This window comes from Sphaeramia orbicularis, chromosome 17, assembly GCF_902148855.1.
Source record: "Sphaeramia orbicularis chromosome 17, fSphaOr1.1, whole genome shotgun sequence".
Lineage (NCBI taxonomy): Eukaryota > Metazoa > Chordata > Actinopteri > Kurtiformes > Apogonidae > Sphaeramia > Sphaeramia orbicularis.
This window is the reverse complement of record NC_043973.1, coordinates 20,258,625-20,402,803: the sequence shown is the minus strand read 5'-3', so window position 1 is coordinate 20,402,803 and position 144,179 is coordinate 20,258,625. Positions and strand designations below refer to the sequence as shown.

Below are 144,179 nucleotides of genomic sequence, written 5' to 3'. Positions count from 1 at the left end.
GGCATTTTTCCCACTCTCTGCAGCAACTGAAACTGGAATGGGTGAAAAACATGTAAATTCACACTTGAATTAAATGTGTGACTTTATGCCCAAGGTATCATGTGTAGAAATGTGGGCTCAACAGTGAAGTCTATGTTGCAGATACACATTTGTGCTTTAATCGTTATTTAATCTCAGATTATATTGAGCTGGAGAACTTGTTTGCACTATAACAAAGAATAGTTTTGATTAAAAAAAACAAAAACAAAACAGTTGATTGTGGAAAAATAAAAAAACAAAAAAACAAATAGCCAACAAATAAATTGGAACATTATTACACCCAGAACATGGGTAGCCAGTGGGGATAAAAGCAAAACAAATAATACAAAAGATTCAATTAAACAATTAAAACTGAATGAAATGTTCATCATTTACTCCAATTACTACTGAAATTTAACCTTTTCCTGCTGCTTTTCCATGTTACAGGCGACAGAAGGTTAAAATCAGCGAAAAAAGGATGTATTTTGCATCATAATAAAATAATTTGAGCCTTTGATGTCTGCCTATGTTCAAATATAGTAATCTAGTTATGTATGAAAGTAAAAGATTGATGAATGCATCATAAAGAGAGCCGAGCAGAGCACCTAACTTTGGCATAGAATTCATAGTGGTGAGTCCTTTTCAGCAGCAGTAAATTTTGGAGCTTCCACAGACTTGAGTGTTGCAGCTGAAGCATGCATGTATAGAGTATCACTATAATTTAAAGCAGTTGCCTCAGTAATCATCTTCTACCAAAGAAGGAGACAGCTCAGTTTATTCCTCTGAAATAAAACAATTTTCTGTTTCAGTTTAGTCACCAGTTCTTTCACAAGTTAGCTTCTCATCAGTCCACAATCCTAGATACTTCTATTCTTCAAATCAGTGTTTTATTGGAAAGTAGTGATGCCTTTAGACCAAGAGTTAAAACTAATCAGGTGACTTTATGAATGCAAGTGTATTCCTGTCACTACATATTTAACCTGCAACTGATATAATATTTTATATGCTAACAAGTCATGTTATTTCCTAACACTGCTTACAGAAGGTACATTGAATGTGCATAATGCTGAGATTGTAAGTGCTATTACTGTCTCACAAATCTCCTTGTATATACCCTCTGGTATCTAAGAGAAGCTATACATTCCATAACTGTATAAATAGTGGTTGCAGCAGGCTATTTAAAGTACATAGGAACTATAGTATGTATTACATCACATGTACGCGTTCAGTCAGATGCATAATGTTCCAGCTGTTACTACCTGTCACTGTTTATGGAAAGGTATGTTGGCTGTAGGCTTACCAGCTTATTCAGAAATCTTTGCGGAAAAATCATCAACCAACACCAATGACATAAAAGGCAACGGATTACGCCACGTATTGGCTGAGCTCCTCCCAGGATGCATCTGCAACAGAGCGTGGTTCTGGTGTAATGAACTGCAGCATGCTGGAATAATCTCTCCGTGTTTCAGGTCAGGTTTCATTCTAGCAATAAAGTGAGGACTCAGAGAGGCAGAGACAAGTAGAGAAAGTGTAGAGGCATAAACTTGATGTTGGAGGGGACCTGCCGTGTGTGCATGTCTAAGTATCTGTGAAAAACACAAAAGGAGTCAGAGCATGTGGGTGTCTTGTTTTGCCTATAGCAGAGGATATATTTTTCAGTCTGAGGTGACTGTAGGTAACCACCAAAAGCTTCAACTGTCTCCCACCTTCCTTTTTCCTTATCCTCTTTGCACAATCCTTTCATTTTCTGGCCTCTCTGCCATCGTGTCTCAAAATGCGCCCTAATTCTGCAACCAATTTCATACTATATTTCTGCCAAAGCCTCCATTTTCCCTTCACTTCTGCCCACTCACTTGTCAATCCTCTTCTGCTTCATGCTGTATATATACTTGATTTAGACCACCCTCTTCCTGGACAGTTAATCTCTCCGTTCCTGCTCCAGTCTCCACCTTTCACTTTCCACCTTTCCAGGATCCTTTCCACTTTTTTCTACTCTCTTTCTCTCTCTTCATGGCTTTATTTCTGACCTCTTCCAACCTGCTGCTAAGTCTTCTCTGAGATGCCCAGAGTGCTTAAACTGCATGGACCTGTACTGCTTTTCTTACAACTTGGAGAGCTTAAGGCTGTGTGAGGTTCTGTATCTTTGATGTTTGTGTGTTTCAAAGGCTGTCAGGGGACTTGTGGGTAGTTCCAGTGGTGATTAATGCGGCTCCTTTCCTCCACTCATGCAGATCGGACATCCTGGGAAGGGAAAGGCAGCACAAGGACAGGAAGTGGGGCAACAGGAAAGAGGAAGTAAGATAATGAAAAAATATGGTCCTTCTTATTTTAGAGGAGAAGAGCGCCAATAGGTCCACACTAGAATGAGCAGAGAAACCTATGATTTATCGAGTACCAAAAAAGGTCTGCTCATCTTCTCAAAGTTAATATGGGGCAGGGGAGAATGTGAAAAGAGTAAAGGTGTGAAATATGGGTGGAAATGTTAAATTAAGTAAGCTCAAGACATTTGCTGAAATATCTACTTGAGTTCACTTTAGGGAAAGTTTTGAAAGTCAGTAGTATTTGTTTTTTGGTGAAAAATTACTACTATTTTTTTCATAAGTAGAATGAAATCAGGTGTTTGGGCTGAAATGCATCTTTGCAAAACTTTAAAATGAATAATTGTAAAATAAAAACAAAAAACATGCAAATATTTTATTTTTTTCACAGCTATATTTGGGTTTGAAGTACCACCAACCATAGGAAATTGATGAATCTGTTATAAAAATTAATACATTTACTTGGAAAAATATGTGCTGTAAACCCAGATTCTTGGACTATGCATATGGAGGGTTTAACCGATACAAAATAACACTATATGGACAGAAAGCAATGGGACTCACTGACTTCAGGTATTCCAATGCCGATAGGGGGCTGGGCTACAAAATGACTGATTAACATCGTAATATAATTATATATCATGTAGGGTGGTCAAAATGAATGGTAACAATTAATCCATCATCATGATTAATTGGATTGAAAATTCTAATGCAATTAACCCATCTGCAGCGCAGAATGACTTTGAACGTCTCTGGCAACACATTTGGGGCAGTTTGTCCAAGTAGAGTTATTGTCGTGCATGTACAAATGGGCAGTTGATCCAGTAGTGATAGGCAGCAGAACCATAAAGATGGAAGACACTAAACAGCATGTTGGCCCCCTGGATGGAAATATGAGGAGAAAAAAATGAGACGGAACAGTTGTTTAAAGTTGTTTTGTTGAAATTGTTGAAGGTGTTTAATAAACACGTCAAGTGCATATATATTCACTTCTTTCTTGAGTCTGTTTGCTCTTGGAAAATGAAATGAGATTAATACAGTTTAAAAATGAACGAAATTAGTAGTGGTTAATCAAAATTAATTCCCAGCAACCCTGTGATTAATCTGATTAAAAATTTTAATCGTTTGACAGCACTAATATTGTGATAAGTATCATTACAATAATCATTTGTATTTTCTCTTTAGGGTTCGTTTTGTTTACATTGTCATCTAAAGTGCTCCAGGGTTCATTTTTACTTTTTAGCCAAGATATTTTTAATCATTATATATGTTTTCAATATTCTAGCTCTAGATTTCTGAAATATTTACGCATTCTGACCATAAATAATCATTTTAATTAAACCACAGGTATTCTCACTCAGGAAGAAGAATCAGCCTTTAAATTTGGAAATGTTGATTTAATGTTTATCGAAATAATTATTGACAGCAACTGATGTGAGCATTTTTTAATCATGATAATATCTCAAATCAGCAAAGAATGGAAAGTCCTACAAGCTGTAGGTGTGATGTGCCCCATTATTTTTGTCCGTAGAGTGTAGAGGTAATGTGTGTAGTAGTGGTAATTTGTGGTACGTGGTGTAGTACCAAAGAGGAGAATTTGCGACGCTGGATAATGCTGAGAGGTGTAGTTTAAGCTGGGGCATTGGTGAAAATGACTAACAGTGCTTAGCCCTTCATTTCCAGAGGAATGCTATAAAAGAGGAGAAAATGATGGGAGGATGGATGTGGTTATGAGGTTTGATAAGGGTGTTGAGGAAATAATTGCAATTCTCCCGTCATGGAGGCTTGGGCTTGACTCCAGGTTACATTCTGTCTGCTAGGACTACAGAGCAGGTGGATGGAGGGAGATATAGACATGGAAATTAATTAAAATTCTTCCTCTCCTCCCCTTCTCTTTTTCTGCATACATAACCACTGAGTGCTCATGACCACAGGGTTGAGAGACACACATCTGGGAGGAGGGCAGAGAATGAAAGGTTAGAGTGAGGAAAGACAGATATAGTGATACAGTGAGAGACAGAGGGAATGAGCTGAGTGATGCAGGTGAAAGATTAATAATCACCTAATTCTTGGATAACAGTGTCTGAGTATGTCTGTCCTGTGGCAAATGTCACTGAACTGGGATAGGAACTAGTGGTATTCACATTGGATATGTTCATACACTGTTAGTAGGATACAGTCTGCAGGCTTATGGAGGAACAAAGCTGAACACTTGGAGAAAACGTGCCTTTTCTCTGCTGTAACTGGAAGCCTGGTGCGCTGGTGCAGTTGTCTTTGACCTTGAGAGACAAAAAATGGGCATTTAAAATGAGCGTGTGCTGGACCATGTATTAGTCACGTTATAGTGATGTAAATCTGCTTCCTCTGGGCAGTTTCACACTTACCGTATTTGGTCTGGACTTTCAGATTTTGCAGTTTGACTCAAACCAAATTTACATGTGTGAAACCTCCCCCAGACCAAGGAGTGGAAATGAGACAGCACATGTAGAAGAAGTGGAGTCTACTTCCAAAATTGGACCTGATTTAATGTAGGCATGAAAACCAGTGTGAAAACAGGTACGAAAACACCCATTGTCACTTGTGGGGACTTGGCTCCCTTATTTCAACAAACTGCAGATTCCTATTATATTGTTGCATTTAACAATCAAAGACCTGAACAGTCACTGGCAAATTAACCCATAAAGATCCAAACAGCAACCAAAATCATTTACTGATCTAAAATGTATAATACCCATTGATCCACTAATCCTATCAATCCATGTAAATAATTGGTGTAAAATACAGTTTTTCATCTTTCATGGTCATCAGAAATGGCCCATTTGGACGTTCAGAGGCTCCATAGTTACTGTTGAAACACTGTCATCTTCTACAACATTGATTCACTAGCAAAACCCACGGAGTTGGATCAGTGACAGTGGATGGAGGCACTTGTTTTATATTCAGTGAATGATTTATTTTACAGAAAAAATCCCTTTTTCTTCAGTTGTGTCTGTTTCTGATATAATAACCCTCTTTGAATCTGAGCTTTAAAGAACATCGGCATGATCAGTGAATTAAATATAGGAAATAACCTGATTTTCCCTGAAAAAAAAAAACAAAACAAAATACGGAGGATAATATCATAATAAATGGTGATAAATCACTTAAGAAAGGTTCAATACAGAGAAAAATTAATTTGGGAACTGCCACAAAAGTAGCACGGGGTCTTTATGGCTTAATACCCATCTGATGAATTTCTCTGACCACTAGAGGGAGTATTGAGTCACTCTGTTTGTCTACCATGGTGATGAAAACTAAAGCCACAGGTCCTTTGACCAAAGTATCAGAAGGTGATTTGATCAGATGAGAACCACTAAGAAACAACTTTTAGAGTCAAAGACAGTGACAAAATGATAAAAGGTAGAAGCAGTGTTGTTGTTTTCACCACTGGACTCAGCTCTAAATGAAAAGAATAGAGTTTGATGCTGAAATTGCAGAGTTTCTTCTACATAGGTGAGTTTGATTATGAAGTTTATAAATGTATATGCGATGATATTATTTTTGGTTGTTGATCCACAGTTCAGCCTAAAGTGACTTGAGAGTTTCGAATATGAAATTACATTTAACACCTTTAAATTGGAAAAGACTGATCCACACAATCCTGTAACACAGCTGTTATGCCATCTCAGCATCTTCGATTTGAGAATTTTCTATTTTCTTTTATTTCTTTCCAAACTGCACTTATCAGCCCTAAGTTATTACTCAATACCAACAAAACAAAGTTGATGCTGTTTTCTAGAGCAAGAAGTATTGATTTTTAACAGCCTACGTTGGGTGGTAGCGAGAAACTCACACAGTATAAATGTCATATTAAAAATCTTATCACCAAATCATGAAAAAAACCCTCAGATTTTTATATAAAAACAGATAAAACTTGATAGAACAGTAAACTGCAGAAAAATAGTATGTCAATGATTTGGTTGCTTTCACCTGAAAACCTGATGACTTAGTTTATTATTCTGTCCTCAGACTCATTAGTGGAGATCAATATGATACCCACAACTGACTTTATTCGGTATCTCTTTCAATAAAGGTAAAAATGCAAAATAAATAAATAAATAAATAAATAACCTTATAGCTTTAAACCTATTCTACCCTGAAGACATTTAAACATGTGAGGATGAACCTAAATGTCTTCAAAGGATCCATGTACATTCTAATTATTCAACTCCCATAGGATGGATGATTTGAATGTTCATTCATTTTTCATTCATTCATTTATTTGTTTTGAGCAGAAGAAAAACTCAAACATCTTTTCTGTACAAGGAACTAATGGCTGAGCAAATACATGAATAAACAAAGGTGATCAAGACAAAATAGCAATTGCCATGTACACTAGCAATAACAAAATAAATTCAAAATGTATTGCTCAAAAAGGAGTGGGAAGAAGAAAATGTATTAAATCCCACCCCCGTCATGTAAAACAGCTACGACCTCAATGCTTTGGACACAGAAACAACAGGACAACTACACAGTTTACAATGAGCAATGGTGCAATCTGTCCAACTTGTCGAGATTAAACTAACAATGTATAGGTGGATGTAGAAGCAGCAAGGTATGAGCAGAGCACCACTGTCTTAAATACAGCATCATAAATTATGTCTCAGATTTATGTTGCAGTAACAACAGTATGCCATGTGGATGTACCGTCAGACTTTTGGCTCCCTGGAGTACTGACCGATAAAATGTATTTTCATCATCATTGCACACAAACGTGAACATGAACACAGAAGAACATGAAACAGCTGCAGCTCACTCAGAATGCTGCTGCCAGAGGTTTAACCAGGACAGAGAGGACAGAGCAGATCAGTCCACTTCAAAAATCTTTACCCTGGCCTCCAGTTTGTTACAGAATAGATTTTAGTGTGTCACGGCCCTTCTAAGTCTCCACATCACTGAAGCAAAGAACAGCACTTGTGCTATTTGGAATTGAGCTGGATTCAGGAAAGATGATGTTGAAATTAGAATATTCTATGTATTTGGTTGGGAAATCAAAATTATTTATTGGATTTTTTTTTTTTACCAGTTTTGTTTTTGCAGTGAAGGTATTAACCCTTAAAGACCTCTACATTTAACCTTCACTAAGTGATTCATCACCATTTAATATAATCTAATCCTCTGCATTTTGCATTTCCTGTTCAAATCTGGGATTTTTCTATGTTGAATTTACTAATTATCATGATGTTCATGAAAACTAAATTCAAAGATTTTATGAAAACTGAAAAAAAGGGATATTTTCAACCAAATATATTAATATAACATAAAAATGAGCACTTACATTCACTGTTGATGATCAAACTACATGGATTTTATTGGTGAATCCACATAGCAGAATTTGACTGTTTCCACATTCACTACGTACAACACTGCCTTTTGCCTGAATTATTTACATGCATTGATGTAATTAGTAATTGGTACTAATTAACAATTAACAATACTAATTAGTAATTAGTATTGTTGTAATTATCCCCCCAACCCCCAAAGGGGAGGCAAGGGGTATTGTTTTTGGTTCAGTTTCTTTGTTTGTTTCATTGTTAACACAAAACTATTTGTTGACTTCATACCAAATTTGGTTTATAGATTGCCAGTGACCCAGAATATATCTAATTACATTTTGGGAAAAGTAGGTCTAAGTTCAAATTTTTAATGAATTTTTTAAATCTTTTTTTCCCATTTACTTATAATGGCTGAAATTTCAATTGTCCGTAGCAGCAAAACTATTGGTTGAATTCATACTAAATTTGGTTTATAGTTTGCTAGTGACCCAGAATAGATATATGTACATTTTGGGAAAAGTAGGTCTAAGTTTTAATTTTCTATGAATTTTTAAAAATCTTTTTGTCCCCATTTACCTATAATGGGCAAAATTTTACATGTCTGTAGTAGCAAAACTATTGGTTGAATTCCTACCAAATGGAGTTTATAGATTGCCAGTGACCCAGAATAGATGCATTTACATTTTGGGAAAAGTAGGTCAAATTTCTTCTCTTCTTCTTTTCGTCTCCCATTTACTTATAATGGGTGAAATTTCAAATATCTATAGAAACATTAATTTTGTTTCAATTTACTTCAAACTTGGCACATATACAGAGGCAACTGATATGCTGACATCAGCACACGCATGGACATGATGACATCAGCTGGATTGATTCCAAAATAAGCTACAATATGTGTGAGGGGTGGTGTTTGTTGTGCCTGGCACCACTTGTTAAACATTTTAGATTAGTAGATTACCAGTAGTATGTTGCCAGTAGGTGATTAGGTGTTTGAGGGGTTAAGTGAGACAGAGCCAATGTAGCTGATATTAGGGCTGCTCGATTATAGAAAAAAAAAAAAAAAAACACGATTATTTTAGCAATAATTGAAATCACGATTATTAAAAACGATTATTTGTTAACCTTAAAGTTGTTTATTTTTTTCTTGCAAAACAATGTAAAATATACTCTTTAAACATAAATAAAGCTTTTAACCACTAAAGCAAAGTATGTTCACTTTTGTACGAAACAAAAAAATCTTTGAATGCAAATAAGTGTACTGTAAATTCAAGTATGTTTCCTTTTGTAAATAAATAGTGCACTGTAATTAAACTGCTATAGACTTGCCATAGAACTGGAGCAATAAAAAAAAAAAAAAAAAAAAAAACCTCACGTAAAGTGCAAATTATAAATTCAAGTATGTTCAATGTAGTATGAAACATAATAAATTCAGTGGCGTGCCGTGAGGTTTCAGTTAAGGCCTTCTGTATACATCAGCCATCTAGAATACGTACGTTAGGGTTATACGGGTTAGTGTTAGGTTAATACGGGAGTTGCAGCGTAAAGAGATTCGGAGACTGAAGATTGCATTGCGGACGAAGTTGTTTTTATGTGTTTTAGTTTTTCATAAGATTATGATAAAGGTAGGGGTGGTTAAACTTTAGATGGTTAAAAAGGTTTGTTGTGTTACCGGTCGGTGCAGACACAACTACGAAACACTTTTTGCACGTGATGTGTTTTTGCTCGTCTTCTTCATCAAACCCAAAGTGATTCCATACAATTGAATTTGACTTGCCTTTTTTGTTTACCAAGCACTTCTGCTGTGATTCTCCTGCCATTTGTTCAGACCGCTAGGTACAACTTTCCTCTTGGGGTGGACCTGCCGGCTAGCAGGCAGCTGGAGCTTAGAGGGGGGCGGGGCAGAGCAGCTCATGGCAGCTTGCGTGCGCGTGAATTAAAACGACTCAAAATTAATAATCGTTTTTTCTCGATTACATAATTTTTGTAATCGTTGCGTCTAATAATCGAAATCGTAATTGAATTTCCATTAATTGCACAGCCCTAGCTGATATGTACATCTTACAATTTGCTTATTTATTACAAAACTGAAAAATGTCTTTGCACATTGCAGATTTTCCTTATCCATAGCTGGAACTAACTTGTTGCTTCATTTGTGATATCTCAGTGGCCTGCTCTACTTATACACATTCAGGCTGAAAAGTGTGAATGAACTTAAGAAAAGGTTTGGGATTTGAGGCAGAGTTGGTGTTTTCTCAGCAGACTCTGCAGGTGTATATTTGTGTGTGTTTGTGAGTGCTTTCATTGGGTTTTTAATTCAGGGCGTCACGCTCTCGCTTCTATCAGGCAGGGCTCTCCAGCCGGCTGCTTCTGAACAAGAGCCTCTAAAAAGCAGATAATGCCTCGACTCAAAGAAAATCAACAACTCTCCCTCTTCTTATCCCTCTCTCTCTTTCGTCTCTTGCACACATCGCTGGTCCAGATCAGATCAATGCTGTGAGAAAATGAAACTCCGTGGCAATAGGAAGGTGAGAGCAGCCGCAGGTATGAGATGTGTCTTGTCACCTGAAAAAAGAAAACAAGAGAATCTAATATGTGGAACAACTAATGTGATTCAGTGTTGTGTCCTCTGGCCTTCCACATGTCACAAACCATTTTCAAAGATCATCAGATGTACACACAGACACACTGCAGCGCATATAACACACTTCCAGACATGTACCGCTGCAATAATTGTGTTTTTGTTTTTGCAGTGACAATATGTGATCCTCACACTTCATTCCACATGTCACAAAACATTATTCTTGTTGCTTCCCATTAGTTGACTCATCTTTCCTTCATTTTACAACCAGTCTCTTCCAAGGACTCATTTCTAGCTTGTATTTTCATTTATTACAGACATTATGAGATGTAGGGAATGGACACATGAATGGAGTGTCTTCTGTGTGCCTTTTATTTAAATATAAAATTCAGTTTTAAGGTTGAGTGTGTAACATTTATGGAATCTAACAGCAGAATCATACATAACCATAATTATATTTCCATTAGTTTATTTAGTTACATTAAGTCAGTGTTTCTGAAATAGTGGGGTGGGCCCCCTAGGAGAGGTGCGGCTTGCTAAGGGGGCCATGGGATCACTCTTGTTTTTTGTTTTTTTTCTTTTTTCTTCAGTTTAGAACATGTAGCAGGTGAAACTAATGTTTTAGTGTTGGAGCACCCTGGACTCATTTTAGGGATGTACAACAAACAAATCTACTGCCATGGTGATCTGTCACTAGACTAGACAAAGAGTTGAGGTTTGGAGAATGGACAAGGATTTGACTGGAAAAGAAAAAAATGTGCAATGTTTCTGTTTCTGCACAGTTTGTACAGTTTGCACTTTAATGTTCTGAGATGTGCAGTGTAAATGGGCTCATTGCAGCCACTGAAATTGTTAAAATGTTCATCTTTGTTGCCAAAATGTGTTTGTTTTTCCAAAAAAGGTAACTGTATTGTCATAGTTGTAAGATAATTGTGCATTTTCAGTTTTTATTTGGAACAATACTGTCTCAGGGAGCAGTCTTGTTGAGTTTATTTGTATTGTTCAAGCAAAAATCTAAGTTATTTTCCATTTGCATGACAAATTATTCAAGGAAAAGCAAAAAGTATTATTATAATATTGATGCTTCTTTCAATAAAAGTTATAATTGCACCACTGTTACAATGTTGTTAGGGTTGAGGGGGACCTGGAGATTTTTCATCCTCCAAAGGGGGGCCCAGAAAAAGATTGAGAACCATTACATTAAGCCTAGTTCAGACCTAGATCTGTGATGAAATAAAATGGTTTGCAGAATGAAGGTAGTGTGAACCGACCTGTCTTCGAGTCATTTGGTTTAAAGTCAGTCAGTTGCGTTACCAATGACTGTTTGTCAGTTCCCCTGTGGTTATACAATACATAGTAGATTGTCTTTCTCACATGATGTCCTTAGCTTCAATAATGCTGCCATGTGGTAACTATTTCAGTCAGGCCCCCCCTCCATTTTGCAGTCTATATATTACTATTTTCAGAGTATCCCCTTGTTACACAGCAGAAACATCATCAGGTCTACTATTACAGGTTTTGACAAAGGCATATATCCTTTTATGTGATGTCTTCTTTATGGGGATTTAGTCGTTTTAATACCACGGCTCTCTTTCCTATCTGCAAACGTTTCACGAAAAGAAGTTCTTCCCTGGCACTATCTCTTTATTTTCCCCACCCACGACAAGTGTAATTCGCTATAACTAATAGTGCCAGAGCCATCTCCAGTGCTGGCACAGCTTTAACAAAGTGTGGAGATGGCTTTGGCTGTTATAGTACATAATATATGGTTTTCTGTGTTTGCTGTTATCATGAGCTGTTCCCTTGGTGAAATCCTCTCTTGATAGTTAGTGTTTTCTCTCCTTGTTAGAAGTAACATGAAGTCCTCTAAATGACTGTTCCAGGAACAGATGGGAGAAATTACCCTCTTGTTTTTCCATGTTTGTGTCATTTCATCAATAGACCTACTAGAAATGCAACAGCAGTAAGTAACTCACTCCCATCCTTCATATGTTAAGATACTACATGTTTTACGTAGCTACCAAAGGGAAATCCAGACAGTCGTTGCTATTGAAGTGATACACACAGATCATGTTGTTGCATTGGTGTGAACTTTCATAATGGTGGAGTGACGCACTGCAAGTAGATGCCACTTTCCAGCTCCTCTCTTTGTGAATGTATTGAACGTGGCTTTAGAATGAGCTGTTTATATTTACAGAAGTGTGAGTTCCCTCCACGGCATCTGCCATGTTGCACTAGCAGCCACATTTCTACTGTAGCCTTGAACATACTTTGGCTTTTTTCTCCTTTTATTGCAGATGGGATCCAGCATTAAGTTGTATTACTGTTACCTATTATGTTGAAGTATGGACTAGAGTTAATATCCTCTTTACTAAAAAGCCCAGAAGGGACACACAAAATATTCTTTAAAGAGGACCTTTTGTGTGTTCTGCAGAAAATATAGGAGAGGGTTGTTGTGTGTTGTACTATTGCTGTGTGTTTGCAGCATCTGATCCACTATTGCCTGTCATGAAAAAAAAACAAACAAAAAAAAAAAAACAGAGAATGTTTCTTACGATATAGGAAAGACGGCAGCTTTTCACCAGTCTCTCTTTTCCCCCCTGATGATATTCAGAAATACAATTCAGCACCAGACACAATAGATGCAGTGCACACCTGGGCACCCACGCAGTACCTCCCCGCACAATCAAATCTATTGTGAAATGAGTGGAAGACACAAGCGAGCGACAATAGGATGTAATGGCATCTATTCAATACACAGTGATACACCTGTATTCAGGCACTATTAATGTTGTCTCCCAGAGGCCAAGGACATGTAGGCAGCAGATTAATCAGCATGAAGCCCCAAGGAAAAAAAAAAAAAAAAAAAAAAAAAAAAAGAGCTGGACCCCTATTACTCCCCATTTCCATTCCCATGTCTTTGTATTATGTACAGGAACGCTGATATAATACCTGGCTCCTGGTTTCATGTGCTCTGAAAGTCAGTATGGTTTTATTTAAGAAAGCACAGCTTCCAAGAAAAACAAAAAGGGATTTTTGTACCATGTCATCTTGCCAAATGTAGCCTTGGACTAGCTCCATCCATATGTCACCCTTTGGGTAACAGATAACATAAGATTTGAGGGTAAATTTTGCATATTAACAAACTACTCTTACTCTAAAGTAGTGATTTTAGAGAAAGCCCTATAACATCTTGTGGCAGCTTCAGTGCTATTCTGTTGCAAACTTAATCCGCCCACAGAAACACAGCATACTGTAATGAAATGGTTGGTTAGATATTTGCCTATAACCCATGTTGTCTCTAGCAATATGTGATGTAATATTGCACGAGTGACAGTGACACGTGTCCTGTTACTTGCTTTGAATGGACTCTGTTGCTTCCCAGGGAGGATGCCTTCTGCCGTCTGTTTATTCTTGACACATTTCTCATAACAAGGTTACGTCAGAAGGTGCTGCTGATGATAAACCAATCAACCAAAATCCCACAGCCCACCAACAGACACATGGAGTCCACCACATACACCACCACTCTTGAAGTCAATGAGGTGTAATGAATTTCAGGCTGCTGAACAGTGAAGTGAAAGGTGAGATGGACAGCAGATTGATTCTCGTTTGGCTCCACATGTGTCCTACTGATGAAATCTAAACACACATCAGAGAGCACTCTACTTCTCCTCTCTGCCAAGGCCCCCAGTGGTTTTCAGATTTGATAGTAAAGTTTTAATTACCACATAAAAGGTCTCACTGGGTCTGCTGGCTGGCTCCATTTTCAGGCTTCTATTTCATTATCTCAGAGAGTGGACCCTCAGGACCCCCTAGGACTCCTGGCCAACAGAGACAACATTAAAACAAGGCTTTTCTTTTCTGCTGTAACACAATAGTTTTAATTCTCTTACTGTGTTACGGTTATTGCTCACTAGAGGGGAATAATATATTTCATAATATTTTATTGAACTCTGTCACATTAGCAACAGATTTCACCATCCGAAAACCAAGGATCAATTTTGCTTACATTAAGATTGATTTTTTAATTTTTGGCCAGCAGCAAGCACACATTGCTACAGCACCACAAAAAACAAAGACAGATTGGCTGATTATTTTCTTCCCACAAATTTCAGAGCCATTTGATTAAACAAGGACAGAAGAGAGACAGCTGAACAGATTGATTGAGAGAAAGTGGCCAGCTTTCAGAGATGCTATTTAACTACTTAAGGTTTAATATGGAAGATTCATTCCTGCTGACAGTGTCAAGTTTACATTGTGGTCTGGTTTGTGCTGGAATCAGGTCTTTTTGGGGCACTGACCAACTCTATCACTGAGTAAACAATTATCTCAGTTGTTTGTTTATGATCGCAGTCTGTGCACTGATTCCTATGCACAGGTTTGACTCCCTGCAAAAATTGATCAGTCTCATAAGAATGCAGTCAGCCAATGTCAACAGACATTTGCCCCCTGCCCAATACACAGACTCTAACACACACTTCACATAAACACATGCTAATTTTACATTGAGAACCTTAAAATTCAGTTATATCAGCTGATCCCACAAGACTGGGTTTCCAATACAACCAATTGTTACATTATACATACAATACACATGGGGTTTGCATCCTCTTTTTCATTGTGCATTATTTTACTACTACTATTTACTATTCTGATTTTACTACTTCTACTACTTGGCATAAATATAACATTCCACTCATTATGACCTTTACACACTGAGGGTGTGACATAAAAGAGAGACAAAAGTTTAAATACTAATGAATATTTCACACCAAGTCTGTTCAGATGGCCAGTACAAATATTTTTGATAGAGGTTGACCGATATGGGTTTTTCTAAGGGCCAATGCCGATTTTTAAGAATTTGGTCAGCCGATGGTTGATATCTACAGCCAATTTTTGAGCCTGATATTTAAGGCCGATTTTTTTTTAAAGCACATTGAGTGTAAAGTACAATTGAAACACACAGATAGTTAAGATTTTTATGCAGCAATACAAAGAAAATTCTTAATACACGTACACATAGTACTCTTAACATTTATTGAACTTAAAGTGCTGACCACACAGATGCCTGATCAAATATCTTATAATTTTTCTACTGATCAAATATCAGCTTTAAAAAAAAAATTAAGGCCAATGGCCAATATTGAAAAAAATCTATATATCAGCCCAATACATCGACCGGCCGATATATCAGTCTACCTCTAATTTTTGACTATGAGTTTGGAGCAGTTTTTAATTGACATTTGTCCATTTGTATTTGCACTGGACGGTCAGAAAACATTATGGATACATCATCTGGAGTCTCAACTGCAGGGTTTATATCTATAGTGTCCAGGTAAAAGGACAGACATGGTGCAAACTGCCTTTGATTCTTATGATGTTGACATTATGGTTAGTCATATAGTTGATAGTTGATGCTGTGCTGTCCTACACTTTGTTACCGTTATCATTTGTGTGTTTCATGCAGTACAGTGTGGCTGACAGTCAGTATATCTGGGTCATATGTTAGTGACACGTGGCATCCATTTAACACAAGTATCTGGTTGGTGCTTTTGTTCAGTCAGTGAATCTCAGAAAAATCTACTTTGTTGCAAAAAAAAAAAAAACTGCTTTTGCTGTCTGATATTTGTGTTAAGTGTGAAAGTACTCATAAGACGAGTAATGGTAAAAAATATATATATATATAATGAATTGCAAATTAGTCACATAAAAAGGCCTCTAGTGTATGAAGACCTTTAGAGTGTAGTTTTTGACCCTAAAGTAATATTCTAATTTTGTGAATGGACCTAAATTTAGTCATTATCATTTGATGTGACTAAATTTTTTCCACCTGTTTTCTCTTTTTAGAACCTGTCCATGTATACATTTCATAGCTGTTCAAACCTGTTTGTACTCATTATCGAAAACTGCCATGGAAATATAAAGCGCTGATAGTACAACAAACAAGGATTGAATGTATCTGTTTAGATCTGTCGTGATCTGTCTAGTTCACATGTAGAATGCCTTCTTTTCAATATTCCAAGTATATTTTAGTCAGTTTTTTTTTTCCACATAGTGCTGCCATGTTTTACTGTGAATTAAAGTGAAAATGTATATTTTAGGGGATTCATGGATAATTTTTGCTCAAATATGCAACAGTTAACAGTGAAAATCTGCCTGATGATGAAAATGTTCTAAGGCTAATTGTTGCCAACTAATTCACAACAGCAATTCAAGCAAGACCAATGTGAATGTTGCGTGATGACACATTTAGAAACAAATCTGGAGACATGCAAATAAACACTACTTCATCTGCATATGAATCTACACCAAGCATCACAAATGACATAAAACATAATCACGGACACGGACAGTGAACAGCTGGAAACTCATCCAATGTGGGAATTCAAACAAATTTACCAAATGAATGAATGAATAAGCTGGTGATATAAAAACAAAATCACACCTACAGTATAATCACATACACATTCAAAAATATTGTGTACTTCTGTGTCAGTATGTTGTTTGTGTATTCTGATCCTTACAAACAGGCGGCGCTCTTTCAGCAGCGTCACACCCACTGGAACCTATTGTGAATCTGTTTCACTGCACAGTCTGCTCGGGTCAAACAATCAGTAATCAGGCTTAGCAGTCTCAGAGTCTTGTGGTCTCTGGGTCGAAGAATAAAGACAGGTGGAGTTCCTGGTATTTAGGCCATCCAAGGCCCAGTTTAGCCCCTATGTTAGGGTGAAACAGATGTAAATGAGCTTTTAAGCTGGAGCTAGTGAAATGGCATTCTCTGAAGCTACCTCATTTATCCCCCTCATCCTCTCCTAAGCTGGGAATTCAGACAGCCGTTGGAGGCTCGTGACTGAGTTTTTGGAAGCGGCGGAGTCATTTGGGACTGTGACCCAGATGCCCTGATCTTCTGTCCATCATGCCTCTGTTTTAGACTTGAAATACGCTCATCTCCCAGAAGCTATGACCGTCACTGTCTGGACTCCCATCAGGAATTTGTCTGACTAAGAGCCCTGTGGTCTGCAGTGCCACAACAACAAAAACATCTCTCCCCTTGTTAGGCTGTGAGCTCTTTTCTCCTCATTGTAGGGAAAATAACACCAGTCATTAGTTATTTACAATTATTACACTGACAGATTTTTTTATGTGTAGTATCTGTGATTGCAGTGTCACACCTGATACTGTGCATTCTTTCTATGTGAAGCTAGTAGCTACTGGCTTGCAGTTGCCATGGTTTCTTCTGTTTTGATCATCCTTATATAATGTTATTGGTGGCTGGTTGCTGCGAAAAATGAACACACACTTGCAGTTTGTGTCAGTAAATGTTGCAAACCACCCCCACATCCTTGTCCTTCCTCAAAGAGAGCAGCCTGAAGACAAACAAAGAGCTCCTCTCACATCATCTTCCTCCTTCTTATATTCATCCCACCCTCTCTCTGCCTCCTTTGCCCTTCTTCCAGCTTCATTGTCACTGGATTGTCTCCTCCAATGCCTCAAGTCTCCCCTCAATCCACTTTATCTCTCTCCAGTCATATATGTATTGATTTTTGCTGGCCTCTCCTGTCATATCTCCATATCTCCTAATTTGCACATTCACTCCATCTTTCTCCACCTTGCAGGGTTTTTCCTTTTCCCTACACAAGCATAAACACACTCTTTACCCTTCACTCTCTGCAGTTTCTCTATCTTCAGCTATCTTTTTCAGGCACACACTATCTGCCTTTCCCTTCTGGATATGATTATTCTAATCTCTGTTCTTAAATCGCTTTTCTCTAAAATACACCCCACCCTTCACCTCCTTCAGTTGTGTCCCACTCATTTTTTAAAAAACATTCTGACACTCCTTTTCATCTCACCTCACTTTTTATGTCCACACTTTTATTGTGACTGTTTCATATACTTCATATACACTGGCCCTGGATGCCTGCTGTGGCTTCAAAGCACACTAATGTGAGTGTTGTAATGCCTTCCAGGCAATGCATAGCTGCAGAGTGTTTGGAGGGCAAGTCACTGATAATACCCTTTTCTCTTTGGTAAAACACTGTGGTGATGATATACACCCATTTCAGAGAGTTTTACTGCTTGTGGCTCCTGGTTGGTATGACAGAGCTGTTGCTGTGGAAGTAAAGCTGCCTCTGACACATCAAAAAAAAAAAGCATCTTACTGCAGTTGCATGTGAATCTACAGTCCTGCCTGCACTGGAGGCGTTGAAGACAGAGTGTAAACCTGGAACAACGCATCTTGTAAGATAAAAATGAACATAAACAATATGTGGTCAGTACAGGTCATAAATACTTACAGAATAGTTTATGTGAAAGCTCATAAAGTAAAGCACATAGTAGTTGTAAAGTTAGTGAAAGCGTTCCCTGACAAATTCCCTGCTTGATCAGTTGATTTCCATCTTCACCAAACCCCAATCTGACATCCTACCCTTTAGCCGTTCAGTTGTAACCTGTCAAACTAAAAAAAACAGTCTTTCTCCTATCATTCTGCTGTTTTCTAGCTCTCCTCATTGGTCTCTCTGAAGCTCCATCCATTTTCATCACCACCATCAGTGTGTAGGCTCCAGGGTAGTTTTCTCCATAACTGGAACACATTAATTCACACTATTTGTTTGCTATGGTTCACTTTTTCGGCCGGTATCTAAATACCAAAATTTAATACTTTTGTTTACAGTAAATTCAATCACAATCACAGTTTTTCCTTTGTTTTTAGTCTGTCCTGATTGAAAGGCTGGTTGGTTCCAGAGGAATGGATAACATAAGGTTTGAGTTTGGATCTTCATACAAGAAAACATGAATTAGTCTAAACTTGGCTCGTCTTTTTAAAATTTGTTTTGTGATTTATTGCTGGCTTGTTGGTTTTTGGGGTCAGATCTTACATCTTAGACCAATTAGGTTTTTAGGTTAGGTCAGTATAATAAATGACTTTACTTGTTATGCACAATAAGTGGCTCATGCTTGTGTGCTTATCATACATTGCAATAAATACATTTATGAATATGGAGAGTATCATGACACATATCAATAAAATATTTGCTTTCAGGGGAAAACTTTTTTTTTCAATAATTTGTGATTTACTCTATACTGTATTTACTATATTGAATCAAGCTTAGATGTGTGCACTCATCCTGTTGGCATTTTCTGCATCTATATATAGAACTACGACTATTTTACATATTCTATGCATATATATTGGGACTTGAAAACTTATACACAAGTCATGTGAGAATAAAGAAATTCTAATGGGAGCAGATGATGCTGTTGTGAGTCTTTTGGGAGTTTTAAATCAGTTTCAGTTTTTACGCTAACCCTCCTGGATTTTTTTTTTTACTTTGTACCTGCTTGAGATTGATGTTTGTGTGGTTTAGTCCAAGGGTTTTTTTTCATCATAAGACTTGTCTACACATGGTGCCTGAAAATGTTTTCTCACTTGCTGTTACAGAAACATGTTTCTGGCTTCAGGCTGGTGGACATGAAATCATTTTCCTGTTGAGTGGTACAGCACTGCAACATGATCAACTTCAATTTGAAGGAAGGCGGGTCCCGGTTTTTTAAAGACTACTTTGTGTGATTAAATACTGTCACGGATGATGAACAGCATGATTTAATGCAGAAGATCGACACTCTTATCACTCTTAGTTGATTCAAGTGTTGCCTTGATGTGGAGGATTTACACCCCATTTCATTTAGAAATACAAGTCTTGCGTAAAATATCATAAAGTAAACACAAGGAGAGTAACTCTGGAAACAGTGCTCTGTTATGATCTGATTATTTGCCACTGACATCTTTTTACACTCGTTCTGCTGAACTACACGTCACATTATACATACAACAGCCTTCAGGCCAATCCAAAGCAAAGTGGAAGTACTGGACCAAAGCCAACAGTGGGAGCTCGGTGGCATCTGTTCCGCCTTCGAGGCACCTGCATAGACCGTTAAGTCTATCAAAAACCTCATTTCTGACATCTGTCTCTTCTCACCTAACCTGCCATCCTTATCACCTTAAAGGCAACTTCTTCTTCACCCAACTTCTGTTTTCTGCTTCCCTCCCCATGCTCCCACTTTCCACCCAGATCACGTTCCATTTGCTCCCTATTTCCCTCCCACTCCCTTCCTTTTTCGTCTTTTATCTCCTGTTCTCCTCGTTCACAACACATTATCCCTTTTTGATATCCTCCATGTGTCTATCATCCATCTCCCGTCCCTGCCTGCTTCCAGTCTCCTATTTCTTTTCTTATCCTTCAATTTCACTGTTGCTTTACTACCCCACCCTTCCAGATTCCCCCATATTTCTCCCTCCTGCTCACCACCCCACTCACGTCCAGGTCTGTTTCCACTGATAAGACTCTCTCTTACACACACACGCACACACACACACTGAAAAAGAGATAATGATGTTGCAGTGCCAACATCCTTAGCATCACTGCTAACTGCTCTTCGTCACCAGTATAATTGCTAATGAATCTGTCATCAGTCATCTTTGTCTTAGAGCCATAAAAGGGTATTGAGTGAGCTTCAAGTCTCTCCATGTACTTCTATCAGTGATTCAGAATGGACCTCAGTTACTTTTACATTAAAATCATTAACCTTCAAACCTTTACTGTGCCCAATTATTTAATTATTTTAATCAGAATATAAGCAAAACATGATTTGATTCATTCTTTAAAGCTGCGATATGTAAGACACACAATTACTTGTGTGCTTATGTGATTTTTATGTTGGAGTCCGTATTGTGCTCGAAGTTAATAAGGGCGTTTTCACACAACGTACTCGAGTCCATATCCGAGTACACTAGACCCCAAAGTCTGCTTAGTTTTATCTATGTGAATGCAACAGTTCTGTGCTTGAGTACTGTGCCCTAGTCCAGTTGAGAAGGTAGTCCTGGGTTTGGACTGCCTGTACTGCAGCACGGTAAATTGCCGTGTGAATGCGATCCATGCCTGAGACCGGAAGTAACCTAATCACCACTCAAACAACAGAAGTGAGTTAAGCACCACGAGACCATAGACGGTGCTCCTGTTGTCTCCTGAAAAAGCCTTGGCCTCATCAACTGAACCAGTCGGTGATATATCAGGGACAATGAAGGTCACTCTGCTTCTCTTTGCCTCAAACAGTCTAAAAGATAGGTAAGGGTTTGTCTTCTTCTGACTTCTGCGTTTGTAGGATAGTGACAGAATTCCTTCCACACCGTCTCGGCTCTGTAATACCCATTCGTACTCGGGCACAGGCCGTGTTACGCGCTTGTGAACACAACATCTGCGGGAAAGGTGTGAACATATCCAAGTACAGTACAGACTTGAGTACGCTGTGTGAAAGTGCCCTAATTTGTTTGGCGTTAAACGTCATTATGTCGTCTTGGAGGCATGCGGCTTTGTAATGCTTTTCTGTCTATTGCTGTCAAATGTGCCTTGTCCAATATCAGATTGAGCTCAACAAGTTTGGCTGTGACTATCCAGTGCTATTTTGATTTTTGGCATTCCATTTTCTCTTGGGTAGTGTCTATCAGGGTAGCGAGTACTTTGCTACAGCAGCTTGTCTTCTTGTACAGTTGGATCTTTTGTTTGGTCAGAATATTCCACAGATCTGCTGAAGACATCCATGGTGGAAAGTTTCAGTCTTACCCATGTCTCCTTTAACTACTTGGTAGCACCCTGGGGTATAAAGCAAGTCAGTTCTTCACTCATTTAAAAGTGAAAAAGTACAAAGTACAAGAACATGTCTGCTGGCTGTTACTGTGGAAGGCAAACAGAATCTCATGTCATATTAATATAATGTTAAGAATATTAAACACAGTTTTCTTAACTTCTGGGTCACAATCCAAATCTAGGTTACAGACTTGACATGAATGGGTGGCAAAAAAAAGGACATGTGCAATTGCTGTCCAATGGTGGACTATTATTTCAACAAATCTATGTGTAAGTCATGTAATAGCCTAAGCATTGCCTTGGTAGCAGAAACATTTGATTGCAAGGTGATGGGCTAAGTATGTTAAGGCAAAAATATTACCTTAGCGATGTCAAAAATTCCTTAATAACATACTAATCAGAAGAGTATGCAAGTTTTTTTTTGTTGCATGATACCAACAGTATATGAATTCCAAACTTCGGGGTAAATATGACAGCATATAAACTCTGAACACCTTGTCAGCAAAATGTCCCGTAAAGCAATGCAGTCATGAAAACATTGGACTACAACAAAGGCTGAATGTACATGCTGGTGCAGTCCATAGTATTACAGAGGTGAGATATAAGATGAGATGGTTGCTGAGGTTATGGGCCCCCAAGCTTTCAGGAAGTTACATCCTTACACCCTGAGCAGTGTGTCCTGAGCATTGTACTGTTTATTTGCTGAACATTAGTATAGACTTTGTGTATGTAGTCAATAGAAGGGATTTTGGACAGACCATTTCATTATGTTAAATTTGGATGTAATAACAAATGATCGAAAACTAAATGTAGAGAAGTGGTCACATAGCATGAAGCCATCAAAGCTGAATTAAAAAAATATGTCCTGTAGGCCTTACTTATTTGGTGTCTAAACACAGATGTGATGTTACTTTTATTCATATTCACAAGAATCAACAGGAGCTAGGTGTGATTTTCACTCAGGTTATTATTAGAGGAATGTGCTCTGAGGGCAGAGATGAAAATATGTAAATATTTAGTTAATTTTTTATTTAATGGGCTATTTTTTTTTTACATATATATATTTGCTTTGTTGGAATTCAGCTTCTTGACCCAGAAAAAATATGGGAACCATTGTATTGAAGGATTGTCATCAAAAACATCTGAGAACTAAGAAACATTAACTTTGGTCCAATGTCCAAGTCTTCAAGCATCCTGAAACACTAACCACTTCAATTCAGTCCCTTTCTGTGTTGAGATTACTTGTTCTTTCCACACTGTGCTGGTTTCCTCACATCAAAGGCATTGACATAACATGCTGCGCACTTTTAATACCCCTCGGCCAAATATAGTGTAAGATTCTGTTGAAAGTTACTGCCCAATAATTTAGATTAGATTGTCTTTGTGTAAAACTTATTACATATTTATATTTGAAAGTACTCAGAAATTATAACTGCACAAGGCCATTTGACCTTGAAAAAGTAGGTCAAGGTGACCTGTTTTCAATAGACTTCTGCTCCATACCAAGATGCATCCACAGTATAAATTTGGTGCAGATATCTCAATGTAGGGCTGTGCAATTAATCGAAATTCAATTACGATTTCGATTATTACACGCAACGATTACAAAAATTATGTAATCGAGAAAAAACGATTATTAATTGAGTTGTTTAATTCACGCGCATGCAAGCTACCATGAGCTGCTCTGCCCCGCCCCCCTCTAAGCTACAGCTGCCAGCTAGCCGGCAGGTCCCCCCCAAGAGGAAAGTTGTACCTAGCGGTCTGGAAAAATAGCAGGAGAATCACAGCAGAAGTGCTTGGTAAACAAAAAAGGCAAGTCAAATTCAATTGTATGGAATCACTTTGGGTTTGATGAAGAGCAAAAACCCATTACGTGCAAAAAGTGTTTCATAGTTGTGTCCGCACCGACCGGTAACACAGCAAACCTTTTTAACCATCTAAAGTTTAACCACCGCGACCTTTATCATAATCTTATGAAAAACTAAAACACCTAAAAAAAACTCCGTCTACAACTTCGTCCGCAATGCAATCTTCAGTCTCCGAATCTCTTTACGCTGCAACTCCCGTATTAACCTAACTGAAACCTCACGGCACGCCACTGAATTTACTATGTTTCATACTACATTGAACATATTTGAATTTATAATTTGCACTTTACGTGAGTTTTTCTTTTTTTTTTTTATTGCTCCAGTTCTATGGCAAGTCTAGAGCAGTTTAATTCCAGTGCACTATTTGTTTACAAAAGGAAACATACTTGAATTTACAGTATACTTATTTACATTCAAAGATTTTTTTGTTTCGTACAAAAGTGAACATACTTTGTTTTAATGGTTAAAAGCTTTATTTATATTTAAAGAGTATATCTTACATTGTTTTGCAAGAAAAAAATAAACAACTTTAATCTTAACAAATAATCGTTTTTAATAATCGTGATTTCAATTATTGCTAAAATAATCATGATTTTTTTTTTTTCTATAATCGAGCAGCCCTATCTCAATGCATTCTTCAGATGATGTGATTATGTTGTTGAATGGACAGACAGACAGAGACAGACAGACAGACGACAAAAAGATTACAATATCCCTTCAGCCACAAGTTGACTAAACTGAAGTAACAAGCATGTTTAAAGTACAGATATATGTTTAAAAATGTATAGTACTCAACTTGCTTGTTACCTCTGACTATTGGTCACTAAAGTACGCTGCTGGCACTGTACAGGAGAGACTGAGGGTAAGAATATTCATAGAAGTCTGACCCAAGTACTCTCCATAGGAATCAATCAGTAAAAGTGTTCATTTTCTAAGCTACATTACAGTTTTACACAATTCACACAGTGGAATCAAAAAAGTCATTACAAATTTCTGCACTCATGTTAGATACTACACGCTGCTTATCATTATATATACATACTGTAATGATGTTGAATGTTACAATATGTGAGGTGAATGTATGTGAAAGTGATTAATGGGAGTTAAAAGCTCAGTCACCCACAGTAAAAATATGTGTTCATAAGTGTAAGGGCTTAAAAACAAGGCATGTTTATGTCACCCAGTAGTGTGAGGTCCTATTAAACCAGCAGGTAATACTGTTCAGAGGTCCAGGACAGTTGTAGAGAGTTGTAAAGTTGTTTTACTTCTAATTAAATTGTCTCTGTTTTAAGACAGTGAGAACATTTGTTGCTTTAAAATGTCGATAAAACAGTCTAGTCTTTTGAAATAAAGGGGAGGGGGGCTACCTGAGTCTAAGGCCCATGCTGTAAGATGGGGAAGGGGGTCCTATGGCTGTCGGCTGCTCCGTTCTAGCCCTGCTGTGGTGTGCCGGATCCTCCCTTACCTAGTACTGCAAGGAGACACAAAACAGAAAATGCTCTCAGGCTCAGGGCGTCCAACACAAGACAGCTCACACACTCCCAATGCATTTGACACAGCTCGCTTTCCTTTACTTATCACTTTGTTTGCGTTGAATCATGTCTCTTGCTGTCAGCCCAGTCACGCTGCTCCTCTGTGGACTGGCTTCTCTTTGGACCACCACTCCATCCCCACTCCTTTCTGCTTGTCTCCGTTGTTCTTTGTCTCTTTCCTCTCACCCACGCACACCTGTATTAAATCAGTTCAAAACCAGGCGGCATGCGCCCTGCCCACCAATCCCAAACCACAACATTTCATCACAGGTGTCTCTCATCAGTTTCATTTGATCGGGATATTGCAAAATATAAAACAAAACAAAGTCCAAGCAAAATCACCACATGTAACAAAACAGCAATATACATAAGTGAAACACACCATCAAAATCATAATCCTGAATCAAAACATATAAATAGATCAAGCAAAACATTCCCCCCTGTGACAGTTACATGGGTCATTGTGTCAATGTCTCTGAGTGAATAACTGCAGGAAGAAAGACTAAGTGTGGTTCATGTCACTAATGAGTAGATGTGGTGGAACAGTGAACTTTGTGGACCTTTCAGCATTCAAGTCTTGTTTTCCAACCTAACCCTGTGGTTACTTTTGCATATTTTCCTGTTTTCTTTTTTATTTTTTATTTTAGCCTTTCTCTGACCCTTTTTCTAATTCTAGCTCTATTTGTATCTAAATCTAATCAAATAAAGCATAAATGCCAAGTTGCTGAGGTTTTTCTCTCTATTTGTAATGGAGTAAGTATGTATGTATGTATGTATGTTCATGTGTACAGGGAGCAGAAGAAGTGTGAATTTTTTTTGTGTGGCCACCAAAACTTTCAGAGCTTGTGCTTTTGTCTGTAAGCTTCCTAGAAGTAGACTACATTATATAAGAAAAATAGCTTTTGTTAACCTGTAATTCAGGTAAATATTAAAACAGACGCAGAGAATAAAAATACAGTAGGCTCCTGGAAATGTGCATACTGTGTTTTCTTCAAAGGGGTTAATTGTAGCATTGACATTACAAACATTTACAGCTACCAAAACCACCAACAAATTAATGGTATGTATTCACAGACTGTATCAGTCACTGAATAAAATGTGAAGACTATTGTTTACATATATCTGTATTATAGTTTCAAGTTTTCCTTTTCAAACAAAAACTCATAGGTGGTTATTTTGACAGTCAAACTGTCAAAATATCACTGTGTTTTATAATCTTCATCTGTTGTGTCAGCTGATAGTTTACACTGGACTGTAGCTCTGAAGGCTTCGCTCTGTTTTATCTCACTTCCATTTTCCATACATTTTAATGTTTTTAGTAACTGAACAAAAGATCAATTAGGAATTGTTGAAACAATTTCAGAACTGTCACAGGTTACTCTGAACCATGGATCAACAAACATCCAACTCAGACAGAAAAATATCATCACATAATCTCACAGAATAATTCTATACCTTCATTAAGCTTTCAAACTCCATTCTTTCTATTTATTGCTGTGTCCAGTGGTGAAAACAACAACATTTTTACCTGTTTATCACTTTGTCACTTTCTGTGATTCTAAAAGTTGTTTCTTATGCCATGTCCACACGAAACCGCATCTTTTCCTATCCAAACTTTTTCTTTGTCATTTTCAAAAAAGTGCTCCATAAACACGGAGTCGTTTCAGGAAATATCTGCGTCCACATGAAACCACTGAAAAAAATGAAAATGATGTAGTACAAATGCCAGGCCTGTGTGTGGCATTGTAATGCTCTTGCAAAAAATGGAGAAGAAGACATGGAGCATTCGCATAAAGCTTGCTTGATTCTATCGGGTCTGATCCAATATTTCCTCTTGGTTGCCCCTCTCTGTGGTAGATCCAAGAGCATGTAGTGAATATTGTTAGCTATGGTTGTCTATTGGAATGAAAGAGTAGCTGAAGATTTTAATTCAGTATTTCCAAAAAGCCCAATAGCTGTTGTAGCAGGAGCACAACTCCGTAGTCCGCCACTGTTGTTGTTGTGAAGTGGCATCTTACTTCCGGGGTGAAAGGTTAGAGAAGTGGCGCTATGACAGCATCGCTTTTGAAAAGTTGTGGTTTAGTCGCCTAGATGAAGACTCAAAACCAGTGTTTTCAAATTTATGCACTCTGGGACTTGGTTTCAAAAAGTTACGGTTTCAGTGACTGAAAACTCTGGTTTCGTGTGGATGACAGGCCTTTTGCAGATACGACCGAAACCGTCATCATATGGACACGGCTTTAGTGACCCTCATCTCCACTTTGGTCGAAGGCCCCGTGGCATTAGTTTTCGTCACCATGGGAGACCAGCAGAGCGACTCACTACTCCCTCTAATGGTCATATAAATCTGATGGTCCACTGTGGTACATAAGTTCAACTCATATCTCTACAATCCAATTAGTTGGTGTCTGCAGGTTTTATTCTAAAACCTGCAGATACTTTCAGGCCATTACTTTTAATATTTGAAAGTAGAAATAAAACATAGCCTCTTTAAAATGGAATGAGTGAATATGGAATGAGTGACCCTTGAATTTTATGTGTTTTCTTTTTTAGCATATAACTCCACAAGTTCTGGGGTAACAGGGTGTCACATTCCCAGTTTAGAGTTACTTGATGGGAAATAGCTCAGGTCATATGAGAGGTGGGAGGTATTTTTGTGATGTGAGTACGGTCAGAGATGTAATTCCACTTGGCTCTAGGCTGTCTGCCTTGTGAATAGGCTGAAATGCAGAGAAGCTGCCAAACACAACAGTAATGAACAAGGCTGTGATTAGTTTCCTGACCCAGCTGCTGATAGGGAGCATGTAGTCTAGAACAAAAAGGCAGAGGTAATATATGCATGTTTAAATCAAATTTTGTTTCATTTCTGAGTAGTTGCTCTTATTATGGAACTCATTTGCATCTCTTGAGGTACTTAAGCGTAAGGTGAAAAGCAAAGGTAAATGTGAGCATAAATCATTCCTATAACCAAATAAAAAAAAATAAAAAAAATCCATGGCTTTGTAAATGATGAAAAATAGACTCAGTGGCTCCGCTTGTCACATATATTGTCTTGTGTTTGGCTCTGTAATTAATAAATTGGATTCCTGATGCATTCACAAACCAGTTTTTCGATTCACCTTTCTTAAATGGGCACGATGAGCCCGGTTACTTTATGTTTTATTCCATCCAAGCTGTCTGATACGTTTATGTCTGACCCCCATCCCACATACGCTCACAACTCAAATGTCATCCTGTTCTGTCCTAAATGTCAGTTCAACTAAAAGTCCTTCCAAATGAGGGGCTTTGAGACAGGAGACATTTGGCAGCCATGTGCACGGAAACTAGTGTTCAGTTTCTAGTTTTGCAGCCATAATTTGGACACTGTACATCCTCTGTGAAAATATTCAGTGTACAACCTCACTGTTACTGGATATACTTGTCTTAGTCCAAAGTAGAGACAGGAAAGAGGACCAGAAATGTTACTGGAGCTTATATAAATGTGTGGTCTTACCTTATATTGTCTTACCCTATTTTTCAAAGCACTTGAGCACTATACTGATCAATAACATAGCAACAGTTAAGAAATCTTTATTCTGTGTTATCTTATTTAATCATTTGGACAGTGAGCATATACACTGCAGAAGAAAAACACCACCTGCTCCTCTGCTGTTTCAGTCAGATGGCATCCCATCAATAATGTGAAAGTAACTCTGACCAAAATAAGTTCTGCATAACAAATGCTGCAGTGGGTTCTTACTTTTATGTTTTCATATGGGAGAACATGAACATTTACATTCATTTTTAAAATGGTGAAGCTTTTACTCACTGCTTAGATATACTGTTTAGTAATGAGGTGACATTTCTTTGTGAATAATAGTATTTTCATGGTATGTTCAGCAAATAAAAATGGACATCATAACGTTTTTGCATAAGTCAAATCACTTGATTGACCTGTGGTTGGACAGACTTTGTAACTTATGAGCAAATAATAAACACATCTTGACGTCTTACCTTCAAGTCTGTTATTCTTCATCCATTTTGCCAAAGTGCTTTATCCTCTGGAGGGTTGTGGGGTGCTTGACACTATCCCACCTACCACTGGGTGAAGGTGGGTTACACCTTTGATGTGTTAGCTGTTCATCACAAGGCTGACAGATACACATGAACAACATCTCACACCTACGGTGACATTCACACCTATGGGCAGTTTATGTTGACCAATTAACATATTATGGGGCACAGGAATTAACACAGACATGGGGAGACCATCCAAACTCCACATTGAAAGGCCCACACAGACCCTGATGGGACCAAACCCAGGACCCTAGGGTGGTCCAACAATCATGGTAAAAAATAAAGTTTCAGATAACCTCAATTAGAACCCTGCATTGTGTTTTGGCATTCAAAAGATGATTTAGGAAAAAAATTGGAAGAAAAAGGAGATGTTTTAGAGGTTGCACAAGTTGCTGGAAGTTTCCTGGAAATTGACTAATTTTGCATTTTCAGCATAGCTGAGCTGACCTGCTAAGAGAAGTAGCAGTACTATCAAGACCAAGGTTTTAGTGCTTCATCTAGCAATGTATGTATGAAGTAAGGCCGCCGACATCTTTGGTACTTGAGTGAAGAATTGGTTGGCCTGGCATTCTTCAACTCCAGTGTGGCACAGGAGCAGAAGCAGCTGATGGTTCACAACATTATGGAAAATGAAGGTTCAGAGGTTCCACTAAAGCGTTGTGATGCCCTTAATCAAGCAGATTATGAAGGGAAGCAGATCAGTGATTTTGTCACCACCAGCACGATGCATTTCTTTGAAACTTTGGATCTGCCACAAACATTCTTAAGATTTCAGAAGGCTGCTCAAATTGTGCATTCCAGAAAAGTTGTCAATGATGTTGCTGAAAGAGGGGTGAAGCTTATTCAAGACTTCAACTGTAGCCGAACAAAAAATAGGATCAGAAACAGTGCTTGCTCCAAGTTGTCAAAGAACAGAGGAACATTTTTTGTAATTTCAATGAAGCAACAGTGGTTGCTTGACTTTCTAAGTAACATTTTTATGCGAGTTGCAGTTTGATTTTGAGAATAAAATTACAAATTATTCTAATATGCCTTATTCATTTGGCTAGTTATGTTATAGTATATAGTGCAATCTTCACGTGTCTCGTGCAACCTCTAAATATTAATTAATTTGCATAAAATTTAGGCCAAAGTAATTTGGCCAGATATGGAACCAAATGCAGGGTTCTAATCCAGAGAATCTTAAAAAAAATTTTTTGGACCACCCTACCAGGACCCTCCAGCTGTGAAATGACAGTGCTAACCACTATGTGCTAAACAATAGTTGACAGATGTCATATTTTTATAGAAGGCCTTTTGTGCAAATAAATACTTTCCTTTTTTCAATTTATGTTTATGTATCATGTTTAAAGGAAAAACAATATCAGTTATTGTTCATAAGTATCCACAAGTTGTTTGAAAGGAGGTAGAGTCTGAGTGGTTTGAGAGGAAACTTTTTTTTTTTTTTTTAAAGTAGTTGATGAGGATTAACTTAAAACAGCACTGTATTTCAATCAATGGCAAATTTAAAGGATTGCTGCAGTGATGAACTGAAACAGCGCCTGTAGGGTGCTTGTTAAGGTTAAACAAAAGGTTAAGGATATGTTTGCATCCAGAGAGATAAACACACACTGAGATAGGGGAGGTATGCTACAGTTTGTCTTGCTCTTGTTTTGTTTTGTTATTTTGATGTTCTCGTGCTAAAATAAGATTTGTGTTTAAAAGTATATAGGCATCATGAGCTGTTACTTCAGGGTGCACCTTTTGCAGAATACTTATGTTGTCTAACAACTATTTGTTGGTAATGCTGCTTACTGTCACCTTATTGTTGACTATTGTTATATTATTGTTCCCACTTGTGTCACTGACTATTTGTCTATGGATTCTTTGTCCGTGTTCTTCCATCTTAATACTTAACGTAGTGTGTCAACACAACAAAAGCTGTATGTATTCTTTGGTTGTGGCCAATAAAAGACTTTGTATCAAGGTGTCAAGGGGTTTAAAGATATATGTGAGGACAGTTAGATCAGTGATGTGCAACAACGATGCAAGGCAGTATGTTGTGCATAAATCATTGATGTAGCTGCAGACCTATACATTATATGTTACTATGCACACCCCAGTTGTGGTTTAGTGTTCAGCTTCACGTATCTGAAGGAAATGAAGCATGAATGATTGATATTGATATTGAAATTGATCAGACAAACAGTGCATCGATGTAACTGCAGACTTTAAGATGAGCCAGAGCTCAGCCTAGTATTCTGATTTGTTAGCTTCATGAACTATTGATTGTTTATAATGCTGCCACCCTCAGTCTATTTTTGTGTAAAAAAGATGAAGTAAATGTTTGAATTCTTGGCGTTCTCTCAAAAGTAATTGTAGAATCTGTATTCCAAAAAGCCTGTCTGTCAGAAAGTTGGAAATACTTGTGTACGACAGCTGAGATCAACATAGAGTGGGTGGAAAAGAAAATCTCACTCTGCAAAAAAATAATGATGAGAATAATGGAAAGATTAAGATTATCTGCATGAAGAAGCCCCACTACAAATAAGAAGATAATGAGCTCATAACTTGGCTTAATCTGCTTGATTTATGTAAAATATATGTGTGGTTGTATTAAGGCTGTAGGGGAAACGTGTTGTGCAATGTGTTCATGAGTGTGTGGGTGTGATTGAGTCAGGGATTGGAGTGTTATGTATTTGCTGGACTTGGCCGCCATGCATTATGACATACCTGACCTGTGACCTCAGGGTCGCAGGCCAGACTTCTCCTTTCCTGCGATGAGCTGTTAACTGACCTCAGGGGCAGTCAGTCACGCTGGAGGAGTGTGTTTCTCTGTGTGTGTTTCTGTGTGAGAGAGTGTGTGTTCCTCCTCACTACCTCACTACCTTGTGATCTGATTTACCCTGACAAGGCAACAGGACTGAACAATAAAAATGTCTATTTTCTCTCTCTCATTCGCTCCCTCTCCCTGCATGCTTCAGGCGAAATGGGGGAGGTGATTAAACTGAATAAAGCCAGTGGAAGAATGACATTCCCAAAGAGTAATTTTTGGAACCAAAATCTTCCTTTTGTATGTTGTAATACTACGTCAGGATCTGTCATTTGGTTTGAAATGCTGCTGCAAGACTACCTACCACTAGAAAACTACATCTATCTTTTTCAGCCCTTTAACTTGAGAACTATCTGTATTGATAAATATTATGTGTGAATGTGTAACTCATTTTCAAAGCTCACTGGAGTGAAAGAAGATCAGTTTCACTTGGAACCAAGAACTTAGAAACCCTTTCAATGTTTGTTGTCTGTTTTAAAGAATTAGTGTGTAAGATTTTGTAGTATCTTGCAGTGAGGTTGCAGCAAATTGAATTCCCTTTCCAAGCGTGTATGAAAACCTTTGGCCATTAAATCAGTGTCTAAATCCAGTATTTGGTTTGTTCTTCCTATAGCTATTGTAGAAACATAGTAGGTTCTGTGGAAGTTGATTAATTTAGCATCTCAAATGCATAGTTAATGGTGATTATACACAAAGCAAAACAATAATTCTGAATACTGTGTTGCATTTCTTGTAATAAATATCCCTTAAAAACTTTCTCTTTGAACTGTTTTGATTAAAAATACTTCGCCCGGTTTTCAATGAATAAGGTTTTGAGTCATTTTAATAAAATATACTTCCTGGAGCAAATAGATGAAATTTCATTTGTGACCTGGACATGATAACATGGTTTATCCTTGAGTGAGTTAATTACTTACTCAGACTCTTATTTCTGTGCCAAGATTAACATGAGATGGAATGACATGTGTTAATGGCTTGGGCCTAATCACACCAGAACATCTTCTTCCTTTCCCATATCAAGTGTTAAGCACAAACATCAGAAATATTAAAGTGGCCCAATCCTTGCCAGTTTAGCATAGAAATACACTTTACCTCATATGTGGATTTAAGGAAAAAAAAAAAAAAGCAAAGTATCGTTAATAGTAATTATGACTGTTGGAAATGTTGGTTCATATACAAATTAAGCACATATGCTTAACTTGACTTGATATTACTTAAGTCTTTAAAACCTGGCGTGTCATCGCTGACACACCCTGCGCAATTTGGGTGGCTGTAACTCTTTCACTGTTTTTGGATTTGAAAAAATTCCAATGGTTTCTGAAACCTGAGACATTGTGCTTTATAAGTTTTATTGGGTCAACAAGGTAATTTCACTCACGCTTGTACCAGAAGCTAAAGAAGAGGTCGTTTTAACAGTATTATAACGTGCTAAATTGTAAATGATTACTAGATTTTGAAACATCTGCAAGAAAAGTGCTCTAGAAAAATGTGCAAACAGACTCACTCACAGCATGTTTTCTAACCTTTTAGACAGTCAAAATAAGAAAAAAAAGTCCAGGAGGATCATTTTAGGTTTAGGGTTTAAATGATTAAATATTCAACACATGCGATTTAGTGACCTATAGCTGTGAAGTTGCAAATTGAAACAAACAGAAGACAGTCATTGAAGTCAGTGACTGTTTTGTCCATTCTGGGTTTTGTAATTATAGGGGTAGTAGCTCTAGCCCACATTCAAGCAAGTACCTTAAAACTGGATTCCACTAGCTATAAAGTAGAAACAAGGACAAGGTGAAGTCCAGAGCTACAGTGGAAACATGACAGCACATAATGGCGGAATACAACCTGATCCCTTTGTAGATATGAACAGCTTGTCTTAAGGTCTGGTAGATGGAAGGACCCTCTCTATGTTTTTCACATTCAGTTGTGATTGTCCTTAATTCTACAACATTTTACATATTGTACCTTTAAATATGACAAAACAACAGGACTATATCACTTATAGTTAATTTTACTGCAGTGGATTGTTTGACTATATCACTTATAGGGATGTAACGATTACTGGTATAACGATAAAGCGTGGTAAAATTGCAGACAGTTAGTATTACCGTTAAAATTCTAATTATCATGATAACCGTGTTTGATTACCGCACTTTTAGGGGAAAAAACACTATGTAAAGATATGCTTTTATGTCAAATATTTGAGTATAGTTTTAATTTATTACAATTTTGATTCTCTATACCTAATATTTGGAACCAATATTCACTTTTAAAGTCTCTGAAAAGGTGTGTTAAGCATCTTTGTGTTATTTATGCAATAAAGTATATACATTTTTCAAATCGGATTTTATCCTTTTTTTGTGTGTTTTCTGGCCTTTTATGTTGATATAGTAGGTTAAAGTGAAAAAAATAATAGGCAGATGATATAGATGAAGTTTTGCTGAAAAAAAAGATACCAAACATGGGTATAGTAAACATTTCTATATATAGTATATAAAGGCAAAATCAAAAGTACTGAAAAATGGCCAAAATAGGCCCAGACCCCTAAAGATTAATACTTGAATGTTTCTGCCAACAAAAGGTACAGTGTGCCTATTGTTTTATTTGTTTATTTATTTATTTAAATACAACTTGGTTAAATTATTTCAGTGTGCGTATCAGTACTTTTTGAACATTTTGAGCACAATTTCAATAATACCGCGATAATAATGATAACCGTGATAATTTTGGTCACAATAACCGTGATATGAAATTTTCATATCGTTACATCCCTAATCATTTATAATGTATTCTATTTATGGCTTGTGTTTTTCTTCTACTATTCATTCATTCATTTTGCTATAGACTCAATAAACAAAATGACATCTTTATCATGTCTTAATTCTTGGTTATACTCTTCGTTTTTTTCCTGCCTTGGTGTTTTCAGTGACTCCCTAAGCTGTAAACCCGGCAGCACAGTGAATTGTGAATCCAAACAGCCGGAGCAGCAGCAGATAGACAGTGACTGAGAGAAGAGAGGGAGGGGGGTTGGTGAGAGATAAAGAGAGAGGGAGAGATGAAAGCCATGCTAAGCGAGAGAGAGGCGCTCATACTGAAGGAGGCAGAGGCAACAGCTACAGCAACAGCACGCTCCTTCCCCTTCCTCCCTTTCCTCTCTCACAAACCCAGATTCACACCGGAGGAGATGGAGGGCTCCCTGACCCTCTGAGGACCACCGTCTGAAGGAACAGGAGACTCTCACTTCAGCCCCCTTCCCCTTCCTGTGAATGCTTGGGCAATTTTGAGGGGCAAAAACCATCAAGGAGTTAAAGGAGGTGTGCGCACACAAAGCTACCGGAGGAAGGGAGGGAGGGAGGGAGAAGGAGAGAGAAGAGGGGTATGAGTGGTAGGTTTGGTAGAGCTGCTGATGCCAGAGTCCGGGAGTGAAACAGAGAAACACTGAGGGACACCTGAGGTGTGGAGGAGTGGCACGTGTGGAGCAGCGACTGCAAGTTGTGGTTGAAAACAGACGGTGGAGAGCCAAACAGATTTACATACCAACACAGCTGGACAGATGAGGAGGCATCAGGGACCACGCTTCAGTCCTGGGTATGTCATAAACACACTCAAACACACAGACATTTACACTGTTATTGCTGTGTTTTTACCAATAGAGCAAGGAAATGGAACAGTGCATGTTTGCAGATCTTCAGTGTGTTGACGACTACCCACCCTGACAAGTCTCCCTACTTGCCCTCAGATACTTAAAGGAAAGAGGACGATGAGGGGGAGTTTATGTGTGTGAGGCTTTACCGGGTCATGCTTTCTGAGCTTCAACAATCTACATCTTCTTGTAACATTATTGTATAGCACGAGAGGCATTTCATAAGGGTTTCATAAGCTGTCACAATGATGCATGTATATAAACCTCCACTAGTGGAATGTTGCCATTATTCACATCGCTGGACAAATTTAACATCACACTCATCTTAACACTTGTTTTTATGGCTGAAGCATTTCTCATTATGTTTACTTGTACATGACTTATTTGTTCTGCACGGTGTTGAGTCATAAATCGTGAACAATAACAAAATATCTGAAAGGATTACTGGTGTGGTTGCTTAAAAAAGAACAAGTAGTGCAGCCTGGAGTTGTTTGTGTCCTCCACTGTGAGACATGTATAGCTTTGCTTACTACACGGCAGGATGCCATAGTGGTAACATGACATGTTTGACCATGTGTTATGTCACGTTGTGGCACAGCGCATACGGCTCATGACAGCAGGTTTGCATGAAGTTCATGAGTCTGCTATCTCCCCTTTTCAGCATCTTACCACCTCTCTCTTTTTCTCTTTTCCACCATCTTTCGTCTTTCTCCATTTCCAATTATAGGCTGTCACTTCTCTCCTTCTCCCCCTGATCCTATCTCCTTTTCATTCTCTTGCTAAGCAATTACCTTTACCTGACTCTTCCCCGCTGGTCAGCATGGCAGGCTGGTTTCCTGTCTAGCTTTCCAACAATCAAACTGAAGGATGGGTGGTGATTTTCTTTCCTAAAGAAGCAAGAAAAAAACAGTCTAAATGAAGCCATAACATAGTCACACTTAACATTATTTCTCCTCAGATCCAGACAAGATATGTAAATATGAAATCGCTGCTGGGGCTTTGCAGTGCACAGAAGAATTGCACCTCTAATCATGCAATCACCTCATTATTTCCTGCACCTCATTAACTTGTTTAGGTTTCTAACTTTATCGCAGTTCGCAGTCTCGTCTTTTTGAAAACAAACACAAAAAAATTCACCCAGACAGGGCTGGCACCCAGATGGTTCCTAGCATATGGGGCAACTTGAGAGTGGAAAGTCTTGTCAGTGAGTTAAAACAATCCAGTCACCACATCCTACTCCTACTGACTGTTTAGCTCCTCTTTGTGTCACAAACCAACCAACCCAGAGATTCCTTTAGCCTTGATTGTGGTAAATTCTTTTCTATGTCTTCTTTAATACCACAAATGCATATTTACATCAAATTAAGCACACCACTTCTATAAACCTTTCTCTTGCTCGGGAGGTATTTGTTGTTTTTTTTTTTCCTTGTCATACTCCAACATCTTGATGGTCCAATGCAAAGTGCCTTGAGGTGACTTTTATTTTGCTTTGCGCTACATAAATAAAATTGAATCGGATAGCAGAGCACCGTGACAGCTACCTAAAGCATTTCTGCTGCCAAATCTGCAAGTGTGAAAAGACACAGATGGAGGATGAGATTGGAAATAAAACAATCCAGGAGCGCGAATGAGACAGATGAACAGGAGTTATGAGATAGAATTAGATAAAGGAAGATAATGGAAGAAGATGAGGAGTCAAAGAGACGCTGAAGAGTGACAGGAAAAATGAAGAATGTGGGTGAAAATGTTTGACTCTGGTGTTGACAGGTGCTGATTGCTGATGTCTTTTTCCAGTGAGTGGACACAGCAGCAAAGAGCCTGTTTTCAACTGGCCCTGAGGGAAAAGGCACAGGAAAGGGAGAGAGCAACACAGAGACTATACACCAATGGAAATAGTAAAGTGATTTTTATGGCTTATTACAAACTGGGATACTACTGAGCTATGACAATATTGCTCGCCAAATCTAGAATCACAAAAAATGGCAATCATTCCATCATACAGGTTGTAAACAACATAACTTTCAGGAGGTAAAGATTTAAAGTCCAATTTTTCAGGGTCTCATTTTAATTTTATGGTGTTATAAATATGACGGAGCTTTTCACAGTGTTTCCCTGAATTCACAAACACCTGATGGAGCCTGAAAAAGGCAATATTTAATATTGATGAGAACATACTTAAACATTCAAAATGTGCATACTGTACAGAGACAGCTGGAGCAGGCAGAGGAGTGGCAGTGATGACAGAGAGTTTGCCATTGTCATTGCGGGAGGATGGATGCTAAATGTTCATACTGAGAGAGATTGGCTGCAAATTGAATGTGATTATCTAACAACTTGTGGTCCAGCTGTTTAAAGGTCAAGTGTACAACAGTCTTCCTGATACAAGAGAATTCCTGGGGTTTAAAGCTATAACGTCTAAAATTTCTGCTTTAAAATATCTCAAAACAATTAGTTCTCTTTTAAATATTTTTTGACTTTCATTGATTATTTCTAACATTGTTCTAATTAAGAGAAATCTGTAACTTTATTCATTATGTTACACTTATTTTTATTTGGTTGCTTTTTCATTACAATGAAATTACATAAGTAAAGTAATCAGTAAACTTAAATATGTTACATCTTCTATAACATTATTTCTGCTTGAGTCAAGTCAGATTGATTTTTATAGGCACAGGTTATTAAAAAAATAAATAAAGCTCTCTCTTTCCCTGCCACTTCACAATGCTGTCAAACTCTGTCTATTGTTATCGTCTTGACTAGGAGACCCCTTGCGGCAGAAATTACACACTGTGCATTTAATTTAGCTCTAAACTGGTTAGATTATGTGCTGACTTGTGCTGACGTGGTTTGAGATTTCAAGGTTTTTCTGGATCTCTGCTATTATACCGGTGACTGTAATGTTATCATAACCAATAATAATGATGGGCAAAGCAGGTTGTATGAAAGCAAGGGTGAGTAGTTCAGTTAACGCATCTTAAGCCTTTAGGGAGTGAGATGAGAGGGATGTGTGAAAGGAGAAGGGGAGCCACAATGGGATGTGTGGTGAGAGGACTTGATTGCAAAGGTGACCGAGGGTATGTGGGCGTGTTAAAGGACCGTTTGATCTGAGTGTCTGCACATGTGCATGTGTTTGAGGATGATGTTTGACCTTGAGAAATGCACCAAGGGTCTTAAAGATGTCCTGTGTGGAGAGGACTGCAGTTATTAGATTGCTGAAGGATGATTATGGTGCACACATGGACAAGGGCAAATGAACATACAAAAAAAATGCCCACAGCTTCTCACACATACACACTCCTGCATCCGAGGTCACTCTGAAAGCTGAATTTAATGGTTTTACTCCCCGTATTATTGAGTACAATGGTGAGAATACTGTGCGAAATTACTTGAGAGTGTGCATGTACATGAATGTGTGTCCACCGAGATTAAAAGCTCTTCGATGCTGTGGCAGAGCGTGTTGTTGCACATGTACTGTGTAAAGTAAAGGGCATGATCCCAGTCAATAATGAACAAGCAGGCTTCATCACAGGCCAAATAACCAGCAGGTGAGAGGTACATCTTCTCTGCAGTTGCAGCCCTCTTCACTGCTCTATTACGACCTCCTCACCTTCCTCCACCTCCTCTCCTCCCCTCGCTGATCCTCCTTCTCCAATTCCCTCCCTTACAATAAATTATTCTTTCCCTGTTTTCCTCATTCTGCCCTTTCACTTTCCATCTCGCTTTCTTTAATTTACTTTCCCCCACTGCATTTTCTCTGATATGACCCCAGGCCTTCAGATTCTGTTGTTCAATCTTCCATTCATGGTTGCTGTCTGTCTCTGTTGCTTTCGCTCTCTCTCTCTCTCTCTCTCTCTCTCTCTCTCTCTCTCTCTCACTCTCACAGCTGTGTGGGTCTGATAGGAAAGTTTTAAGGTCACCTGATATCTCCTGCCTAACACTCATAATGAATTAGCATTTAGCTTTGCTTCATTATTCAGTCTGACACAATCATCCCTGGAGTGTTTTTCAGTCTCTTTAAAATAAATCCTGAAATGGAAATCAGAGATGATTGAATATTTCAAACTATAAAAAACACACCTGCTGAGATGAACAAAGTCCTTAAGGGTCTGTCTATCTTCATCAACACTGATATTCTGTTTTTTTTTTCCCAATGCCAAAAAAGATCATAGTTGTAATAAGATGTTTACATGGCTAATGAAAGTGAATATCACACTAATATTCTTTTGTACATCTAGTCCTGTATAATCTGATTAAATAGGATTTTTTTCAAAGAACATTTGTTCAGGCCAAGTGAACATCTTTCATTCCTTTTTGAAAAGGTCAGCATGTTGGTTTTTACACATATCCACAAAAAAGTTGATATCCAAGTCTTTAATGGTGTTTAAAAGCACCTGTAGTAGGCCCTGTTATCCTTCCATTCAGATGCTTTCTTTACCCCAGGTTCACAAACTACTTATTACTCAACACACGAAGTCCACCATAAAAAGGAGATCAGTTGAGACATATTTTTTAGTGCTACTAATGACATATCCATATTTGCATCACAAGTGAAAACTTGAGGTATTGCGACAGGTGGAGCCCATTTTTGGCCACTGTAGCTGCCAGCATGTAGTTGAACATACATGAAGTTTTATGTCTCTACCCTCCTTCATGTCACTGAAATTATAGTTGCCAAATTCAGCAAATACATCAATAATATCAACTGCCATGAAATCCACTGTGCTGAACTGCAAGTCTGTTATAAACATTAGCTGTTGGATGATGTCATAGAACTTATGCCACATTTTCAACAGAGAAAACTAGAATTTGCCCTCTAATGTTTGACCATCTTCTCTGTTACCATGGTAACAATGGTTTAATTTCAGATTGATGTTAGTTAGTTTTATTTTCTGTTGCTGTAAACATTCTGTGTTGCATAAAATGAAAATGTTTGCATCCCCCTCTTTTGCTCCAAAATGTATGGCATTTGTCCTTGGCCCATGTTCTACACTTCCACAAAGTTTCATGGAAATCAGCGTAGGCTGGACACATACAGGAGTGAGCCCATCCCTTTGTCCTTGGCCGATTTATCTAGTGGAACAAGATGCATACATATGCAATGAGCATGCTTGTAAATCTAGCAACTGTTGATTTAAAATTCATCATGCTACCAACATAGATCAAACTAGTCAGTGGACCTCACTTCCTAAAGAATATATCTTTATGATGAATCTTTTTCTAGTCAGAAGCAACCTTTCTGCCTTGACTTTTTGCCTTTATTTTGAGGCTTTCAGCCTTTTACCAATACCATATCACTGTACTGTACAGTCTGCCAACTATCCGTATTATCAGACTGCTTTTAGTGAGCACTGTGTAGTAGTTACATTATAGTTGCTTAATGTTAGCTGTGACGTATCGGACCAGTCTGTGACCTTGACGCTGAACCTTGAACATGTTGTTGCTAGCTAGCAAGACTCTAGTCTGTCAGTAAAAAGAAGTATGATGGTGTTTTATTTCCTAATAATTTAGTTTTGATTAGTCAGAGGATACTGTATAAGATAAAGATTGTGATAGCTGATTGTTTTCCTGATTTGTGAATACCTAATGTAATTGTTGTGGGAAGCCATATATGATGCTATTGCCATATTTTTATTTTATTGTATATTTTACACATAATTTGTCTACTGTTTTGTGATTTAATGATGTGTTGATTGAATATGATATGAAGAGTTTGAATGCTGCCCACACACCTGATGAAGGTCAGATGGACCAACACATTGTAGTTTGATTAACTTTCAACAGCAAGAGACAGTGTGAGGGAGTTTCTCCACATTGTTCTCCAGTTTAACCTTTTTCCAAAGCACCTGTTGCTCATTTGGGAGTTCAAAGAAAATAAAATGTGTTTTACAAGCAGTTATTAGAAACTCCTACATTGTCCATTTTATAAATGTTAGGTACATGATGTCCATGATGGCCACTCAGCTAAACCATTGTAAGCTAAGTTAAGTCTCAGAAACAAAAAATTATTATTATTTGCAGTTGCCTTTTATTTCTGGATTAATTCTGGAAGTTAGTGCAAGAGTTTCAATGAAAAGTTACAATTTAAAAGATGAGAACGCGTTAAAGTGTTCATCTCATCACCTGTTGCAGTGGGTGGGGTCAGGTCTGCCGACTGTGTGCACATGTTGAAGACCTCTCATTACCTGCCCTAGGTGAATTAAGGACTCGTGTTTCTCGGGGTTCATTAAATGTTGATGTGGGTCATGAAGTTTTTGGCTCTGCTCACCTGTGCCTCCACAGATGTTAATGCAGGTCAATGAGATTACCCTTTGTGTGTGTGTGTGTGTGTGTGTGTGTGTGTGTGTGTGTGTGTGTGTAGGTGTGTGTGTGTTACTGAATGTTCACCCATGCTCACATATCTGCTTGCTAATTGAATGTTAATGCAGGTTAAAGAGTATCACCTTTCTTTTTAATAATGCAATTCAATTAATGACCACACAGAAAGCACAAGCTCTACTTTCTTTTGTGTATCTTGTCTGCTGAATTTCCAAATGCATAAGAGGAAATGGTTTATAGTCATTTTTATGCTGCTTTGGTTCAGATTGGTGTGGTTGAGGATTTACTGCAGTTTGAAATGTTAATGTACATTACTAAAGAATTGCTCGAAGCTGTTTAACTAACTGTTCTGAGAAAACGTGTGCATACAAGTGTATAAATGTGTGTGTTTGTCCGTTATCATTTAATGCCATCTGTAGAACAGACCTTTAAGGCAGGGGGGACGTTATTCATTAACTCTAACCACATGACTTCTAGGCAAGTGGCCTAGTGTGTGTGTGTGTGTGTGTGTGTGTGTGTGTGTGTGTGTGTGTGTGTGCGTGTGTGTGTGTGTGTGTGTGTAGGGCATGCTCCTACACACAGAAGGTCAATCATTTTCACTTGTGCATTACACTTTTCTCCTCTACTCTCTCGTCTGTTTCTCTCCATCACTCTCTCATCTGTGATTCTCAGTACATGAGCGGCTTTCTGATCCGTAAGGACTCTGTTAATGAATGCTGTATTGCTATTGATTTCTGCTCTGATCTGTGTTTGTTCAGACGCAATACAAGTCACATTTTGCAGCGATGTTGAGAGGCGGGTTCAGCTGATAGCTGTGATGGAGTGTTGTGCCTTCGTCCTGCAAATTGGATTTTAATGATTCAAGTATCATTTCTTGAGCACTGCTTGCTGCTCCCTGCAGAAATTAAAACATGATACCTTTTATGAAAGACTCAGACAGAAAGGGTCATGGAAAAAATGTGTTGGCATTCTTGCAGAAAAGATATGAAAATACCTCAAAGGCTTTTTTTCATCAGCGTGAATATGCTTGTGTTTGTTTTGCTTCAACAGATGCTCAAATGCAAAGACTGTGTGTATTTACATCTTTTTTGGCAGTTCTTTCCTCCATGAGGCGTAATTTGTTTGGGTGAATATAGATGGACAGATTTTCTGTAATGTCCTTCAGCACTGACCCTCTATTCTTCACACACACACACACACACACACACACACACACACACACACACACACACATACATTTCGCTTTGAGGGAGCACAGATTCAGACATTATTTCTGCCTCGCTGCTACACAAACAGCCTTGCAGAAGCCTGGGGACTGTTCGCCAATGGTGTGCATATACACACATACACACAGACACACACACATCCATGAAGGCACATGTGCGTCACCCTCCCTGCAGTACTGGAGGCATGTGGAAGTCACTTGGGGATGCCAGCACATTTGTGTGTCTTTGTCCTTTAAATGTGTCACATATAATAAAGAGGCCAATAGTGTTTATAGTGTTTCTGTTAAGGCTCATCTAGATTTAAATGTTAGCCACCTTTATAAAATATAACTACTCTTTACTTGGCTTTACTGCTCATTTATACCACAAATTTGCCTTGAATCGTGTGCTCCGCTGCACACTGACCTCTGTGTTTTTTGTCAGTTATAAATTGGCTGGAGACTTGTTGCCCTATGGCAAAGCACTTGAGGTGTTTCAGTAAGTGAAAGCAAGTCCCAGGAAAGATTCGATGCATCCACTGAGAACTTAATGTTTGACAGGGCAGCATCCAGCATATTAATGCGGGTAAAGACAGCACAGATAAACAGGTAGAAGGTGTTTATTAGCTCATGTTTTTCCCTGACTATGAATTTGATTCAACAGCGTATTAAACTGACTGTCATTGTTTAAACAGGACAAAAGCCCATGGCAGATTCTTTCTCTTGTTCTGTCGTAGATTTTGTTGCTTTTTTTGGCGTAATATTCATTAATCTAAGTATTTTATTCACTCCTCTCCTTTTGGCCTTGTCAGCTGATCCTAGGTTAATTTGCAGTGTCAGCTGTGCCTTCAAGTGTGGAAGCTACGTATTAATCTTAACTCTTCTACATCTTTTTCCATCTGTGAGTGTTTATTCCTCAGTGTCCCACTACTTCTTACTGTTTTACCCTTGTTTTAGATTTTTGGCACTCGAAACCTGGCCTGAGCCCTGAAGTGTCAGCCCCCTTTCCTACGCCCATTTCTCTAGCCTTTTAAGTATCGAGTCATGAATTTATTATGCGAATCAAAATAGAGCAATGACTCTTTGTCCCTTTCCCTGCATGTCATTGGTCTAGAATGAATAATTCAGACACTGTGGTTGAAATTAGGATCAGCGAGAAAAGGAATTATTTTGGAGCCACACAATTCAGGCTATTTTCGAACGGCGAGCTGTCGGCACATATCCTGCAGCGCTCATTCTTTCTTCTTCCTCTCTTCTTGCTCTCTTTCATTCCTCCCACCAGTTCACCCGCTATCACATGGAGATAGAGCAGATTCTTCTCTGTCTTGTCTGTCTTTGGAAGGGACTGCACAGTAAGGAGATAGGATACAACTGGAATGTTATAAAGTCGACTGCATTATTTCTCTCCATAAGTTTAGTAAACATATGTTTACTGCTTGACTGTCTTACTTTGTAATACTTGTATGTTGAAATGTTGGTGCATGTTCCTTTCTCAGTCCTCAAGGTTGTTTGCCAGTACACAAGAGGTGATTAAGGATGCTGTTTTACTCCTCTGCTGAATAGCTTTGATGACATAGCATGCAACAGACGGTTTAGACAACCACTGATGTTCTTACACAGTCCTTGACGCCTCAATCTGTTGGCTTCTGTGTGTTGTTTTTGATGTGAAATGATAGTGACTGAATTAGTTTTGGAGGCTCTGAGTTTATAGTCTGTAGTCCTTACAGTGCCATTGCATCTCACAACACATTTGGGATGCAAAATCGAGCAGCAGCCGATCAGTGGAGAATCTGATTATGATGTGAAGGTATGACAGAGGCCACTCAGCGGTCAAACTCCCACATGGATATACATGATCCACATATGAACAAAAACCGGGCCGCACAAGCTCTGTATGCACATAAGGTCAATCATGCGCTCGGATACATTCCCATAGATGCAGATGCACACTTGAATGATTATTCTCTGCCTCCTGGGGCATCATTGAAACTTTTCAGCCATGACCTCACTAAAGGGTGAGAGAGAGCGAGAAGAACATTAGAGTGAGTGAAAACGAGCAATGAAGAGAGTCCTTGAATTTTAACCGGATGCTCCCTGGGGAGAACTCCCCTCATCTCTGTGTGCCTTCAGTGCCAGAGTCCCACGACTTCCTTTAGGAGCTCAAGGACCCTGACTGCCTTCGTATTCTCTAAGGGAAACTCGTCTGCCATCACTCACTTTGGAGCTACTTTTAGGGAGGAAAATAATTTGATGAATCAGTAGCAAAGGGTTTCTCTTGTACTGTTTTAGCTCTAGATAATGACATCCCTGCAGCTACAGCCGAGTTATCCAAAGTGGAGGATGAACCACAGGATAAATATCACAGTTATCAGTAATGGGATCTGGGTTCCAACTACTTTGCTTAATAATGGGAAAGTTTTGGGTCATTGGAGTTTGGGTACCATGAAGTCAAAGGTCTGAGTAGAATATTTAAAGAAACCATTGCCTTTTTTTTTTTTTTTTTTTTTTTTTTTACACATTTTTTAAAATTAACCACTAAAGAGGTACTAGGCAAACAGTCACTGTTCTTTGTGGTCTCAATCAAAAAGGTTTGCTACCTCTTGTTAGCAGTTATATTCACTTTTTCCCTGTGATAATCTCTTAATAGTGCAATTTTGGACTTCAGCCACAAGCTATTTTAACAGAGGAGAAAGTTATTTTAAACAATTCTAAGATGCATGTTTGTAGAAGAAGCAATAAAGAACTTATGTATGTTACTGTATAAGTGCTTATTCATACCAGATGTAAATGAAAATGGATGTGGATGAGTTTTACTGTAATTAGATGCAGGCCAAATGATAACAGGTGATAATTTTTTGCAGTGTTGATAGTGGCATTAACATGGACTCTAAAACAACTTTTTTGTTGAGTTTTGGTTCTGTCGTGTTAAATTTCTGCGGCAGGTATACCACTATCCCATTGCAGTTGGTTGTCATAACCATGATGCATAAAATAGTGGAGTCATCTTCAGCATGACTGTAGCTATGAATGAGGCAGAAATGGAGGATGAAAGTCTATATAAACCTGAAACAAAATGTAATTTTCAAATTTTTTTTGAAGACAGTATGGTTTAAGATGTTTAAAATGAAAATTAGGAGGCTGATTTATCAAGATAGTGCTGTTCCAAGAGACGTCCTTGTAAACGTGGCCCCATAATGATCACACATACATATTGATGCAACAACAATTCTGGATCAACCAATTTATTATCTGCATGACTTTATGTCCTGTTTAGTCTTTTTTTTTTTTTTTTTGCAAAGGTGACACTTGAAATATTATTTGATAGTATCTGGTGCTTTCTGCTTTCATGATTCCATAACTGGAAACGCATCATCATATTCCACTAATTATCATAGTAATAATTTTTTTTACATATATGTGTATGTTTGTTTTTATTGGAAAATATTAGTGATGTAAATTCTTAATTCTTGTTGGAATAAATATATTCTTTCTGGGCAGAAAGGACAGGAATGCACCAGTGGAAATGATGTGAAGCTGAAAAGTGAAACGTTTAAGGATTACTAAAGCCCTGATGATTAAAAGGCTTAAAAGAAAAGGGTTTTCATCAAATAAATCAGAAAAATTGACAAAAGCATATCCAATCAACTCAAGAAATAATGTTCTTGTAATTACAGGTAATGTTGATACCAACTACTATTTTAACCCATAAAGACCCAATGCTACTTTGTGGCACTTCCCAAATGAATTTTTCCTCTATATTTAACCTTTCTTATATGATTTATCATAATTTCTTATAATATCAGCCTTTGTGTTTTGTATTTTTTCAGTGAAACTCAGGTATTTTATTATATTTCATTCACTGATTATGTAGATGTTCATAAAACTTCAGAGTAAAGTTGAGGGTTATTATATCAGAAACAGAGAAAAATTAAGAAAAAGTGACTTTTTCAGCAATTTATCAATAACTGAACATAAGTTTCCATCCACTGTCATTTATAGAACTCCATGAGTTTTACTGGTGAATCAATGTTGTGGAAGATGATGGTGTTTCCACGTTCACTACAGAGCCTCTGAACATCCAAATGGTGTCCATGGTCTGATGACCATGAAACATGACAATCTGTATTTTACAACAATTATTTACATGGACTGACAGAATTAGTGGATCAACACTTACTTAACATTTTGGATCAGCAGATGGTTTTGATCAGCTGTGGATGTTTGGGTCTTTATGGATTAACTACAACTACAAATTTTGACCGCAATGCTGCAACTGCTGTATGAAACTAATATTTTTTTAGAATCAGTGTGTGTACTTGAACATACTCACATAGATGCAGACATTTTTAGGCTAATGGAAACTGTCAGAGTGCTGAACTCTACAAATGTAGACAGCATCACAACCAGGCTGCTGTCAATCAACAAACCCACTCTGAACATTCAATTCCAGAGCTCTTTCTCCTCTGAGCCATCCTTGCTTTACTCTCCTCTTATCAGTTTCTCCATCCTGTGTGTTTTTTTTTTTCATCATTTTACCCACTTCTCACTCCTCCAACATCCCTTATTTGTTCAGCCCATTTCATGACCTTTCCAGAAACTTCGTCCCCTGTGTCCATCTCCTCCTCCTCCTCCTCCTCCTACCTCTCACTGTGTTTCTTTCACCACCTTGCTGTGCACTGTTTACAAAGAATTCACAGCCATACATGTGTCCATACATACATGTGTAGCTGTGTGTATGTTTGTGAAGGCGGTTATATATCCTCCCGGGGGATCACTGCTGAGAAAAGGATCTAGGAAGTCTGATCATTGCCTTCTGCCCGGTCCAGTGCCATGTTTTTACTGAAGCGAAACAAACACAGAAAAAAACAGCAGCACAAACACCACCTCATGCACACATATGCTGTGTCGGTGTAGTACAACTACAAGCTGAACAGTATTATCAGTGCTCAGGGATTGTCGCCTTTGTTTCCTCACTACAAAGGATCCCGGCTCTCTCTTCCACATCCTCTGCTTTCTTTTATTCTCCACCCTTGTCGCTCACCATTTTTCGCTCTCCTCATCACGTCACCCATTCCATTTTTTTTCCACCTTCACCTCTATTTCTCCATCTTTTTTTTCCACCTCTCATTCTGCCCCTTCATCCCCACATCTGAAACGGTCACAGCAGCTCCTATTGGTCCTGCAACAAGAATCAGAGGAACAGGCAGCCAATAAGCTTTCGGGCTAACAGGGTCACTATTATCCATGAAGCAGTACAATTACTCTGCATCTATATCCCTGCCATGTATGCATATGCAATGCTTTTACTTACCTTGTACCTGTAATGCACTTTTCCACTATACATGAAAATCTTTTATATGTAGATTATATTTTATTTATAATAGCTTGACTGAAAAAAAAAATGTATGAGCTTGAATGGGCTTTTCAATTAAATTTTTCACATTTAAAAAAATGCATTTATTACAAATAAAATAAGAAACTGGTGTACAGTATAAATGGGATTAAACATATATTTGCGGTCAGTTTATGCATTCAGGTCAAAGCTGTGTAATGTTCATCGTAAATTCTCCCCGTGTGAATCCGGCATCATGCTGCTCTTCAAAGACAGGGGAAGGAAAGCTGTCAGACTCCTCCCCTCCCCCTTTTTTCACCCTCCAACTCATTCCATTTCTCACTGTTTACTTGCCATACAGTCAGTTATATATTTGCACCACGTACCATTCACTTGGGTTATGCTCAGATGTGCAAATTAAACAAGTAAGGCAGCTGTGTCCTTTCCCTCTGTAAAATGCCACTGAAGTCATTTTACATTTAATGCCTCCTGCTATTAACTGAAACCATATTACACACTTGGTTTTGTTTTCCTCACACTGTAGGCTTCACGCAATGTTTGCTATCAAGCAACATCAGGATTTGTGGGTCTCTCGTGTGGTGTCTCACTGAGCGTCAAGCCTAATTTGCATCATTAGATTCCCTCAACTGTGGAATAGCTTTGACCTTCCTCCATCATTAGTGACAGAGTGAGACAGAGTGTCCCTCTTACCTTCCCCCACTCGCTCTTTTAGTCCTGTTTCATCTATCACATTCACTTCTTTACTGTCCTAAATGTCCATCATCTCTCCCCTGATACCCAATCTATCATATTCTACTCATTATGCCCCTCTACACCTATCTGTTTCAATTGTCCTCCTTCTATTTCTCCTCACCTCACTTCCTCCAGCACCTATCTATTCATCAAGAAAGAACCAGCTGTCTTGGTTTTAAACTCCCCGCTTGGCTTTCTCCCATTTAACAAACTGAAGAATTGAATTAATTTCCTTTCTTCTGATGGAAAAAGGATCTAAAAACACACTCCCACACCTCACACTCATAAACACACATTCACACTGAGCTGAAGCCAGGTGAAGAAGTGCCGTTGCTTTTCAGGTGAGATGCCACAGGGGAAATGTTTTTCTTCGCTGAAATTGGCCGGCTATCATCACAATCTGGCACAGAGAAGAAGACGTGATTTACTTCCCAATGATCAGCCCTCGGGATCGCCCTACCATTTCGTTATCTGGAGGCTCATTAGCTTTTAGAAAAGAAATGACACTAGAAATGAACTGTCTTTGTATCCTGTCTAGAGCTCAGCGATCAGAATTGTGATGGCAGAGTCTTTTGTTTATGTGAAGGTCGTGTGTCTTTTGTTGCAAGAGTCGGACAACACTTCTATAGGCGTGACCTTCAAATAACTCCACTGACACATAAAATACGTGTGATAATATGTGTGAATATGTTTTTTGGTTTTTTTTTTCCAGGGAATACTTTCAAATAAGGCTTGTGCTCATGACAAAGCCTTTTTTTAAGCATGTGTGAGATAATTAATGAGTCATTTTAATCCACACCAGTAATAAGGCCACAAATCTCCGGAGGGCAAGACTAATTCAAGGTTCATCAGTCACTTGTCAAACTATATATCACTCAAAATGATTGCTGTCTGCATTTGTGATTTTTTTTTTCTCTCATAGACAGGTCATGTTTGATTAAATGAAGTGTTTTGATTTTATCTCCATGCTATTCTTAACTCTTTCTCTCTAACTTGCACCCTCGCTAATAGTGCAGTAATCTTTGCACTTGCTGGTTAATTACACTGCAGGATAAATAATTGCTAAATTAAATGCTTTTCCACAATACGCTCATGAAAAGCCGTGTAAACAGAGGCTTATTCGCACGCAGACACAAACACAACTTATGCAGCTTTGTGTAGTTTCAGTAGTGCACATACCAGACTTAATGACTTGTAAGTCTTTCACTTTGCCTACCAGCTGGCATGTGTCCAAACCTCTGATCTAAGAACCGAGCTCTTTATCGCTGCTGAAAACATTATGGTTCACATATAGCAGCGTATAACACAGATTGGTACACTTGCCATCTTAATACATCACAGTGATTCTGCGGGATGTTGAACTGAGAATAAAAAGGTGATTTTTGTTCATGTTTCAGCATGAGGAGATGCTCTGTAGCAGCTGCAACCTGCTCGCTAATGAGGCAGTGTCCCATTGTGGATAAAGGAACAATACTGACTGGGATACAACAGTAATTGGTTAATGCAGCTGAATAAGGTTAAACTGAGCAAGTGAAGAAAATCTAACAATTAGGAAAAACATTTTTGTACTCAACTTACTTACAGCACACCTTCTCGCCTTGTGTTGTGTAACAAAAGCTTGTAAATGTGCGAAAGAGCTGCCAGTGACGCAAGTAAATTTGTTTATGAAATAGTTTAGTGATAATATGTGGGTGGCTTTTGTCGGAATGTAAACTAATCTACTCCTCTTTTAGCTATGGCATTCCACTAATGCCTGCCAGCTGAGACAAAATGACCACCGCACTGGAGATTTATGATGCCGCGACCCTTAAACCTGCTGATCACATGACTTCATTAGGTATTAGGAGCGGAAAGTGTGCCGTCATGAGTCAGAAATAGTGTCAGTGGTTTTAGATCTGGGGTCTGACACAGTAGAGACCTAAAGACATAACACCTGAGCAGAAACCATATGGTTGTGGGCACGGTTATGTCTAATAAGCTTCACTGATTGGCTGCCCTCTGTTGTTTGTTTACTACACTATATGTATCCACCTGTCTGTATCTGCGGGACCATGCTGTGAGTGTTTTTGTGTGTGTCTTCATGTGTCTGTGCTCTCAGTGTGCTTTGGTTTGAGCCAGAAAAAAGCAGGTCAAAACACCACAGGGTGTGAGAATCATCAGAATAGCTACAGTACAGCTAATTAAATGTGCCAGGCCTCCGAGTAAAACTAAAGGATCTGTGTTCACTAGATGTCACTACTGACTGAAATACTGTTTGTTATCACCAGATAAATTAATTTAGATAACCAGAAAAACCAATTACGGACTAAAATCCATCATCTGCTCTACTGGACATTACATTTTTATTGATCTCGCCCACTTTGCTTCTGGGATTAGGTTGGTTGATTTGATTTTATTCATGGACTTTGGGACAGAGAAATAAACAGCAGCAAAGGAAAACACAAAGAAACACCCGCTTAAAAAATCTTGATGATCAAAAACATATCACAACAAACACAAATCATTAAAATAAAATAAAAATAGGTCTTTACCACTGAAACAAGATTTATCTTAAATACATTAGAAACAACAAATTTGTCCACATCAGAGGAATTCACAGAAATAGACCACATCTCCCTGAGCGACAAGGTAATTTAGCAACCAAACTAGTAGCAATAATAGTAAAAAAAAGAAACATGTTTTGATAAACATGCATTTATCAAAAGACATTTTATTGTAACTAAACCAAGGTAGTACCTCCAATAACTTTCTGGATTGGTGTGAATAGCATCCACTTAAAATTGTGCAATAAAGAAATGTGTCTTTCAAGGTAAAAACTAAGGCTAGATCAGTAGAACTGATCTATAAACTCTGTTCTAGACTGATGGAAAATATTTGCTTTCTTAAATGGAATTCCTGACTTTGAGAGAACATAATCATAATAGCTCAAAAAAATACATCTAGAATTTCTTTACATATTTTACAGTTAGTTTGATGTTCAGTAGTAGGTTTATTTATATTTAAGCATATCCTTATTTGACATATAGTACTGTGCAAAAGTCTTAGGCCACCTTTAGCTCTGTTGTTTTTGCCAAATGAGCTTAAATATTTATTTCTCATTCTCTTTTCTTCAGGTACAACAAGAAAATACAGGGGAAAAGTGTGCAGTTCTGACCCCATGACAGGAAGCAACGCAAACAGTTAGAAACATCTGACATGTTGAATGAAACCTGGTATAAAACATCAGAAAATGAATGCAATAAATCTCATATTTTCAGAGCAGTGGCAAGTGCAAAAGAAGGTCACATTAAATACTACCACTTTGCTTTACAGAAACTGATTTTCCCCAAAACTATTGTTTTTACTGCTTTTCATTCTTCCAACATACACATTGTATCCTAACCCATAAAGATCCAATGGTACTTCTGTGGCAGTTCACAAATTCATTTTCCTCTATATTTAACCTGTTTTAAGTGATTTATCACAATTTATTGTGATATTATTCACATTAGTTTGAGGTTTTTACAGTGTAAATCAAATATTTACCTATATGTAACTCACTGATCATGTAGATGTTCATTGAAACTCAGAGTAAATTCAAAGGTCATGATATCAAAACTAGAGAAAACTGAAGAAAAAGTGACTTTTTTTGTAAAATTTATCATTAACTGAGCATAAATCAAGTGTGTCCATCCACTGTCATTGATCAAAGTCAATGGATTTTACTGGTGAATCAATGTTGTAGAAGATGACAGTGTTTCCACGGTAACTACAGAGCCTCTAAACATCCAAATGGGTCATATCTGATGAACATGGAAAGATGACAAACTGCATTTTACACTAATTATTTACATCAGTAGATCAACAGGTATTAAACAGTTTAAATCAGTTGTTAGTTTTGGTTGCCATGACTGTTTGGGTCTTTATGGGTTAATACAGAGAAAGAGAAATGCATATGTGTGATCATTATGACTTTATTAAACCAACCTACCTAATGGTGGCCTAGAACTTTTTTACAGAGTACTATAATGTTAATATATCCAGTTTCAGTCTCTTTCCCTTGTTGTCTGTTAAACTCCACCAGAAGGCAGTCTCTATCATATGAAGCATGAATCTATGCTAAAAACTTCGATGAATAAATCATGCTTCTCTCATATTTATACCGCAAACTGTCTCTTAGCTGGACTATGATACAGTAAAGATCTAAACAAGTTCAAATACATGTCAGAATTTGTCCTATAGTTTAAATGTGGATGTATTTGAGCAGTTATTTCTTTATAATATGTGTTTTTATTCACATGTGAATCATTGTTTGACATATGAGTTATTTTATTCACTACCCAGGGCTGAATGATGCAGCTGACATAGGAGTAACAAAAACATGCAGACCCAAAGTGAGTCAGATAGATCCCCATGTAAAAATGTGCAATCTGTTTGCAGTTTGCTACAAAAAAAAAAGGTTTCTGTAGCTAATTTCTGAATTGTACAGGCGATTAATTTTTTTTAAACCATCTGTTGTATTCCTGTGCTTAGTTTGCACAAGTTAGGGAATAGAAATACAGTGAAATCAGGCTAAAGGAGGTTTATCTATGGGTTAAAATGTCAATGTAAATGTAGGGAGATGATGTTTAATTCACAAAGTAAACTTCAGAATGACTACATGTAGGCTTGTAGATTTATCAATATAATTTATAGCTTTATTCTTATCTTGCGTAGATGTTCTATTTTGATGCAATTCTGCTGATTCAAGATTTATATTGACAAATCTGAGTGGACAGGAGGCTGAGTCTCTGACCATTAGTGCAGTTTTATCCTTTTTTTATGCCTATTTCTGTTGCAGCCTTGGTAATGAAGACACATTTTATGATGCTGTCCATGTTTATATCCTGCATCAAACAGTACAGTTAGAATGCACCAGAGGATGTATCCAAGATGTGTTTTTCGTTGTTCATCTTCAGAACACCTGTAGTTTCACCACAGCGGATCTACTAATCATCTATGTAGTGTATGTGCAGCTGGATTCTTTCAGCATGGCCATGTCTTTTCTTAAATCCTGATTGTCTTACTCTTTTCCATCTTTCCTTAATCCCATAATGTTTTCTACTGAGGTCAAAGAAAAGTTTTTAACCCATAAAGACCCAGTGCTTCTTTAGTGTCACTTCCCTAATTAATTTTTCTCTCTATTTAACCATTCTTAAGTGATTTATCACCATTTATTATAATATTCTCCTCTGTATTTAGTGTTTTTTTTTTTTTTTTGTGTGTAAATGAGATATTTTCCTATATTTAATCCGTTGATGATGTAGATGTTCATTAAAGCTCAGAGTAAGATCAAAGATTATTAAATCAGGAACAGAGAAAACATGACATTTTCAGCAAATATGTCATTAACCGAATATAAACCCAGTGTGTCCATCCACTGTCAATGATCCATGCCATGACCATGAAAATATGACAAACCGTATTATTATTATTTACATGTATTGATAGGATTAGTGGATCAACAGGTGTTAAACAGTTTAGATCAGTAGATGGTTTTGGTCGGTGATGGATGTTTGGGTCTTCATGGGTTAAGAAAAGTAAACAAGAGGTCATTTTTTGGTCTGATTTTGCCTCTGAGTGTTTTCGACCGGTGTTCTATCACACAAGCATCAGTCAGTTCTTTCCCAGGTTTTTGCTGCTTTACATCATTTGGTCTGTATTGTCCATTTCCAATGTCTAAGAACTCACACTGATTTCTATCAGGAACCCTGAACATCAAACAGTGATACCATGGGCTGTGAAAATAAATGACCCTTGAACAAGCTGCAAAATGTGATGACTTGAAAGTGATAGCAGTCTCTACTGCAATGTACCTGTATGTCTAACACAGAGTTATTGTTTTATTGGACTAACTGACCAGTATAGTGGACAGGGTACAATACAGAAGTTAGGTTAAAACAAATCCAGTTTATACTTATATTGACCTCCTGAGACCCAGCAATGCAATTTTGTCCTCTGCAAGGGACAAGAGTTTCACAGCTTTACTTAAAAAAAAGCAAAAACCATATACACACAAAAACACTGTCTGCTACAAAAGACATTCCATGAAAAAATAAAAAATGCATCTGAAATAAACTGTTACATCGTGCTATTTTTAATCAACACAATTTTTTTATCTAAAAAAGAGAAAGTTATATTACAAGCACATGGAGGAGGGGGGCACAAGGGGGTCTACAGTACCAGGTTTGGTTCCTACCCTGTTACTGCATGGATCTTTGTGGTATGATCACAGTGGACAAGCCAGCAACTAGACCTCAGTGTAGGAATGGGCGAAATGGGCGCCTGGACATGTACAGAGTGGAGTGCAGCACAACAAAAGTCAACTGTACCCCAGTCACTAAAATTCTACACCTAATAAACAAAATAAATTAAACCAACCTATATTTCAAAACAGTAAAATAAAACTAATAAGAATCTAAGCAATACAACAATACATGAATCAGAGATACAGAGCAAAATCATTGTAATGCAGTTGACACAGGAAACTGATACCTGAACAGAGTTGAGCGGAGCAGTGAGCCAATGAAATGCTCTCAGCGGTGGCTTAAATAGACCACAGGTGGGGAATTATACCTGTCTGTAATCACAATCAACCCATGGCTCACTACACACTACACACACAACCCCATACTAGAAAATAAAATTGTTGACCCAGGTCTACCTCTGTTACATGTGTACTATCTGCTCATCTGTTAATTAGGTCAGCTAGGGCTCATTAGTGTGTTCATACCCACACAAAGTTGATATTGTTTTTATCAAACACAACTGTATGTGTTAACATTTACCATGTAACTAAAATTGCAAAGCAAAGACAGATTCATCTCAGTGGTGTAGTGGTCCCTAGAGAAGTGGGTATACTCTAAATTTTTGCCTTTTTTCTGTTTTTTTGAGTAGTCCAGAAAAATGCTGTTTTGGAAACAGTGACGTGTCAGACTACTCTATTTAGTTTACCCAAAAATCTGTCAGTAGTATTTGCTCACTATTATAAAAGTATCATGACTTGATCAGGAGTTGTTTGTAGGTTTTACTGGTCACACAAGCAGCCACATGAATATAAATGTATTCAACATGAGGCAAACATAGGATAATATTAGCCTTTCATAACGTTAGCCTTCTTACATGGTTGAACTATTGGTGACAAAATCTCTTCTCCTCTAAATGCGCAGTCCTATGGACAGTAGTTTAAAGCAGTGACTCATTCTGAAACCACCTTAAAACTTACCTCAGAATTATGTATTCCATGAAAGTAGGTTCTCTCGATATGTGTCAGTCATTTGAAAGATGATTATTTTGCCTTTCTTGTTCGCATTTCCAGTAATTGTGCATCTTTCAGTGAGACGTGCAGTGACCTGTCAATCAACTGGGATGGCACTGTCACCTGAGGTGGCCAATCAGGTTCCAGAGGTGGCCAGCGCTATGCAGAGCCCTGGCTGTGGCGCTAAGTTAGCAGTATTTCCCTTGGCATGATCCGCCCTACTCTGCCTCTGATTGGCTCCTCAGTACCCATGCCTAAAGTTAACCAATCTAATCAGTGACGGTACCAAGTACCAGCCAATTAGAGGCAGAGTAGGGCGGGTCATGGCTTCACCATCTTAGAGAAAAACACGGAATTTGGCTCAGATACTACTGAATGGTGCGCATTAGGGGGATTTAGAAATGGGTATATGCAATGCTGACTGAAAAATAAGTAGGTATACTCCAAATACCGCCATATAACCTGGACTACACCACTGATTCATCCTTCACTCTTCCTCACCTTCCCATTAAAATAGGGGCTATGACAATTGGCCCACTGGAGGAGGAAACACACCAGGAAGCTGGAATGATCTTCACCGAGGTATAATTTATTTACAGTGATTGCCCAAGGTACATAGCCATTAGGGCTGTGTTAGTGCAAAATAACCAACAAAAATAAATAAATTAACTGATGAAAAACAGCTCAACAGAACATAAGGAAACTCAGAAATCAACAACAGAAGCTCAATGGCTATGGGCAGCCAGCTTCATCTGCCTGCTCCACACAAGCAGGGCCACACACTTCACTCCTTAGGAGCATCTATTTCAGGCCTTATATACCTGTTGCCCCTCCCACACGATCAAACCATCCGTGAATATTACTTTTCCCTTACAGTTACCATTTACTAGAAATAAACTTAAATCCCTATTTAAACCTTATTTTTTACTCATCCCCAAAAAGCAACAGGCCTAGAGCCTGAGAACAAAGGACAGAGGCTCAAACCACTCATAGGGCGTGGGCTGCCACCATGACAGGGGCATTTAATTTTCAAAAAAACAAGATGGCGCTGACCAAATGACAAACCAGACACTTTAGAACACAAAACGACAAACCAACAGGTGATGTCACGGTTGGGTTTTCCACTGTTTATATATTTACTTGGGTCAATAATGTCAGACAGATAAATAGGCAACAGATGGGATTAAATAAGTTTATAGATGAATTCATAGATGTTTGTGCTACTTTTGAAGAGAACAAACAGCCTTTGAAGTGATTCATTTTGTGCCGCAGTGTTTTGTTTTTGTTTTTCCCTTTAATCCCACCGTGTATATTTATCACAACTGTCAAACACAGGACTCCCTTCAGCTGTCAGATTACACCCAGAAAAAGAAAAGAGGAAACAAAGACTGGAATAGAAAAGGAGAATGTATTGGTTTACGTGTAGGATTGCAGTTTAATCTCCTTTAGGTAGACAGGGGACTTCTCATTAATTTTAAGGCTGATATTGATACTGAAAGTGGAGACACTGAAAAAGACTCAGTGGTTGGTTTGGTTGGGAATACTTTCAGCTAGTTTCCTTATTTACAGTTGTTGTTATCACTATAGTATGACTGAATCGACAGGATCTATAGTCCTTTCTTACAACAGGTAGAAGGCTTACTGTAGCATTCAGCGTTTCTCTTTCTGGTCTCATTTGCAGTCGACACAGAGCAAATAATTACAGCAGAAAGAAATACTGAAACGTGCCCACACACACACATTGATGTTTGTCATAGATTTGATGATCTGCACGGGGCTGTTGCTCATTATACAAGAGAAGAAAATAACAAAGTCTGCATTGAGTGGGAGCAAAATCAAGCAAGGAACAAAGGAACAAGTCATCAAAGTAGAAGCAGAAATATGGTTTCACAATGTGTATGTTCTCTGTGCCACATTTGATGCGTTGACTATCTGAAGTATGACCGTGAATAGCCAGGAATGGCGAAAAACAGCTGGATCTCAACACTAACAACCACTTGTGCACAAAATACTGACATGACTGAAGAAGGCAAGGAGAGCTGCTGCGTCTCAGTTTGTTCTCTCCAGACACTGGTATATTGATCTGAGGGTTTCCTAATTTGTTGTCTTCAGAAAGATTTTTTTTGGATGCATGTGTAAGGTAGGCGAAGGTTACTGTACCTGCAAGGTAAGGTCTGCAACGGAGCTGAAATGAGCATGAATGATTTTTTTGTACGTCGGATAAGGAAATATTTAGCTATATTTTATGTCACCTATTTTGATTGTTTGATCTGTTAAAATTACCATATATCTTGATTTAAAAAATGCATTTTCAGAATTTTAATGAAAAGAAATGGTGCCTTGTCAATAGAAACATTTGAAAATTAACCCTTTAGGCACCAGAGTTTTTGGGGGTTTTTTAACATTAAACTTTGATATCAAGATTTTAAAAAGCTGTCTTTTTCATTCAGTTATGTTGCTTGTCGAATATTGTGACTATGGTGTTTAAATGGTTGATGAAATGAACCTGTACTTTATTTGAAAACTGTACTTTTTTTCACCTTTTCTGTCTCATAAAAGATTTTCTGTGAGTTTACATGTGCAGGATGGTGGTGTCACTCAGGACAAGCTACTTATGCAGTGTTCAAGTTAATATTCAAGTCATGAGTGTGTTTGAATACAATTCCCACATACAGCAAGAACCCCCCCCCCCCCCCCCCCCCCCAAAAAAAAAAAAATAGATAGATAGATAGATAGATAGATAGATAGATAGATAGATAGATAGATAGATAGATAGATAGACAGACAGACAGACAGACAGACAGACAGACAGACAGACAGACAGACAGACAGAGATTACTTTGAGTTACTTATGTTGAACTGACTGACACTGATACACACCACACTGATCAGTGTCCTGGGATTTGCCCGTCAGACTCCCTGCTGTGGTCTCAATGTTGGTGAGGTTCAAAGTGAAACCATGGTAGAGGACACACACACACACACACCCTCACACACACACACAGAACGATGAAACGACCTTTTGGGCTCATCTCCCTTCTAATCCACTTAGAGTTGTCTACCTTCAACCCACACTCACAACCTCAGACATTTCCTGTCTGAATGCAGTAACAATTACAATGGTTGTGTGCTTGTGAGCGTGTGTGTCATGGTTTTATTCTAAGAAAAGTCAAAATTATTTTTAGCATGATTAAAATAAATTGGTTTTAGGGTGCGATGTTTGCGAAAAAAGTCATTTGAGGACTGGAAAAGCTAAAGAGATTCTCCTCCTCTAATGAACAAGCAGCACATACTGTTTTTGTTTCTTGTCTTGTGGGGTTTCATCTTAGCTTGTTTTAGCTTTGTTTATTGGTTGTTGTTTTGCCACAGTTGTCAGGCATTGTTGTTGATGCACCGTGCATCCCCGGCCTGTTTTTTGCTGCTGCGTGATTTTGGGTGACTTTGATGCAGTTACAGAATTGAGGCTTTCTTGGGTTTAGTTTCTTCACCTTGTGCCACCTTTTATTTTTTTGCAAACTAACTCTCAGCATCAGTGATATTCTTTTTGCTGTGCTTCTCAGGAAAGACACAGCTCAGAGAAATCACAGTGAAGTATTTTGAGAATCACCTAAGAGGGTAAACTCTACAGTAGGATCTTGTATGAGTCACAAAGCATCTTTAGTTTCCTGAAACACCACCTTCTGGGAGACAGCCATCAGCAGAGGGCGATTCGTCTCTTAGGGATGATAAATTGTGTGTCCAGTTTGCGTGTGTTGTTTCAAACTCATGTTGTCAGGATACAGAGAGAAGATGAGGGCTGACAGTGTGGATATGTTACCATTCATCTTCAGCTCAATGACTGAGAATGGGTATGGTCTAACACATGCTCTCACTGGTCCATGAAGTCTATAAATATACAGCAAAGTTTTGTGAATAACTGTACACTGTCTTGTTTCTAAAATCTTTAAAACAAGGGAATGTGTACCAAGACAAGCTGAATTATTTCACCCCACAGCGGGCTCAAAGGTTGAGTATCAGTGCAAATCATTACAAAGAAGGGTGTTTCTTGAATACAGTGTTTCCATCTGTCAATCAGTGTTTTTACTGCATCGCAACGAGCTGTCGCATGGGACACGACAGCAGCAGTCAAGTCAAAGGTTTGCAGTTTTGGCTCTAATCAGCTAAAGGTCAAACCAGGCTGCACGTCAGTCTCAATCAGTTCACACTCGCTGCTTCAGTGACTCAGAGTTCTTAGAGGAAGAGGATGCATGCAACTACAGTAGGATTGCGTGGCACTGAGAGTTGTCATGAGTATCGTCTCCCTTTGCAACTCAAAACAACTGCAGTGTCCTTCAGATTACACACTGCAGAGGACTGAACCCATGCTGCTTTAAAGAAAAACCTTCTGTTCTGTGCATGCTGCGGTTGCTGGTTTTCATCTGATATCTCTAAACACACTGAAGACATTTGAATGAGGATTTATGTCAACCGAAGCATTCTTCATTTATTTCTGTGCTCTTTCTGATCCAGTTTTTATTCATACTTCATCACTGTGTTCTCACTCCAGGTGCTGTGTGCCTCATCACTGTGGGGTTTCTTCCCTGTGAGCCTCCATCCAAGGCTTCTACCATTTTTTACTTCCTAATTATTGTGTGATGACTTATTTCTCTTGATATCAGGGGTCTAAGTTTGGGCATTGTTGTTTCTTTTCCTTTCTTTTTTTAAACTTTAAATATAAACTACTTAGGGATTTCTAATTTCTTTAAACTTTGACTTTGATTCAGAGCAAAGAAAATAAATGCTTTTTTTGAGGCTCACTAACTTGAAAAATTCCCTTCTGTTTGTTATTTGAAATAATAAAACAATCTGCATGAAATAGTAATTTAGCTTCAGAAATTTTGACACAAATATAAATATTGTTAAAAAAATGACATCGACATATTTATGTTCACTCTCATTGTTGAAAGGTTATGCAGTTATGCAAAATCTAATTTCACTCTAGCCTCTGGAGTCTAGACTACCTTCCACTTTTAATCTTTATGCACTGATGGTGTTAAGGTTCCACATCAACAGTGTAAAAGTTATATGTTACATCATGATTGGCCCAAAAGTGTTTGTGATGTGACAAATCCCAGTCGATCTGAACCTGAAATGAAGATTTCTGGTGAGAAACTTTCAGCAGACTAGAGAAAATTGTGTTTTGAACCACATAGATATCTTTCTGCACAGTGGCAAATAATTGTTTTTCAGAACGGAGGGACTTTAATATTTATTGTTTACTATTGCAGACTAATATGGCACCACTGAGAATTTCCACACTTTAATGAAATCACAAATCACTGCTGTGAGCAAATTTACCACAGATGTCTTCCGCTCTGGCCGTACACATTTCTCTTTCCAGCCCCCTGGGTGCAGCTGTACCAGAGAGTTGCTAAGCTGTATCCCACACTTGACTTGGGCTTAAAATGAAGTGACTAAGCACAGATTTAATATTGGATTTATAGCTACTTAGCAATGGAAAGTACAAACTGTCAGCTTTCCTCTAAAAAGTAAAAACTTGTCAAGTTTGCACCTTGGTTTGTCTGTGACAATAAAATGTAAAAGCTTTCTCTGATAACCTGCTGACTGCTTGACTGAAGCTACACCACTGATGCTAAATTGTGTGTCTCTGAGAGGTTTTTAGTGTGTGTGTGCGTGTGTGTGTGTGTGTGTGTGTGTGTGTGTGTGTGTGTGTCTATGAGCCAGAGAGAAAGAGAGAGAGAGTCAGAGCCAGACAAAGCTTAGGAAGGAAGGATAGTAGGTTTGAGGAGATCCACGCTCTGCTGGCCAAATATAAAGGCTTATTCCAGTCTCCATGGATGACCTATTTATGGTCAGACACACTACACAAACACACAAATATGCAACAGACAATGATTATAACTATATTTTCCTCTGCAGCTAGTAGAATGTCCCCTTTTTGAAGTAACTTGACTGTTTAATTCAGGTGTAACAACTTGTGTTTGTGACATCTGGCCGTGGTCATCAGTGTGCCTGTGCAAGCTGGTGACATATGTATGACTGGGCACGGATGTTGTTTCCCAACATCTGTCTATTCATTAGGTCAGCTATTTAAAAGTTAGTTATTTTTAGCTTCGATGCTGATTTCCCCCCCCATTCTTCTCTCCATTGCTCCCTGGACAGCTGGCCAGTGGCAGACTGCCTTCCTCACTGTCTGGATGCTTGTGGGATTTGCCACTGCTGTTGCCATAACATCTGGTCGATGTTAATTTACAGGGTGCAGTGTGGATTTTGAGGGAGCCCTGCTGTGATTTTATGACTGTTGCCCAGGTGCAGAAACAAGCTGTACGACAGAACCTATGCTCTTTAATCTGGCAGCAGAAGATGGAATCAGTCAAATCCACAAGAGGACTGGACTGATAAAAGAAAAAAACACACCTGCTGCAATAGTAGCAGAAAAGTTATCATCAGTATCCTCAGCATGGTAGAAAGAGGTAGGGTTTGTATTTTTCATCTGCTCACTGGATGATGCACAGAATCCTCCGGGGCTGTGTATTTGATGAAGTGTGGGTTTTAAGGATCCTTGCCTGTCCTTGAGTCAAGCCGTGTGGACTTTGTCGGTCTCAACGATGTCAGCTCTCTGATTCATGCTGTGGCTCTCCTAGTGACCCGTAGGATGACTCTCAGGAGTGTATGGAGACAGGCTGCATCCATCATGTTGCCTAAGAACCAGGCAGATGTTCACTGACACAGACAAACACTATGTACACTCGGAGTATAGATATTTTCATGCATCTGTTTAGAAAAAGGTGCAAAAGGACAAAATATTGTCATGTCAGTGACAAAAACCACTCAGGCAATACATGGGTGAACATGATAATTTTGTTTGATTTTGCCATATAAATAGCATGTTATTTCAGAGCATCTGTACGCTAATGTTTGTTTTTTAGATCTCTGTTGTTGCTCTCCTGGGCTCTATTCCATGGAGACGCTGAGGTTTACTGCTCAGTTGTTGTGGTCATGGTGAGTTGTTGCTGGTTGACAGTGCGAGGCGAGGAGTTTGTTGCTGAGAACTGGGTCAGTTTGTGCAGCAGTGTGAACAGCAGCCTCTCTATGCCTGCGTTTTGTCTCTCCGCAAAGGAAAAATCATGCCAGATTTCAACCAGATCCTTCAGATATGGGATCTGTAAACAGTGTTTTTCAGGCCTGTCTAAAATTGTGGGACTTATCTACCCTGAGGTTTGGCAGATGAACCGCAGTCTCTGGGGGTTTCAGTGCAGTTTGTGTTAGTGAAGAATGATCTTGTGTCAGAATATGGGTACTGTATGTGTGTGCATGTGAGCACATCAGCAAAGCATTTACGTCTGCCATCATTTAAATTTAGCTTAAATCCCATTTTATCCTATTTGATTCCATTGATGCCAAGGCATTGAAACAGACGGATATGATTAGGCACTGAAGCGGCTGTTTTCTAAATCCAACTTTCTAGAAAGAGACTGAGGAAAAGCCCAAAAGCACAAAGAGGCCAGCTACTTTTGGCTCTTCTCACTCTATGTCTCGCCCTCTCAACACTGCCCATTAAGCACAAACTAAGCCATAAATTATTAATCTGTTTGGCTCTGCCTCCTCTGCCTGCTTCAGAGTGCATTTTAACATGATACTCCCTGCTGACGATGATATATATTCTCTCTCATTTCCACTTCATCTGAAAAACAAACAACCGAGCAAATAGTCAGGAGTGTAACAGCTAGGGTATCCGGTGAGCATTTTGTGAGAGAGCAAAACAACTTCCAAGACTTTCCACCGTCTGTAGTTCTGAAGCTTTTTTCTCAAGTATGAAAATGTCTCGGCTGCTTTCTGTTGATTAGATGGGCACTAAGTTGTGTTCCAGATCTAATGCCAGGTGCTCCTTGACTGTCTCTGAGTTAAAAACAGCGTGTGGGAGAGATAACAGGTTGCCCGAAGGAATGTTAAAGCATGAGTGATTCATCTAATCTTCATGCATGGATGCTTGGAACGATTTTTAATTCATACAAAACAAAATGTAACGTCCTACACATACATGCATCAGTACATACCTGATCAAACACATGGAGTCAAACACCTATTTATCATCATTTTTCAGAGGCGCAGCAAATTTGGCTTCCAGGCATAACGTGATTGTAGTAGCTCACTCTGTGTTCATGCATAGCAATAATAATAAATTCATTATGTTTGTCAAAATGGAGCAGACTGTCTCAGTACTGTATGAGGAACAGAGGATATGCAACATGCATGAAGTGAGCGGATGCAAGAAGCTCCCTCACATGGTTCCCAGTGTCCCAGTTCTCCAACTAAAACCGTAGATGAATTAGTGAAAGGACAAATTATCCTAAATATCTTCAACAGATTTGTGCTCCTGTAGAGGAATCTCGTAAGTCATTTCATAATACGATGCCATGATAGGTTTCAGCTCTCAAAAGCTTTTAGTACAAGAATTTAACTGCAGAGGGAATAGATAAAGTACAGCAGTGTGGATGTACATTTTATGAGCATGGGAGGTGGTTTGGGATGCTATGTTTCCTGTGGCTCTTATGAGAATAATTTATTGATAACTGTTTTCATTGTTTTATGTTGGAGCTACATATTTTCAGTTTATATTTTTCTTTACACCTCTGACCATTGTGTGGCACTTAATTTATCAGTTAAGGGATGAAAAGATTTGGGAGGATCTTATTGCATGTTTTCATTCGTATATGACCACATGAACATATGAATTGTAATGTTTTTGGTCTTTCAGAATAAACTGTTTAGACTTACAGGGGGAGCTAATTGCGATGTTGCGCTGTGACGTTTCCCCTTTCTGTCTCCTCCTGTTTTTACTGTTTGATAACAGGTTGCATCTAGTGTTAACCTACTATGTCAATTATGAAGAGGACTTCATTCATTGATTTTCAAACCGCTTAGTTCTAAAGAGGGTAACAGAGCCTGTAAATGAGGGGACGTGTTGCCAATCCATCAAAGATTAACAACTGTTCACTCTCATTCATACTGTGGTTGTATTAGATTGACCAATTAGCCTATAAAGTCACATGTTTTTGTGGATGGATGGGGAGGAGGAAGCTGGAGTACCAAGAAAGAACCCTCACAGACACAGTGAGAACATACAAACCAGACAGTGGGTGGTGCTGGAATCAAATTCAGGACCTTTATGCTGTAATGCTGCAGTGCTAACCACTGCACCACCGTGCCACCGTTAGCTATTATACCCTAAACCAGAATCCCCCAGAGTAGACAACCGTAGCTTAGGAGAGTATTAAGTTGACAAGTTTTTCCTTCATTTTCAGTGGAAGTTAGGAGAGGTCTGGGCAACTGGTTGCAATGTGCAACTTTGCCACTAGATATCAGTAAATATTACACACTGTGCCTTTAAGGAAAAACCCAGGATCAGCAACAGGGACCAGTGACTCAGGGTGAGGCAAAAGGTTTTTGATCAAGCCACTGTTACACTCTGTATTTGTGGCCATTTTATTTTTGGACATCTGACTTTGCAAGAGATAGGCTGAATCAATGAGCATACTGAGCTTTGATTAAGAACAAAATGAACAATTATCAAAAGCATGCAGATGAGTACATGTAACTGCAACTACAAACTCCCCTCAGTGGCTTTTATGCAACATGAATAATGTCATCTCTCCTCTTCTGTCTTGTCCCCCTCCCCACTCTCTCTTTTTGCAGGTGTATGGTGTACTGACCCTGCCTGTGACAGGCGAGGAGTCAGAGGACCAGGGCCATGATTGGCTCTCCTGGCCCTGGTGGGCGTGCCTTAGTGCCATGGCCGAGGGTGTGGCAGTGGGTCCTGGCTGCTTCTCTGGTTGCCATAATAATGTTGACGCTACCAGGAAGCAGCCAGGCATGTCCACCAAGGTGCGAGTGCTCGGCTCAGCTGAGGTCGGTGTCGTGCCAGCGGCGGCGCCTTACCAACATCCCGGAGGGCATTCCCACTGAGACACAACTCCTGGACCTCAGCAAGAACCGGCTCCGCTGGGTGCAAGCAGGTGACCTGGCACCATATCCACGACTGGAGGAAGTGGACCTCAGTGAGAACCTTATCGCCACTCTAGAGCCCAATGCCTTCGCCACCCTCCAGAATCTTAAAGTGCTGAAGTTAAGAGGGAACCAGCTGAAGTTAGTGCCCATGGGAGCCTTCGCCAAGTTGGGCAATCTGACCAGCCTAGATCTGAGTGAGAACAAGATGGTGATTTTATTGGACTACACCTTCCAGGATATGAGAAGTCTGAAACATCTGGAGGTGGGAGACAATGACCTGGTCTATATTTCCCACAAGGTATGTTCTCCAGCATCTGGAAATGTCTATTCAAAATCCAAAGACATTTTAATTACTATGACCAAAAAAAATGATTGTTTAACTTCAGTGATTAGTTAAATTGGTTGTTTTTGTCTCTAGAGTTGGGAAGAAGCTTTGTAGAAGCTTTAATAATTGTAATTCACATACTCTATTTTGGTTCCTGATTAGTCTTGTCTTAAGCAAAGAAAGGACTGGTATATTATGTACATGATAAATCAAATCAAATCAATATGATAATTATGCAGAAAGGTCTATCTGTGTTGCAATGATCAGTCATTGGTTGATGTTAGCTAAGTTAGTTGCCTATATGTATGATAACTTAAACTTGGGCTTGTACACTCTGTGTTAGGTTGAGGACTTTGATCTGATCGTCCAGCTCTTCAGTGTTTCTTTTTTGCTCTTCAACAGCCACAACAGTTAACAACAGTAGGTTAGAAAGAGAGTTAGCTAACATTAACAAATGACCCGAAACACACCACCACAGACTCCAACATAAACCTCACATGAACCCACAACCACATGTTAATTTTACATATTTTACCTTTAATGATCATTAGCCTTAGTTGCCATACATGTGGAAAATAAATACAATTATTCAAATTCATTATACATTACTTTAATCATAGACTGTAAAACCTTCTGTCTTGTTGACCTCTAGGCTTTCTCAGGGCTTCTGGGGCTGGAGGATCTCACTATAGCGCGTTGCAACTTGACATCCATCTCTGGCCAGACGCTGTCCTACCTCCGCAGCCTGGTCACTCTTCGCCTTCACCACCTCAGCATCACTGCCCTGGAGGACCAGAACTTCCGCAAACTCTCCAACTTGCGGGGTCTGGACATCGATCACTGGCCATACCTAGAGTACATCTCACCACTGAGTTTCCAGGGTCTCGACCTGCACTGGCTGTCCATCACCAATACTAACATCACATCTGTCCCTTCCGCTTCTTTCAAAAACCTGGTGCACCTTACTCACCTAAACCTGTCCTATAATCCCATCACCACATTAGAGCCGTGGGCCTTCAAAGACCTACTGAGGCTCAAAGAGCTCATCATGGTAAGCACAGGGTTGATGACAGTGGAACCGCATGCCCTCGGAGGCCTCCGTCAGATCCGGGTCCTCAACTTCACCGCCAACGACCTGCAGACTTTAGAAGAGGGCTCCTTCCACTCTGTCAACAGTCTGGAGACCCTCAGAGTGGATGGGAACCCCCTGATGTGTGACTGCCGTCTGTTGTGGATCCTGCAGAGACGCAAGACCCTCAACTTTGACGGCAGAGTGCCGGTGTGTGCGGGGCCGGTGGAGGTGCAAGGGATCAGCCTGAGCGCCTTCACCGATTCTGCACTTTTCGATCACTTTACATGCCAGAAACCTAAGATACGCAACCGTAAGCTGCAACAGGTAATGAAGAAGACTCCCTTTAGCAACGTACCTAAGAGATGATGAACCTATGCTATAACTATTATGCTTAAATCACTGTATAAAATGGCCTGAGAAAAGTGAGGAGTCCTCCCTATCCATCTGCAAATGCAATATATGTGCAAACAGTATATTACATTTCCATATGAGTAAAATGTACATGTGAAATTAAAACATATGTAGTACATACACTGTATGTACCCAGTTCACCCAATTCAGACTCTGAACACTTTTCTACATTGATGTATGCCTTTATATTTTACAATGTGTTATGTATGTTATAAATATATATCTTCATATATACAGGGTCTCCCATAAGTCTCCATACATAGGAAAAATAAACGTTTCTTGACATAAACCATTTTTATTTATATAATATGCTGTATATGACTGCCATTTTGTCGGGAACACATTTCAATGCGTGTCTGCTGAAGAACTATAAAGAAGAAATATAAAGAAATACATGTTAGAACCATATATGTATGGAATGTATTATGTCTCCTATGTATGGAGACTTATGGGACACCCTGTTTATATAGATGTATATATGTATGTCATAATATTATAGTAGAAGTAACTCAAAGGTATTATATGGCAACAATCAATAAATCTTATATTTGAGGTATAGTACATTTCTGTAAGTGTACCTTGTGCCCCAATGCTCAATATGTAATATTTATATTATAACAGCCAAGTGGCTTCTGTGTGTGTGTGTGTGTGTGTGTGTGTGTGTGTGTGTCTCAGAAATTACACAAAATCCGGTTAGAGCTGACTGCTGCAGTTTGGCATACTTATGTATTTTTGGTCAAGGAAGACAGTAGCGAAGATGGCAAGTTGACAGGACCAATATTTTTGGAGATATTAGTAATTTTGGAGTACAATAGTCTTACACTCACGTCGCTATGCCCAGAACACTTTGGCGGTGACTGCTGGACAAATGCATTACAGCATGCATGAATACACAATGGCATAAACACAAACACATCTAGAACTCATGGATCCCTGTGAACGTACTAGTACAATGTTTAATGGAGCTAAGCCCAGACAGTCATATTGCTGATTTAATGTGTACTGAGACTGTATTTATAAGTGCTGCCATGGTGTTGAGGTAAAACCTCATGGTTGTTTTTCAAGTTACATTTTGTGAACTACACAATGCTTTAATTCCAGTGGTTACATTTCCACCCACTGCTGAGTATTAGTAAAAAGGTTTTGGACCCCTACAAGGACCCTGTATTTCACCAGTTAAAATTATTACAAAACATTTTAATTATGTTTTCATTAACAATCAAGTATTTACTGGTCTTGTGTAATTTGTTGTGTATATTATACTGTGTTTTCTGAGTAGTTCATGATCTTCTTTCCTCCCTCTACTTCAGGTTATTGCTCGTGAGGGTCAGCCAGTGAATTTCCTTTGTCGTGCTGAAGGAGAACCTGCACCTGCCATCGTCTGGATTTCTCCACAGCGCAGACGGATCACAGCTAAGAGTTCAGGGCGCATTACTGTTCACCCCAGTGGCACCCTGGAGATCCGCTACGCCCAGCTTACTGACAGCGGAACCTACATCTGCATTGCCAGTAATGCTGGGGGCAATGACACCTACTTCGCCACACTCACAGTTCGTGGCCAGCCACTCGACGCCGCCTCAGCCTTCTTTCTCAACCGCTCACTGTACAGTGGCGAGTTCTTCAACGACACAAATATGAACAGCACACGTGTTTTCCTCAAGTTCACCTTGGACCTGACCACCATCTTGGTCTCCACGGCAATGGGTTGCATCACTTTCCTGGGAGTAGTCCTCTTCTGTTTCCTGCTGTTGTTCGTGTGGAGCCGGGGACGCGGCCAACGCAAGAACAACTTCACAGTGGAGTACTCTTTCCGGAAGTCTGAACCCGTCACTGGAGGCTCTTCAGGAGGGACCAGGAAATTTAACATGAAAATGATATGAAACAACGCAGCCAGGGGTCCCTCGGGGGAGGCATGAGCACGTTCCATAAACGTGTTTGACACACGCAAACCCACACAGCCACTTGCAAAGAAGTTTGAAAGCACAACAAAAGCTGCCATTCATGGCTTTATTAAATATTCATCAATGACATCAAAATTCATCAAATTGGTTTGATTTAGCAATATAAAACCAACAGACCCTGATCTCTCTGCCTTGCAGTGGTTTTATTCAGGCTGTGGTTGAATGTTTGATGCGCTGAGAATGTACAGTACTGAGAAATTAATGGGAGCTACTTGTCATTCATGCTTGGTAAGAATAATACAAGTATTAAGAAAAGATATATTGAAAATTGGCATGATTATAGAACTGTGGAATATAGATGGCCCTGTCTATCTTATTACAGTAATGAGAAAATGAAAAGCTCTTTTTAGTTCAGTGTCCCTTTTCTGCATTTCAATGAGATGTAGAGGGAGATCTAGGTACTATTCATACATCATATTTGTAGTTATCATGTTTGAATGTCTGCCTTGTCAAAACTCATGCTTATAGAGTTGTAGTTAAGAGTTCTGTTGTAAATTTATACCACAGAATAAAACAAATATTTCTGTAAAGTATCTAATGGCGAGTTTATTTATTCTGACCATAGCTGAATAGTCAAGAAGTTTCTGTAGGATGAAACACTCCACTGAGACCAAACAGGGGATTTGTTTTAATGAGCAAAAGCTTATCGCATGCAGAGTTTGGTTTCATAATGGCATCTAATGAGAAAAACATGTACAAACATAATCTGATAAAGACAATTTGGCCAACTCTTCTTTGTGAGAATTTGCAACATTAGCTGTGTGAGTTTGGGACGAGCGCACTGGCCGAGAGCTGCCGAGGCTGCCCATGTCCCGGGTGGTTTGGTTAGGAAGTCAAGCCCACCGGACATAGGCAGCCATGGTAACCATAGCAACCAACACAGACAAGAGAAGGGAAGGACGGGCTGGTGGCCACAGGAGAGTTGTAAGTTGAAAAGGAAGGGAGAGGAAGAAGGAAGCCAATGTGACCTCTCCTGTCTCTTCCCTAAAACACAAGCCCTTTTCGTGGCCTTTTATCAACTACAGAGAGTCAACCCATCAGCCGCGACCCCATCCCCACCTTCTGCTGTGTTGGTCAACGCCTGACCTTCCAAGTGCTGCCGGGGGGGAGCAGCCTGGAGAGTTGGGCCAAGCTCAGAGGCAGACAGAGGACACACGGTAACACTGTAGGGGTGTTCACACAAACACACACTCACCCACATCTATTGCCCCTTTTCTCAGGAAAAGTGAAGAAACTAGCCTACAGAGTGAGAGTGACTGCACATACTTTATAACTCTGTTGAAATATAACATTCCAGCAATACTATATGTAGAGCCATATAACCAAAATGTATTCTCAAGCAGAGAGCTGATGTAAATTTGTGAGTAAAAACACGAAGCCATAGTATGTGTAAGTTATTTTTTATATAGCATATGCATGATTCTGTTATATAATGACAATTATTGCCACTGCCATCTTACAAGCTGTCATGATGATCACAAGACCATCTGCTGTCGCTGGGTTTGCAGAAAGTTGCATCCCATTACACTTACACACACGCACAAATAATGCCACATCAAGGTTATTTGGATTGCTAGGCACAACAAGAACAGTTACACACGAATGAGCAAACAAACCTCGTGTGTGATACTGACTGCTCTCTCTCTGTCTCTGCTACGGTCAGTGCGCGAATGTCTCTGCCCCCCTAGCCCAGTGCATCCCCCTACTCACCCCATCCCCACATACCCCCACTGGGTCCTCCTTTGGGAGGGGTCCCTGGCTGGAGACCGAGATACAAATGTAAATGAAGTCGTGTTAACCCTGCCCACACCATGTGCATCGTATAGTGGAGAGTAGTACTGTGGTTAAAAAAAAAAAAGAAAAACACAACGAAAAAGTTTCTTGTGTTCTGTTGCTTCGTTTGTCCTTCATTTTAATTTCCTAAGTTGTTGTTCTCCGTGACCTTTTGACTGTTTACTGTTTTAAAAGCTCTGAGTCCTCTATGTGGTAGTGTTCTGTTCTCAACACCGAATAAAGGTCCCATGCACTAGAGGGCATGTGCTCGCGTGCATCTCAATGTGCATGTCAATGAAAGCCACAGGGAGCAATACTTTGAAAAAGACGTGCTGAAATCTAAAGCAATTCCTAACCTGTTTTACTTCTGTAAATTAGATTAGCAACGATTGGGAAATGTTTAACAAGAGTTTTTAGAATAGTGTACTGTATTTTTTAATTTTTTTTTTAGCATGAAATGACTTTTTTCTTTTATTAAATAACTGGATAGTTTCATATCTGTGAAGTATCAGCTAAATCTTTACATAATGGACATTTAGTACATTAAACTAGGTTGTACTACATAAAACAGTTCTTATATTAAGAATATAGCTATTAAATATTTACATGTACTCAAACATTAGTTATTATTTGAGCATAATTTGAGGTTTACTACTAATATCTGCTTTGTTTTCATGTTTAAGGGATTATGAGTTCTATATCATTTACTTGAAACTTGAAATTATTCCTAGAGTACATAAACTCTTTAATCCCCAAAAGGGGATTAAAAATTCAGGCATTAAAGACATTCCACCAAAACATTCAAAAGCAGTAATGTAGATTTGCAGCACCACCATACACAGCCATGCACTGCCAAAAAAAGGTAAAAACCTGTAGTGTATAGTGAAAAACACTGTTTTTGCTTAACATGCAGAATATGTACCATGCATAACCTGCCATAGAGTGTTCGGGCCTCTGTGCAGGCATATTGATTTATTTAAAGGGGTCATCCTAAAGGACCCACTGACCCAAAATGCTGCATAACAATATGAACAGAATATATTTGCTCTAGGAACACCCAAAAACTCTACTTTCTGCATTGTTAACTCCTTTTTGTCTCTGGTATAGGATGATGAAACCACAGCTTCTTTGTCAGGATGAAAAACTGAACAGCTGTTAAAGATTCATAAGCCTGAATAAGAATAGATTAGCAAATTGGCCTGGTTTTTACATCGGCTTTAACAGTGTCGGCTGCCATGCTGGCTCTTGCGGTGTTGAGGACAGGATATTACCTTCATGGACATTTCCTCTCCCTTAGCTAACCCTTTTGTGTTTTCATTCCAACGTATTTCTCAGTGGAAACTAGGTTTAGAAGACAGTGAGAATGTCCGTAGTGATTGTCGATGGTGTTATTGTGTAAACATCAGTCACAAATGTAAGCGTAGATGAGGGTATGTTTCATTTTATTATCTTATTCTCCTTTTCCTGCTATTTACCACCCCCTCCCTCTTTCTTTCCCCTGTCTTCATTTCAATCCTCGTTGTCCCTGTTCACAGTATTAGGCTGGAATATGGTTGTGTGGTAGTAGACACGTGTTATGTGTGGTCGGTATTGTCGTGTTATGATTTGTTGCTCCTCTTAATGCCATCCAACAAGGAGCGCTGACTGGAAAAGTGGAGACAAAAGATGAAAGGGGTGACCCAGGTTCCCTAAAAACATTGATTCCCATCTCACCCCCTCCCTACCCATTCCTGATAAACCATTTCTGGAACTTTCCCGTTCTGCACAGTGCCGCTCTGGGATCTTTTTCTGGATATGAAAACCCATGGACTCTATGTATTTTCTCTGCTGATATCTTGTCACACTTTACAAATGTAGAAAGGGGGGTTGGGTTTACTGTAACTATAAGCCTACACTCACTTTTTGCCTAATGTGGTACACTGAGTCATTATGAGAAGGAAGAATCTGACATTTTCACGTTGGTCAGGGTTGAATATAAGCACTTGTATCTATTCAAGCTCCATAAGTCCTTGAAGGCAGAAGAAACTCATTTTCGTTCCGGCAAAATGCGCTTTAAAAAATCTACCCCACCTCTCTAGCTCATTTCCCTTCTTACATTTCCTCACTGAAATCTATTATGAAAAGGTTTTTACGAGTGTGTTAACCATTTTAATTATTATAACTGACATTTTGCCAAACAATTCTTCAGCAGCTCTCCTCAGAAAAGGTGCCAATACACACAGCTTTGCAGCCAAGACATCGCCTCAGTGTGCATGACAGACTCTCTGTGTTTAGAGATACCAGAGGAGCTGAGCTTGATTCATCTCTGCTGTGATTCTTAAGAAACTAGGCTGAGCGATTCCCCGCTCCCTCCTCCAATTCGTCCTTGCCTGGGGTTGGTGTGCCGTTGTCTAGACGCCCCATTTACAGCAGCAGCAAACTCACTATTACAATTCCTTTCACTAGAAACGTAACAGTGAGTTTGCAGGGGGACTCTTTAAAGACGCAGAACAAAACACCCCAGAATTATTCATATTTTAGTCTGATTTTTCAGTTAAACGATGCTTTGCTCTCCATACATATTTGTATCTCCTGACAGAAAGCAATTTTCCTCAACAATTTAGACTCACGTTGCATACTGAGCTTCTCCATAGCATTGTCTTCTCTTACTGTGACTCTATATCAGCTGAAAATGAGTTCATCATCTATGTCAAACCCAACAGCTGCTAGTTTGATTGGATTAGACTTGAGTTGAATTATAAAAGCTGAGAGGAGCCTTAATGGGATGACAGAGAAGTGATTTGGTGATAATTTGGCTTATTAGCCCCATTACCATAATGTTCCTCTGAGAGCATAGTGTCAAACAAATACTGGAGGCTTCATTGTGTTGTTTTAGCTTCTTTTGTTAACATATTGGGTTTTTACACAAAGACACATCAACGCAAATGTGATCAGAGTAATTATGAGCACATCTTTAGCTGACAGAGCTTTGCTGAAGGATTGTTTGACACCTTGAACAGAGAACTGCCTCATCTTAACCTTGACCAGACAGTTGCAAGTGCCGTCCTTTCTATGTGGCAATACTGCATCCTAGTGGTCAATATGAAAAACAGCAACAAATAGAAACACCGCTAATGCACCATTGGCTCCATTGGTGGGAGAATAAACCAACCGTTGTAGGTTTCACAATAATGAGAGCACACCGACTGTTAGTGTCATAAGTCAGTGCTTCACTGATTTTTATTATAGCCATAGCGTGACGTCCTCTGCGCTCTGGGTGTCTGGTAGGCTGTTTGCCCTCAGGAACCTGTGTGGGAAGAGGAGTTATCAGGAAAGGCCTCCATCTGAACAAAAACAACAGTTCTGATCTGATTTGCTGGGACTCAGTCTGTAGATTAGGCATTACTAACACTTTCTGATGCCCCACTAGTCTCACCACCAACTTTACTAACAATAACAAACCATAAAGTATCACAGCGTTGTTCTTTCTCTGTATATGACTGAGTGATGATCAGAAAGTGATCAGTTCATCTCTAGAGAAACACTTTCTTTCTTCTGGTCTTAGCAGGTTTAATCTATGCATGCCTTTTGTATACAGTGATTGGTCTTGCCAAACTCTCACCTATACTTGTGCAGAGAGCAGTGGGTGCCATTGTTGTTGGCCATGGGACTGGTTGAAACAAACATTTCCAAGCTGTAGTTCAGTATGAACAAGTGAGACTTTTAAAAGTTTTCAGTCAAGTAGTCACAGCCAGGGGGATAAAATCACCTTCACCTGTGTTTACGAATAGTTACAAGAAGTGTGCATCTTAAAAAGACGTATTTGTTTACTGAAGATGATTGTACTTTTACACGTATCTATCCATACACAGAGGATCTGCTCAGATGTGTACACTGTAGATAAAGAGATTGATATTCCAAGCAGGATGGTGGGACTGATCAATGCTGTATGGGGATAGGATTATTAATGGCATACTTTCATTGATCTATCTTGAACCTTGTCACTCCCAGAATCCCTCTGGAGTAGGAGGAGGCGTACAGAGCTCTTAGACCTGGTTGGCACTCATTCCTGGGTTTCCACATTTACCTTTTAAGAACGAGACGGTGCCAGAATTTGGCTTTTTTTCCCCCAGGTCTGAGCTGATGTACTGCTCACCTCTCCTACTCTTTAGAGAAAGTTGCCATTTGTAATGCTCTGTATTTGTTGGAGCCCTCTCATAATAAATATTAGTATGGTAAATTTAACTTCCTGAATCTATCTTCTATCCTCTGTCTTTCTCTCTTTTTTTCCTCTCATCCTGTCTCTTCTCTCTCTCTTTGTCTCTTCATCTTTCTCTCTTTCTCTATCAACCTGGCACCGACCTCGTTAAATATTTCAGGACATTTTCCATTGATTGCTTTTAGTTTTTGCACTACTTTTGACACAATCTTTGCCAATTTCTGAAACCTAGGAATGAGTGCTGAATGCTCCAACTAAATGCAGTGCAGACATTGTTCAGATATTCAGACTGAATGGTGTCAAGCGATCAGTCACTGAAGCATGTAACTTGCTCCTAAAAGAGACTGTTATGAAGTAACCAGTAAATGTGGACTATTAAGCTCTCTGGCTGTACCTGAATTACAATATTAATATTGTGCACCATGATGTATGGATCCTTGGATATGAAGAGCAGAACTGTACATATTAGATCTATTAGCCATATCATGTCATCAAATCTGTAGACCTCCTTGCCATGTCTGACAGAGAAAATGACTGTTGAACTGTAAATAGTGTAGGTATAGAAATATAGGATTTAACTGCTGCTGCTTCTGTCCAGGGATCGCCCATGTTTTGCTCAGTCCCATGGCTGCTTGGTCTCAAAGGAAAGGAAAAGACAATAATGTACTTGTCTATAAAACACATGAGTTCTTTTTTTATTTTAATATATGTTTTATATACCGTCTGTCTTGTAAAGGAAATCCTTTTCGTCATAAAAGCATGATGTGACTCTGTCAGCGGTGTCCGGTGTCTCCTTCTTTGCTTGTGTCACACATCCAGGAAAAAATACCTAATGTTTAGGTAACAGCACAACACAAAAATGAGTGTATAAAGGCAACTGAAACTAAAAAATCTAATGATACAAAATGTATATGACATAGCTATAAAATTCAATAATATATTCTTATAAGTGATATGACAATTTAATCTGACAGTCAGAAAGAAAGAAAGAAAGAAAATCAATGTAGAATAAATGCAAATTTCCATAAAAATTCTAAAATAATCCAACATATTTCAAATAAAGATGATTCTTTTAAAGTCTGTTTAATGATATCATATTCTTCTCCTGCTTTACTTCAATAATCTAGTTATTTTTAGAGTTTGCACATAAATCATGGTTCACGTCGTCCCTAAAATTGTTGATGTATTGATGATATATGGGTACAATACAGGGAAATAATGACAATAATTCTGCAGTGAAAGGCTACTCAAGGCTGATATAATACATCTACATTTATATGATATGTGGCCATATTTACCTGTAGACACGTTAATTAAACTGTAAGTAAATTAAATGCGATTTGTGATCATATTATTGGTGGTGCATAAAAATAACTATTCCTAAACTTGTTCACATTTTAGATTTTTTTTCCTAATTTCTATATAAAAAAAAAAAAAAAATTCTTATACAATAAAATCGGGTACAGTAAAACAAAAACCGTTACCTACAGTTAATAGTTACAGTTCTATTTTTTGACACCAGATGGTGCTAGAAAACCACATACAGAAACCATCAGACAGAAAATGAGAAGCCAGTCAGCCAATTGCTTGTTTCTTTATTTGTAAAGTCAAAACACACAATTTACCCATACTGGTTTTTCAAACTCGGTGTATTATTTGTTCCAGTTTTTACTTGACTCTCCCTCCACAGTTTGAGAGCAGATGGACGTGACTGACAGACTCACTGAATTTCCAGAAGATAAAGATCAGAAGGACGGCTCTGTGTGACGGCTGTGTGTATGTATGCTCTCTGTGCATGTGTGCAGGCATTTGATCAACATCTTCGATTAGATGTCCACTTAACAAGTCAGATGCCCCCCTCAACACCTCCCTCGTAGCCTGGGGAGGGTCCTGGGTGCCTCAGCCCCCACCGCAAAGGTCACTCTGCAGAGGTTAAAGGTGACTACACACACACATACACACATGCTGCTGAGAGCCATCCTTCCTCCTTCCCTTCCATTTCTCCTGTCCAGTCAGTTTCTCTGCCCTCCTCCATCGCTCTCTTTCTCTCTCCCTCCTTCTTCTTCTTCTTTTTTTTTTGTCTCTGCTCTATTTGAAATTGATTGTCTTCTACCATCACAAAGACACTTGGTTCTGATTGATTGATTGGTAAGGGAAGAGGGAGAGAACATCAACACTGGGGCTTCCAGAGCTCTGAGGTCTGTCTGAAAGAAAGCAAATGACACCATTTTGATGCACTGGAATAAGCCTTATTTCAGCTGCCTGGCTGTCTGTTTGTTTAGGCATCGGCCAGCGTCTAAAGCAGACAAACACCCAGGCAGATCGAATTTAGCACAAGATTAAATACGGATGAGCTGCAATACAGGAACGAAACAGAGAACCTCATACAAACACGCCATACTGTCTCACACTCACACCTGTGTGATGAAACAAAGGGTAAATACAGATACAGACATGGAAGTGTGGAGACTACTAATTTCCACACAAATGAAGGGGTTACAGCAGACACAGGCCAGGTGATGAGACAAAGTGATGAAGCTGTTAGATCATATACATACAAATACACATATCTATACAAATACACAACCAGCACATAAAAGACATAGAGCTGAAAAGAATATAAAGATCACTTGGAAACCAAAACCCAGTAGTTTTTTCCTGTTTCTCCCCCTCTCCTCCACCTGTAGAGGTACAGTTCATCCTGCAGTTTATATACATTTATATAGTATCCATGCATAAAAGAATCGCTCATCCCACCCCTAATGACAGAGGTGCTTTGGTTGGTTCTCTTTTTTTAATATGGGAATCACTTTAACACACATAGGAGACAATCAAACACAAAGTAAGCCAAAATTGCAAAACAGAAATGGGTGTGTCTATGATGTGTCATTTTTCATTTTAACAGTTTTCTAAATAGCTACGTCTTACTCTGTATTCATAGTCCTTTGTCACTGATGTTCAGACTTTCCCTTAACTGCACAAAGGACAACGTGCAAACCTACAAACAAGAAGTTAACCAACTAAAAGATGTCAAACCATAGGACAGCTTATATCACACGCTCCTCAAGGAAATAAAAAACAGAACAATCATTTTGCCGTGACTTACTGTCACTTTCATTGCTAAACATTGTTTGTTTGTATTACATTGTATTGTTTCACTACATAGTCTTTACAATAAAGATTTGAGGTATATCAAGATGAATTGTCTACACATGCCTGCCTAGTTGTGATGCTACCCTGGACGGAGGGACCAGCGAAGAGGGTTTGGATGGGCGGGGTCACCGTCGGGCATCATGTCTTTGGAGATGACAGGGTAAAGTCTGTACTGATTGGTCAAAGGTTGGGTGTTACAAAGGTAAGTTTGGATGCCAGCCAATGACAGTGTGGGGTCAGGGGGCATTGTAAACAGTCAGGTACACACACACACCTACACTCGGATTACAAATTACACAAAAATATCTCTGGCTGGAGTGTGTGTGCATGTGTGTATCAGATAGAGGACCGACTTAAAATAACGTAGTCCTACCTGCAAGTAAAAAATGTCAGAAGCAGAGGGTGGTGGTAAACAATCTTTTCCCATCACTTTGTGAAAAGGTGCCATTAAAAATTATTACAGAAAATTAAAACAAAAGTGTCTTTTTAACGTCATGAGGACCTCCCCAGTGTCGCTCCCACTTCACCCAGTATGTGCCCCCCTTCACTTCACTGTGTTTTTGTGTTATATATGTAGGTGTGTATGTTCAGAGCAGCCCAACCCCTGGTTGAAAGAAAAAGGCACTCAACTCTTCCCACATGACAGACACCTCCATGTGTTCGCCATGCAGCACGACTGCTCAGTGGAAATGTGGATGTGCATGTATCCGCATCTTTCTCCGTGTGCATATATATATATATATATATATATATATATATATATATGTATATATATATATATATATATATATACACACACACATATATATATATATATATATATATATATATATATATATATATATATATATATATATATATATATATATATATATATATATGTATATATATGTGTGTGTGTGTGTGTGTGTTTGTATGTGTTGACTGAACATGTGCATGTCCCCTGTCCAGTGTGAACATGGCAGGCTTGAAGTATCTTTGGTATTGATGGCTGTGTCACAGTCCAATCTATTCTGTGAGGTAGCCACATGCACAGTTGTTCCCACCGCTAATTCGCATCTCTGCTTTGGGTTTGAATGAAACGCTCTGAACTTCAACTATCTACCCTAAAAGACTAAAAAGTTTTCCCCCTCTGGACTCTAGAAGAAGTCCTAAATGACACCTCCAACAGGGAAACTGTTATAGTGCACTGCATAACGACCAGAACCCAGTTAATAGAGGAATGTCATTTAGAGTTTTCCTTCCGGTCTGACAGTGGGCCTCTGATGCTCCTGCCTCCCCTGCTGCACCCTTCTTCCTCCAGTCTGCTTCACCTCTCTAATATGATTATCTCCCGCTAGAAGATGCTACACAATAAGAAGTGGCTTTGCCCACAAAAAAAAGAAAAACATAAGAAAAAACACAAGGGAATGAGGTGGTTCTCATGGTAACCAAAAACACCATCAGCAGAGGAATGCAGTTACAGTCCAGTTCAAAGGAGTCAAAGTTCAGAGACCAAGGAAGAGGTCCTTCACGTCCAGACAGTCCATCTGTTCCATCACACAAGTATTCACAAATATGCACAGTTCATCACTTGTGGTATCCCTTCCTTGTCTGTGCATAGGGTCAGTCTGTGACATGTTGATTCGTCTTTTTTTTTTTTTTTTTTTAATCTTTAGGTTTTTACATTTTGTCAACAAGGTGCTTCTTTACATATAGTTTCAGCACAACATAGCACAATAGTCATGAGAGAGGAACCATGTGTCTATGGTACTATTATTACCCGCATCAATATTAAGGAGGGAAAAATGAAAGAGAGACACAACAAGAGGGGTAGCAAGAGAGTAGATAGAGAATAAATAAGTTTAGACAGAGAGAGACAGAGAGAAAGAGATGAAATTAAAGAAGAATATTTACAGTACTTGTCATTGTGTTAATGTTGATCACATCAATGTGTTTTTTCTGAGGTATGGAATAGGCAACGTGCCCGTAGTGCTTGCAGTTTGAAGGTTGTTATGACGCAGGCCAGACACAGCGGGGCATATGATGACAGAGTGAGCTGCATCTGTTCTCTGATTATCATAAAGAGGCAAACATCATTGGCACTCAGGATCCTATATTGTGACATTTGACCTCTGTGTTTGGCCACTAGAACAGAGCAGACCTCCCTCCCTCACTGCCTACACTCAGGGATGACGCTTTTTACTGTGGGGCATCTCATCCCTGTTTGATTGTTCTCCTTATGTAACCTGAAAATAACCTCTCAAGTGGCCACATGGTCTACGGCCATGCACCCACAAACAAGACAGAGTCTTTAGAAACGAACATTCAAATACGTATCAAAGGGTTTGTGGATGATCAAGTTGTCTTAATTTGTCTCAGTATGTTTGCAGAGCTACACATAGGCTTTTCTAGAGGATCTGAGCCCTAACAGTGTGTTACATCTACACTGCAGGCTACACTGTGCTGCTGTGAACCTGCTGGAGATACAAGCTGGAACTGTACAGTACACCAACATGCTCTGAACGTGGTCAGATGTGGTTTAGATGGGCAGCAGGTGGCGCTGTTACTTGGACACAGATCGGGTTAAATCACTGCAGAGGAATTACACCCCTGGAGCACACGCAGCATGTGAACATTACGCACATGCACACGCCTGACGCACAAGCATGCGGTGATGCAAAGCTGCTTGGTGGTATGTGGTTAGAGGGTCAAAGGAGCTGCCGAGAGCGATTCACAGACACTTGACACACGAACACACCTCTTCATCAGCGTCCACTGAAACAGAAGCGGTCGATCACGGCTCAGCAGACACATCTACCCTCTGATTTGTGACTGATTTTCTTAAAGCTACCAGTTCCCTGTCAAGTGTGATTGTTTGGTAATGTTTACATTCCCAGCAAAGCACAGGTTCTGCAAAACAAACTTTCTAAACCGATCTAAAGCTTTAAAGCATGACCTCAGTCTGCTCTGCTCAGCACAGTGTGGTTTAGGTGAGCTGGATCTTTGGTGTTCTGGATTTGACTAAAAGCCACATGTGGTTGTTTTAGATCAACTCTCTTAAAAGTTTCTGGATCTTTGGTTTGAAGAGCCACATTTAGAAATGTAAGAGTAACATTCAGATTGAAACGAGTCACTGAGATGATCTGATTCATCTGCACAAGCCGTCAACACCTGGAGCAGATGGATCAGATCAGTGGTCCGATGTTACTGGATGCACACCCTGTACCTCATCGGGGTCGGAGTTAAAGCCCACTAGTGGACTGGTGAACTGTGGAAAAAAACACCCCCCTCCATCGTCCGTGCATCTTCTCAGACATACATCCTGCCGCCGTCAGGCCTTGGAGAAGGTGGCTGCAGAGGAGGTACCGGGTAGGATCGGCGAAGGGTTGTTGTTGTTGCTGCTTCCGTGGGAGGTGTGCACGTGGCCGTGGACGCCGTGACTGTGCTCCTCTGCGTCCCAGCGGTCCGGACAGCGGCGGCGTGAGTTCATGAAAAAGTTGGAGACGGTGGACAGCTCCAGGCCCAGCTGCTGGGAGATGGTGATCTGCATCTCTTTGGAAGGACGGCGGTTCTCTCTGAAGATGGCTACCAGGGTACGGCGCTGCAGGTCTGTGAAGACCAGCCGCTGCTTCTTTGGCACCTGGTTGCGCTCTCGTCCTCGGTCTTCCTCCTTACGCTTACATGCTGAAGGGAAAACAAAAAAAAAGAGGAAAAGTTTCATATTCATTCAAGGACTTGCAAAACAAAACACACTGTTAAATGTGGGGAAATAGCTCAGGGTGTGAGAGCTGAAAAAGCATGAAAACAGGGAGGCTGAACATGACTAAATGAATTTAAGTGCATGCATGGGTGGAAGAAAGTGAAGCATGTGTTTAATTGTCCTTTCACTGCATGTCTATGAGTGAAATAATTTACAAATAGTGAACATTTGTAACATTAAATCAAATAGTGATAGGGAAAAACTCAAATAGAACCTCAATTTAAGGAAAAAGCAAATATTAACCCTTTCATGCATAGTGGTCACTACAGTGGACAACTATTCTACAGCTGTTCTCTTGTATATTCATGGGTTTTGTTGTTTTAGTTTCATATCAGCCAACACAGTGGACACTTATGCATCATCCCATACACTACAATTGATAACCTTACTGTAACTTTGCTGTTCTACACTCTCAAAAATAGAGGTATGAGATCAGAACATTTATGTACCTATAAGTACATTTTTTAAGAATGTTCTCTCAAAAGTACAATATTGGTCTTTAGGAGGACAGAACTGCGCCTTTAGACTATGAAAAAGGGTCCAAAGTTCTGTAAAGTACATATTTGTACTATAAGGTACCCTGCAGCATTAAAAAATGTGTGTAGACCATGAGAATAGGCTATAGGCTAGGATAATTTAACAGTAGGCCTAATTATAGTTAAAACATTAGGCTTAGCACATTATTTATTATGTATCATACTGTAATTACTCTATATTATATTTAATAATAATTTGTGTTTTAATTTAACAGCCCAGTTAGCTCAATGATAATAGCCTAATAATTTATTTAGCTTATTTGAACCTCTGATTATTGCCATAATCTCTGTTTTATCAAGTTTTCATTCACACCTCCATGTCTTGATGTCGTAGCTTGCCTATGCTGTTTTTTTTTTTTTTTTTTTTTTTTTTCTCAATTAGGCCACTGGTTCAAACTTTAAACATCATGGCATTATCAACTATATGAGAGTTTTCTTTCTATGTAAAGTACTTAAGGTACAAAAATGGACCATTTTGAAAGGGTACAGAAATGTCTCTCAAAAAAGTACACCCCCAGCGACAAGCATTTGTACCCTTTTAAGTACAAGCTGGTACTGCTATTTTTGAGAGTGTAGATAAATTTGATCTAACATATTTGAGTGTAAATCAGTTCCTTGTTATTGTCATTAGACTGTCATTAACAACAAAAGTTGTTTTTTTTGCATGTTATCTCAATGAAGTGAGTAATAACTAGCATTAGAGTATGTTAAAATGTGAGAAAACACCACATTAGCAGCATTAAAATGTTTTTATTTCATAGTTTTCACAGTAAATACATGTTTTTTTGCTTCAAAAATTAAATACATGGTGTACATCTGAGTGGACATTTTTGCAACTCCATGAAAAATAGCTTAATTAAAAAAATTTATCGTGTTGTTTTTTTAATGCCTAAAGAAGAATAAAATCACTCAAGAAAAAAAAAATTCTTCATTAAGGTTCTTGTAATTCATGCATGAAAGGGTTAAGTTGTCTGCTACTAAAATTCAATGCAAATCTTTAACAAATGTACCATGAGCACAGTCCTTTTTTTTTCTAATAAAATATTACTCAAACCAAAGTTTAAAAAAAAAAAAAAAGTGCCCACCATACTGTACAATGCATCAGACAGCCACCTGCTGAGTACACCTATAAATATTTTAGCACATATATGGACTTAAAAGATCCAGGTTGGAGGTCTGATTCAGTAAAATATCAACTGGTGTTTGGTATAGATTTTATAAGGAGTGTTGCACATAGTGAAAATCTGAATTCTGCTGCACAAAGGTCATCAAATGTAATATGATAGTGTTTTTAACCTTTCATTCTAGAATCTCCATCCTGACAGACTGACTCTTACGCGCCGACCTCAAATACTTGTCATTGAGCTGCTTCTAAAATCATTCTATCGTTACACATTTGTACGGTTCACTGAGGTTCCAGCTGAGGTGAAAATGTGGAAACAGCATACTGGGTTTAGAGCTGAATGGTCAAATGCAAAGTGAGACAGACTGCTGTTTTATTTGGCAAATATTTAGTCATCGCAGCCTCACATGATTCTTTCATCACTGTTTATAATTATATTTCATGTGATAATTTTCTTTATAATCTTCAAATTTAAGAAATACACTGAAGAAACTATAAAGAAATAAGAAAAAGATAAGAGTTAATATTGCTGTATTTATTAAGAAGTTAAACAAATAAGTTTTAACTTTACAGCATGCAGGTTTTAATAACAGTTTAGGCAACACTGCACTGACTTACAGGAGTTTTCTGGAAGCTACTCTACTCTGAGAGTTGTATACCAGCTGATTTTTCATATTTACTTATGTGTGAGTGTGGAAAAATTCTCGCCTAAAGTATCTACATGCAATATTTATGATATGACTGGAGCCAGTGGTACAGAATCTTCAGATGCAAAAACTTGAGATTGTCACTGCACCGATAATATACACAGACTTTTAGGAGAGTAGTAAACATGCATGTAAACTGTAAAAATTGCTTTTAACTCTATTTATTCAATATTTTATCATCCTTCAATTAATCTCTTAAAGCAGAATATTTCTCATTTTGTAAGGAGGGGGTCGGTAATAATTAGCCCTCACCCTAACCTAACCCTTAAACACAACTCAACCCTCATATTTCCTGATTTACACCATGGAGGATTATATTTGTTCCCTAAAGAAAGCTGAGTCTCTAGGACTATGTGAACAGATTTACATCCCTGTAATATAATGAATACACAGGCACACAGAAACACATGCCCTGTTCATAGGAACTGAAGAAGGATTGGACAGAAGGTGTGTATGAAAACACACTTTAACATTTGTGCCATGTTCACTGTACAGTTCATACAATAGACATCTCTGCAAAAATGTACTTTGTGACACTTCAAAATCTTTTTAGCAATTTATGTTAATTAATGTTCCATTGGCTGTTATATCATAATAAAGCAACTTTACATCGTTGCTTCACAAAGTATGATGAATTATTCTAGAAAATGCACATGAAGTAAAGTAACCGTAGTTAAAGAAAATGATCTGAATTAAACCTCAGATGAAATTTTGAGGTCGACCTTTGATTTAAGTGTGTGAATTATCTTCAATCTTGAATTTCCATCACAATTTTTTTCACCAACAAGAAGAATTCTGAAGCTTGACCTTATAATTTTATTTTATTTATTTATTTATTTATTTTACTTTGGTGGAATTTTGGGTTATGTTAGGTAGGATGTACACTGGATCATTTTCACACCTTCTCTATGGTGTGTTCCAGGACACTAAAACATTTGACATTTCAGTATTGCTTACTAAACTGTCAGTTGTAATAAAGATAACTAGGAGTTTGATTTTGTATTGTTACATAATATAGTTGGAGGATGCAATTTTCAGAATGAATGAGGATTAGTCTACTAAACGGATTGCCTTTGAATGCCTTTGAATGCAACATGAAGCATAAGGGGATGCATTAAGGGGAGGCATTATGGTGCGCATAGCTGTGGGTTTAATAGCCTGTATGTGCAAGATAATTTTCAGTGTACTTTAAAATAATCTGAGACAAAGCAGCAACGAGAGGAAGGTCTTAAAATGCTCATGATGGATAGTTTGCAAACCAACAAACGCATGGAAACCACTTTTTTTTTTTTGAGGGGGGGTGACAGGATGACGACTGGTGTTTAATTTCTCAATGTGAGTCAGATTCAGTTGACATTCTTTAATGACACAGTTCTTTAATAAGGTGAGAGGGTGCGTGTGAGATAAATTGTTTTCATTGTGTGTCCGTGTGCCTTCTTGAAACTAGAGGACCGTGATGTGAAATGCTGACAAAGAAGCGGTCTGCCGTGCCTGGATGCACCGTCAGTAGGCTCGGCTCTGGCTGTGGAGACTGGAGGGAGTCTGTTCTGTTCTGCTGCCCTAAAAAGCTGCAATGATCGATTTTCCGCGGTTTTCTCCCGAACACGTGGTCCAGTAATCAGGGCTCCCTTCCCCACCCGATCGATCCCCATCGATCCGCGAGACCGAGGTGTGTGTGTGTATGGATGTGTGTGTGCGTGTACTTGTGTGTACTTGTGGGTACGTGTACATGAGCGCGTGCACCGACTCGCACTGGGGAGTATATCTCGGGAGCGCGCTTTGTGACAGACAGATGTAGAAGAAATTGTTTATCTGTGGTGGAACAAAGGATATGTGGCAGAAAAGAGTGGCAGCCATCGAGTCTGAGAGCTCTTAAAGAGGACAAAGGAATGTCTCTCAAAGCATGTCACTGATTATTTTATAAAGGAAAAAAAAGAGTGTGCACAAGAGGAGCTCTTCTGATGTGAAAGAGAGAAACAAAGTGAGGATTAATATTTGTCTGTGTGGTGAAGGAAGGGAGCAAGGGAGGGGGGAATGAGGGAGTAACAGAGGAGAAGAAGGAAGGATGTGAGGAGGAAAGCAGGGGGAGAGGGAATAAGAGTGGCTGCAGTGTGGAGGTGGTGTATGCAAATGATTGATGACTTTACAGCAGGTTTAGACAACAGCAGTAAACAGATTTGACTGTGAGGGGGAGATCAATATGAATGTGTGTGTGTGCACATGTGTATGCATGCCTGTTATGTGTGTGTGAGCATGCATGTCTGGATTTCCATTGTTTATATGTGTTATTGCAAGCAAAGCATAATCACAATATTTTTTTTCACAGTAAAATATAGGTTATATACAAGTGGAATGCTCTCTTTTGTTCCCAGATTAGAACCTTGTTGCCTTTCATGCCATCTCACAGATACATCACTCCATCCCTCCTAGAGTTCTTCAACTGTTTTCCTCTTGTTGTTTTTCTCAATTGTTTTAATTTGCCCTCAGATTGATAGCCCCCATATTGATTGATCCGCACTTCAGAACCATTTCATGGAACGTTTATTCAATTGGTTCAGTCCCAGCCATGCCAGAATCTCCTCCCGGCTCTCTAAGTGCTGTCTCAAACCAAACTCAATACTCCCTAATGTAATGACTGAATGCTAGTGCTAATATAGTGATAATTTAATATGTAATGCCTGTTTTCGGACAAGTTCCGCTACCGGCCATTTTACAATGCCAACACCACTCTGGATCTCCTGCTTCAGCTCGAAGACTGTATTGTGAGCAAAGACAGCCACCATCCTAACCAAGTGAAACTAAGGAGTTAGCACAGGGTCAATACATATTTCAGATAATCAATAGGTCCATTTCAAATGAGGCTTCTGTGGACCCCTGAACATTACCCTTCATAGCAATGAATAGGACCACAGGGATGGGAAACAGGGAGCTGCTCATTAAACTGACCTCTCTTGAGACATGAACCAAACCATTGTGACTATCTTTAGTTGCCTCTTTACCAAATGGGCTTTTCTGGGGAGACTAACTGTGATGCTGAGCAGTCTCAAGTGGCACTTGTTCATGTTACCTCTTTCATATGCCCTAGTGTCAACAATCCTAAAGGTATCAGGCAACTGGCACTTGGCTTAATCTCAACCTTTCACCGATTCAAAGATTAACTCACTGGCTGTGCAGCATGTTAAGTTGCACTTGTGCCTCCTTTAAGAGCAGCTCTGCTTTATCACTTAAGTGGCTGTTGTTTCTACTTTCCTTTTTGCTGTCTGTAAGTGAGTAGGTGCATATACATGAAGATGAGAGGAGCAGAGGGTGGATGGTGGATGGTGGATGAGTTATATTCCATGTGGCTGCCTACTAGTGTTGGCTTAAAATGTAAAAACCTACTGAACTGGAGGACAGTGATTCATATTCAGTACTGGCTGTAATGTAATGTCTTCAAAATTCCTACCTTATTACTAAGAGCCGGTCAGTTATAAAACCAATAGACCGTAGCTGCAGACTGAATAACTCTGACTGCAGACATAAATAAACAGGATTTGTCTAAAGATACTGGGCCTGTGTGTTTTGAAGTGTGGAATGTGCAGGGGGGGGGGGGGAACATGAGATTCTCAGATGACAGCTACTCATCCACAGTGAGATTAGACAGAAATCAACACCAATATGTGTGAGTCATACTCTGATTTGTTGGCAAATAAAAAGGCAGGTATATGAGTCTAATCCTGAAAAAGGCAGAGAAATATCAACCAAAAAAATCAATCAGTTTATAGATGCAGCAAAATATTAAGGTGTGTGTTTCTTAATCTGCAACTCCGTGCTATAATAATCAGGCTCTATAACATCATTTTACAGTGTATGTATGTGTATGTGTGTGTGTGCAGGTGTGTGTGTATGTGTGTGTATGTGTGTGTGTGTGTGTGCAGATGGGGTATGAGGGGCAGACGGTGAACTAACCGCACCGTGCTGCTGCTAGTCGACGCCTGGACGGACGGATGAGATCGGGCTTTGTGTGCGGTGAGACGGGCCCTCTCCCGCCCTGGACGGACTACTGCAGGCGAGAAACAGTTTGCGTCAATCACTCTCTGTCACACCTCTCAGATGTACGGTTATTGATTATATTGATCATATTATAGGCCTATTCATTGCTGGGAAGTAAAACGCCTAAATCAACCCCACCCGCATCAACAAACATCGGTGGAACAAACCAAACCGTCCCTCCACTTTAAAATACTCTCAATTGATTAGAATTGGATTATTTGAAACCTTTCGTTTAATTGTCGATGTTAAGCTTGTCTTGTCCTGTTGAAACGAGTGATCGGCAGCTTTACAGCCCATCACGTACTGGCTTTAAGTCTATAAACGCCGCTTAGTTTGTCTTTTTTTTCTGTAGTGCCTCACTTTTTTCCCTGTACAGGTAAATATTCTTTGTGTCTGGAAAACACCAAATTAAATTACACTTTTTTTTTTAAACTCAGAGGGCACAGGCTTCTTTGTGGTCGATTTATTTTTCTATTTTTCTATTTTTTTTTAATTTATTTATTTTTTTAGAAAATAAAACCAAAAACCTAGATGAAAGGGAAAGAATAAAATACATATCGAGACAAAAGTTGTGATGTGAGTTGTTTTCAGAGTAGCCTATAAAAATTTCCCAATGCGCTTTAAGACGTAATTTAGTCTGTCGATACAATTTAGGATATTTAATATTGTTAGAAGTAAGACAAAATAAATAAAAATCCGAATAGTTTATTTAGAGAGCCATGAAAGTCTCACATAAAGTTTATTTATTTGTTTTAGTTTTTTTTTAATTATTGATTTTTTCTATGCATTGTTTCAGCGTTTAATGTGTTCAAACCCAGAACTAACCCCATCTAAGCGGCCTGTGGCAGACACCGCTTTGAATGAACAGTAAAACTGGTATTCATGTTTGTAACATTTTCCTATGAACCATACACAGCAGGCTTACTTTATAATTATTATTTTTTTAAAGGTCTTTGTATATGGTGCTGAATTTAAAATAAATTATGTTACCAACATTTACAAAATATAATTAAATTTAGGTTCAAGCAACTACACACACAAACACACAAGACAGACTCTAAAGCTGAAACAACCTATGATGAATTCAACCTGGCTGATCAGACAAATCTGTGCTTAATGGCACTTGGAGTTTGTTTTGTTGCTGTGGGATGAGAAGGAGCTGTCTTTAAGCACCAGAAGGCCTTTCCAAACTGTCAGGAAGACAATAATATAGGTTTAATTAAAATGTAAAGAGCTGCATTCTAGATGGAGATTAAATTTGTAGATGCATTCAGTCATCTACATTGTTGTTTTGGCGTTTACACTGTTAATTAAAATCATGAGGCATAATGGAATGTACCCTCTACAGCAGGAAAACTGAATTTTATCAAGTGTATGTCATTAGTGACATTTAAAGAGTACACTTGGAGGGTTATTTGACAGATTGTTTAAAGTTATATGAAGGTCTTCATATATGCTGTGCTATTTTGCAAAGTCTATAGGTTCTTTTTGGACATGACACATACTGTCATTCATAGTGAGTGTCAAAATATTTCACAATCCTATGCCAGCAGTAGTGGCCATGCCAAATTACTTCTGTTTGAATGAGAGACATTACCAGAGAGTAGAAATGAAATAAGGGTGAAAGGCAAAGGATCTACTTTGCTGATGCTGGTACAAAGCCAGAAGTGAAAGAAGGGGGAGGAAGGAAGGCAGTGAGGGAAGAAGAGAGAGAGCAAGAGAGAGAGGGAGGGAATGAGGGAGCCGAAGAGAGCAGAAGAGAGGAAATCAATACCGATTCAGAGCGAGTCAGATAAGCCTGAACAATGTATAGTGCAGACACACTCTATAACACAGTCACACATGCATGTGCATGTGGAAGCACTCACACAAACACACATGTATGTGCACACACACACTTTGTGAAATGTGCTTGCATGCCTCTATAAAGACGCATTACAAACCCCATAAAGCATAGCAACCTTTAAAATCAAATGACATCACAACCTTGGATTGCTTTGAGGATTCGCTGACATGAGCAGAAAGCACTCATTACTACAACTCGATAGGCAACTGGATGATCAGATGTGCTTTGTCTACTGTAAGATGCTCTTAAGCTCTGATCTTGCGATGCTTTGTGTTAAAATATAAACCACCCTGCCCAGATTTCATTGGAAATGATTCTTTTCTTTTGTTACAAATTATACATGTCAGAGAGGTTTCTTTTCCAGACTCATAAATATGTTCTGATGTAAGTTTTCAGCACTGGTGGAAAGTCTACACCATCCTTGTAGGTCTACATGTCAGATCTGTGCTATTGATATTTCTGAGGATGTTTAGGGTGTAAACAGCTTTCTTCTAAACCACTAACACATCCTGTGCCATATGTTTTTGCAGTGAGACTGGTGTGTGGTCCTCAGCTGTTAACCACAGATTTGACTTTGCTTACCTAGAAGATGCTGTTACAAGCTCTAACACCACCACTCTCTGCTTCTCTCTTTCTTCCTTCTCCCCTCCGTCTCCCTTATACTTATCAATTATTAAGGTAGGTATTGATCCTTTCACTACCCTGCCTCTATCTGGCTGTTCACACAAAGCCCAAACCTGCCTGCCCTCACTCAATCAATGGCATCTCCCAGCTCTTCCAGTTCTTTTTCCACATGTCAGTTTTGCTTTTCTCGCTTTTGCACTTAAGCCAGGCAGACTGAAGTTTTGTACATCCCAATTTTGTCCATTTGGATTCGTTAGAAAATATGAGCAATAGGAAGCGGGCAGATATTAATCTTTCATAAGACCAGCAAGTCTGATGGGCATTAAAAGATGGGTCTGGTAAGAGAGCAGGGTGAATGGAAAATGGCTGTGTGCATTGTTTGATTGTGTGAAACAGCCCTGCTTCACCTTCTCTTCATCTCTGAGTCAATTTTTGTTTTGTTTTGTTCTTTAGCTCCTGAAAGTCAAACAACCTGCCTTCTTGTTGCCAGGTTAACCACTGAAAGATTAGTGATATTATAGACATATGCTGCAGAGAGGGAGAGAGAGAAAGAAAAATAGAGAAGGAGAGCACCAGAGAGTGGGAGAGAAGGGGGTTGGGAAGGGGAAACGGTCTTATTGATCTCCTATGTGCAAAGCCAGGCAAACACAGAAAGGACAGAGCTACACTATTAATGACACTCACAGCATCAGCTACTAATCCTCATCTATCTATCTATCTATCTATCTATCTATCTATCTATCTATCTATCTATCTATCTATCTATCTATCTATCTATCTATCTATCTATCTATCTATCTATCTATCTATCTATCTATCTATCTATCTATCTATCTATCTATCTATCTATCTATCTATCTATCTATCAAACAGAACTCTTGTGTATTTTGCTACATTTACAGCAGTTTTTTTCTGAATCCTAACAATGGACTAACATTTGACTATTTCCTGGGTACATGCATATTTCTCATTTTCATAGAATACAGGCCCAATCTCTCCTTAATTATAATCTGTTTTTCACTATAAATTACCTCTGACTCTATGTTCTCTGTTTTCCTGTTCATATACTGGTACCAATCCCAGTTGCAATCAATATTTCATCAGATGGGTTCATGCAGCTTTCAACTGCTTTGAAATAGACAAGGATCATACTGTGTTGACTGGATTGGACTTAGACTTATAGTGTAATCCTTGTTTTGAAGTAATTTTAAGTCTATTACTTTTACAGTTATCTTGTGCCATGGTACTCTTGGGGGGGTGGTATGTATAAGATGTTCAGATATGTTGAAGAAGAGCCTCTCCTGCGCAAAAACCTTACACGTCTGATGATTTTGTGCAGTCATACCTGTATATGTTCTAAATTTAGAGCTTTTACTATAGAGTACTAAATGAAAAGCCGGAGAGACCGTGCGGTTATTGCGTCTTTCAGCTCCGATACGAGTATTGATCCGTGTGCCACATTTAAAAGGGAGAGTGGGAACTGGCGTATTGATCAGGCAGCCTGGGGTCACCCCGCTTCTCCCGCGCAACTAGTTGGCCCAGTAGCCCCACCACTGTGTGTTTATAGTTGGACAGCGAGAGAAAAGCGTCAGGGGAGGGAAACTGTTTCAAGGTTTATAGTGAATCAATGACGATTTGCTGTGTGCCGATCAAAAATACAGACCTGCAAATTCAGTCTACAACAGGCCGCATAAATGACAATGAACACGCCCAATGCGATCATTCCCATCTTGGTTTCTAAAGCTCTAAATTAGCGGTGTTGCGCTTCTTTGTTGAACAGTAGTGTGTCTTTCTGTTTATTTGTTGGATGAAGCCGCTGTGCCTCTGTGCGCTTTGTCTTAGACACTTGAACTGTCCATGGTGCTGAATATTTAAGGCCTGTGAAAGTTTACGGTGTCTGTTTAGAATTCACGTCGCTCGGATTCATGTCGGTGGAAGATGACTGGACTGCGGAACTTAAAAATAACCACTTTATTGTAGTAAGTGTGCTGTATCTTACCGGCCAGCCTAAGAGCAGACATGCGCTGGAACTCGGGCTCCTGCAGCCACTTCCACATCCTCCTAAAGGTCTCGCGGCCTGACTTGAGCTTACTCCAGGGTTTGGGGTTTCTTAACAGGTCTGACAGAGTGCCTTGTGACCGGCTCAGGATCCTCTGGGCGAATATGGCCTGTGGGATGGAGTACCGCTTTAGCTCTGCCGTTATCCTCTGAGCCACTTCCTTTGTGTTGATTTCCTCTGCCTGGATGCCTGACCCTGCTACTCCTTGACTCCCTCCGTGACCGTGTCGCTCCCGGTCACCGAGCATCACCGCACCGTTGGACTGGGAGTGGAGGTGACTGTGTGGGTGGTGGTGCATACCGTTGAGGTTGGAGATCATGCCGTGGCCATGCCCTCCTAAACTCCTGGCCAGGTGCTCTTGGTCACTTCGGGACAGCATAGACGCGTGGGATTCAAAGCCCGACACCGGGGAGAGCATCTTGGCGTCGGTGGAGAGGTGCGCACTCGGCCCGTAGGCTGATAGTGGCTGCTGGGAGTTGTGCAAAGAACCCAGCCCACTGGACAGAGGGGAGAGCGAGCCGTGGCCCATGCCCGACACGGACATCTCTTTGGGGTAGTGACTGTACAGATTACCCATGGAGGCGAGCCCCCGGTGGTCGTCCCGCATCAGCGTGAAGCTCCCACTGACATTGCTCGCAGAGAGTCGCTGATGGGCGGCAGCGTGGTGGTGTGAGTGCGGGTGGTGAAACTTATCCGACACGGTGGATATTGGAGGTAGATGCTGCAGGGGGGTCAAGGTGGTGTACGTGTTGCTAAGGCTCATCCCGGTCTCGCACATGCTGATGGACGGGTGCAGGTGCCCGGACAGCGCGGTGGGGTCTGTCCTGTAGTCCCCGCCGGAGCCCTCCAGGAGTGAGGCCATGCCGGACACCATGGCTGACCGCGCTCCGGCGTGGGAGACCAGATTCCGAGGAGTGGAGCTGGGGGATGGCGACGGTCGCGCGTGGGGAGAGCTCATGAGGTCCCCCGCCTGGGAGTGCGAGGAGACGCTGTGAAGGTTCTCCATGGTGAGCTCCATAGCTGAAAAGATATAAGTTCCCCTGTCCCACCCTCCCCACCCTCTCCTCTCCTCTCCCCCTGTCTCTCCCTCTGGCTCTTGTCTCTCACTCTCACTCAGGGACGCGCTCTCTCTCTCTTACCCCTTAGCCCTCCTGGAGCGATAAAATTACCAAACCATTTGAAAGCCAATCCATTGATTAAAATTCTCCGATCAATCCAGTGCGCTATAGAAAAGTTCTGTTCTTCCAAAGCAGGTACAGAACCGAGTGTATCCGCGGCGTCGGAGCGCTTTACGCCTTCATGTGGATGGTAGCTCTCCAGGGCTATATCTCATCTCTGGTCCAACAGCGCTTCCACTAAGAGCTGGTTGAGCCGCGTGTCAGAGGGATGGGAGCGCGCCTCTGTGTATTTAAAATATGGGGCGGGTACGAGCAGAGTTTTCCTAACAGTCTCTCTCACTGGGATGAAATAGTGGTTTCTGAAAAGAGTCTCCACCGTTGAATAACTGAGCTCTTTCTTTGACTAACCCCTCATAATATTTGCGTTTTGTGAAGATGTAAATATTCTAACTGACATGATGGAAACACACATCACCTGTCTTTGTCCACTTATGACAGACAGATGATGACGGGTCGTGGAATATGAGTAAAATACAGTCGGTCCGTATCAGTTTCCCAACAGAGGAGTTCTTTACAGATAAACTTTGTTTTCCCACGGACTGTATGGTTTTGCATTTATGCGCTTAGTGATAACCCTGATCGAAGTATTGATTGACAGAGATTAATGACGTGGCGCAGGCCGGTGAGGGGGTTGTGGGGGATGAAGGAGGTCACAAAGTTAGGATCCTTACGCTGCAGACCAATGAGCGCAAAGCCCGCTGGTTTGGTTTTGCGCGAAGTTCACCAAGTCTAGTAAAATGAAGTTCAATGTGGACTTTTATCTAAGGGTGCGTCTTCAAATGGTCCACATGGCTTAATATATGATTTAAAATCTGTTCATTTATAGTCGTAGAGTCCATGAAAACTGCTAATCTGACTGAAGGTAAATATAGGGCATATTTGTATCTTATGTAGGGAGTAAGACTTCCAATTAAATCAACAAAGATCCTTTCTGAATTTATATTATTATTGTTGTTGTTATTATTATTATTATTATTATTATTATTATTATTATTATTATTAATAATAATAATAATAATAATAATAATAATAATAATAATAAGTTTGTTTTTATATCCTGGTAGTCTGACATTTACACTATTAGCTGTCTAATCCGTCTGTTCACTAAGTAACAGAAATAAATGACCAGTGGTGCAGCTGCAGGAGCAGATCGGCTCGGTGCTGCTGATTTATCTGAGTACCAGCCTTTCTTCAACGATGGCCGATGATGCTGCCCGTTTTATCTGACTGTCCGTGTGTGTGTGACTGTGAATGGGCTTTAAACTATACAGAAATGCAAGGAGCTTCAAGTTATTTTTGTATCCGTCTGTCTTTTAATTTTATGGATTTTACTATCCTAATAATGATTTACTTAACTGCATAAGAAACAAGGAAAATGATCATGAATTTAAATGCATCAGTCATATTTTCTCCTGAAGGACATAATGCAGAGTTATTGTTCCTTGAGAGAATCATCTTACATTTAAAGCCATTGTATTAAATAAATATAAGTACCCTTTAAATACAAGGCCTTTGCTGTTTTAGGATTTCTTGTCGTTATGAAGCCTTCTATAATTTAGTGATACAGCAGGATGTGTTTTAGATTGTATATTATGAGACAGTAAAAAGTGGTGGTTAACCCAGACTTTAAAAAATAAACTTAAACAAAAAAAATTTCTTCTATTGAAAAAAATGAAAGATTATCTGTAAACTCTTTTATTTTAAGAGAATGTAAAAAAAAATGACGAGGAAACACACACCCCATTTCAACACATATATGTTGCCCTCTGAGTCACAGGCCTCCTTCCCTTCACCTAAAATAGGCCGAAAACACGAAGAGCGAATTGAAGATTTATTTATTTATTTTACCGCAGTTGGGTTTTTTAATCCAACAGGCCAGATTTTATCCTCAAATGTATTATTTTATTTATTTAATAATTTATTTTGAAGGGATGGACTTCAAATAATTTCTACTAATCGTGGTCAAAAATGAAATCGGAAACGTTAGTCCATTCACAATATTTCTGAATATTACAAAGCGTCATGGTTAAGCTGTTTCTCTTAAGTTCAAAAATTGATCGCTGGGATCAATATATTGATCCTCGATGACTTCAATCTCACTCGGTGCTGTTTCCTAAACACAGAGGCATTTGTGGGATCGTTTCAGTGGTTAAGTTTGACCTGTAGCACATGGATGGCTGACACTAGAATAGAAAGCCCCTTATGTTAGAAAAAATAAACAGAAATAAAAGTCAGCCGGTGTTGTTTTATTGGGCTTTGTATTGAATAAAAGGCCATTAAAACCGGATGTTCCTCCTCCTCTCCATAAGGTTAAGGCCTGTTATTTAGACTCACATTGATGAAAAATTTTTAATGACAAAAAAGCAAATAAAATATGTTTTTTTAATTTTTAATCGAAAAATGCAGGCCTATATATGTTTTATACACAATCTCGTAGTCTGCAGTCAAACAAAGGAGGAATATTTCGCCCATATTAAGGCCTCACGTATTCATTGCACATTTTTTAACAAGACGCGTTCAAATGATGTAGTAATTTAGATTCACGGGCCTGTTCTGTGAATGTCTTAATACTTGGACATTTTAGTCGGTCCTCCCAACTTCAAAGGACTTTAGATCATTGTAAGTGAGGTTTTCTGCTGTGTTTTCCATAGTTTAGTTGTACAATGATAATATAGTAAATAAGTAAAATATCCTGTATATGAACAGTTGTTATTTGAAGACAACAGAGAAGAGGAAGTGCATGCGGGTATTAAAAACTTTGAGGATATAGCCTGTGCTCATTTCGTCGAAATGTGCTGAAGTGCACTGCATGCATCATTAGAGGGGTCTTAGTCTTGCAAATAGGAATGGTGCAGAATTTAAGCCACTTATCGCACTTACTCTTGTTGCTAACATAACACATTGGAGTCAATGCATGTTTGACAAATAAATTGCTTAAATAAAAGCAAGAACAGATGGATCAGTTGATGGATCACTTGAACATATTGACTGCACCTCCTCTGTCGTTCTGTGAGATGAACCAAAAAGCACAATGAAGTTGAAGAAAAGATTGTAAAAAGCAGAAAAATTACATATTTGCCTGTTAAAGTATTATTTACCTCTTGAAAAATAGAAGTTAAGACAAATAAAAATTTATAACATAGGCTACTTATTGTCCCTGAGTTAATAATTTTGTAAATGAGATATCTCTGTTCATTCTCTGTGTACTTAATAAATTATTTATTCATATATTACATGTTATAAAAATGTGAAAAATATAAAATTAAGTGAAATCCCTCTTTAAGGTCCATCATTAGAGTGAATAAAATGGTGTGTTTTAATAGAAGTATTTCAGCTAATTCCAGATGTGATCATTTCAAAGCAAATGTAAACTCAAGTCTTTTATTTATAGGCTTTGTGGATTTATTAAGCATCATCTGAGTATTGTATTGAATATTTTGTGTGAATGCCATCTCCTCCACTGCCTCTGTTATAATAGTTTACAAAATGAGGATCTTTAGTGTTAAACCATAAAAAAAACTATAACAAGAAAATCTAACTTTTTCAGTGTGCAACTTAAAAAAAAAAACACACAACAGATATTAAATGTGCACCCAAACACATACATACTAAATGCAAGAAGGAAATTCATTCATCCGGTTTTTGAGAAAATTAAAACACACAAATCACAGATTTTATACTGGTTTAAAAAAGTCTGTGCAATGAAAAAAAAAACAGTAAATTTTCATAGATGTTTGTTTTTTGACCATGCTAAAGAGCACAAAAAACCCAAACAAAAACATGACGTCACAATAATCTACTTGCTCTGTTGTCAGATTTGTGAATTATTAAAGTTATCAGGCTTTTCTTGACATTGATTATAACTGCTCCACAGCTGCAGTGTTTTAAGTGAAGAGTGTAAAGAATCGGTGTTGTCGGACGCAGCTTCAGATGCAAAGAGTGGCTTTGTTTCCTTGTTATTTCTCACAGTATTTCACAGCGTTGTAATGGTGACATTTTCATTAATCATATCTCTTTATCAACTGAAAATGCACAGGAGTACAACTTCTCCAGCATCCATATCCTCTCAGGCACAGGTTGCTAAGTAACAGAAGGAGAGATGTATTGAGACAGAATAGTCAATCAATTCTCGTGTGTGTGTGTGTGTGTGTGTGTGTGTGTGTTTGTCTAACTATTGCACAGCCATATTGTTCCTTGCTCTGAATACAATATGTTTGTAAATACAGGCTGGGAGAATAACTTCATAACTTCATTTTATTTAACTCTACGAAGTGAGTAAAAATATAGAAATAAACTTCCTTTCTTTTGAATGGATTACTTGATGTTTTAATGACTGAATTAAAATCTTTTGATGAGAACAATACAATTCAGCCATTTCACAGTATTTCCAAGTGTCATTAGTCACCTTCATCCTCTTCCGGTCATTATCTCTGTTTCATCACATCACTCACGGCTGACTCATAAGAAAAACTCTTATCTTCACCACACAGTCAAAGCAACAGATTATTTACCAGTCAGCCATGCACTGGAAGCCTTATGCTGTAGCCAAAAACCCGCTGGACATCTTTTGCCTGCTGCAGAACAAAAACACCAACCTTTGTGGACTGTCCTGAAGAGAAAGAAGACCATTTTCTACCTTTAAGTTTAATTATGCTGGTGAATTAGGCTTTAAATTCAAGAAAGCGTCTGAAATATTACAACAGTTGTATCAATTAGATCTGGTGAGGATAGAGGATATTGGATGCTTTGCTCTTAAAGCACTAAAAGAATACAATTCAAGTAAAAATTTCTACTTGCAAAGTATCAGATCGAGCCATCTCAAGGGCCAAATATACCGGAGTATTAAAAAATGAATCACAAAAGCTGCAAAATAAGTGTAAAATATCAAGACACACCACTTTATAAAAACATTCACCCATCTAAGCTTAAGTTTTCTAACCTCTCAATAAAAACAATAAATATATAAAGATTTCTGTTGTAACATTTAACATCTGCCATTGTTAGAAAATGTTCAAAAAGTAAACAAAACATTTCAGAAACCGGCAGACATATACAATTTGCTGTAAACTTCATACTCCCTGTCGGATCCTCTCACACCTTTTCCCCCTCAGGTCTCCTTCAGCAGGAGGCAGAGAAATATGCTGGTTTCATACACTCCATTGATTTTGCCCCCGAACAAAGACAGACAGAGAGAGATGGAGGCAGGGAGCAGCAAGAGGAGGAGTGAGAAATGAGAGATAGATGAAGAGCGCTTGCCAATGGTAAATTTTCTTGTTTTATCTAACACACAGCCACATAGATTCTGTTTGGCGATTATTGGCAAGTGGAAAGGAGATACAAGGATGCGCATTTAATAAGCGGATAATTTAAAGGTTCTGTGTGTGTTTACTTCAGAGACTCAAACTGACTCAAGATCTGAATGTGGGAAAGTGCGGTTTAAGCTGCGGATGGGTGTTTTGACTGTGACATAGAGCAACAGAGGTGGAAACGGAGAGCAACAGGGAAAAGCCGAGGGAGAGAGGGATAGAGGAAGAGGGGGAGTCGGGCTGGTGTTAAGGTGATTAGTCTGGTGGGTTGGCGATAGAGAGAGTTGATCAATAACCTATCGATCTCCCATTGCGAGTGTCAAGGGGGTAGTGGGAAAGAGAGGGAGGGTGAGAGAAAGGATAGGGAGGGAGTCGGTCCTGGCTTGACTTTTAAAAATCCTTTACTCTGCAGATGACAAATAACCCATTAGATTGCAGGAGAGTTGGAAAATCTGGAAATTCAGGCGGAACGTTCACATACACACCTTTGCATTTATTCTGTCAAATATTTCTTAATATTAAAAAACTGACCGATTTTTCCAAGTACAACTGCGAAAGAAAGAGAAAATCATTTCTGTAGGGTAAGGTGTGTGGAGAAACTATTGAGCTCAATGCAGAGAAGTTACTTAGCAGACCATTACTTCAAAGAATTCCTCTAGGCTGAAATATTCACTGAAGCAAGCCTCATTCAATACTTTACCTCAAGCCTTTTAAAATGTTCTGCAATAAGTCTATTAGAAATAGGTGACAAATTTGAATGCAACAAAAGACGAGGAGAAACAAAGCTCTCTACAGGTTTTCTCCTTTCAAAAAAGGCCAAATATGTCACATATAACTATAGTGTCCATGTGTCATCAGCAAGTGATTTTTGTTTAAGAGCAAAAAGATCTAATAAAAGCAATGAGGTGATAAATATGGGTGCTAAATTTTCAACCCCACGGGCCTTCTTATAAGTCTGAAAAATTAACAACTACAGGAAAATTTATCTACTACAACTGGGCTATGAAAATGAGTTGACGGAGAGAGATGACACTACCGTATTAGCATAAATTTGCAATGTGTGTGGCGACAAAAGAGGTCAAGATGTCACAAGGTTTGTCGCTCCCCAGTGTAAACCAAGCACAGTGGGGTCAGAGTCCAGGCATGATCCTTGAAAATACCACAAGGCCCAAAGGACGGATGTCAAAGTACTAGAGATGAGGATTGTTATTGAATAGCCCATCATTTTTATAGTCGGTTCCCACAGCTGAAGTCTTTCAGTACGGCAGGTGGGGTTAGTGAGGATTTGGGCAGGTGATGATATGGCTGCAGTGAAATGAAAACACAGGACTTTTCCTTTCATAAATCACTGCTGGACTGCACTCTGTCTTTGCAGATGTCTGGAGACTTGTTGACAGAGAATGATGGATCCTCCTCGCATTGGGGCTGAGTTCTCAAACAGCCATTATCATTACTGATAGTGCTGACTTCGGGACTCATTTGGACAAATGGAGAGGGCTTTCAGAACATCTTTTGATATTTGTGGAAGGCCGTGTATAAAAATGGTTAATGGGTAAAACACAGCCTCTTGGTCCTGTCTTTCTTTCTGACCCACACTCGCCCATTCTTCATCCTGCTTCTATTCCCTCATTTTCCTCTCATTTTTTTCTCCTTCGCCCGGCTCTCTCCTTCTTATGTCCTTGTCTGCTTTGTGCCACGATACTCCCCCATGCCTCCCACTACCCAGATAGCCCTGCCCCCACCCAGTGTCTCTACTGCCACACAGTCTCTCAAATTAATGTACAGATATTGACAAGTGATGGGCCTGGGAGGCATAGATCACCAGGACAAGGACAGGAGCGTTATACGACCGGGCCAACCGGCTCTTAGTACAAGGAGGTGTGTCCCCATCATTAGACCCTTCTGAGACCCTGCACTCACATATGAGGACATTAAAATTTGGTTTTGGTACACATTTTATTTCATTGTGCTTAGCATAAACCTGATGTCCTGATTTATCAACACCTTTTGTGTCTTTTAATGGTAGTTTGTTAGCAACACACACTCAGCAGTACAAAAGGGTTACTCCTGTTATATGATGACTTTTTTGTCTCTATAATTTAATGATAAAAAATATATATATTATAGTAGCTTATATTTTACACCCTTTTATTAATGTATGCTTTTGTTGATGATAAAGCAAGTGCCATAAACCATGAAACGATAAAAAATATGCTTTATTCATATTATGAATGAATCTTTACTGTCTCTAATCATACATTAAAAACTATAGTTCTTTTCTTTCTTTCTTTCTTTCTTTCTTTCTTTCTTTTGCTTTCTGTGTCCTTTAAGGCATCTTCTATCCTGTTTTTAGGAAGTACGTCATCCCCTTCTACATTACAGTTGAAACCATCAGCTGTGCAGACCGGCATAACCTTCAACTAACGCTAAAAACGTCTTATCCTCCTCATCACACTCTTTGACTTTTCCTCTGTTTGGTGAATTTATGTGGAATATTTGCCCTCTAAAGCAAAATACTAAACTTACTTGATCAAATTCATGTTCTGTAGAAGGGTCACTCACTAAATGTTGAAGGTGACTGAACTCTAAATTTTCTCTAAAGTTCTCATAGAATTGGATGGATTTTTTTCCTGAGCTTAGCCAATATTTATTCCTAACAGCTAATCATGTCAATATTCTGATGGGGTGATCTGACAGTTATGGGTCCAAAATGTTACCAGATAACAAGAACGGCCCAAAAAGCACCCTCAGTGAAAACATCTTGCAGTGATAAAAAGTGGACAAGGTTGAAAACTGAGTATGTATGCTAACAGTTGTAGCTTGAAATGGCCTAAAAATGTGATAAATATTAATGATAGGGTGCAGCTGATTAAGTCGTCATTTGAGCGCATTTGAGTTTTGTGATCAATCGTGTAAAAATGTAAAGCTTAACCTGAAAATCTAACCGTGCTGCAGAGAATAGACTATTGTGGGAAATATGACATGCAATGTGTCCCTGTGCCTGTAAACCGAACAGAGCTGTAGAATTTCACACAATCCGATATGTGTGACAGATCAGTCCTGTCCAGACAAACCAGACTTAGGACATCACTATTTTTGGAAAATTGACCAGGAAAATTGATAGAATTACAAAATGAGGAATAAGTTATGGTGTTTCGGTTTGTTGTATTGTTTTTGTTTTTGCACTGCCACGTTGCAATGAAATACAGTTTTTAAACTGTCATTGTAAGTAATAAATAAATAAATAAATAAATAAATAAATATTAGTTGTTTTTTTTTAACAAAACCGATCTTTTTTTCCTGAGACAATGCATTTTTTTACCCATGTCTCAGCAAATAGCTACAAAAATAAAATAAAAAATACTTTAAAAGTAAAAGCTCCAGTCTTATGAGAATACAGCAGTGTAGATGTCCATCTGTAACTAAAGATACTCATACATTATTACATTATAACACAAAGGAGAGATGTAAAAATGGGTGAGGTTTCACACCTTTAAAAATTACTGTGCATATAAATATCCCATACAGCAGCTTCCTCTCTACATTTTATAGTATGAAAACAGGAAGGTGCTGCTAACAATGTGCAAAGGCCCATTTGGTCAATATGCCAATTACATAGATGAGGGTATGGAAAGGGCAAATGATAGCCAATCAGTGAAGTGCTTTTACTGTCTTCTAGCAAGAGCTGACCCCCTGACCCCATCTGCAGACCCTCAGGCCAAAGGTCACCTCTCTGGGGTCAGAGGGCATTGCCATGCGCTGGACAGGGAGGAGTTGCTATGGTAACTGCACTGGCCTAAGTGGTAAGGTGTGGTGTTCAGGGGTAGAGGGTTTACTGGTGATGTACAACCACTGATTTTACTTCCACCGCCTCCAGAAACTCTTTTATTGTGACATTGTTGTATCTTCTATGAAGATGAAATGCATATTTCAAGTGTTTAACAATGGTAGAAAACATATTCTTCATCCCTGGCCTCATACATGTGGGAACATATAACCAGGCAGGAACATTACTGTAACTAAATCAACAAACCTGACTATTTTCTGCTGTGTTGCACCATCTTGTGGTGATCACACACACAAGTGGTGCTGCAGGCTTTTGTAAAATATTAACTTTATGTGTTCCTGATCACCCTCATATCCAATATTTAGTATGATGCTCTTTGCCACATCCAGTTTTTAAGGTTATTTTTGTGGTATGTACCACTGCTGTTGGGAACTCGCTGCTCATCTTCCTCTGAGAACACAACATATTATTAAACTGATTGCAAGAACAATATCAAACAAGTCTCTATGTCATGTCATTGTTTTCTGTCTTTAGGATATGATACTGTTTTTATTAATCATTTTACAAGGAAAATTTTATTTATTGTCTTTGTGTGTGTTCAGTCTCACTTCACCATCTCCCTCAGCATTAATTTATTCGCTAAAGAGAGGACTTTGTCAAGATAACAGAAGTAAGATGTTTGAGTACCTACTGTTTCCCCTGTTAATCGTTCGGGAGAGAATGAAAAAGAAATGAAAATTATATTGTGTGTTTTTACTTCCTTGGCTATTTCCTCTGGTGGGATGATCATTGTTTTGATTGGGCTATGATTAATACAACTCCTATTTTATTTATTCATTTATTTATTATGGACCATGTACAATTTTAAACATAAATGTTGTCATTTGATGCATATACCAGAGTTAACCTTTGGCTAATTTACATCTGCAGTCCCCTGGCAGGCACAAAAAAAAAAGGCATACAAATAGATACCATATGGTATTTAGTATTTAGTACGGTAATAATGTTGTAGCCTGGACTAATGTCAGGAGGCTGAAATAGTTGATGCAAAAGCTTTAGGAAAAAGTGGTGGGATTAAATATGTGCTTTTTTCTGGTGATGATTGCTTCTGGCATTTGTTTTTGTGGCTGATTTTACTGTGTTTTTTACATGTCCAAAATAAAACTTACTTTCTTTCTTTCTTTCTTTCTTTCTTTCTTTCTTTCTTTCTTTCTTTCTTTCTTTCTTTCTTTCTTTCTTTCTTTCTTAATTATAATATATTGCAATATTGCAATTATAATACACATTGCAGAGTCTTCATTATACCTTACAGACCAGGGGTGTCCAGTCCTGGTCCTCTAGAGCTACTATCCTGCATGTTTTAGATGTTTCCGTCTTCCACCAAACCTGACGGGCATTATCAGGATTCTGCAGAGCTTGATGACAGGCTAATTATTTTAATTAGGTGTGTTGGAAGAGGAATACATGTAAAACATGCAGGATAGTAGCTCTCGAGGACCAGGGTTGGACACCCCTGTTACAGACGCTGTCAGGGTCATTCACCAAACATAAAGGTTGTATCTCCTTTTACTCCAGCCAATATAGATGCTGTACACCGAGCCAAAGAATTTATCTTAGAAGTCAAGATGTCTCATATGTGTCCTGAGGTTCTGACACCAACTATTGTTGTAACAAGTGATACAATAAGTCATAATAAGCCATATACCACTCTTTTCAAGTTTCATAAATGTTTGTAATGTATAAAAGGCTTCACCTTTGCAGCTTTTCAGAGATGGCATGAGCATCTTTATTTTATAACTTTGAGAAATTATTGTGTGTCATTTAAAAACCTCCAAAGGATTTTTTTCTGTTTAATGTTTAATCTTTCCTATGTGATTTATCACCATTTATCATAATGTTATCCTTAGCATTTTGCTTTTTGTGAAAATAGGTGTTTTCCTATATCTAATTGGAAATGTTCCTTAAAGCTCACCGTAAATCCAAAGGATGCTATATTAAATTTGGGGGGGGGGGACTTTTTCACTAAATATATCATTAACTGAGTTTGAAAACCAGAGTCTGGCAGTGTTTCCACATCCACTGGGATAAAAGGACATCTGATGCCAGTGAAAAGCTGAGAAACTACATTTTATCTGAATTGTTTAAATGTATTGAATTGGGTTAGTGGATTAAAAGCTATTAAACAGTGTACAGGTAGACAGTCATCAGCAGCTGTTTAGGTCTTTGAGGGTTAAACAAGAGATTCTGCTTATACAAACAAGACGTTCATATCTAAGTATGAGGATGTTTTAGTTTTTAAGATTGTAAAGTCAAGTAAGATGTTACAGAAGTCACAATGGGCCTGTGTGGTCGTAAGACATTTCATTTAATATTTTGTTATAAAATTGTATCACATGTACATCATTATGTTTGTTATATATTAGTAAGAACCACTTTTTCTAGGCAGTTTTTTTAGCCAAATTATATTTGTTCCTAGAATAAAGGAATTAGTAAAGCTCATAGTGAAGTAGGTCCATAACACTGCAGCAACACGCTGTAAAACTATAGAGCTGGTTTAGGAAACACTTACACTTGTAATACAGATACAGATGAGCATCATTAATGTCTAAAATTAATATGTCATTGAGCTCAAGAAAAGACAAGAATGATAATCAGTGAAATGTCACATATAATATCCATGCAAACTGTACGTATGTAAACTGACATGTTAGGTACTGTATGTATGATGGATTGTTTTATTATTTGAGGATACACTCCATTATAAGACTGTGCCACAATGTTTTTTTCTCGAGCAACGTCCTGGATCCAAAAGAACACAAATATTCTCTCTAGTAGCAAAAGTCAATAGATTAGCCTCTTGTTGAAAGCAGGACATTGGAACAAACAATGGAACGGTCATCTGCATTTCGAGATTCGTCATTTTGTTGCTTTACACATGTCCAGACACAGTGTCTGCACTTATCAAATTGAACGGAGACAAATTTAGCAGTAGTATCAATAGATAATTCTCCCAAATCTGAGATAGTGTTTCCACTAGCCTATTGATTTTATTCAACTGTATTTTTTTGTGTAGAGTCTTCACTGAAAAAAAATACTCTGAAAATGAATATTAAGTAGGAAATGATATGCAGTACAAAGCATTATATTTAGATATTATGTATTTCTGTAGGTGTTGCAAGTGTTTTTGTCTTTTCTTTTAATTCTATGGCTCCCTCTTTGATCAGGATCTGAGATTTTGGGCCAAAGAAACAGAGTAACATATATAGTCTGCTGGGCCACAGTCTACGCTTTGGCTTCAGCTTCAGCTTTGGCTTCGGCCTTGCTGCTGACTTCATACAAGGCTAGAGGATGCTGCTGGTTGCTTGTGCTGTCTCTGGGTTCTTAATTATTCCACTGTGGTTGTGAGTGCAATAGATTTTTGGATTTAGCAAGATTTTAAGTTAATACTCCAATAACAGACAAGTGGTTTATTGAAAACTAAAGTGAAAAAGACAGATGAAAAACCCAGCAGAAGTTAGTTTGCTGCAAACAAAGCTGACAGTGGTTAGCAGAGCTTTAACTACTGTGACCACTTCATGGTTTTTATGTTTATATCTATTGTTTACCACTGATTACATTTCTGATGTATGCTGTCTGATAAGTCTGTGTCTCTTCTGTTCAGGGTAATCCCTGAGTCTCCATGGTGGCTTTTGCAGAAATGTCGAGTGAAGGAAGCTGAGCTAATCATACTCAAAGCTGCAGAATGGAACAATGTCCCTGCCCCAATATCATATTTACAGCAGACGAGTGCTTGGACCTAAGGGTGCTTTCATTTTTTGTTGTCGTTCATGTTTTCATATTGTGAATTCCTGTGAATTGTTAAAAAAAGAAATACAACAAATATACATGTTGTAGATCTTACTTTTCCAACATTTTCAGGTTTTAACATGATGTAACTCTTTTTCTTTTTCTTTTTTTTTTTTAATAATGCAGCAATCTGAAAATGAAGAAAAGAAGACCTACACTTATGTGGACCTGATGTACACTCGTACCATGAGAAGCATTAAAATCATTGGCCTTTTCATATAGTAATGGGAGTTATTTTACACTTCATTTTTTACAGTTATTACTCTGCTATTCAGTGTAGCATTTTCATTTTATGGTGTAGCAACAAAACTTTGCTTGTTTATTTATTTAATGAAAATACAATTTTTGAGGCTGAAAAATGCTTACACAGTTATATTTCAAACATCTCCAAAATTGTCAACAGATCAAATTGGACCTGGCATTCCAAAGAGACATGAATATATAACATTTGGACAAAGGAGGTAAACACAACATGAGCTTGTTGTTGTTGTAAAAAACAAAAAAATGCTTTTGAAACCTGTACATTATCTTTTATTTTTTCTGCAGAATGTCTGTTGCTATGGTCTTTGACTGTCTCACACTCAATACTAGTAACCTCAATGGAAATGTGTACCTGAACTGCTTTTTGTCAGCAGTAATTGACACTGTGGTGAACAGGATGCCAAGACTCGCTTCTTTTCCACAATGATTTTTTGCGGCGTCATGCTTCTAATCATCAAACTGGTTCCTGAAGGTGCATTCCTCTCTTCTACTATTTACTGAATTGGAAACCTCTGAAAGCGTTTGTAAAAATGTATATGTTTTGTTTTGTCTCATGGCCATTTATTTATTTTTTAGAAATGCATGCCATGTACCTTGTACTAGCCATGTTTGAAAATATGGGTATGTCTATTGCATACTCTTTCCTGTATGTGAGGTGGTGTACTGTGGTCAGGAATATGGGCTTTTAGTGGCCGTTGCCACAGCTGCACACAAAGGCTCCATAATTTGCCCATACATTGTCTATTTCATACTCTTATTCTTTTTTCAATTTCTTTTACATCTTATTAGTGCTTTTTATATACTCTATTGATATACATAGACCAAAACCAATTCTAATTTAAGTGGCTTTAAATTCTCTTTGTGGTTGTTAGCAAGATCTTCCCATACATTATATTTGGCACAGCAAGCATTATGGCTGCTGTTGTTGCTATGTTTTTGCCTGACACCAGAAACATCAAACTTCCTGACCTTATCACTGAGGTTAATCCCATCAGGGGGTATGTTATCGTGTGTGAGCATGAGTAATGAATGACACAAGCAAAGATCATCACTAGTAAATGTTAGGGAAAAATTGTATGAAACTGAAACAATTTGTTCTCATGACCTGAACAATTTTGTATAAATTTTTAAATGGCTGCAGCACGAATGTATAGATTTTTAATGTTGTATGGAAGGGGTTCCCAAAGTGGGGTACGTGTACCCCCAGGGGAACTTGAAAGAAAAGAAGAAATACATTAAATAAATCATCAAGTACTGAATACAAAATAAATGATGAGAATTAATGTTGAAATATAAAACACAAATACATTCATATAATAGTTTTATTGTCAATCATCTGGTTTAAGCTTTGGTAACATTTTAAGAACATTTCTATTTTATTTTATTCAAAATGAGTTCATATGAGTAGCTGTGTAATTAATTTTTGTTGATGAAAGGTTCATTTATTAATTAATGACCAATTTATTTCTTTTTCTTATCAGTGAAACAGGACACTTTTCAGTTTATGCAGTTTATGTTTTGCGCACAAAATTTACTTAATTTTTTTTTTTTTTTTTAAATATATCACAGTTAAATATATGTTGTTTGTTTACAAAGTTTTGAAAATTTAAACCGACAGTTTTGGCACAGGAACAAATTTTGCCTAATTTTTTTCAATCAAAAATGCTGAAGTGAGAGTTGGGGGTACTTGGCTAAAAAGATTTATTTCAGGGGGTACTCCACCACAAAAAGTTTGAGAATCACTGTTGTATAGTGACTAGTTTCCAGCAATTTAGGACTTTGCTAAAACAGCAGATTTTTACATGAGGACATTTACTGTCACATTTATGTATATGTGACTGTGAGCAACATGCATACTGCCTGTTTAACTGGTTTTTGGTATGTTTCTCCTTTTACCCTTAAGCTGTTGCTCTGGAGACTGTAAAGATATGGACAAGAGCTCCCTCTACTGAGAGGAAATCACATAGCAATAACTCAGTACTGTGGTCGTTTCAAACTCTTTGGAACGGAAACTAACCTTTTATGCAGCCAAAAAGATGAGTACATTTGTTTAATAAAATTGCAGGTGAAGATGTATGATTTTTTTGTTCTTTACATTGGTTTTCTACGTAGTTCCTTTCAGCTGTAAATAGACCTACTGGAGTGCTCAGCTGATTGTCAATACTCAGAAATATCGCGAGACTTGGAACACAATTCACACGGTGGTGAACGGGTGCTGCTGGGCCCGGCTACGGTTCTGGATCTGCACTGTCCCCTTTACGCGACCGCCCAGACCGGGACCCGGTGCCTGTCAGCAACAACACACCTGCCAGCTGCAAGGAGGGGCAAGGATAAAGTAACCGAGAATACAACCCGATTTGACGGGTATTTGTAATTCTAAAACCAGGCTGGGGAACGGCACCGGGAGCTTGTGTAAAGTAAAACAATCACTTGTAATCATCTTGGTTAGTTGTCAGTGTGATACTGTCACGCAGCAACAGCTAGCCTGATGAAGTTAGCCTGTAAGCTAAAGTGAAGTGCTGCTAGTGATGGGACTGTTTTTGGAAATATTCTGTTTGCCGTTATGTTATAGCTAACTACTTTAGATATGGGTTGTAAAATCACCTATTAAATGTTAATGCGGACATCATAATACTAGTTATCGTGTTCATCTTTATGTGTACTTTTACGTCTCATCATTTAAACTAGTATCCTATCCTAGCATTACCACTCTCTAAATATTAGCCAACTAGCTAACGTTAGCACACTCGTTACAATAATCTGTCATTTTGTTCATTGTGACGTGAAACAGGAAAAGGGTCACATTAGTGTTGCTAGTGGTAGACCCTAGTTAACCTCTTTACCTCCATACCGTAGTTATGTCAGAATTAACCAGCTGATTTATAACTGAGAAGTGTTTTGTGCAAGTAGAACAGACATGACAGTACTGGTTAGTTAAGGAGAATTAATCCTGACCACAAATAATACATTACACATTGCAATACTGGTCATTTCTAAATCGGAGAAGTCGACATATAAAGGCTTAACGTATAGGTAATTCTCAGTAAATTATCTTATTTGAAAAAAACTTCATCCACAAGTGAACATGGCTCTTAAAAAGAGACCTGTGCCCTTAAACATTGCTCCTGCCTGTGATGGATTATCCACCTCCACCAACGTTGATGTTCCTTCTGAGTAAGTTATTCTGCAGATCAGATAGCTTTTTCATACACTGCAAGCTTTGTCAGCCATTTGCACTTCTAAAGATGATTTGTTTTCCTTTCAGAGCCAATGTAGAAGCGCTGAAAAGAGTATTGGAAGAGCTGGACCTGGATGAACAGCAAAAGAAAAGGCTAGAAGCTTTCCTCACTCAAAAGGCCAAGGTAGGCGAATTGAAAGATGATGACTTCCATCGAATTTGTGAATTGGGTGCTGGCAATGGTGGCGTTGTCAACAAGGAGTGTCACAGACCCTCAGGCATAATCATGGCCAGAAAGGTTAGTTAGTGCAAATTACACATCATCATTCTTATATGAATCCCCATCCTACACCAGAAAACATATAGAACAGCATGATATAATGTTTACTTTTTTCTTGTTTAGCTCATTCATCTAGAAATTAAACCTGCTATCAGAAACCAGATCATCAGAGAGCTTCAGGTGTTGCATGAATGTAATTCTCCCTACATCGTGGGCTTCTATGGTGCTTTTTACAGTGATGGAGAAATCAGCATCTGCATGGAGCACATGGTAAGTGAATTGGACAGGGTGACTGGGTATGTTGGTGGTTATTTGCATTTTTATGTATAATTTCTCAGTTAGAATTAAAAATAATGACTTATGGGTTTGAAAACAGCAATCAGTTAATGGTATTTTTGTTTCATGCAAAAATTTGAAGTAAAATTAAACAAAATTACACAAAAACAGTGTAATAATGTGTTCCCACTAAAGATGAATGTTTTGACTTCATGTTCTATAAATTTGAGTGTTGCATTTAAGTGTTTTGATAAAAAGTAACTTTTAGTGCTGAATCTTTGTTCAGTTGCTGTACTTAGTGCATATTACAGTAATGGGAAAAATGGGCTTCTCTGTAGAATCATGTGCTTTTTTGTATCATAATGTGTCTTCTGCTTTGCTGTGTGGGCAGGATGGTGGATCTCTTGACCAAGTGCTGAGAGAAGCAAAAAGGATCCCAGAGGAGATTCTGGGCAAAGTTAGCATTGCTGTACGTCATATTATATTATTACACTATATTAGCATATGTAATTCTGTTTTATAGTGTAGCAAGTGTGATGTATACACATACTCTTGATTTAGATAGGCACTACATTGTCATTTACTGTTGAAGATGATTTTTGATTAATTTCTCCTGTATAGGTTTTGAGAGGCCTTGCCTACTTAAGAGAAAAACACCAAATCATGCATAGAGGTATTCATATTTTTATGTATTTTATTTTTGATTTTAAAAACACAATGTTGTAAAAGAATAGGTTGCTTTTGTTGTCATTTAAACACTTTATATATGGACAGTGCTAATTATCTATATGTATTTTTTTTAATGCGATGATAATTTTACTATAATGTTAATGTATACTCAATACACTTTTGAGTTGTAGACAGCCCCTTCAGATTGCCACTTGCTTTGACTTGGCTTTAAGTTTGTAATTTTTTTTATGTAATATGCTTTTTACTTCCAGATGTAAAGCCTTCAAACATACTGGTGAACTCACGGGGGGAGATCAAGCTGTGTGACTTTGGTGTGAGCGGGCAGCTCATAGACTCTATGGCCAATTCTTTTGTAGGGACAAGATCCTATATGTCGGTATGTTGGTTTTCGTTGACTGTGTTTGCATGCACATCAGTATTCCAGACATTGTGGCATCTTTGAAGTATCTCATCTTTGTGTTTGTGATGGAAACATCATATACTGATTTCATTAACCTGGATAGGTCCTTCCACCGGGTTTGCGAAACCCAGATATTCTAGCTGGAGTACTCCGATAGTACAGGGATACAGTTACATGTATACATCTTATTCCAGTTACTGACAGCTGGGGATTATTGCGCAAGCGCTACATGACGCAACAGAAACACAATCATCTGTGCAGCAGGGACAGCAATTTACTACTGGAGTCACATGAAGAGTTTTGTGTTTCATTAATGGAAAATAAGAAATATTCTTGGTAGTTAAGGTGGAGCAAGCATAGGAAAGCGAAATGTTTCAGGTCTAGAAAAATAACCTACCGAACATTGGTTTCTTCAACACAATCAAAAAAACAAAACAAAAAAAAAAACAGAAATGTTAATTTGTGTATTAACATTAAATTAACATCATGATAACCCTCTGCCATTAGTCACAACTGTGTATCCTCATTCATCTTCTTGTCCTGTGACTATAAAAGCTGGAGGACATGTTGACTTGTTGATTTTGACTTCATTCACAGGTAATAAGATGGATCCCAGTGAGATAAATCCATAACACAATGTTGATATTCATTCATGCCGAGTCTACTGTCAACCAGAGTAGCCTAATTTTCCTCTAGCCAAAGTAACTTAAACTCTGGCAACAGTTACTGAAATGTCAGGTTAAATGACCATGTGATAAACATCACAGGCACCTTCAAAAACAACAGCACTAATGAGTAATTTGGATTCTAGGATTTATCATGTAAGCAAGGATTTCTGTGCCCATGTAAATGCCATATCCTAGAATGTGATCATAATCAGGATACTGATGTGCACATAAATGACCCTGAAACTTTAACTTGGTTTTGTTCCTCCACAATGCTCCGACCTGTAGCCTCTCTGCTATCTAAACATCTTATTTAGATTTTTTTTTTTTTTTAAAAGCTTTATTTTCTAAGTTACTATGCAGATTTGAAAGAATGTCTTAATACAATGTCCAAATGCATTATCAGTTTCCCTTTAATTTATGCCTCTTTTGTGTTGTTTCATGTTTGGTGTGTAGCCTGAGAGGCTGCAAGGAACCCATTACTCTGTGCAGTCAGATGTGTGGAGCATGGGGTTGTCGCTTGTTGAACTGTCAATCGGACGTTACCCCATCCCTCCTCCAGATGCCAAAGAACTGGAAGCCATATTCGGATGTTCCATCTTGGACAGCACTGAGGGAGAGACACACAGCAGTTCACCCAGGCCCAGACCACCAGGCAGACCTGTCAGTGGTGAGCAGCTGACACATAATTTCATTTTTGTTTTTTTATCCTGGCATATGATGACAGCATGAGACCTGTCATCTACTGTAAATAAGTGTTTTAAACAATGGATCTCACAAGGGAGAGACTGGTATTTAGCTGCAACAGAATCACAGTGCCATGTAGTTTCCACCTCTAAGTTTAAAATGTATATTAGCAGCAAATAATCGTTCTACATTTACTAACACATTTAGTAGTTTTACATTTACTTTATGCTGTCTTACTAACATTTAATGAATTTGAAAAGTTTAACACAAACTTATCTTTGGCTTCCCTGTAGGTCATAGCCCAGTAATGGCCATCTTTGAACTCTTGGACTACATCGTAAACGAGGTAAGAAACTAATAAATTATAACTGAATTATATTTTGACAAATTGGTCACTACTAGATGGCATCAGCTATTCATGTAGATCAGAGGTCACCAACCCTGGTCCTCATGAGCTGCTATCCTGCATGGTTTAGATCAGGGGTGTCCAATCCTGGTCCTTGAGAGCTACTATCCTGCATGTTTTAGATGAATACCTCTTCCAACACACTTGATTCAAATGATAAGCCTATCATCAAGCTCCACAGAAGCCTGATAACAACCGTCAGGTGTGCTGGAAGAGGGAAACATCTAAAACATGCTGGATACTAGCTCTGGAGGACTAGGATTGGACACCCCTGTTTTAGACGTTTCCCTCTTCCAGCACACCTGACGGTCGTTATCAGGCTTCTGCAGAGCTTGACGATAGGCTTATCATTTGAATCAGGTGTGTTGGAAGAGGGACACATCTAAAACATGCAGGATAGTAGCTGTTGAGGACCAGGGTTGGTGACCCCTGATGTAGATTGGCCCAGGTGTTTCTATAGAGACAAGGCTCAGAAAAGCACTGATTCTGAAATGAATCCCTTTATGTAAATCCTATGCATTTCAGCCGCCTCCCAAACTACCACATGGTGTATTCACCTCTGATTTCCAGGACTTTGTAACAAAGTGGTAAGGCACCATTTCTCTCTTGAAAGCATTGACCACATGTCCAATTTTATCTTGAGTATTTTTATTTATTTATTTAATATTTATTGAATGATTCCTCTCTTTTGTCTAATCTACACAGTCTCATTAAAAACCCAGCAGACAGGGCTGACTTGAAAATGCTGACGGTAAGTGTTCAACTTTTTCAGACCGCCAATATCTAGGAGACTGAAGAGCTGTGTTGTAAAAAAAAAAAGTGTACAAAAGTCAGCCTATTGTAAAGTGTAAAGGTAATTTTACATATATTCTATATTATGCATAACTGTTTGAACTCTATTTTACATTACATGAGAATGTTTGAAACTTTAAGCCACTGTACTGCACTCTGCATTAGGTCAGAGTGACACGCAGGCACCTGTTAGCACAGAGGTGCTTTCTCACAAAAGTTATCTCTTCCCTTACCCCCACACATTCCATTCTAGCACATGCGATATTATTCTCACACAGAGTAGCACAGAGACAATGATTTTTTTCTGTTTTCTTATAAGAGGCAGACAGACATTTTTCCCTTTTGTGCACTCTGACAGACTGCATTGCGCTCTGTATGACCTGTACGTTTTCTATTTGAAGCTTCAAATAAACACAAGAAGACATTGAACGTTTTGGTTTCACATTAAGGATGAATGAACAGAGTTTTTCCACAACAAAAGTCACACTTATAATTTGTATCAACATTCACTATAAAAGTAAATTTTTTTTACATTATATATTTAAAAAGTCATTTCCAAATGTCTGTGATGTTAGGCATACATGATTGTTATTTGTTTATTTATTTTGCAGAACCATACTTTCATCAAGCGGTCTGAGGTGGAGGAGGTAGACTTTGCTGGCTGGCTTTGTAAAACCATGGGGCTCAACCAACCCAGCACTCCTACACACGCTGCAGAGTGAACATGCAACCCCCTCATGTGCACAGTATGTGCGTACATGTGAAAAGATGGAGAAACTGCAGCATTAAACCACATACCCACCACACTGTCCCTCAGGTGAACCTCCAAAGGGTCATTCAGATCATAGGCCTCAGCTGTCATCCAGTGTTATCCAGGGTTGTTCTGTTTTATGTTGACTACAATATGCTGTATCTTATTTGAATGTTTGTTGACAAATGTAAACACAAATAAATACTCATTTTTGCTAATTGGGATTTGGGGAAATTAAATGACTTGTTAAGAGATTAATAAATCTATTGCTGCTAGACTGGAACTTTTTACCTCCTATGAATCAATGTCCTGTCATTGGAATTATCACTACTTTTACAACCATGTCCAGTGGTCTGTACTGCTGCACTGGTTGTCCTTGTGTTGTGAGGGCCATATCTCCAAGACACAAGCACTGAAACAGACAACTGTGCTTAATTTTTCATTCTCCATGCCACATTTTATCTGGTTGTATTTTCCTTTGAATTTTTAAGGCTTACAGCAAGAGTGAATCCATCCCAGTTATTATTACTACAGAACACATTTGCACAGGCATATACCATGTAAACGTTTGTTTTTATATTCATTATGCAGATGCATTGAAAAATGTAAGAATTGGTTTATTTTACTGAATACATTGGGTGATGTGTCTTTTCTTATCAACAGGAATTGATTTTCATTTGTTGACAAGACTGTTTCCACAAATGTTGAGATGTCTTGAGGTGAAGAACGAAGTTTATAACATCAAAGCATGACCCTCATGTCAAAGCCAAACATGTTAACATAAAATCCTCTGTTCAAACTGTACAGGGTGTCCCATAAGTCTCTATACATAGGAAAAATAAACGTTTCTTGACATAAACAATTTTTATTTATATAATATGCTCTATATGACTGCCATTTTGTCGGGAACACATTTCAATGCGTGTCTGCTGAAGAACTATAAAGAAGAAATATAAAATACATGTTAGAACCATATATGTATGGAATGTATCATGTCTCCTATGTATGGAGACTTAAGGGACACACTGTAGAATGGAGTTGTTTCTTTGTAATTGTAAGCAGCATCCTTTAGCTTGCACTGGTACCATCAGCTTCAGGTTATTTATGTAGGAATAAAGTCTGACTTTCATTGCAACACACAGGGCAGTCTTGAGTCAAACAAGTGGCAATGTCTTCGTATAGGCTGAAATGTAAACAGCAGGACATGCGTAGATTTGCCATTCAAGTACATCCTGTGTTGTGGCAGGATTAGGGCATTTCTCTCCTTTGTTTTGTTCTGTGTGTGGACTTCCTTCTTTCAGTCAAATGTTTGAAAAACATAGATGGTTTTATGGTAAAACCATCAAAAACTTTGTCTTTTTAAGTCAAAATTGTCAATAAATGGTATGTATTATAAAATGTGAACACTGTTTTCTTGTGTCAGAATATTTTTCTGTCTTGCTCTCATTTCACCAGAAGGGGGGAGCATATGTGATGCAAAGCACTAAGGACTTCGCCACATATGCTACTTAACAGAAATATATATGTGTATATGTGCTGTAGGCTGAACATGTGTACACTGTTGCTTCCTAGGAAATGAGCGCATACACTGAAAGAGAAAGCAGGAAAGCGAACCAAAGCCCAGCTGAAATGCATCAGTCGTCCATTTGGATTACAGCACAGTGATTCATGTGTTTGCCTCATGTTTGGAGGGATAATAAAATGTCTCCCTCTTGAATGTCTGTCAACTTCAGGCTGAGAGTGGAAGGCCTTGAGCTCAGAAAGCTGTAGTGTTGCAGTATGTGGGGTGGCTAAGTCTGAGCAGTGTTGATGGGAGGGGGTCTACTGCAGCAGAAAAACAGCAAAGTCTGCAGTCATTAATATGCAAATATGCAAATGAGGGTGTAATTAAGATTGGGCGTTTGTCAGTGGCTCTTTGATTGCTAATGAATTCCAATCTGCAAGAAAGGGGGAGGGGATGATGAGCTAAAAATTAAGAAAAAGAACAGGATGGTATTGTGCTTTTTGCTCCCAAAAATGAGGGAAAAAAGTCTGTGACCAGTCTATAGCATGTAAAGGCCTCATTGAACAAACAGAATAATGAAGCTTTGACTTTAACAAAAAAATACAGAACATAGCTGCTTTTAGACTCATAAAATGTGAACATAAAAATGCTCACCCAAAAACTAATAAGAGGATTCACATTTTGGACAAAGCACAATGCAGCAACACAGAAATACTGTTTGAACACCAGCACAAAAGGAAGACGAAAAGATGTGACTGTGAGCTGATGCCAACACAATTAAGCGTGTACACTACCACTGAGCATTCAGCATGGCAGACTAGAGCCGCCACATGAAGGCAGAACGATTTCTGCTCATTAAGAGTGATGTGGCTGACCCCTGTTGAGAGAGATGCTCAGGTATCTTGGCAGGTGGTGTGCAGCAGCAGCATGTTGTGTGGCACAAACAATGTTATTTTCATATTTTTGGCAAACGGTGGCCTGCAGTTCACACACGAGCACACACTGGTGTTATTGCTGTTTTAGTAGTCCCTTGACACTTGTACATCTTCCTTCTCTGGCATGTGAAATGACTCTCTATTCATGAAATAAAAACAAATTAAACGTGAGGAAGAAAAGCGGAGAGCAGCTGCGTTTGTCACCTTACAGCATAATGACGTCTTTATGTTAAAGCACATTATATTCTATGTTCATTTGACTGGACCCAACATTCACCACTAGAACATTCTGATATCCATCCAACGTATCCATCCAAAAAAGACAAGCTCTGGAGTAAACTCTGTTGGGATATAATAAAAGGAAAATCCACAGCTTTACATCACTTATTGAATCTAAAACTATTCAACACATTACCAAATATTTATGTTACAACTGTGAGCACAAACACTAATGCTAATATATTTGGAATAGACTGTCAGCCACTGATCCCAGCCGTGCTGTGTTTGGCGAATAATGGAGTACATGAGTGTGTTTGTTTCTGTGTGAAGTGTGTGTGTCTGTGAAAGAGGGGGCTGTATTTTTTTTTACAGGAAACAGGAAACCAGAAGTCATAACAGGATGCCCCAGGTTTTTATACTGTACCTGATGCGTGGGTGGCTGTATGGGGGTAACCCATTTAGAAAACTATATAGCTTTTCTTGAGGAAGAGGGAGCCCAGGAAAGTGTGGGTGGAGAAGAGGGTACACTCTTTGGGGTTAGGAAAATGGAGTTCCACTCTAAATATAGCTTTTGTGTGTCTTGCATCTTACCGTACAACCTCGATGCTGTTGTGCCGTCACTGCGTTTGTCCTACTTTTTAAAAGGCGACAACCCCAACATGGTTTGATGTTACGTGTCAAGCTGTGATATGATCACTTCGATGGTAAATACATGCACCATCTTTCCCCAGGTGTACTGTTCAAGCGTCACTGTGAATCTGTGACATGGGACAAGTTTTGTCATAATGAGGTTGATCTATTCTCACTGAACACTTCCAGTCTTGCAGATACATGTGTGGCTGCATTGTAGCACTGCATTCTCACCCATTCAGCTTCATTAGGCTTAATGATGCCATTTCAAGCATGCACTGCCTTTTATTTGTGTCTAAGTAAAATATTGTGTGGTGCATTTCTTTTCTTTTTCTTTCTTTCTTCTTCTTCTTTTTTTTTTAAACATTTGTTTAGTCGTAAAAGAAGAGCATTATTACCAGCCTTCAGGCACACTGTTAATGGTATACAGGTGTGTGCTTAAGTGCATGTGTGCAGGGCATGCTTAGCACATGTGTGTATGTGTGTGTTTGTGAACCACAAAGTGGATGGCTGAGTTTTCTCGTAAAGGCTAGCACAGATGTTATTTAGGTTGTTTCCCCTCAAACCAGTTGAGGTTTTCTCTAGAAAGTCTCAAAACAAATGCTGACATTAACTGGAGTCCTGTTTACATAACCACCAAGGCAAAACTCATGAAAAACAGCAACCGAGACTTTTTCTTCTTTAGTCACTTGCTGTCTCATGTTGTAAACTCTGAATTTGTTGTTTTTAATGTGGATGTTGAAAAAGAACAAAACACACAGGTAAAATAAATGTTATCTCTGTGGCTTTTTGCTCTTCTCCCACATAAATTCTCCTCTTCTTCTTCTTCTGTGACACATGTTTTTTCACTCAACATGTTAGAAGTCTTTGCAACTACAGATGTTTTTGTTTCCCTCCACTTGCATTACACCTAACTAAGACAGATAAAGCCATGGGACAAAAGCAGCTGTTTAAGAAAGATATATTCATAGATAAAGTATATTTATTTGACCTTTATTAAACTCCTAATGACGGCTTTTCTTTCACTGCAAAAATAATATCAAGGTCAAATATATACCGATGTTATAGGCAACAATCGTATAAAATAGTCACTTTTAATGAGAAACGTTGTCACAGCGTTTTCATGTGTCTCAAAATACTGTTTAAATCACGTTTCTTTTGCCACATACACACAAATACACGCACAGTTTTATAGCTCAGCGGCTGTTTTAAGAATAAAATTAAAATGCAAGCAAGTCGAGGGGAGAACGGACTGCCCTTAAGGACGATGTTGAAGTATATTTGGGCGTTTCACTTGCCAATCAAAATTTCGTCAAATCCAATTGGTCCTTCCTCCGATATTATCATTCCATCTTCTACTGGGCTGTTCAGCTCGCGGCCGTACTCATCCGCCGCGCAATGTAGTCCCCCGCGATTTGGTACTGGGTGTTATTTTGTTGCAATTGCAGCCACAAAACATTGACATTTTGTGTGATGTAAAAGACCCAGCGCATCGGCACAAAGTGTATTGACAGCTACCGCGTTTGGTAAATCCGTTTTGGATGAAATCGGACACCGCTGATGTTTCAGCGTCCATGTCCTCCCGTAGGCTGTGTCGCGGAGCGATATTCCATTGGAACCGACAATGTGGAGGCTGTTAATATGTCTACTTGGGAAATGAAATGCTTACAAATTCAACTGCAATAAGGAACGGAGTAGCACTAAGAGTTATGGTTCGTGTTAGAGACGTGTTTTCAGTTTCGTGACACAAGACAACGAGACGAGGTGGCGGAGGAGTGGTTCATTTGTCTTTCCTCATCTTCATCAAGCCCCACAGTCCGGACCACGGGGAAGGATCCTATCCCTAACTTTGTTTTTCTCTTTACTCCAGCCGATTATTTCTCCCTCTTGGATGCTACAAAATTGAATCCAGGTAAATGTATTGATAAATATACGTTCTTACCAAGTATATGCGTGTCAAACACAAGTTGTCTGTCACGTTGTTACCGGAGTAATAGTCAAGTTTTAAGCGCAACGTTCAACTTGTATTGAGTGGCTCAGCCGGGAAAATCGGGGTCTTGGATTTTCTCCCCTTCGGCCTGAGTGAGCTTACGGGGTTATTACACATTATTAGGGGCTTGTGTGATGGATAATTACGTCTTTGCTCACTTTAGTTGGTTAGAACACATCAGCACAGTAGCATTCAGCCTGAGGTAGCCCCCGGGACGTTGCTGTCTGAAGCACTTGAACGCAGCTTTCCCATAAAGAAATAGCTTGAACGTCAGTCGTTAGTATTAGCCGTGGGTGGTTTGTTGTATAAAATTCATGGTAGCGTCTGGGTCTCTTCACTTGTTTTTGGCGTTTTAGAGTTTCACCTTGGACTTATGTCACTGTTATCATAACATGAACCATAAATTAATGTACTGTTAAAAGTGTAGCTGAAAGTATAACTTGGGGGCATTATGTTTTACCCCCTTCCACCTCAACAACCACCTCCATCACAGTATCAACCGACACGGCTGTCGCGAAAACCAGCATTTTCTACAACGTGCGCCATTTAGAAACACAGTCGACTTTTCACAACATTTTACCCCATTTTGACCTCTCATTTCTAACTTTGGTGGTTGTAGTCTTTGTGTTCATCAGTTTGTTAGGTGTCCCATTCTCCTGCTCAACTTGAGGGCAGGCAACAGGTTTTAGGTCCTTTAAACGTCCCAGAGTATTCGATCATCGATAAACCACGAAAACGGCAGTCTTTGAATTACTGGCTACACCTTGTTTTAAGCCACATAGGAGATGTTCTATTGCCATTTCTGCCTATAAACTTTTCTCCAAATGGGCAGGCCGAAGGTGGGGGTGCTGAAGACAAGCGTATGTTGCTAACTTCCATTTGTTAGGAGGGGCTAAACACTTATCCCCCATTTTGACCTCAGCTCAGTGAGAGGCAGAAATTGGTAGATTATGTTGTGTCAAAGCATTTTGTCTTTTTCTGGTGGTTAACAGTCACATTACTACTGGTTACTCTTTAATTTTGGCTGGTACATTGATTTTGTCTCAGACATGAGATGCTTAAAACAAAAATGCAGTTGTTAGTTATCATGTATCAGCCTTATGATAGGTTCTTGGTGTTTTTGACTAATTATTTTACTCAGTTACACAAGCACCGACCACAGTAGTCATATTGTTTCTTTATTTACAGCATATAAATAAATGCCTCCATACTGACACAAGCAGCAGCACTGGAATTCACAAGAATTCACATCAGTGTTAATGCCATGGGTGAGGTGTGAAATCACATTAGTAGTTCACTCTTTCCTGTTTCTGGTGTATTATTTTAGTCAAAAAGCAAATCTGAAGTCATGCTCTGAAAATGAAACTGGGTCTTGACTTGGGAGCAGTGAAATCATCTCAGTAACATCTTGCAAATGTATTTGAGGTCATGACTTAAAAGTGTGCACCCAATTTATAATTGTAGAATTCTGTAAGAAAACACCAAGTTCTTGATGTAGTTTCTTAGCTTTTGAGGTATTCCCTGTCTTTAGTGAACTAAATACTAGCCACAAAATTTAAAAATATGTAAACTGAGACAGGCTGCTTATATTTCAGTCACTGATACTAATTTGGAGTCGCTCACATACTTTACATAATGCATAATGCAATGGTCTTTGAGGTATAATAATTTTTTTTTGTATTGATAGATGTATCCCTTTTTTGTCTCTAGTGGCACCTGCATCTCTTCAGTTCTTTCCTACACTGCTGTTTTTCAGTGTAACTACATTAAATCAGATTTTAATCATACCAATGATGCATAAGCACTTCTGACAGTGACTATTTGTGATAGTCATAATAAATGATTATAATTGATAAATAATTACCAGCTGCCAGAACTTATGACCTTAAGTATGTGTATTGAAATGATTCATATTTAGATGTTTTACACACATCTATCTTATATTTACTTTGATGAATGCTGGCCATACTCTATCCATACACCCCTGGAAGTCCAGCATGCTGTAGGCTACTTTTACTTTGTTTAAGAAAAGAGCTTTTAAAGCAGGTTGATTTTTAGGTAGAGGAAGCGGTCCATGCTCAGAAGATGAGGACTTTATAGGCCTTGGCTGAATTATGGTCTCCCATGTTAGATGTGGGTTACAAGGAAAACTTTGAAAACTGGTGGATTTTTTGGTTACTTGGTCAAAACTCTTATTTTATCAGGCAAGGGTGTGATACTGGAGAAGACCATTTTCAATGAGAATTGACTGAAAAATTATCACGGGCTATATTATAAGTATTAAAAGCCAAATGAGTGGCTTGGTAGATTCTTTGTCTGGAGCTCCATCTTCCCATTCTGTTGTTTAATTCACAGTTGTGTGTGCCATGTTAGTACTGGAATACTTTACTGTATGGAACTGGAAAATGTAATGGTAGAAATTGTTATACTTTTTGGTTATAATGAATCTTACCATATGGACAGTCATTTCTTTAAGTTGTAACAATATTTTACTTGTCAGCTAATTATGAAGGAATCTGTTATGCCTAGTTGCCTTGTGTTCTATAACATGAACAGGTGTTCTATAACATGAACAGGTATGGCCATATTATTCTTTTGAATCTTTAGATAAAGTGATTTGGATATATTGTTAGTGGTTTCAGTAGCATGTGAAACCTGTGTGGTTTTACATGTGGATTTTGTTGCAAAGGTGTATGTTTGTGGCTGTGTTTCAATCATATTTTGCACGTAAGCTTGTGGGTAAATCTGGTTACAATGATGGACTGAAAATCATAACTACCAGAACCTCTCAACATTTTGCTTTCTAAAAGCTGCATAAACACTCAGCCTCCATTATTGTTTTGACTACTTATTGTAGAAAGTGCCAGTAGTCATACCAGCATTATCATATTGTCAGAAAGGAATTGATACACATAGTGATGCTTGTTATTTGGAAATATCTAGCTCTACTGTTGTGTGCCTTTGTTATTCAGAATAGCTAATTGTCTAACAGCTGGGCAAAACACACTCACACTCTCCTTACCTCTGCCTGTAGTTGCTTGCTGAGACTGAAAGGGCCAACTGATCAGCAGCAGAGAATGGCTGCAGTAGGAACAGACAAGGAGCTCAGCGACTTGCTGGATTTTAGCACGGTAAGATCTCTCTGAAGATTGCCTGAATTAGTCAAGTATCCATCCCATAGAGTTCATTCTATGCTACAGAATGACTTGACATGGTAGTTACTTTAAGTATTAAATTGAGTCTTGCGTAGTTGCCAGTTTGGCTGAAAAGTGAATTTCTATGAAGCGGGTCAGTTGACCAAGGATCACAGTGGCTATTATCAGACAATTTGTACTAGTACTTGTTGTTTCATTGTTTTCAATAGTCAAGTAAAGCTGGAATGCATTGATTGTTTTAAGTTTATTTTAGATGTTGATGGAAAAAATAAATTAGCACCACCAATAACCTTTTAGGTAATTTAAGAAGATGTACTGTAACTTAGCAATCACTTAACATTTGACTTGTTTTATTCCTTTTAGATGTTTGAACCTCCAGTTTCCAATGGCAAGAACCGGCCAACTACTCTCGGTCAGTTTGGAGGTTCAGGTAAGACAAGAACAGAAACCTTCTAACCACTCCACTCTCTCTTCCTTTTAACACATTGTTGTTGAAATGTCTTCAATGGATTGGTTTATAATGCTCCATGGTGCCTCTACTTTCTGTCATGCATGGCATCGATGTGCTATTAGATGTATCTTCTTGACCCACACGGGTTGGAAATGGTTTCCCCCCACTTCTTTAGAATATTATATAAGGACACAGATTTCTAGAAGAAGGTCAAGGAAAGTCAGTAGATCATTTCATCTTCTCCTCACTTCCTCATCCTTGCCTTACAGGTGTCCCTTCTGTCACTTTCTCAGCTGTTGCCATTCAATCACTAATGTCAAAGAGAGAGAGCGGGGGTTCGTGGGAACAGCCTAATTAATGCACTTTGTTAACTCTGTGGAAGTGTAATCCCTTGTCCTGCTGCCTTCATCCTACTTTCCTGTCCATGTAACTTGTTTTCACTTAGAGACCTCGCTTCTATCCTCACCCTGAAATTCATCACCCCAAAGTTAGCCAAGCTCAGACAGGCCACTTATTGTTTGGTATATCTGTACTATTTGGTTCTGTCTCACTTCTGTCATGTCCAAAAAGTGCTAAACCTTTAAAGATGTCACCCTGTCACTGTCACTCTTCCTGGTGTAACATATTCACTGTACATAAACCTTTGTCACTTTTGGATCTTGACAAGTGCAGTAGGTCTTTTCGGTTGGCAAAAGAACTGAAACAGGATATTGAGGCTAAGATGAAAGACAAGTCAAGTGGAGGCTGGGTGGGGTAAAGGGGCTCTATTTCTTCTATTCACATTAGGGCCAATCGTATGTTCTTTTGTGACAGAAAGGTGCTTTACAAAAAAGACACGCTGATGTTATCAATCCAACATCTGCTCTTGGCATTGTCTTTTGGCTTCAACATTATACCACACCCCACAGTCTATCCACAACTTGGCCTTTATTTATTAGTGTGCTCCATCATAAAGAGCTGCTTATGTTGTCAATGTTTGGAACTGACTAGAACTGTTATGGTTATTCACACAAGACAAAACATCACAAGTTATCAAATGTATTGTAACCTACTTATGTGTTTTTGTTCAACCATAGGATAAATTTATTTTATTTTAGCTTCTTGGAGTATACAAAGCACTGGAAACAAATACAGGTCAACAGTGTGAGCATTCCTTTGGACATATTTTCTGGACATATGTACACTCCTGATCAAAATTTTAAGACCAATTGGAAAAATTGCATGAATTTACATTTTGCACTGTTGGATCTTATGAAGGTTCTAAGTAGAGTTTCAAAATGCAAAAAGAAGAAATGGGAGTGAGACAGAAAAAAAAAATTGAGTAAGCAGTTTATTGAAAACAACAATTAAAATGAAATGGGCTGTTCATCAGCTGATGAAAAGTTTAAATTCTTGCAATTTTTCAACTGGTCTTAAAATTTTGATCAGGAGTGTATTTTTATGATTTGTGATAACTGAAATATTTGTAAGGGAACAAGCGATAAACAGCCCTGCATTCTGAAAAGTTAAGGTGACTATTCACTTAAAGGGAATGTTTCAAAATGTAGATTACACATTAACATTCTTCCAAGATCATTTCCATGTTAAATACAAAACCAGACCTCAACGAAACATATCATATTACCTTATTTCCCCCAAACACTGAGAATCTGTGGCTTTAGAGGCGTTTTGTGCTTGCTAATAGCAGCAGACGTTGTGATGCGTGATACAATGTCACTTCTAGACAGGTTTATGCTCAGCCCCTCTAAAGCACATGGCCTCCCAAAACCCGAAACCTTCAAATTGACATCTTTTACCCATGTTTTGAATCTTCTCATTTACCGTTATATTTAGGATATTTTTTTGTCCAAAAACATCTAAAATCATTATTAAATTCACTTTTATTTATGTGACCCAATATCACTAATCAGAGATTTGCCAATATAGTGATTTTGCTAATATTATTTTATCATGTTAACTTTTTTGTGTGCAGATAGCATCCACTACACACCTCCTAGAAATGATCAGAATTTGATGCATTTAAAAATTTTTGGCCTTGATACTCTTTTGTGAATATTTTAAAGCATTTTATAACTTTATGAAAAATGAAATTACTGTACACATTACACTACAAATCTTTTCAGTCCCTCTGCATTTTAATAAACACAGAACAGGTTCATAACATAAAAATGTAAAGCTCTTTACCACAATGTGGGTTAAATTAAGTTGTCTGTTTCATGTCTAGTTTTATGGTTCAGTTCCATGACGTTTTTTCTCATAGAGCATAAAAGATAAACTAATTTATCACATCTTGAAGTTGTCCATTAGCATATCAATTTAAAGGTATAAAAACTGTGCATACAGTACATGCTGAATATGCCGACAATGATGAGACTTACCCGTTAAATTCTGAAATCTGTCAATATATTTTCCAATGCATTACAGTCAGTGCCATAAATACATTGAAGTTCAGTAGCAGCCCTTAATAATTTTATAATAATTTTGCAAACATTCTCCAGTTCACTCATAACTGGCGATCAACTGATTGGTCACCCTTGGTGTATTGATCATCTCAATGGCACTTTTTGCATGAAATATTTCAACATTTAGATATTATAAGTTATTCAGTTCGCTATTGCTGGTCGTTGAATGTGTATATGCCTCTCAACAATTGGTTTTATAAACAAGTAGTACATTAGTGAGCCAGTTTGTAGCAACGTTGGTCAAGGGGATACCCAGATTTTTCTATCATATGACTCTCTCTACTACTTTTAGAGCAGCTGCCACATGTTTTCTTAAAAGTCATATATATGAATTTTTCCCATTATGGCCAAGGTTTTAGGTGAGTGGATGTTGAGCATGTGGGAGCGTCCCTCACAGAGCCTTCAGGGAGGATGATATCTCTATTCAGGTCTAAATTTTGTTCGACCCCTTACACCAGACAGTTAAAATAATTTCCAGTGCACTTTCATTTTTTGGTCACTGGAAACCGAGAATCCTGAAATGTATTTTTAAACACTGGTATGGTCTGAAATGCAGAAGGGGAGGAGTTTTACATTTGCATGCAGTGGTCCATTTTTCAAACACAGATGCCTGAATTACAGAAACTCAAGAGTATAGAAGTGTTTAGAAGTCCTTATATTTTTCATTTTAATAAGGTATTGCTAGAACGTTATAAAGCTTGACCTATAGATCTTATAATTTTCCAGGATAAAAACAATGGCTTTAAAATAGCCTGTGTATTTTAGTTGATTAGGGCATTCTGTGTAGTGCAACGTGTCTGTGGTGAGTCACAAGTTAAAACAGCCAGGCTTATGTTATTGTACATTGTTCAGTATTTCATTAACGGTGTACACTCTCTTGAGAGTTTATCTGACATCATGCTTTGTGTCTGTGTGAGTCACTTTGCCAAGGGAAGGAAGAAGGTGTGTAGACAAACGGCACACTCAGTTAAAGGTGCCTGGGGCAGTATTCCTGTAAAAATGAAGGCATGTCTGCAAGTTTGGTCAATGTATGTGCCAGAGTTTTACTCATGAAGCCTGTGACTCAGGCTGGTTGTCTGTTTCCAGTATCTCTTCCTGTGTAATTATAGACTAGCCATGCTTAAAGGGGCGTTGCATGCTGGGAGGAGAAGTGCATTGGGGTTCACCAGAGAATTCGTCTGATGTTACTCACTCTTTTCTTCATTTTTCTCTTTCTAGTCCCTGTAGACTGTCTGAGTAGACTATTCATGGCTTTCTCAATGGTTTTAGATTTGTCAGTTTTAACTGAGTAATCATTACATGTAATGTTTTTTTTTAATTACAAGATTAATTGCATTAGTGTGATTTTTAATTCCAGTCACTGTATTTTATATTGTACATTTCATAGACAAAGACAACTCAGTATGGGGGAGCATATTTCCATCTCTGAATGCATCACAACAATGTATGTGTAGTAGATAAAACTAGTATTTTGTTGTTTGACACAATATCTGGCTTTTCAAAAATGTTAATGTAAATGTTAATGTGAAATGATGAAATGGTAAAACTCTGCTTCATTTCCATTTTTAATATCTGACTTGTAATTTATGTCAACAAAACTGCAAAACATTGACAAGTACAAATATTGACTCGGACCCTTTTTGTCAAAAGACTTAATACAGATAACTTACAACTGAGACAAATAGTTCATGTGTTTTCTTTATTGTATTTGATTGACGTGGAGAGTGACAGTCAGCCATAGAGAGGGGACAAGACGTTGTCTCCTTCATCTCTTATTCTGCTGGTGTCGTGTGTATAGATCACAGTTGTCACAGCAATCTAGCAGCTCTCAGCGCTGTGGACCTATCATTCTGTTCTACTGCTGATCCTGTCATGATTCTAGCCCGCCTCTACCCCCCTCTTTTCTCCCCTCTCCGCTTTTTAATTAGACAACAAAACAAAAATATGAATATTCATAGAGCTGAGCTTCATTAATATGCACAATTATGCAAATCGGCATGCAATTAAGCTTCAGTTTTCCCCAAGAGATGCTGTGTTGCAGTGCGAGAGGAGATTGAGAGAAAGGGGACGGGCAGGAATTTCTGCTTCACCAATCTTTAAAATCACTCCTCAATCGCATTCACCTCTCTGAAAGCTGAAGTCCACTGGCCAGGGAGAATGTGTGTCAACTGCATTAGATTGAGATGTTGTGTCTGTGATAACGCAAAGGTAAAGGCTAAAAGTGAGAGAATAGAGGGGCTATGAATGACTGTTGCCATGGAAAATGTAAAGGAGTGGAGTGGGAGAATGAAGAATGTCGAGGATGATTCTGTGAGCCTCATACTGGGTGTTAATTATTCAAACTTCCTACAGCTCATATCCACGCTATGTGACAGCGCTGTCACTATGCTGTCTCTGTGTGAGTTGTGAAGTGGAGCTCTTCAATGGAGGTTACTTTGAGCAGCTTTAAAAACCTGTATCAAAGCAGGTCAACATCGTAATTCTCTGAAGTTAGGCTTATTTCTGCAAAGATGAGGTGTATATTCCTGTTGAAAAAGTCTGTGCCATTTAGTGGTTAATAGGCCTAACCTAGTTCTTTGTCTTTCAGGTATAGCCGAAAGGAGTGGGTCCAGTCCCTGGGGACCTGGTGAACAGAACAGTCCATCTTTCAACCAGGCAAGGGTATGGCTAATTCTCACGTACTACACTGAACTTGGCCTTGTAGTTGTCATTCTATTCTGCTTGAGTATCTTAATGGAACACCACATAAATCTAGAGGATTGTGAGATTCATACCCGTCACACAGGCACAGAGTATAAGATAGAGCCATGAAGTGTTCAGTGTGTGCTTGAGCACTGATACACTTGCACAGTATTATGAGGATTGGAGCTAGTTTCTTTCTGAATGTCAAAATAAGACACAAATTCGCTGTAGTCGTAATCTGATGCAAATGACTGGCAATATAATCCACAGTGCTTTTAATGAATAAGAGTTTTAAACAGCATTGTAACACATGGTGAAAAAGCTATGTGTTTGCACTGTTAATGCAGCTCTCTGCCTGACTCAACTGCATGTGATGTCACCCACTATATTAAAGGGTGCTTCCATAATAACCAATAAATGAGCATGTGGTTATTTTTGCACATGTCCATGTCTTACACTGGGATTAAAAATCATGGACTTGGATTTTTGTCAGGATAATGAAATGGACTTTTATTCTCATATTTATAGCTCTTAAATGCATGAATAGACTGTGGAGCTGGCACATGTTCTTAATAATCATAACTAAGTTTATAATTATTTCAGCATCCACTTTCAAGAGTTCTATCAATTTATACAAAAGCACTCAAATGACCTGATACTCTGAGAAACATGGATACTGAGCAGGCCCGATCAAACCAGATACTGTCTCACTTGTCTCTGGAATATTGAGGATAACTTGTTGAGTTTAGCTGTTGTGGATGGTGCGGATATAACCACTGGAGTGATCTTGTAAGAATTTTGTTGGTTTGACAAACATTCTGCCAGAACTGCCTAAAAATTTCGTATTGCAATGTCAGAGATAAAAACATTGTGTACATTCATACTTTTGTCTGTGTATTAATAATGGGATTTGGTTGTTAAATGTTTGTATCTTTGCTGTCTTTCCCACAGGGTTATGGAGAAGAAGGCCTTTATAATGAGCAGGAGGGCATCGCCTCTGGTCCCATATTTGGATCAGGGATTGTTGGTAAGAAGTTTGAATTGAACTAAGACACAATGACTTTTGTGTAATCGTCTTTTAAACCCTTAGATAATCAAGGCAAGTCAGTATTTTTAGTGTGTTTAACCACTGACTGGTGTGACTGGAGTTAAACAATAAGCTGCTTGTTTAAGAGAGGAGCCATTCACAAGTTGCACCAATGCACCACTTTAGGGCAAAGCGTTTTTATGCTTAGGTGGCAGTGGATGAAGAGAGGAGGGCAATCAGGGAGGATATGGAGGAGGGGTTTGTTTGTGTGTTGCAGTTTGTGTGTTCAGTGTTGGAGGGGGTTGGGGGTATAAAGGGCACCCATGCACAAACAAGGCTGTCCCTTGGGATTACGGTGGCCTATAGCTCTTCTCTGTTTAACTGTCAGGGGAGGGGACAGAGGTTGGGCAAAATTGCCCCTGAACCATTTATAATGGGCCAATTTGTTGATGTTTTGCTGTCCAAAACCATAAATACTACACATCACATACATTCATACACCAGATGGGATGCACCCGAATGGAGAAAAGGGAATGGGTAGATTGTGATTTAATATTGACGTAAAAGCCCAATTTTCACAACCGTGACCTGATTTTACATTCCTCCTCCTAACAGGGAAGGCTGAGCGGGGAGCATACTCTTCATTTGCAACACAGGTAAATTAGTCAAAATCAGGTACATGATTATGTTGTTTTTGAGAAACCGGGCTTTCTTTTTCTGTGCAGTTCCTAATTTACCTTCATAATCATTTTGTTGTACCTCTGTTCATGGTGGATTAACTGATGCCTTTTTTGTCCCCATGTAGCCGGGCTTTATGCCCAGTCAGATACCCATGCATAGTCCTGATGCCCTCTCCCCATCTGGCCTGAAACCAAACTCCCAGTTTTATTCCTCCTATGAGGGAAGTAACCCTCGCAGGAGACCCTCACAGGACCCCATAGGTAAGATTGTAAAGGACTGTTTCAATTCCATTATTGAACATAGTCCTAAGAATTTGAAGTTTGCCACCATTTTCCTTTCACAGATTCTTATTTAAGACGGTGTGTTTAATCACTTCCCTGTTGAAGTTTTAGAAGGTGTTTGACAGATCTCACTTACGCTTAAAAAGTGTTATCACATATCTCAATTTCAAAAGTCGTAGAATATTATAAGATTAGACTGTCTTTTGATTAAGCATTAATGAGTAGTAACAAGACAGATGGATAGATTGCTTCAACAAGACTGAAGAATGAAGGGGGCTGAGTAGATGAATCCTCTTACTAGCGACTGTGCCTTAACAAGTTGAGCTCTTTTTGTGTGCAGCCATGTTTATGTGATTTCATTCTTTCTGTGACTCTTTGTTTCCCTCCCATCAGGACCACAGCCAAAAAAGATCAGGAAGGTGCCCCCTGGCCTGCCCTCCTCTGTGAGTACCGACATCCAGAAATGCTGCAGCTACAAACTATCTCTTTGTAATGAGAGCCTGTATTTTCACTTTGCACCTTTTTTCACATTCCATTTGTCATGTAAAGCTTCTCTTTGGCTTGCAGAGCAGTAGAATAGCTGCAATACAGGACGTCCAGCTTTTACAGCTGTGTATCTACACCACTCAAGTAAAAAAAGGAAAAGGGGAAAAAAAACCACTCATTCACCCAGTCACTCATTTGCAGCATGTATTTATAGTCAGTTGTATTTGTAGGCCCTTTACTTTATGGCCACATTTCGTCCTCTCTGCCAAGTATACTCGTTAGATCACTGAGGGGAATTCATACTGGGGTTTGATGGTTCTTACTCCACCTCATTTTTTCCCTCCCACTCTCTCTCTCTTTCTCTCTCTGTGCACCCTATTTCCTCCTCTTCTCTGTTTCTTCCTTCTCCCCCTCTCTTCCCCCTGCCCTCCCACCACCTCCCTCTCCTCCCCTCCCCTCACCACCGTGAACAACAGCCCTCCCCTTTCTCTCTCCCTCCCCCATCCCTCTATCCCAGCTGCCAGTGGAGTTGGCTGCCATCCAGGATTCGGCAGATGGTTCAGTAATTAGGAGTGCATCTCTCTGTTCCCTCTTCTTCTCTCCCCTCTTTTTCCTCTCCTTTTTCTTTTTGTTTAATCAAATTACAGAAGAAAACTTCAGTCCATTTGGATTTGAGTTTTTCAGACACAGTTTGATACTTGATTTTTGCAGAGAATAGTCTTGATTGAGAAGGATGTGTTGTTCCAAACAAAGGTTCCTTTATACAGTGTTAAAAGATGTACTAAATCCCACTGTATTCTCCATTATATGGTTACATGTCACTTTGTTAGAGTGTATTGTATTTGTAAATTATTCTATGTATGTCTGTTTAATTGAGTAATGTGTATAATTCTAAAACAAATGGTAGATATGGCCTAAGAAAATCACTGACACTGCATAATCATTACATAATGATGTTCCCCTGTGTTTATATATTGTACCTATACATACAATTGTGGAAAGTTTTAGAAATTATGATTTAAAAAAAAAAAAAAAAGAAGGAACACGGACTCTGTTAACTGCATTAAATAATTCTTTATTCGGCCATTTAATGCTGTTAGCCTATTTTTGGCACATTTGCAATGAAAATTTAATCAGTCAAATACAGATGCTATTTTAAAAAGAAAAATGTATTTGTGGTAAGTGGGTTACTTAGCCAAGCACAGGAAGTCTGCCAGGTATCTAAAAATATTGACACCAATGTAAAAGACCTGCACATCATCCGTGCTGCAAGCGTTACTATTAAAATAGCTTATTTTACAATGTATATAATTATGAGAAATTAGCATAATATATTAATATTAATAGCAATACTTGACAAGTTTTTTTTTTTCCTATGCACCTTCGGTAGGTTTATGCAGCCACTTCAGGAGAGGAGTATAACAGAGACACTGCTGCCTACCCAGGCTCCAAGGCAGGAAATGTCTACCCTCCAAGTTTCTACATGCAAGGTTAGTTGAAACAAGACTTGCCTTCTGAACTCTCGTCTGGTGTTTGGCGTGATATGGCAAATTCAGTTTGACAAAAATATATTGGTAGTCATGGGATCTCTCCTCTACATCTACTATAGTTTGGAAGTGCTTTCTGTGTAATAGTAAGGTGGTGGTCTTCGTGGACCTCTGACTTGAAACTGTATGTCAGAAGACACCCTGTAGTGACTGTGTGCTGAATTGTGCATTACGGTTGAATGAAGTCATCACAGCAATGTGACATGTCTCATATGTGGCTTTCATTGTTTTTGTTTTTTTTTCATCCCCTCACCCTTCATGCCCCCTACCTCCACTGGATGCCCCCTGACAGAAGGCCTTCACCTACCCTCAGATCCATGGGGCTCTGCTGGGTCGATGGTTCAGCCCAGTTACCCAGGCATGCTGGGAAACTCCCCCCATCTGAGCCAGCATGCCCCCTTCACTGCCATCAACCCCCAAGACAGACTGGTAAGCTCTCCCTTCACATCCTGTTTTTTTTGTTGTTTTTTTGTGAATGCTCATTGACGTCTTTCACACTATTTGACCAATGCCTCTCTAAGGGCTTCTGTCTGGATGAGCATTTAAATAGACTGATGTTTTTGCTTTCAAGAAACGGCAGCCACTGCCCATTTCTCCCCAAAACTACCCCCTGCATGGCAGTGAGGTGAACGGAGCTCATCCTGCTGGCTTCCACTCTGGCTCCAGTAGCTTTGGAGTCCCCAGTCACACACCCCCTATTGCTGGCACTGACACCATTATGGGTAAGACCCCTGAAGTTGTCTCTTTTGTATGTTTTCACCCTATACTATATGGAGACCCTTGATTAAGTATAGTTTCTTATTTGAATCCTGTATTTCTTCTAGCAGCCAATCGAGGAGCAGTTCCTGGAAGTTCAGGTGATGAAATTGGAAAAGCGTTGGCTTCTGTAAGTAATAAATGCATCTCTGTTATAATTATCATCCCCAAAATCTTGGAACGTTCTCTGTGGCTGTATTTCTGTTATGCCATGTATGAAGGAAATGGGTTAGATTTTATTGAAGTAAACCCATCAACCCCTGTGTACAGATCTATCCTTCGGACCCAAACAGTAACGCCTTCCCTCCATCTCCGTCTACTCCCTCGGGCTCTCCTCAGGCTGTATCAGGTGAGTGAATAGTTGTGGTGGGTTTTTTCTTAGGGCCTCAAGGTCATTCTGCCTTTTGTTTTTTCAACTCTTGAGTCTTTCCTGTTGTTGAGAACAAGGATAAAATCTTACAGAATGTATTGTTTTCATTTTGAGTCAGAAACAGTTCATAGTGTCAGTGTAGCTCCATCTATTGGGACTAAGGGGAACTAAAACAATATGTTAGAATACATGATTGCTGTGTATCTAAACTTACATAATGGAAGTTACGTATCATATGTGACTGTCTGTGAAGCTAACTAGAGTACATAACATGGATCACTTGCATTCTTTGCTAGTACAATTTTCAATGAGAAACAGTAAGTGGTCCTCTTATTTGCAGACTGATATGGAAATCTTATGACAGTTGTCTGAGTGTGTCGCCCACGTAATTATTCACATGCAAAATGTTTCTTCTGCATTTTAGATATCTATCAAGAGCATACATAAATGTAGTACTGCTTAGAACTACCCTTGAAAAATTTGATGAGCTTGAAAAATGTAACCAACCCACATGTGTCCCTTTTTTTTCACTGTGTCAGTGAGTTCAGCCAAGCCTTTTTTCTGTGATGGCAATGTGCAAACAGTGTTATTGTTTGTTGCAGTATTTTCAGTGATGATTCTTTCCATATGTATTGTTTTTTTAAGACTACAGTATTTTTTTAGTATTACACATTGAAAAAAACAACACAGAAAATGGAACAACTTTGTGTGCATCATTGTAACTTGTGAGTCTCTAGTCCATCCAAAGTTTAACCTTCACTTGGTGTTTCAAACACACAAAATGTAAATTTAGCTTATGAGAGAGGAAGGGAAAATGAGTAAAATTAAAAACAGGGTGGGGTCACTTCCCTATTTGTCTTTTCATAGAGTTCAGGAGTGACCTCATTACAAACTGTCAATACTAAAAAAAATGGCAATGTTTTAAAAATGGTATTAGTGATGAACCTAATAAGTTTCAAATAAGGAAACGTTACATTATAGACCATATAAAGCTTTGTTTAGATAATTTGACAAACACAAATGTAATTCTTGTAGCTGTGTTCAAATCACTTATTTTGCACAATTTCACATCCACATTTGTCTGTAGTGGCAGACAGATTTTTTTTTTTTTAAAGAAATTTGTCTCTGTAATGTATTTTGGAGTTAAAGGACAATCTGTTCTGCTAAACCCTGTTATTCTCTCTGTTTTACCACTATACAGGGTCTGCATCCCAGTGGACTCGGTCTTCTGGTCAAGCCACACCCTCACCGAATTTTGAAGGTGTGCCGTCCATGGTAGGTCAACATGTTCTTGTATGTTCTTTAGTTGTTGTCTAGTTGATATGTTGAAATGTTTCATGTCAACCATTAATGCGTCGTCTTCAGCGCTGACATGGTTCTTCCATCTTTGTAGCAAAGTAAAATGGAAGACCGTCTGGAAGAAGCCATCAATGTTCTTCAGCGTCATGCCAGTGGACCTGGAGGGCCAGGGATCGCTGATATTCACAGTCTGCTCTCATCTGGCCTTGGGTTACCGCAGGCCTTCAACAGTGCCGCACTGGGACTGGCTAGTCGTCTGCCTGGACTAGTAAGATACAGTGGGACTACTTTTACCTGTATTTCAAACTTTTCTTGCATTAGTTTAACATTACCCTTTTGTCTTCAAGGTGTCCAGTCACCATGAGGACTCTGCTGGTGTGCCCTCTAGTGGAGGAATGTTGAACAGCCACCTCGGTCCCACATCTGTCCAGGCAGCATCTCAACAACCTGAAGGCTTTACTGGTGAGACTTTCTGTTGATTCTTACGTAAAGTATGTTATTTATTAGCATGCCTGGAGCCCTGTAACTTCTTAGCAGTATTTTCTAGTGTTGTATGTCATTGCTTGTTCTCAGTCCAGTATCTCTAAACTCCCTGTGCAGGTCATCCTGGAAGTTTAAATCGTTCTAGTGGCACTGACATCAAACGAGAGGAGAAAGAGGATGATGAGACCTGCTCGGTAACGGATAAGTCAGAGGACGAGAGAAAGGACATTAAAGCCCGCATTCGAACAAGGTTTCTAAATCTTTTGTTAACTTATTTTAATGCATTAGATTTCGTAGCACATAATCCTGAAGTGTTTCAGCTACAGGGAAAACATACAGGATTTCACAGCAGGGACTTAAAGTTCCTGATGTTGTTTCTGGGGCTTCATTATTTCTGGTACTATTTATTCAATACTACTTGACACTAGTTGGCCTCCAGTCAAACATTATGAACGTTTTAATTTTGTCATAAATTTTCCTGTTAAATGTAATCCATTTTCCAAGAACCGTGACATTTTGAGGAAATGATTTTTACACACCATGACTGGACAGCTATATTCAGTGAAATGAACCCCTATTGTTGTTTCCTTCCCACTTTTGTTGGCCATTGGCTCTCCAGTAGTCTGGATGATGAGGATGATGAAGATCTGCCAGTGGAGATTAAGGTTGAGCGGGAAAAAGTGCGGAGAATGGCAAACAACGCACGCGAACGACTACGTGTGCGGGACATCAACGAGGCTTTTAAGGAGCTCGGCCGCATGTGTCAGCTCCACCTGAGCTATGAGAAACCACAGACCAAATTGATCGTACTGCAACAGGCCGTTAACGTTATACTCAACCTGGAGCAGCAAGTTCGAGGTCAGTGGGTGTCCAGGGAGAAAGGAAAAGGAGGGGAAAGGCCTTTTTACCCAAAACATCTGCATAGCTTCACTTCCCAGCCTCTGACATGTCCTAGTATTAAGTTACATCTCTCCACATCTTGACAATTTTACTTTACTCCAAGATACCTAGTTAAAATTATAACGACAGTCCATGTTAAAAATGATCAGAGAGAGAGGACATGTAATGCGGAAATTAAGCTGTGTGGTTGTTTTAAACTTGCCCATTGTTTAATCTTATAAGGATTTCATCCTCTGGTAACACATAGAAGACGCCAGTTTGTTCTGACGCATTATGTGTTACCTTTTCCTTCATATGGCTGATTGTTTTCACCATGATAATGCTTATGTGTGTCTCCGTCTGACCCTTTGGATTAACACATCTTTTCCTGTGCTCATTTGCTCTTAACACTGTTGTCTCACTCTTTTCTTTAGCAATGAAGTTCAGATATATTACTTTAGCTTTGTAAACTTAAAATTAATTTTTTGTAAAGAGATACTCATCTCTTTCTTCCTATAAGTTTATTTTTTGTTTTGTAAACCCTTTTAGATGTCTCCTCACTAGTATCCTTTTTACCATCAAAGCAGGACTGTCTGTTGTCATGTGTGCTAACTTCACTTTAACTTTGTGCTGCATGTCCCAGCCTTTCAGACATTAAGCATTTTTTTTTTGTTTTGCTGCCCTGTGTTCATTTCCATTTGCTTTTATTTTCCTTCCACAGATGACAACAGTGATATTCTCTTCCTCACATTCAGATAAATACATCTCCTGCTGCTGATGTATTTAACATGATGGCTTTATCTTGTGGCCCTTTCTTTGCGTTGTACTTGGCAGAGGGTGTTTCTTCCTTTCTCTCTCCCTCCTCATAACTTCTTTCATACTGTTGGACAATCCTCAGATCCCCTCAACTTCCCCCCCTGGACCCCAGTGACCAAAACAAAAATCTTGGTTGGTTGGACAGATAATCGGGTCTGAATCTTGATCTTGGCTTAAATTTCTTCATTGTCAGTCTTGAAGAAATCTCCATGTTTCGAGTTCAACTTGCTAAAATGCTCGCCAACAATAAGTAAAAACAGTTTCCACAGTAATGTCTCATTAAAGACATGGGGGAAAAAAAATTCCAAAGGCTTCCGGATTATTATATTGCGGAAATTAAAAATACACATCTTCGGTTACCACCAGTCTGCTTCTTTTCCTGCAACACACTTCACTCCACTGGGATCTTCATTAATTTTTCCCCAGAGTGTTAAGTTGAAATCACTCTTAGATCTACTGAAAAGATAAAATATTTCCCAGAAACAAAAAAATGATGCAGAAAAGTATAACTTGACAGGCTTAATTCAGTTTTTAAGCATCATTGTAGGCTTATTGATGGTTGTGCTTTGGGTTTGTTGACCAGCCCCTTCAACCTCCCCTCTCCTGGCTGCAGCGTTGTCTCAGTGACTGATGAGAACCTGACTGCCGAAGAAAAGGAGCAAAGGGAACGTGAGCGCCGCCTAGCTAACAACGCTAGAGAGCGAGTGCGTGTGCGTGACATTAATGAAGCCTTCAGAGAGCTGGGCAGGATGTGTCAGGTCCACCTACAGAGCGACAAGGCCCAGACCAAGCTCATTATATTGCAACAGGCCGTCCAGGTCATACTGGGCCTGGAGAAGCAGGTGCGAGGTAGGTCAGCCCAAGCAGAACGACCCTTCGGACCGTCTGATTCACCAAGACCAAACAGTTCATTCTTATCGCAACTACACACATCTACCAGTCATCTTCCCACATGAGTTCTACTTCTTAAATGTTTGACCAATTACTTCCACTCTGGCTTTCTCTGTGCCATTTGCTTTCATTACTTGAGAAATGAGGAAAGGGAGAAAAAAAGAGAAAATATGCAAGGAAGAACATGCCTGATTTTCTGCCAAGCCTCTCCGTTTTTCATCATACTATTCCTCCTCCTGCTTTACTTTGCCTTTATAGTTTGACTCCTTGTCCTATTTTGGTGTTTCATGTGTCAAAAATTATTCTGTCCTCTGTTTGATTAAGGGTTTCTTTAAATGAAGAGGTTTTCTTGTAATAGTTTTTAATCTACATATGTCCCTTTTCTTTCTAAGAGCGTAATTTGAACCCCAAGGCAGCCTGCCTCAAGAGGAGGGAGGAGGAGAAGGTGTCAGGTGTGGACCCTCAGATGCAACGTGGTGGGGGTCACCCTGGTCTTGGAGGCGATGGACACAACCCTGTGAGCCATATGTAATTTTCAGGTGAGTCCGATGAATCTTTGCGTAAGGCAGGTAGATATGCACTAATGGCACTTTTCTTGGTTGTTCTAGTTGTAACCAATTCAGTTTTCTTTTTCTGTGCATCTTCGTTCAATATATGTAACAACTTGTGCATTTTCTAGAACTATGCAAGGGTAGCAGTATCCACTGTAATACATCCACCAAGAAAAGTAGTGTGATCTCCTATCTGTAATCAGTGCATCTGTACTTACAGATGAACATAGAGTGCAATCCATTGTTTTGCGGTTGGTTAATTTGTTTTTTCATCTCTTTTTTTCAGTTCCTGTTGATTGTACAGCCCAGAACACGTGGCCTTAATCCATCATTGTCATACATCTCAGTGTGTGTTAATCAACTCTTGAAAAGCACACACACATTTCATTACTGACAAAGCAGGTGGCCACATTCCCGATGATGATGAACACAAGAATAACAAGCACACTCATACAAAAAGAGAAAAACCGTATTGTAAACATGACAATACTTTGAACTGAAGACGCTGACACAAGAGACAGCGGAAGTCAAACATAAGGACACTGATGATGTTTTTATTAGACATTTCTAGGAAGTTGCTTTACATGTTGGGAGCAAAACTTTGGATCAAATGTAACTTGGATCAATTTCTCATGTAAGCAAAGTTGGGATATGCATTGTTGGATAATTAATTGGTATTCCCATCTGAAAAAGGAAGGCTTATGTTCTCCATAAACAAAGAGGGACACTGAAGTTTATTTACAATACCTGACTAAACATGTACCTGAAACAGGTAAAATGCATAGTGTTTCATACAAATTACCTTCATTGATATCCCTCAATGTAGTGACTGAATTACACAGACAGGTTTTTATGATGTCCTACCATGATAACAACATCTGAAAGACTGACAGGGTAATCAGAGTTGACTCCAATTGTTGGTATGCTGGTAATTCTGGCTGTATTTTTTCATTTTCTTGCTTTGGCTAAAAAGGTGCCACAATTAGTAACTCACACATGGGGGTTAATTCTTTTTTTCTTTGTAACTGTGGATCCCTGAGTCTTATCTCGAAACGTCCTGTTCATTTGTTATTGTCACTGCCATGCAAGTGGAATGGAAAGACTGCCGGAGAGAGACCCACAACAAACACAAACTGGAGCACAGACTCGTTACGAACGCAGGATCCGCAGTGATGTTGAACCAGGTGTGTGAATGGATATCCGCACTATCCCTTAAGGCTTTGGTTGGACTCCAGTACAGACATCGACACTGCTCGAATCCTCCACCATCAATAAGTCGGCTCTCAGCCATGTGGTCAGCATGAACCCTCTGTGACTCCGTGTCACATTCGCCTGCCCCATCGAATCATACCTAAAGACTTTGTTAGAGCATGATGAACTTCCTTCATACAACTCTCAGAACAGTTTGTATTGTAAATGTCATTTTGCTACAAGCTGAAGTATTGAAAGGGATCATGAGTGTTAGTGTTACCGTTTTGGAGAACTTACTCAATTGCCATTTACTGACTTGTTTTGGTTGTTATTGTGTTGATGATTTGGTGTTTTGTTCTTTTTCCCCTTTTTGAACAATTGCAAAGCCTGTTGTAAGGATCTTCCTTTTGTAGAATTGATTTATTTTTTATTTTATTTTTTACTTTGTAAGATAGTTGAGTTTTTTCCATTTGGAATTCTTTTTGTTTACATACAGTGCCTTGTAAAAGTCTTCAGTCCTCAACAGTTTTTTCACATTTTGTTGTCTTTGATACTGAATTTTATATTAATTGTCTTCAATTATAAACCTTTACAAGTCAAAAGAAAATTCCAAAACATTCAACAGCTTACTAACGAGAGATGACCAGATTAAAATGTATTCATACTATGGAGCAACCTCAGACATTGTGAGGAGGCAAATGTTAACATGTGAGACTCTTAATTGTGAAAAAGTGTTGGGGACTGACTTTTTCAAGGTACTGTAAGTCAACCCTCAGTTTAGATTCCAGGAACAAAGTGAGGTGATTTCTTTTGTGCCAGGTGCTTAGATGGTAGAAAAGACAGTTATCTGGCTGATTACATCACATATTGTGATGTTATAATTTTTTTTTGAATGCCTCTTTTAACACAAACATGTATGGCCAGTTGAAATTGGATTATTCTGATGTTTTCAACCAACCGTTCTGTTTAAAAGGGAACAATATTTCTTTTCTCGATGGCACCACCTCCTCCCTCTCTTGATTAGTTTGGGGGAATGACAGTAAGGGTGGTCTGCACAATCTGCAACAAAATTCATCGTTTCATTATGATATGAAGCATAAAATGAATCAAAAAGGGTGGCCTTAGTCATTTTCCTGACTTTGGAAGTTTTGATAATGGTTACTCACCAGTGCCTGAATACTTCTCTACTACATGGTGGATGATGTTGCGTTTGTGTACTTATAGGTTGTACCTTTTTATAATACAGATGTTTAAAATGTTATATACTCTATTAACATCTGACCATGTCTCAGAGCATCTAAATGAAGACACTCATTGACACTGCTTCCATCAGTGTTGTGTATGTCATTAGATGTTGATGTTGACTAATGGTAACGTTGAGTATGATGCTAAAATCTTTACTTAAAATTTCTCATACGTATGTACTGATTTTCTTTAATATAAATATGTCCTTAACTGGCATGTGCATTGATATGTATGTACAGCTGTATGAGATGTCCTTATCAGTTTTATCATTGTAAGCTGATACTGATATATAACAGTATTTGGCCTTCCCCTCCCTGTGATCTTGTCACTAGTTCTGCCCCAGTGGACTAGCTCCAGCCATTATTTGCTCGGTCAATTCGCCTTTCCCTCAAAAAATGTGGTGGTCTTGTGATACAATCGCTTCTGAAGAATTGTACTTTTCTTTACACAGCGGATATGTCTACAGCCTCCAAGTATCTTAAACATGCACCTGAAATCTTCTGTTAACAAACTGAGACCCTTCTGTCATTCATAACAGATGACCTGCTGCAGATCTGTGTCTTCACTCATGTTTGGGGACAACATCTACGTAGGCTATGTCCTCAAAGTGCCTCCAGTTTCTTATTTTTTTATATATAAAGTAGATATTGAGAACTGTTGTGTATATAACAGTAATGTAGCAATAAATGTGCCATTTTTAATAACAGTTTGTTTATCCAAGGTCTTTTTTTTTTTTTAAATTCACCATTACATATAAGATCAGTCATTCAGCCAACAGGAATGAGTTGTACTGTCCTGACAGACTATGATAAATGAGTGAATCTCAAACAATTGTACTGATTTAAGCAAAATGTGTGCTGCTGTTGCAATAGTTAGTCAGAAATTAAATTTTGAGCATGACAAGGGAAAA

At 38.8% G+C, this 144,179-nt stretch overlaps 4 protein-coding genes across 17 annotated transcripts; 3 read left to right on the top strand and 1 right to left on the bottom strand.

Moving 5' to 3' along the window:
* Positions 1-35,169: 35,169 nt before the first annotated feature.
* lingo3b (leucine rich repeat and Ig domain containing 3b) lies at positions 35,170-77,189 on the top strand. Its single transcript, XM_030159792.1, has 4 exons — positions 35,170-35,730; positions 66,362-66,971; positions 67,651-68,394; positions 69,792-77,189. Exons 2-4 carry the CDS (start codon positions 66,417-66,419, stop codon positions 70,359-70,361), a joined length of 1,869 nt encoding a protein of 622 aa, XP_030015652.1. The 5' UTR covers positions 35,170-35,730; positions 66,362-66,416; the 3' UTR covers positions 70,362-77,189.
* A 3,977-nt stretch (positions 77,190-81,166) lies between these two features.
* onecut3b (one cut homeobox 3b) lies at positions 81,167-95,253 on the bottom strand. Of its 3 annotated transcripts, none has more exons than XM_030161186.1 (3): positions 94,176-95,253; positions 89,628-89,716; positions 83,021-83,232 (listed from the first exon to the last, which is right to left on the bottom strand). In XM_030161186.1, exons 1-3 carry the CDS (start codon positions 95,251-95,253, stop codon positions 83,134-83,136), a joined length of 1,266 nt encoding a protein of 421 aa, XP_030017046.1. In that variant the 3' UTR covers positions 83,021-83,133. The 3 variants fall into 3 exon arrangements, with proteins under 3 accessions (XP_030017045.1, XP_030017046.1, XP_030017047.1); XM_030161187.1 differs by having other exon boundaries at positions 83,152-83,232; positions 89,623-89,716; XM_030161185.1 differs by lacking the exon at positions 89,628-89,716 and having other exon boundaries at positions 81,167-83,232.
* A 15,556-nt stretch (positions 95,254-110,809) lies between these two features.
* On the top strand, positions 110,810-117,517 carry map2k2b (mitogen-activated protein kinase kinase 2b). 2 transcript variants are annotated; one of them, XM_030159961.1, is made up of 11 exons: positions 110,810-111,787; positions 111,879-112,089; positions 112,195-112,341; positions 112,739-112,816; positions 112,969-113,020; positions 113,289-113,413; positions 114,559-114,774; positions 115,091-115,135; positions 115,721-115,782; positions 115,901-115,946; positions 116,599-117,517. In XM_030159961.1, the coding sequence occupies exons 1-11, from the start codon at positions 111,699-111,701 to the stop codon at positions 116,707-116,709; spliced, it is 1,182 nt and encodes a 393-aa protein (XP_030015821.1). In that variant the 5' UTR covers positions 110,810-111,698; the 3' UTR covers positions 116,710-117,517. The 2 variants fall into 2 exon arrangements, with proteins under 2 accessions (XP_030015821.1, XP_030015820.1); XM_030159960.1 differs by having other exon boundaries at positions 110,811-111,787; positions 114,559-114,772; positions 115,083-115,135.
* Positions 117,518-121,424: 3,907 nt separating this feature from the next.
* On the top strand, positions 121,425-143,975 carry tcf3a (transcription factor 3a). 11 transcript variants are annotated; one of them, XM_030159950.1, is made up of 20 exons: positions 121,425-121,938; positions 125,051-125,147; positions 125,535-125,601; positions 130,672-130,745; positions 131,718-131,793; positions 132,406-132,449; positions 132,599-132,734; positions 133,149-133,198; positions 134,632-134,731; positions 135,081-135,217; positions 135,360-135,510; positions 135,613-135,674; positions 135,815-135,893; positions 137,116-137,189; positions 137,308-137,481; positions 137,561-137,675; positions 137,814-137,946; positions 140,005-140,240; positions 140,675-140,821; positions 141,120-143,975. In XM_030159950.1, exons 2-19 carry the CDS (start codon positions 125,094-125,096, stop codon positions 140,812-140,814), a joined length of 1,902 nt encoding a protein of 633 aa, XP_030015810.1. In that variant the 5' UTR covers positions 121,425-121,938; positions 125,051-125,093; the 3' UTR covers positions 140,815-140,821; positions 141,120-143,975. The 11 variants fall into 11 exon arrangements, with proteins under 11 accessions (XP_030015810.1, XP_030015802.1, XP_030015803.1 ...); XM_030159942.1 differs by having other exon boundaries at positions 139,975-140,240; XM_030159943.1 differs by having other exon boundaries at positions 121,426-121,938; positions 132,409-132,449; positions 139,975-140,240.
* Positions 143,976-144,179: the final 204 nt, after the last annotated feature.

Coding starts and splice junctions, on each gene's coding strand:
- map2k2b (XM_030159960.1), top strand. CDS start 111,699: ATGGCTCTTAAAAAGAGACCTGTGCCCTTAAACATTGCTCCTGCCTGT. Junction 111,788..111,878: donor AACGTTGATGTTCCTTCTGA/GTAAGTTATTCT, acceptor TTTTCCTTTCAG/AGCCAATGTAGAAGCGCTGA. Junction 112,090..112,194: donor GCATAATCATGGCCAGAAAG/GTTAGTTAGTGC, acceptor TTTCTTGTTTAG/CTCATTCATCTAGAAATTAA.
- tcf3a (XM_030159942.1), top strand. CDS start 125,094: ATGGCTGCAGTAGGAACAGACAAGGAGCTCAGCGACTTGCTGGATTTT. Junction 133,199..134,631: donor CCCCTGGCCTGCCCTCCTCT/GTGAGTACCGAC, acceptor CACCTTCGGTAG/GTTTATGCAGCCACTTCAGG. Junction 140,241..140,674: donor CCTGGAGAAGCAGGTGCGAG/GTAGGTCAGCCC, acceptor TTTCTTTCTAAG/AGCGTAATTTGAACCCCAAG.
- lingo3b (XM_030159792.1), top strand. CDS start 66,417: ATGATTGGCTCTCCTGGCCCTGGTGGGCGTGCCTTAGTGCCATGGCCG. Junction 66,972..67,650: donor TGGTCTATATTTCCCACAAG/GTATGTTCTCCA, acceptor GTTGACCTCTAG/GCTTTCTCAGGGCTTCTGGG. Junction 68,395..69,791: donor GCAACCGTAAGCTGCAACAG/GTAATGAAGAAG, acceptor CCTCTACTTCAG/GTTATTGCTCGTGAGGGTCA.
- onecut3b (XM_030161185.1), bottom strand. CDS start 95,253: ATGGAGCTCACCATGGAGAACCTTCACAGCGTCTCCTCGCACTCCCAG. Junction 83,233..94,175: donor GTCTGCTCTTAGGCTGGCCG/GTAAGATACAGC, acceptor TTTTCCCTTCAG/CATGTAAGCGTAAGGAGGAA.